At 42.0% G+C, this 144,179-nt stretch overlaps 3 protein-coding genes across 9 annotated transcripts in view; 1 reads left to right on the top strand and 2 right to left on the bottom strand.

The window, feature by feature from the left end:
- The window catches only part of SOAT2 (sterol O-acyltransferase 2), a 32,632-nt gene extending 7,814 nt beyond the window's left edge, over positions 1-24,818 (bottom strand). Inside the window, exons 1-11 of one of the 4 annotated variants that reach the window (XM_072134604.1) lie at positions 24,796-24,818; positions 21,453-21,549; positions 17,385-17,431; positions 12,848-12,975; positions 11,158-11,217; positions 9,897-10,004; positions 8,227-8,509; positions 5,339-5,411; positions 4,390-4,474; positions 1,815-1,860; positions 1-88 (exon numbers count right to left, since the gene is read on the bottom strand). The exon at positions 1-88 is cut by the window's left edge and continues 42 nt beyond it. In XM_072134604.1, the coding sequence (XP_071990705.1) occupies positions 1-88; positions 1,815-1,860; positions 4,390-4,474; positions 5,339-5,411; positions 8,227-8,509; positions 9,897-10,004; positions 11,158-11,217; positions 12,848-12,975; positions 17,385-17,431; positions 21,453-21,540 (1,006 nt within the window). In that variant the 5' untranslated portion in view covers positions 21,541-21,549; positions 24,796-24,818. Of the gene's footprint in view, positions 89-1,814; positions 1,861-4,389; positions 4,475-5,338; positions 5,412-8,226; positions 8,510-9,896; positions 10,005-11,157; positions 11,218-12,847; positions 12,976-17,384; positions 17,432-21,452; positions 21,550-24,666 lie in introns of all 4 variants that reach the window. The other 3 variants (XM_072134603.1, XM_072134605.1, XM_072134607.1) reach the window with 3 other exon arrangements.
- Positions 24,819-32,282: 7,464 nt separating this feature from the next.
- Positions 32,283-49,435, top strand: SPRYD3 (SPRY domain containing 3). 2 transcript variants are annotated; one of them, XM_072134601.1, is made up of 11 exons: positions 32,283-32,420; positions 36,785-36,920; positions 41,248-41,323; positions 41,585-41,709; positions 43,779-43,914; positions 44,245-44,433; positions 44,903-45,052; positions 45,248-45,305; positions 45,893-46,012; positions 46,096-46,265; positions 46,617-49,435. In XM_072134601.1, the coding sequence occupies exons 2-11, from the start codon at positions 36,793-36,795 to the stop codon at positions 46,749-46,751; spliced, it is 1,287 nt and encodes a 428-aa protein (XP_071990702.1). In that variant the 5' UTR covers positions 32,283-32,420; positions 36,785-36,792; the 3' UTR covers positions 46,752-49,435. The 2 variants fall into 2 exon arrangements, with proteins under 2 accessions (XP_071990702.1, XP_071990703.1); XM_072134602.1 differs by having other exon boundaries at positions 32,413-32,504.
- Positions 49,436-52,156: 2,721 nt separating this feature from the next.
- On the bottom strand, positions 52,157-137,047 carry TNS2 (tensin 2). 3 transcript variants are annotated; one of them, XM_072134597.1, is made up of 29 exons: positions 136,888-137,047; positions 90,318-90,423; positions 86,822-86,859; positions 84,528-84,566; positions 83,375-83,413; positions 80,258-80,304; positions 79,617-79,788; positions 79,278-79,328; positions 78,212-78,334; positions 77,654-77,718; positions 75,533-75,616; positions 72,804-72,916; positions 71,019-71,079; positions 70,850-70,934; positions 70,541-70,670; positions 69,541-69,606; positions 69,149-69,265; positions 65,732-67,126; positions 59,138-60,299; positions 57,976-58,541; positions 57,809-57,895; positions 57,493-57,624; positions 57,311-57,400; positions 55,654-55,731; positions 54,741-54,818; positions 53,524-53,689; positions 53,365-53,433; positions 53,245-53,274; positions 52,157-52,663 (listed from the first exon to the last, which is right to left on the bottom strand). In XM_072134597.1, the coding sequence occupies exons 1-29, from the start codon at positions 136,960-136,962 to the stop codon at positions 52,522-52,524; spliced, it is 5,406 nt and encodes a 1,801-aa protein (XP_071990698.1). In that variant the 5' UTR covers positions 136,963-137,047; the 3' UTR covers positions 52,157-52,521. The 3 variants fall into 3 exon arrangements, with proteins under 3 accessions (XP_071990698.1, XP_071990700.1, XP_071990699.1); XM_072134599.1 differs by lacking the exon at positions 136,888-137,047 and adding an exon at positions 123,118-123,321; XM_072134598.1 differs by lacking the exon at positions 136,888-137,047 and adding an exon at positions 107,505-107,632.
- Positions 137,048-144,179: the final 7,132 nt, after the last annotated feature.

Raw genomic sequence — 144,179 nt, 5'->3', positions numbered from 1 at the left:
TACTGAATGGCTCCTTGCTCATGTTTTTAAATACGGGAATGCACAGTGTAACCAAGATAAAATAGACAAAAAAGACACATCCAAGGAACTGAGGACATAAAGACAAAAGATAGAAATCTGGTTATTGTATCCATAATCCATTATCTAATGTATAAAGCTGTATGTATGTATGTCCGCTAAAGGAATCTGCACTTTTGCGTTTACAATCGCCAAATTTTGCACAGCAGCTCTCTGTAACTCAGGTTTTGAGTCAAAATTTTCACCCAACTCTTAGTAACGGCCATATACAGAAAACCATTGTCTGCTGCTGGGGCATTTAGCAACCAATGACAATCCAGCTTCTTTTTTTACTACAGGTCATTAATAAGAGCTCTGAGTTTTGATTGGTTACTATAGGGAATGAGTATAAGACGCTTATTGAGAGATAGATAGATAGATATATAAATAGATACAGATAGATAGAAATACATAGATAGGAGCACAGTGTAAATACCCCTATAAGCCACCCCCATAAATCACAGTGAAAAAAAATCCTTGTGAAAACGTTGCGCATGGAATAAACTCATCACTTTTTTGCCTTTAAGGATTTTTCTGCATAGAGATACATAGAAATTGATAGGGAGATAGATATAGATGTACAGATATATAAATATACATTGTGTATTATAGATAGATAGACAAAGATAAATAGATGTAGATCGATAGAGAGATATATAAAAAACAGCAAAAAAAAATATAGGCAAAAACAGCAGCACAGTCAAAAAAATAGAGAGTTTTAGGGTGCTATCCAGTACTCTCACCAGCCACAGTCCATAGTAGATCCAAACATAAAAGAACGGCAGCACTCCAAGGTAATGAAACAATTCAGTGTTTATTCCACCTCAAGCTTGAGGTGGAATGTTTAGATGGATGTATAGATAGATAAAGATCAATATAAATAGATTTAGATATATGTTTTGTAAACCCATTCTGTTTTGTTATAGCTAAGAACCCTTATCTACTAGCCCGGGCAAACAGGGAAAAAGTTTAAAAATACATCATGACCGTTTTTAAAAAAGAATCAGTCATATCTGTTTTAGTAACTTATCAGATTGTGCCTGCACTCTCCACCAAGGAAGCCAGCGGCCACATGCAGCCAAATTCCAACTGTACTGCCCATGCTTGGCTATATACGGTAACCCCTTTCATCCTGTGGTCAACAGTGCCCACAGCATCAAAGGAGTTTTAACTGGGAGTGTTACAAAGCCCCAGGTCTGCCATCTTAGTACTACTGGGATTTTCCAAACTCTATGCATTATGCCCCTACATTTGAAGGGACATTGCCACCACCTTTTACCCCACCAAATTAGGTATATAAATATCCTTTCAAGAATTGCCTGATAGTTTAAAGGAAATCTACCAATCATCAAAATTAAGCATGATAAACCAGAGACACTTACTGATGTAGACACTAAATGTAGACACTGTGACTGTGGTAATCTTCATTTATTTGTTATCCATGGTCTCCTTCCTTCTAAAATCAACTTTTAAATTATGCAGATTTAGTGGGGGTGCTCCCAGAGCCGCAGAGGGAGAGAGAGGTGCTGAGGATGTAGAGGGGGAGGGTGATGAGTCTAACAATCTGTGAGGTGCTCAGGCTCATTAGCATCATTTTCAACATTGATTTTAGAAGGAAGGAGGCCATGGATAACAAATATTAGAAGAAAGTCAACTGTTAGCCATACAAATAAACATTCATGTGTACATCTCTATATCAACCAGCATCCCCACTGTAAAACATATCCTTCGATCTTCCTGTCTATGCTCTGTGTTACCTGGGCAAAGCTCTTAGCCACATATTTCCATCTGATGTACGGTGTTCTGCAAGAAAGCAAAAACATAATAATGTCACCCGGGACATAACGTATATGAACCAGACAGGAACACTTTGTACACGGATATCTCTGGATGGTTATAGGTTTTTTATGGCAGTTCATGAGATGAGATTACTAGATAGCATGTTCTGTATATAGCTTTCTGTTATCAGTTATTTCCAATGTGTTCTAAACATTTACTGTAATAGGTATCAATATAAAGACGTAAACATTTACCACAGACATACCTAAAGAGGTCACAGTAAGGGTCCTTAAAGGGGATGTCCACTGTCAGCAAATAATTGATATGGTTTGTGTAAGGAAGTTATACAATTTTCCAATATATTTTCTGTATCAATTCCGCACAGTTTTCTAGATCTCTGTTGCTGTCCTGCTATAGTAAACTCCGATGTTTACTTCCAGTGGATAGAAATCTGTCCATGGTCATGTGATGTCACACAGGTGCAGGGCTCGTTAGTATCACAGAGAGTAATCAGAGCTGTGTGATATAATGAGTCGTGCACCTGTGTGACCATGGACAGAATTGTGTCCACTGGAAGTAACCATAGAAGCTTTCTATAGAAGGACAGCAAGCAGAGATCTAGCAAATCATGAGGAATTCATAAAGAAAGTATATTGGGAATTATATAGCTTTTCCTTACACAAACCATATCAATTATTTGCTGAAAGTGGACAAACCCTTTTAGTTTGGGGTGCAACAGGTCAATCTCACATACAATAAGACTGAACCATTTTACTTCATCATAAAGAAAACTGTGCAGCCGTATACTTACCACTGTAATATACTCCTCCGCTCGTCCTTCCACTAATACTATGTTTAGTTCCGAGAATAAACAAGATGTAATAGCAGAGGGGGTAATAACCCCCTGGAAACCATGTAACATTAAAGAGAACCCGTCATGCAAAATAACCCCCCTAATCTAAATATATTTTCATAAACTGCCATTAGAGAGCATTGTCTCTATCCCTTCATTGTCCCTCTACATGCCTGTAAACCTAAGCAATGAGGTCCTAAAGCTGTATGCAAATGACCTGTGAAATGCCCAATGAGTCATTAGCATATTCAAGCTGTCCACTCTATTCATGAGTGGGAGGCACAACCACACCCCCAGTGCTTGACTGACAGCCTGTATAATGGTGTGAAGTATAATGGTGTAATGGCTCCTCCGTGTGCTTGCTGGTGGCCACGCCCCCTGCAACCTGTGTGTGTGTGTATAGGAGAGATATAACAGCTCCAGGCAGCCATGTTATAGCAGAACATGTCAGGTACTTGTGTATCTGATGTCTGTGTCTCACACATGTGTATTAGGAGGATGCAGCATGTCAGCAGATGCAGCACAGACACTAACTATGCTTTACTATACATTACACACAGACATGAGCAGGGGGAGGAGAGGGGAGGGGGAACAGAGATGACATCACTGCCTCTGACCATGTGACCAGCCTCATTTACATAATAAAGAAAAGATGATTTTACAATGATTAATGTATGAAATAACTAGATAAAGGCTGGGATGGGATCCTTGTGATCTGCTCCAACAGGTAGAAGTGACAGGACAAGCGACACAGACCTGATGACAGGTGTCCTTTAACCCTTTTTGCCTACACACGGAATTTCTTTCCCACCAAAGGATTTCTTACATTTCCCTTTACTACCCAAGACCACTAAGTATCACCAAGAATGTAGTTACTGAAGTAGCTCCAGTAGTACATTCCCCAGTCCAGCATGATACAGGATCTGTTTTTTAAATGTATGCATTCTTCCGTATATAAAACAGAGTTTTAATAAAAAATGCAAATTAACTGTAAGTGCTGGGGGCATCACCACAGCCCCTGTGAACACCGGGGGCGCTGGCTTTAAAGGGGTTATCCGAGTTTAGGAAATATCTTAGGGCCGGACTCCTCCTCCTGCGCTGCTGATGTCTGCGAGATCCGTGCCTGTTTGTTTACAGGGGCGCACAGGGAGCTTCCAGCTGTCCGGAAGCTCCGATCCGACACCATCTCCCAGCGCCCTACAATGCTAAGAGATGTGGACGAATGGAAGTGACCGGACACATCGGCCAGCCAGAAGCTCCCTGTCCGCGGCTTCTGTGCCCCTGTAAACAAACAGGGGCGTGGATCAGCTGGACCGTGGTGCGGGACACCAGCAGCTATGGATGCCTGTGGCACGCATGAGATAGGTACGCCATCGCTGGGATATAGTATATGTGTGTATATATGCTGTATATACACACTGTATGTGTGTGTATATGTAATGTGTATATGCTCGATTTGTGTATGTTTGTGTATAGGAGTGTATAAATGTGTGTGTATGAGTGAAGAACTATATGTTTATGCACAATATAAAAGTATATAAATGTGTCTGTATATATGCATGTAATATGTCATTCAGAAGTCTTCTATAGGGCACTGCCTCTCCTGGTTACGCCCCTGGTTTTGACCTACGAGAATACATGCATTTTACTTTAAACTACATATAGGAAAACTACTTATCAGAACATGTTCTTGGAGTTACCTGGGATAGTTTTCTCTGTAGATCAGTGTTGGACAGAAGAGAAAATAAAGGTAACTGGAAAGCTTGGGTATTTGTGGATTTTTCTCTGAAAAGTAAAAGGAAAATCATTAAACCTCCATAAAGCTGCATGGTATATACAGTACTGGCATCCTCTTAGCATTAATGAACCAATACAATCTCTATCCAAATAGCACAAACGTAGGGAAACACAAATTATATATTATATATATTTATATATATATATATATATATATATATATATATATATATATATATATATTATATATATTTGGATATTGTTTTAATTGTACTGATCTAGGAACTAAAGTAATGTTAGATCCCCCCCTCCCGTTCAGCCCCGCAATGGGAGGAGGGGGTCAGGGGACCTCCATTTCCAAAATAAGTGCGGGTCCAAGCATCTATAAACTATTAATAACATATCCTGTGAATTTGTAATAAATAGTCTAGATTAGACTAGTCACAGGGCGGGGAGCAGCTCTATCAAGCCATTAAGTCATTGGACTAAATCACACACAAGTTTTGGCTGCCAGTTCAGAAAATATCCGACTAACGTAAAGCAGCAAGGGACATGTCAAAAATACTTTATTGGGTGTGATCTAGCATGATGACTGGAGGACAAGATGAAGATACTTCCCACCCCTGTATCAAATAAAGGTAAATTAGCATATGCCCATCTAAGGTTTTAAAATCTTTTTAACAACAGAAAGCTTGAGGACGGCCATGATAGGATGCTTCATTACTTGATGCAGCTCATGTTCCAGCCTATTTAAAATTTATAAAAATCTGACTTTACTTAGACAGTGCCCAACTAGCTGGACCCATTGAGATCTTTATATTGAAAGTCGTCCATGTTCATTTATCATGCAGGCGACCACAACACATGCAGAAGACAGACTGTCTGTTATCAATGTTGTAGACACATAATCACCTTTACTCTCATCCTTTAACACAGCCGGAACGGTCTCTCTGAGAAATGAGTAACTCTTCATTATAAATCGGACCTATAAAACGAAAGAATAATCTTACAACAGTTTTATCATAATTCACTTCAGCCCCGTTGTGGGAAGGGGGTCAGCAGACTTTTATTCCCGAGATTGATGCTAATCTGAGACCCGCATCTACCAACTAGATGCTGTGGATATGTTAGAAAGAGTCTGGATGGGAAACCGCTATAAGGCATACAGAAACATTGGAGGTCATTTACTAAGGGCCCGATTCGCGTTTTCCCAACGTGTTACCCGAATATTTCCGATTTGCGCCGATTGTACCTGAATTGCCCCGGGATTTTGGCGCACGCGATCGGATTGTGGCGCATCGGCGCCGGCATGCGTGCGACGGAAATCGGGGGGCGTGGCCGAACGAAAACCCGACGTATTCGGAAAAACCGCCGCATTTAAAAACCGAAAAAGTGTCGCTTGGGAAGCGCTTACCTTCACCTGGTCCAGCTCGGTGCATTCCGGCGCATTCAGATGATTTTCAGCGCAGCAGCGCCACCTGGTGGATGGTGGAGGAACTGCCATCATAAATCCCGGCCGGACCCGAATCCTGTGCAGAGAACGCGCCGCAGGATCGCGAATGGGCTGGGTAATTAAATCTTCCCCATTGAATCAATAAGTCGTCCATTGTGTGTAGTTAAGTAACATTCAGTAATGTTGTTGTGTATAACTGCTCCCTCAGTGAGCCACTGCTAGCAGAGATTTAACCCCTTAACGCTCTGCGCCGTAGCTCTACGGCGCAGAGGTATAAGGGATGTATGAAGAGGGCTCACGGGCTGAGTCCTCTTCATACAGAGGTGGGGGTTTTTGCATTTTGCACAAAACCCCCACCGCTAATAACCGCGGTCGGTGCTTGCACCGATCGCGGCTATTAACCCTCTAAACGCCGCCCGCAAAGTCGCGGGCGGCGTTTAAAAGACGGCGGCGCGCGGGCGCCGCCATCTTTTTTTCGATCGCCACGCCCCCGAACGTCATCGGGGGGCGGCGATCGGTTACCATGGTAGCCTCGGGTCTTCTCTTGACACGAGGCTACATGGTTTATGCAGGTTCGTTACAATGAGCCAGTGGCTCATTGTAATGTAAGACCTGCAAAAACGCCATATATTGCAATACTGTAGTATTGCAGTATATGGTAGGAGCGACCTGATCATCTAGGGTTAATGTACCCTAGATGGTCTAAAAAATAGTGAAAAAAAAAAGAAAAAAAAAAGTTTAAAAAATAAAAAAAATTAATAAAATATTAAAAGTTCAAATCACCCCCCTTTCCCTAGAACGGATATAAAACATAACAAACAGTAAAAATCACAGACATATTAGGTATCGCCGCGTCCCAAAATGCCCGATCTATCAAAATATAAAAACGGTTACGGCCGGCGGTGACCTCCGAGGCGGGAAATGGCGCCCAAATGTCCAAAATGCGACTTTTACACCTTTTTACATAACATAAAAAATGAAATAAAAAATGATCAAAATGTCGCACAGACCTCAAAATGGTAGCAATGAAAACGTCGCCTCATTTCGCAAAAAATGACCCCTCACACATTTCCGTGCGCCAAAGTATGAAAAAGTTATTAGCGTCAGAAGATGGCAAAATTTTTTTTTTCTTTTTTGTACACATTCGTTTAATTTTTGAAAATGTATTAAAACACAATAAAACCTGTATAAATTTGGTATCACCGCGATCGCACCGAACCAAAGAATAAAGTAGGCGTGTTATTTGGAGCGAAGAGTGAAAGTCGTTAAAACTGAGCCCACAAGAACGTGACGCACGTGCGGTTTTTTTTCAATTTTTCCACATTTGGAATTTTTTTTCAGCTTCGCAGTACACGGCATGTTAAAATAAATAACATTACGGGAAAGTAAAATTTGTTACGCACAAAATAAGCCCTCACACAGGTCTGTACACGTAAAAATGAAAAAGTTATGGATTTTTGAAGTTGGAGAGCGAGAAATTAGCCGAAAAACCCTCCGTCCTTAAGGGGTTAAGAGTACACAGCAAATTATGAAGCGAATGAGAAGGATGATGGCAGCCAAATAAGTGGTTAGTGACTGTTCAAAGGACATCTTCCACCAGGTTTAAGGGTTGTAAACCAAGCACACTGACAAACTGGTGTGTGCCCCTCTGGTACGATCCGCTCTTCTTTAGGCTTCTTATGCCCTTGCTTTTAAGAAAAAAAAGGCTTTACAGTTATGCAAATGAGCCTGAGGGGCTCCAGGCTCCAATAAAGGACATCTATCATGAGATCAAGGATTGTAAACCAAGCACACTGACATACTGGTGTGTGACAGTGTCTGCAGGATCAGTGTCTGGCAGGATATGCTGTTCTTTTAGCTTTTTATGCCCTGGTTTTTAAGAAAAAAAGGCTTTAAAATTATGATAATGAGCCTGAGGGGCTCCAGGCTCCTTAGGAGTTATTGGAGCCTGGAGCTCCTCAGGCCCATTTGCATACTTTTTAAAGCCCTTTTTTCTTAAAAACAAGGGCATAATAAGCTAAAAAAAACACCATCCTGTCAGAGGGGGCACATACCTTTGTAGCCCAGAGCCCCTCAGGTTCCGTTGCCTAATTTTAAAAGCCTTTTTTTGTAAAAACAAGGACATAAGAAGATAAAAGAAGAGTAGATCCTGGCAGAGGGGGCAACACCAGTATGTCAGTGTGCTTAGTTTACAATCCTTCATCCTGTTGGTAGATGTCTTTTAATTTATATGGGAACTACAGTTGTTGTGAAAATTGTCAAAATAAAATTTCCCCCTTATTTTGACCAAAAGTGTGGGAAACCAGGCTCAAGACAGATTGGAGAATCACTCGGTTACTTAACTTACCTGTTCCAGTATTACAATGGAGCTCGAAGCTGGAGGCAGCCGGTAGTGATTCACCACATAGACGGGGAAAATATAGAGGGCAAACGTCTGGCAAACAAGCAGGAACGTCCCCACACAGAGAGACAGCAGGATCTTGTGTTTTGACTTTGGATATAAGGAGGCCCAAAAAGTGCTGACTTTATATGGCACCAGGAGTGTGTATAAGAAGAGGAAGAGCCATGACCAAACCACAGTCCCAAACTGGCCAAACGTATAAAACAGAAGATCAAAGTCCAGGACCATACTGAGGACAGAAGAGCAAGATCAATTGGGCTGTTTAACTAGTGTGACCTGTAAGATACATGAGACTACTGTAATAATAAACACCACATCTTCCACAATGCATTACAACACGGTATAGTGGGGCGCATTTACTAAGGGCTGTGCGTTTTGTGGCGCGGTTTTTCATGCAACACAAATTTCAGCACTGAAGGGGCTGAAGTCGGACTGTGCAACAATGTTAAAAGTGCACCAAAAGAAAGTGTTGCACTCTATTGAGCAATGCAGGGGGTGCCAGATTCATGAAGAACGTGCACCAGAAATCCAGAATCTGGCGCCCCCTGTACACTACACAGGCAAACTGCAAATAGTACAGGTTGCACTGTTATACCTCAATGGCGGTCATTTACTAAGGGCCCGATTCGCATTTTCCCGACGTGTTACCCGAATATTTCCGATTTGCGCCGATTTCCCCTGAATTGCCCGGGATTTTGGCGCACGCGATTGGATTGTGGCGCATCGGCGCCGGCATGCGCGCAACGGAAATCGGGGGGCGTGGCCGCACGAAAACCCGACGTATTCTAAAAAACCGCCGCATTTAAAAATGGATAATGTGTCGCTGGACTCGCGCTTACCTTCACTCAGCCGGCCTCGGTGTATTTCAGTGCGTTACGATGCTCTTCAGCGCAGCAGCGCCACCTGGTGGACGGCGGAGGAACTGCCTTAGTGAATCCCGGCCGGACCCGAATCCACCGCAGAGAACGCGCCGCTGGATTGCGAATGAGCCGGGTAAGTAAATGTGCCCCAATGTGTTCAGACGCATGTAGATGCCCATAACATCTTCAAATACCAGGTTAATCCCAATGCTATTGTTTTTAACCAATCCCCCTATATAAACGCATGTTTGTTTCAGCCCAGTGTTCGACCTGGAGAGATTGGAATAACCCTCTGCCAGGTTCCCTTAAACCGCTGCTCATGTACCTTGAGATATTTCACTCTACTCCATTATCAGATGGGAGAAACCACCATATGCATTGCAGGGTGGCTTCAAAGAGAATTGGACAATTTGGGCTCACTCACAAAGTAAGTTTGGTGGCCCAAACTTGGTTATAGTTATGTGTTGGGTTCTCATGAAGAGTTTTTCAATAAGTCTTTAACTATTGCAAACAGATTGAAAAAAAAAATCCCATGATCAATGAATAAAAATAATCCAAATACCGGTACATGAGCTGTTTAAAAAGATGCATACGTTCAGTACAAACACACACAGGTTTTCATTTGTAGTTTTTCTAAATGCATTTCCAACGCGTTTCAAAGTCCAATGCAAACGCATCATGTGAACCCAGTCCAAATTGTGATAAATGGAACATCTGAATGTAGATTCATGCTTACATTTGTAACCCTTTACTTACCTCCCATGATCAATAATATCCACAGCAGCCGTGCTGATCACAAATACACAAAGAACCGCAATGAACATATGGTAGATGGTTTGGAAGTGTCCCACTTCCATCAGTTCACTGTGAACACAAGAGACATCATTTTAGATACATACAATCACAACAAGCCATGTATATTGTATATATGTACTAAGCGTTATGATATGGTGTCTGTTATGTAGGTGGTGTATGTAGCTATCATTTAACAATAAGGTGACGTCACCCGGCTGTCTGCTAATCTCGCGCATGCGCAGTAGCTTCCTTCCTTGCTAAGCTGGGTGACATCACCAGCTGTCTGCAGCGCTTGTGGCCAGCCTACATGGGGGGAGAAAAACAGAAGGGATGTGAATAAATTACATTTTGATGGAGCCAGGAGGCACTCAGCTAGCTGAGCGGTGAGCACCTCCGGCTCATTCGCATAAAATGTATAAGTCGATATTTCATTATAGAAGTCGGCCCGGAGCATGCTAGCAGGAGTCCCCCATCACCACTAAGGTAACAGGCATCCATTTGGGGACAGTCTACCACCCCTAAATGTGGTGGTAGATGTCCTTTAAATACATTTGCAAGAACATGCAAGTCCAACAGAAAACTGGTGCAGGAGCTTTAGTAAATGTGCCCCATTGCCCAAAGATAAAAACACTAAACAGGAAACATATGTCAAGAAGGATTATAATGTTTGTTTTTACATGTGGGGTTATTTGGGCCAACAGACCCTATAGGACAGTGGTGGCAAACCTATGGCACGGGTGCCAGAGGTGGCACTCAGAGCCATTTCTGTGGGCACTCAGACCATCACTCCAGGACAGAGTTCACTAAGTAGGACCAAATCCACCTGTAGTCCCAGGCAACTTAAGAGATGCTGTTTTAAAGCGACATTTCATTTGCTGTTTGGAACTGCGGGAAAAGTGAGAAGGTGTTGACAGAAGTGCAATGTCTTTGTAGGTCATCCTGCTGGACCCACTATTCTTTCTCTACAGAGGTACCCTGGAGAGAAGCTACAACGAGGGTCTGCATCTGTGTTCCTTCTTTCAACTTTATTCGTGGCCTCAGGGGGTCAATACGATTGAAAGACGATCGTAATAAGTTACTGCTTAAAATGTCGTGTTGGCACTTCACGGTAAATAAGTGGATTTTGGTTGTAGTTTGGGCACTTGGTCTCTAGAAGGTTCGCCATCACTGCTATAGGATCACTAAATAAAAGACTAAAGCAGGGTAAAGCAGTCGTACTTACTCCAGCAGTGATGCCCGATGGAGAAAGACCTTCTTTTTTTCATTTACTGGACCATTAGATCTAAAATGCGGAGTATAGTGTATTATAAAGTATGATGTATTATAAAAAACACATGATGATCTTAAAGAATCTATAAAGTAGACATAGTAAAAACAACTTAACCTAAGAGCCACGAGGCACATAGTATAATAGTTGTCCAACACATTTATAAATTTGTATACCCACCTATGCCCTGCTAGAGGGATGGCAGATACTTGCTCAACAAATCACAGGCCGCAACATTGACCTCTGCACAAATAGTGACCTTTGACACAACCACAGGGAGGGTTTTTGTGAGGGTCCTGTTCTCACTAATGAGTGAAACAGTAGGACGGGCATGTGTCCTGCCACTTCATTCAATTGTATGAAAGTTCCAGAAATTTTTCTTGCTAATTTATCTATAGGTGATCAATTTCCCACCAGCACTGCCTGAAAAATGACAATTTCTTGTATTATTTCATGATCTGCACAGTTTTTTCTCTGTTTTATAATATGAAATTTCATTCCTGTGGTAAAACATGACACTGCTCTCTGACCAGCAACGTGAAAGAAAAGTAATCACCAAGGGCTTTTTGAGTCTTTTTTTGTATACAGGCGGTCCCCTACTTAGGAACACCCGACTTACCTACGACCCCTAGTTACAAACGGACCTCTGGATGTTAGTAATTTACTGTACTTTAGCCCTAGGCTGCAATAAACAGCTATAACAGGTATGAAAGGTGTCTACAATGAAGCTTTATTGTTAATCCTGGTTCTTATGACAACCCAACATTTTTAAAATCCAATTGTCACAGAGACCAAAAAAAATTTGGCTGGGGGTTACAATTATAAAATATTCAGTTCCGACTTACATACAAACCTACAGAACCGATCTTGTACGTAACCGGGGACTGCCTGTACAGGGGGAAGGTTAGCCATCATGATTAAAACTTAATGGGGGAGATTTATTAATTTTAGGGTTTTAGACAGTTTTCTGCCTCTCCTACAACCAGATCGACAAAATGGGTGAGGCCTAAGAAAAGGTCCTTAGGCCAAATACAGAATTTTGTCCTAATTATCTATTTAAGTAAGCAGCTCCTAGTGCTTGAACAAACGCCGCAGTGTTAGAGTGATAGCGTTACCGGAAACCTACGGTAACGCTATCAAACACTGTGGCGGGGTACAATGTAATCATCGGACTGCTCGCAAAGCGGTCCGATGTATTCATGAGGGGGCGGTCCGAGGCGCTGCCTTTTCCCCGGACCGCCCCACGCGCTCCATAGGCCGGCAGTGACTGTCACTCCCCAACCCCGCCCCTCATGAATACATCGGACCGCTTTGCGAGTTGTCCGACAATTACACTGTACCCCGCCGCAGTGTTTGATAAGTAAGCAGCTCCTAGTGCTGAAAATTTGGGTGACAGGTCCTCTTTAAAGTAAGCCAACTAATAGGAGGTGCAGAGTATGAGTATACTAGGAGAGATTTATTATCCAGCATTAGACACTTATGTGAATCTGGTGCAGAATAAGACTGTCTAACTCCGCACTGTCTAACCTTAGGACACTTTTTATAAATCTGCTGCATTGTTTTAAATGAACTTTGGCCCTTTATCTCTATATGGCTATGTGCACATCCAGGCTTGTTGAATGCGTTGGCCACCCATCCAGCCTACCTCTTTGCAGTTCCAAGAGTTTTTGTCTTATGTTCTTGTGCATAGGACTCAACAGCGATATTCACAGCCTTATCCAGGAGGATTCTCAGGTGGTTGTTCATTTGATCCAGAAGTTCTCCCTTTATTCCCTGTATTCGACAAGAAAATTGTATTGGCACATGTAGGGGCAGATTTATCAAGCTGTCTAAAAGTAAGAATGTTCTTAGTTGCCCATGGCAACCAATTACAGCTCCCCTTTAATATTCAATATTAAATATAACAACTGAGCCATGAAATCTCGTACTGTAAAACAACAGGGATAACCACCGAGCCATTGAATCTAGTACTGTAAAGCAACAGGGCTAACCACTGAGCCATGGAATCTAGTACTTCAAGGCAACAGGGCTAACCACTGAGCCATGGAATCTAGAACTGCAATGCAACAGTGCTACCCACTGAGCCAAGGGCTTCAGCCCTGCAAGACTACAGTAATAACCACTAGACAAAGGAATCCAGTACTGCAAGGCAAAAGTGCTAACCATTTAGTACTGTGCATTACTGATACTATTACTGCAGGAAGCATGCCATATTACCTTAAAGGGGTAATCCAGGAATCTGCATAATTCATATACAAATGGGCACTCAAAACATAAGCTAATGTGTAATTAGTTGTTATTTAAAATTTTGCTCCCCTTAGCAGAAAATGCTGATGACATAGACTGTAATGAAGAATTAAAATGCTACTGGCCCTTTAATCAGTCTGTTAATTTCCTCCGCGCGGTCCATTGCAGGACAGAAGATGGCTGCTGGTCACATGTCCACATCACATGTCCTGTACCTGCCTGGGCAGGTCATGTGATCACCACTACATTTGGCTGTAGTCAGTTGGTTGAGATGCATCCAGTATGGCCAGTGTTTTGGTGATGGCAGTTACACATCATTACTATGGTAACAGAGCAAGAAAACCTGTTACATCATCACTGGGAGCAGAGCATAAGTGGTAGGAGGAGTTACTGAGAACTAAAGGATCATGGAACTTGTAGTTTCCAGTGGCGGCCATCTTAGTGATAACTCCACCTACTTTAGAGAGGCCATAAATTTTGTAAATCATAAAATCAAATTATTTAAGCTCCGTTTTGTTACTAATGACATTGAGTATTGTTGTATTTATTTATTTATACCATCATGGGTTTTTGTGTCAGACGTTCATATTCCCGGAATACCCCTTTAAAGAACAACATGATAGGTTCCTACATCTATTCTCTATAGCAGTAAATTATACACATTTCAATATATGTTGCAAATACTTCACCTGTGGTTGTTTCATGAGTTATAATTTGCTTGATTCAGGTCTCACCTTTAGGACCAACACCTACCTGGGCTGTAGAGCAACCTGCTTTGGATATTCAGAAAATAACCAAATCCCCATGACAGGTTTTTCTACAGAAGGCTCCATATGTGTGACCTCTTCATTGACTGTGACCACTAGATGAGATCAGGATGAATGTAGCCTCCCTCAGGTCCCCGTTCTAATATAGAGTCATGGTGGGACCGTCATTTAATTTGTGCCAGGGGTGTATCAGGGTCAGTTCCAGATTTCAGTAGGCCCCTGAGCAACAGAGTCTCAGTAGAAACCTGGGCAGTGAACTCACATGGCTGCATTAAAAATTCAGAAACTTAAACAGTCTCCCATTCCCTAAAATATTCCCCTCCTCATGGATATTTTATATAAAGCCCCCTCATCCCCTCTGAATTCATTAGATACAAACCCCTCACCCCTATGTACAGCCTTATGTGCGCCCCCCCAGCATCCCTGTGCCTCGGCACTTGCCCAGGAATGCCCAGTGCTGTTTTTGTTTCCTTGATGGATCTTGCTTTTTGTTTTAATTTACAGCAAAAACTATGAGGTAGACGTGAGGAAAGCCATCACCATCTCATTACTAATATATAAATAATTTTATATATAATATATATATACACTCACCGGCCACTTTATTAGGTACACCTGTCCAACTGCTCGTTAACACTTAATTTCTAATCAGCCAATCACATGGCGGCAACTCAGTGCATTTAGGCATGTAGACATGGTCAAGACAATCTCCTGCACTTCAAACCGAGCATCAGTATGGGGAAGAAAGGTGATTTGAGGCCTTTGAACGTGGCATGGTTGTTGGTGCCAGAAGGGCTGGTCTGAGTATTTCAGAAACTGCTGATCTACTGGGATTTTCCCGCACAACCATCTCTAGGGTTTACAGAGAATGGTCCGAAAAAGAAAAAACATCCAGTGAGAGGCAGTTCTGTGGGCGGAAATGCCTTGTTGATGCCAGAGGTCAGAGGAGAATGGGCAGACTGGTTCGAGCTGATAGAAAGGCAACAGTGACTCAAATCGCCACCCGTTACAACCAAGGTAGGCAGAAGAGCATCTCTGAACGCACAGTACGTCGAACTTTGAGGCAGATGGGCTACAGCAGCAGAAGACCACACTGGGTGCCACTCCTTTCAGCTAAGAACAGGAAACTGAGGCTACAATTTGCACAAGCTCATTGAAATTGGACAGTAGAAGATTGGAAAAACGTTGCCTGGTCTGATGAGTCTCGATTTCTGCTGCGACATTCAGATGGTAGGATCAGAATTTGGCGTCAACAACATGAAAGCATGGATCCATCCTGCCTTGTATCAACGGTTCAGGCTGGTGGTGGTGGTGTCATGGTGTGGGGAATATTTTCTTGGCACTCTTTGGGCCCCTTGGTACCAATTGAGCATCGTTGCAATGCCACAGCCTACCTGAGTATTGTTGCTGACCATGTCCATCCCTTTATGACCACAATGTACCCAACATCTGATGGCTACTTTCAGCAGGATAATGCGCCATGTCATAAAGCTGGAATCATCTCAGACTGGTTTCTTGAACATGACAATGAGTTCACTGTACTCAAATGGCCTCCACAGTCACCAGATCTCAATCCAATAGAGCATCTTTGGGATGTGGTGGAACGGGAGATTCGCATCATGGATGTGCAGCCGACAAATCTGCGGCAACTGTGTGATGCCATCATGTCAATATGGACCAAAATCTCTGAGGAATGCTTCCAGCACCTTGTTGAATCTATGCCACGAAGAATTGATGCAGTTCTGAAGGCAAAAAGGGGTCCAACCCATTACTACCATGGTGTACCTAATAAAGTGGCCGGTGAGTGTATATATGTACAGTGGGTACGAAAAGTATTCAGACCACTTTATATTTTTCTCCCTATGTTTCATAGCAGCCAATTGGTTAGAAAAAAATGTTCTTTTTTTGCTCATAAATGTATACTCTGCCCCCTATTTTGATAGAAAAAATTAATAATTTTGCTAATTTATTAAATAAGAAAACCTGAAATATCACATGCTCTAAGTATTCAGCCCCTTTCCTCAGTATTGAGTAGAAGCAGCTTTAGAGCTAGTACAGCCAGGAGTCTTCTTGGTGATGATGCAATAAGTTTTTCACGCCTGGATTTTGGGATCCTCTGCTTCTTCCTTGCAGATCTTCTCCAGTCCCCTCGGGTTGGATGGTGAATGTTGGTAGAAGCCATTTTCAAGTCTCTCCACAGATACTCAATTGGGTTGAGGTCAGGGCTCTGGCTGAGCCAGTCAGGAGTGGTCACAGAGTTGTTCTGGAGCCTCTGTTTTGTTATGTTAGCGTTGTGCTTAGGGTCATTGTCTTGTTGGAAGGTGAACCTTCGGCCCAGTCTGAGTTCCAGAACACTCTGGAAGAGGCTTTCACCCAGGATATCTCTGTACTTGGCCACTTTCATCCTTCCTTCAATTACAACCAGTCGTCCTGTCCCTGCCCCCATATCATGATGCTGCCACCATGTGTCACTGTTGGGATTGTATTTGGCAGGTGATGAGCAGTTCCTGGTTTTCTCTACACATACCGCTTAGAATTAACACCAAAATGTTCAATCTTCATATCAACAGACCAGAGAATCTTATTTCTCATAGTCTGGGAATCCTTCATGTGTTTTTGCAAACTGTATGTGGCTTTCATATGTCTTGCACTGAGGAGAGGCTTCTGTCGGCACACTCTGCCATAAAGCCCAGACTGCTGGAGGCTGCAGTGATAGGTGACTTTGTGGAACTTTCTCCCATCCCCCTACTACAGCTCTGGAGCTCAGCCACAGTGATCTTGGGTTCTTCTTTACCTCCCTCACCAAGGCTTTTCTACCACCATTGCTTATTGGGACACAGTTGGAATCCAATGAAGGTGTAGAACCATCTCAAGGAGGATGAGAAGGAAATGGACATAATGTAAGTGAAATATGGCTGTCACATCAATAGGTCTAAATATTTATGGGATAATTCAGCTTTTCATGTTTAATAAATTAGCAAAATATAAACACTACCCTGTTATTTCTCTCAAGAGGGGGTGCAGAGTGTACATTAATGAGCAATAACGGAACATTTTTGATCTTACCAATTGTCTGCAATCAAAAAACAGTGAACTCTTTAAAGGGGTCTGAATACTTTCCTTATACCCTGCATGGGCCTTATACTTAATACACAGCAACCCACCTACCTCCATGTGTCTCTTCCATTCTTCTGTCGGATCAGTAGATACTCCACCTGTGGTGATGATACAGTGGTCAGTGCAAGACTTTTGTGGCATTGTATGAGTATATATGTAATAGTTTTAAACTAAACATTTTGGGGCACATTTACTAAGACCATTGCAACAGTTTTCTGTTGGACATTGCACGTTCTTTTTAGTGCAAACTGCTTGCACAGGTACTTAAGAAGTGTCCGCACACAACCCTTTTGTGGCGCAGCTGCGCTAGGCACCATGCCACACAAATTAGAGGGGCGTTCAGGTGCTCAGTCGGACCATGTGCCATATTTAACATGCAAAGTCCAACAGAATTGCGTTGCATGGCCCATGTTAAAGGTGCACCAAAAAAAAGTGGTGCACTCTGTCGGGGCAGTGCAGGGGGCACCAGATTCATGAAGAATGGGAGACAGAAATCCTGAATCTGGCACCCTCTGCACACTACAAACTGCACATAGTATACACTGCACTGTTCTAAGTTTATGTGCCCCATTGTGGGGGGGATTTACTAATTGTGCTGCAAGGACGACTGTCGGCATCGGAGATCAGTCTCCGCAAAGCACAGCCCGATCTATTAAAGTGGTGCACGGCTGTTAGTGATTACTGGGTAGACAGAATTAATCATTCGTGCGCCAGAAAAATGCCGACAGTAATGAAGTGTGCGCCAAAATCTTTCATGGACTGAGCCTTAATTTTCCTCTCAGGCCAATTTTTTCCTGGTCTATCGTGCGCCAAAAATTGCGCCTAAAAATGCCGACAAAATACACATAAATGTGGAGGATAATGTGGAAATGTTAGGCCACTTGCGCCAAAAAAAGACGGAGGTCGGGATAGTCGGAAACATCTGTTCTTTCTGGCGCAAACTCATTATAAATGATCCGCAACAGTTCTGCGCCAAAAAATCATGAAAATACCAGCATTTTTTTGGCGCAGATGCAATAATACATGTGCCCCATTGTGTTTGGATATAGTGGGTCCTAGAGGACAGGTTTCATTTGCACACTCACAATAATAAATCCTTATCATATTCTGCAGTGCTGTGCAGATCATAGGGTAAATATGCAAACAAAATAAAATATTACAGAACAATAATTTAGTCAAATGAAAAAAATTGGAATATTACAATTTATCAGGAGCTTACGATCTATCAGGAGCCTATTCAAATTGTGGACCCAGGAAAAGATATCCACAGATGTTATAGAGAATATACATCAAAACTACAACTCAGCTGAGAAGTCCCAAAACAGCCTGGTCTAATCCCCATGTCATGCAATAAAACAAACATAACAAAGATCTATAGTTGTGATAAGATTGAAGAGGCATAGTAAATAGATAAAGAGTCATGGCCTAGTCATAAGATGTAGAGAAGTATACACAGCACATGTCCCTTTGTTGACTCTAAAGAAAATCTACTATTAGATTTCCTGATGGTAGGCCACTTACCTAGGCATTCATAGCTCTTCAACTCCTCTCTAGAATGGTTCTTCTTATACTCTTGGACCCCCTGTTTTTTTAAAACGGTTTAAAAATATTCTAATGAGCGTAATGAGTCTAATGAGGTTCTCTGGGGGTGTTATCGGAGCCTCTGCGGGTCCACCATGTTTAAAATCTGTACACCCCCACTTTGCTCTGTGACCGCCTATCCCCACCTCTATCCCATACAGAAAGCCGGCGACTAAAGCTGTTTCTGTACAAATCTCACACATGTGCATTACCAGCTTTGCGGCTCTCTGTCTGGGATAATGGTGGGCACAGAGCGGAGTCAGGGGTGTGCATAAATTAAACGCGGCAGAGACCGCAGAGGCTCTTTTGACGCCCACCGAGCCTTCCAGGCAAATTTGAATATTTTTAAAACTTTCTTTTTACAAAAGCAGGGGATTCAAGAGTGTAAGAACCTTTCCGGAGTGGAGACCAAGAGCTACGCATGAAATCAGGAAACCAGGAAATCTGATGGTAGATTTTGTTTTAAAGGGGTTGTACCAACTATTTAAGTTATCCCATATTCACAGGATCAGTAAGGGTCCAACTGCTGGGACTCCCACTGATCACTAGTACGGGACCCCCAGAAATCCAGGGAATATGGTCCTGATCTCACTAATGGGTGGAGTGACAGGTCAAAAATTGTTGAACACAGGCTGTTCCCTGTGCTGTGACCAGAATGTGATGCGTCGTATACAGGATAAGTGGCTGTATATAGCTCGGGCTTTATGCACCATGTCACCGTAAATCACTGGTTGCATCTGATACAAAGGCTCAAATGAAATAAAATACTGTAGAAGTGGATTACAAGTAAAAATGTGAAGTCATGGCAGATCAATAGTCATTACAGTATTATTTCAGTTGTGATAGACTATCAGGACAGTGTATAAGGCCATGTCTCCAGGGTGGAGTCATTAACCCATACAACCAGACAGACAAGTCATTAAATAAGCAATAAAGTGAAATGATAAAACCGTGACCTAAACTATATACTGCAAACTATATTCTGCAAAGACTCGAATGAGAGGTCAGCACAGTGCCATTCTCTGTGCAGTGGGCAAACCATGAAACTGCAACTCAGCTACCATCGGAATGAACATAAGGTCTGCTTCTATCTAGTGCAAGAAACCAGGGGGCTGGGACAAAGCATTTTGGGGCCCTAGGCAGACAAGAGGATGACAACCCCCCACTCCAATTCATTTTACACCATGACAATGTCACCATACCCAGGGGCGTTACTACAGTGGTTGCAGCCATTGCAGCTGCTATGGGGCCCACATTGTCAGGAGGCCACATCATCTGATCAGACACACTAAAAAGTAGAGGATGTGCACCATTATATACATATTATGCTGAACATTGTACTGCATTATATGTATATAACATAAATGTGATCTATATATGCTGTATCTGTGATGTGTATATACTGTAAGTGTAGGTATATGCTGTATATGTCTATAAATGTCTAATTGTCACTTGCTTGAGTTATTATAGAAATAAGTATATTTTTTAAGTGGGAAGAGGGGCCCCATTCAGAAGCCAGCTATGGAGCCCTGCCTCTCCTAGTTACGCCCCTGACCATACCCAAACCTGACAATCATTTTTTAAACCAGAAGTATATGTTATTCATTACACTTTTTATTCTGATACCTTATATTGAATGTCTGGACCATTATACAAGCACTGTCACCTCCTGTGTCACCCCTTCACCCTCAGATTGTAAGCTCTTGTGAGCAGGGCCCTCACTTCTATTGTTGATCTGACCATGTTATTACTCTGACATTTCTTATTTTATTTGTCCATGTACCCTAGGATATGTAAAGATCTGCAGAATATGGCCAGTGTCCCACAATATATTGATCAGTACTTTGCATCAGAAACTTGTAGCAAAAAACAGTAGTAAATCCAAATTGCAGAAGACCAAATATTATATTTGGTGTATATAATATATATATTACGGTATATTTTCTTTTAATTCTATTCTTGCTTTTGACTTCCAAATAGTGATACAAAAATGCAGCTATGTGAAACTGGCACAAATATTTAGAAATATGCCGTATGTGAACATAGTCTTACCAGCATTTGCTGCCATTTTTGCATACTGAAAAGTGATGTGGAACAAACACAAAGTTCATTGTACACCATATTTACACAGGTTTGTGCCAGCTTTTGCAGTACATATGAATGTTGGTAGAGGTTCACATTTTATATATAAATAAATGTGTATATTATTTACAAAAATGATCAACGTAGTAAAACTACAGCAAATCTATTCAATAGGCTACAAACTTGGATATTGGATGCAAAGATACACCAAAGATTTACTGGTGTGTTGTGACTGGGCATTTCATTGTGCAGCACAGGTCTAACCCAAAAGGTAAAAATAACTACAAAATAACAAGTCTAGTTATTTTTGGACATGCAACTTTGTGTATCTAGGACACGTGAGGTCATCCTATGCTATGGGTCCTATAGGACAGTATAGATCAAGCAGTAATTATATGTGACATCCCATTCATTACCCCTCTGTATAATCAATACTGCACAAGACCCATTAGTTACCATTGTGTTCTTTGACGTCTTCATTGTCTGAGTGTTGGGTCTTCCTCTGGCGTATAGTGGGTTCTGCTGGGTCTCCCGTAGGTTCCATGGTGGATCACTGCAAAGATGGTGCCCACAGACACACGTTCATACTTAGAAGCAGGACAAAGTCACCCGTCCTCTTTGTCAGTGAGAGTAAGTCTAACAACCCTTGTCCTGTCTGTATTCAGTGTGATTAATCTCCTTCTTCCCTGCCCCCAAACAGTTAATATTTCTAGAATAAAACCTGCTGTGTCCTATCTGACCTTTGGAATACAGGAGAACTTTGATCCAAACTTTGTGTCCAAATTATCTGCTTTAAAGGAAAGTATGTACTGGTGGATCCATATCTTATCTCATCAAAATGGGGCTTATAGATATTCCACTTTCTAAACTATTAACTGGAAGGGATTCCTTGACCTGGAGCAGAAGTTCACAACCGGTCATTTTCCCGATTATTTACAGAAGATATTCCATCTGGATGAAGTGGGGACAAGCACAGCATGGTTTATGGCCTGGTTAGCACTATGTCGACATATATGTGTGTTTGCCATTGATGCAATAAGGGGAAAGTTCACAGTCTGTGATTGCAAAATTAGAAAGATCCTGAAACCTTTCGGTGACCTTTTGGAATGTGACCTGCTTTTCATCAGTGACATCTCTGCAGTATCTAAGCCAGGCAGGCTGCAGGCTAATGTGTTTGGCCCATGGAAATGGACCCATGTGCTGGTCCATTTCCACAGACCAAACACAGTACAAAGGATCAGAGCCCTTGCATCATACAGAAACATGATGCATGGACTCCCCCCTGCCGGCTGAGCTGCAGTGACGCAACTATTGCAGTTGTTACTTTGTCTCTTCTTTTAAGCCCAAACTTTTAAACGAGAGAACATTTAAAAAGCACATGCTTCTTTACATTTGTTGTTTGTTTTGACATCAAAAACTGCGTCAAAAAACGAAATGTATGTATTTCCCCTTTAAAGGAAATCAACCATTAGAAATAAAAAAAAAAAAAATAGAAATACCCACCTCCGCTCCTCTTGATGTTGATCCCGGAGCTGTCATCCACTAGTCTTGACTCGCCGGGAGTTATAGAAAGTTATAATTAGCAGCACGGAGCTGGGAGAGGGAGGTAAGGACACGCGAGGCGTAGTAATTCCCGACTCTTGTGTGATGTCACCTCCCTCTCCAATGCTCCCAGCATAGGAGAGGAAGGTGGACAGACTGTGCATAATTAGCAGCCCAGACCTCCGGACATCACCGTGCTGCTAATTATAAGTTTCTTTCCTGGGTGATCCTGGGGTTTCAAGACTAGCGGGGGACAGCGCCGGGATCAACATCAAGGAGCGTAGGTGAGTATTTCTAAGTTTTTAGTTTTTTCTAATGGTTGGTTTTCTATAAAGGGACGTCTAAGTTATTTTTGTCACTGCTGTTTGGTTTTAGATAAAAAAAAAATATATACACCTTAGGGTGCATTCACAAACCCGTCTATGGGGATGTGTATGCAGCCGCATATACGTCCCCATAGATGGCAATGGCGCCCCGTGGCGTTCTGCGCCATACACCAGGTAAAGATAGAGTATGCTGTATCTTTTCCCATGTGTGTGGCCATGTGCTGCTGTTTTCTATGGGGTGGTCACCTCCTCCTCCTCTCCAGCGCACGGCGGGCGTAACGCCGTGTGAATGTACCCTTAGGTCTGTAAAAATGTAGCTAGTTTTTGGGATGTTTTTTTAAAGGTTTTGGACTTGCTTGATTTATCTTCCTTGATAAATGAAATGAGGCATGTGAGTCTGTTGGGTGGCGAACTTCAAAAAACAGGAGTAAAAGTTGCACAATCAGGTGTAATTACGCTAAAAACTCACAAAAAAAGAGAAAAACGCAAAAAATTTGATGATTGATCCACATAGTTCTGTCTCCGTTTAGCCACAGGTGTAATGGAGACTATTCATTTAATTTGCACATGTACTTATGAGGAATCTACACCAGAATACGGGCGCAGAATGCTTAGGAAATCTGCCCCATTATGTACTGTTTTGGGCACCAGTGTATATAAAAGGACATAGTACAACTGGAAAGGGTGCAGAGGAGAGCAACCAAGATTATTAGGGCAATGGGGGGACTAGAATACAATAATAGTTTACTAAATTTGGGATTATTCAGCTTAGAAAAAAGACGACTGAGGGGAGACCTCATGTCTTTTTCTAATATTATTTGCTATGATAGAGAAGGACCTATTCTCACTTGCATTTACTTTCTGGACAGTTTGTCTTAATTGGCAGCACGCTCACAGTCAATGATCCACAGGACTATAGCTTGTGTCCAGGAACTATACATTGGGGCAGATTTATCAAGCTGTCTGAAAGTCAGAATATTCCTAGTTGCCCACGGCAACCATTCACAGCTCAGCTTTCATTTTACCAGTGCTCATGAATATTTTAAAGGGGAGCTGTGATTGGCTGCCTTAGGCAACTAGGAACATTCTGACTTTCAGACAGCTTGATAAATCTGCCCCAATGTGTGCGCAGGAAGCATAATGGCTAGCACTTCAAATGCAATAGTGCCCATAAATATACCAGGTATCATTAGATGATTGGAAAACCCCTAAACAGGTAGCCTGTAAAATCTTGGAATGTACCTGTTACCAAGGGTGTTTCTAGGGTCATAAAAGATGTAGGGCCCCTATGTATAAGTATAAAATTTTTTATTGCTGTCCTCTCCTGTACATAAGCCCATCACATGTGCTTGCACCAAAAACCACTGTACTCATATTTTTCAGCTACAGAAAACACACGCGAAATATTGTTCCCCAAATGTAGCCTAACATGTAATAATGCAACCTTCACCTGTAGCCTCGACTAATTCCCCTTCAATGTGACCTGCACTGAATAATGCCACCTCTATGTCCCTACACTTAATGCCCCCTGATAACTGCCCCTTTCTAATCATGCCCACTGAAAGGAGCCCCCACATATTTATACCCACACTAAATAATACCCCCAAATCCCACGGTAAGTTATGTCCCCCACAGCAAGCAATGAGGTCCCCACAGTCCTCAGTAAGTAATGTCCCCACAGCTCCCAGTAATGTTCCCATTGCTCCCAATTATGTCCCCACAGTCATGTCCCCCAGTTATATCACAGACTCGCTAATATGCTTCCCCTTCACAATGTATAATAAAATTAACCGTATATTCACCTTTCTTCCTGTCTCACCTGTCCTTCTTCTGGCAGGACGGGCGTGGTGTAGTGACATCACCGTGTCTCCTGCTCCTGTAGTGTAATACAGAGCTCACAGCCCCATGCCTCACTAAACTACAGGACTCACCTCCGGAGGACACAGATAGAGGTAAGAGGTTTACAGGAGTAGCCCGGACAGCAGAACAAGTGTCCTGTGGATCCGGGAACATCAGGGACACAGGCCAAATGATCCGGAGCATGGCGCCTGGAACTTTTGACTTAGCGACGCCCTTGTCTGTTGCAATAATCCTAAGTGAATGTTTTATATTCCAAATAAAATAATGAAAAAAGAAAGGAGTATTGTTCAAATAAAAATGCATATATTGGTTGCTATTGTTATAAATATTATCTGTACACATCAGAAAAGGACATGTCGGACAATCAGGCTTGTAGATCTGAGGCACGACTTGGTATAGTAGCACATTAATATGTGATCTACTATATAAAATGTGCATACATACATACATCATCTGGTTCATGTATGTACTAACATTTCTTTTTAATTCTTTAGGGAGAGATGACGTCACCTGTCATTACCGTACATGTGTGGGACCTGTCCCAGCGGTCCATGTCTATTACATCCATAGACGTTCCCCAGACACCGATACTCTCGCTACGCTGCACTCTCACACATGCGCAGTGCATGTTGTAATTAACACAATGGGTCACATGTATCATAGTTTTGCTTGCCTTTTTCTTTCATATTTGTGACTTTTCATGGTGTATGTGCTCATTTGTGAGCTTTTTTGCATCCCTTCGAAGTTCGCCACTGTCAAGTTTTCTTCCGCTTTCTCTATTTCATTGCCGTATATGGGGAAGTATATATGGCTGCAAACTTACAGCCATATACACTCACCGGCCACTTTATTAGGTACTCCTGTCCAACTGCTCGTTAACACTTAATTTCTAATCAGCCAATCACATGGCGGCAACTCAGTGCATTTAGGCATGTAGACATGGTCAAGACAATCTCCTGCAGTTCAAACCGAGCATCAGTATGGGGAAGAAAGGTGATTTGAGTGCCTTTGAACGTGGCATGGTTGTTGGTTCCAGAAGGGCTGGTCTGAGTATTTCAGAAACTGCTGATCTACTGGGATTTTCACGCACAACCATCTCTAGGGTTTACAGAGAATGGTCCGAAAAAGAAAAAACATCCAGTGAGCGGCAGTTCTGTGGGCGGAAATTCCTTGTTGATGCCAGAGGTCAGAGGAGAATGGGCAGACTGGTTCGAGCTGATAGAAAGGCAACAGTGACTCAAATTGCCACCTGTGACAACCAAGGTAGGCAGAAGAGCATCTCTGAACGCACAGTACATCGAACTTTGAGGCAGATGGGCTACAGCAGCAGAAGACCACACCGGGTGCCACTCCTTTCAGCTAAGAACAGGAAACTGAGGCTACAATTTGCACAAGCTCATCGAAATTGGACAGTAGAAGATTGGAAAAACGTTGCCTGGTCTGATGAGTCTCGATTTCTGCTGCGACATTCGGATGGTAGGGTCAGAATTTGGCGTCAACAACATGAAAGCATGGATCCATCCTGCCTTGTATCAACGGTTCAGGCTGGTGGTGGTGGTGTCATGGTGTGGGGAATATTTTCTTGGCACTCTTTGGGCCCCTTGGTACCAATTGAGCATCGTTGCAATGCCACAGCCTACCTGAGTATTGTTGCTGACCATGTCCATCCCTTTATGACCACAATGTACCCAACATCTGGTGGCTACTTTCAGCAGGATAATGCGCCATGTCATAAAGCTGGAATCATCTCAGACTGGTTTCTTGAACATGACAATGAGTTCACTGTACTCAAATGGCCTCCACAGTCACCAGATCTCAATCCAATAGAGCATCTTTGGGATGTGGTGGAACGGGAGATTCGCATCATGGATGTGCAGCCGACAAATCTGCGGCAACTATGTGATGCCATCATGTCAATATGGACCAAAATCTCTGAGGAATGCTTCCAGCACCTTGTTGAATCTATGCCATGAAGAATTGAGGCAGTTCTGAAGGCAAAAGGGGGTCCAACCCGTTACTAGCATGGTGTACCTAATAAAGTGGCCGGTGAGTGTATATGTCCACACAACAGCAGTGTGAATGGGGCCTTAGTTTGAAAAGTCGCACAAAAGTCTCAAATGTTTAAGCAACTTCTTGCCTACTCCTCCTCTGGAATGTAGGTTATTTGTGCTGAAAATTTTTCAGACTTTTTTTAAGACGTCCACATCTGGATTTTTATGATAAATCAGGCAGTGCAAGACATTGTTAAGCTAAAAAGTAAAAAAAAGAGAGAAAAAAAAAAGTTTGATAAATGACCCCCATGTGTTTTGCATGTTTTTCTCTGATAGGATCGCATGACGGGCTGAGAAAAACATCTGTGCATAGCACAATAGACTATCAATGGGGCATATGCATCATAAGTCTGGCTTTGTCCGTCTGGTTTTATTTCTAGGCTTTTCTGTTGGTCAGATGTATCTGCAGTTTGGTTTTTAGTAAATAAGTAAATAAGCCATTTCCACAACCATGTCCCAATAATAAGCCATTTCCACAACCATGTCCCAATAATAAGCCATACCCACAACCATGTCCCAATAATAAGCCATACCCACAACCATGTCCCAATAATAAGCCATACCCACAACCATGTCCCAATAATAAGCCATACCCACAACCATGTCCCAATAATAAGCCATACCCACAACCATGTCCCAATAATAAGCCATACCCACAACCATGTCCCAATAATAAGCCATGCCCACAACCATGTCCCAATAATAAGCCATGCCCACAACCATGTCCCAATAATAAGCCATGCCCACAACCATGTCCCAATAATAAACCCTGCCCACAACCATGTGCTTGTAATAAGCCATGCACACAACCATGTCCCAATAATAAACCATGCCCACAACCATGTCCTGATAATAAGCCATGCCCACAACCATGTGCCGATAGTAAGTCATGCCCACAACCATGTGTCCCAATTATAAGCCATGCCCACAACCATGTCCCAATGGCTGTGTCTAGGAGCAGGATCTTCCCCAACAACATCCGGGGCACGAGAGAAACCATCGACCGTCTTAACATTCTTCTCTGCAGGACAAAAATGTATCAGAAAGTTGACAGGGGAGAAGAAGAGAGACCAACGAGCCTGGGCAGTCTGGGGGTACAGGAGGTTTTTGTGATCAGTATATATACTGTCTGGATGACGAGCTCCCTCCAGAAGATAACTCCATTCTTCCAAAGCAAGTTTAATAGCCAGAAGCTCCCAATCACCCATAGAGTAGTTCTTTTCTGCGGCTGAAAAGGTCTTGGAAAAAAATCCACAGCTGAGAGTTCGGCCTTTGGGCCCCTTCTGGGTGAGAACGGCTCTAGCACCAACAGATGAGGCATCAACTTCTAGCAAGAACGGTTAGTCAGTATCAGGAAGGGTGAGAATGGGAGCAGATGAAAAGGCAGACTTCAACTTACTGAAAGCTTCTTCAGCCGCCGGAGGCCAGAGCTTAGGATTGGCATTCTTGGTCAGCGCCACAATGAGAGATACCAGGGAGGAGAAATGTGGAATAAACTGCCGGTAGTAATTGGTGAAGTCCAGGAATCTCTGGATAGCTCGAAGTTCCACTGGACGCGGCAACTGAAGAATCTCCCCAGTCTTCCAGTTAAGCACGGGTGCGTGGAGCACAGATCAGAATAGAAGACGTGGATCGGGGTAGCACATAAAAAGACAGTCTCTCATTGCATATTGATCCGACTTGCAGGAGCAGAGGCTCAGTGTGGTACCGGACCGGATCAGAGAGGATTGGGCCACTGACAGAGGAGATGACTAGGGACTTCTCGAATCGGACCACAGGGAAATGATGCTGGGAGACCAGGGCAGCATCCACAAAGTTTCTGGACCTGGCTACCTGTGCCAGAGCTGAGCAGAATGGGAATATTCAGACGTGGGGAAACGTTACTCTCACCTAGGGACACTGAGGACGGATGGGACAAGTCTCAAAAAAGTGCGGCGGGCTGGCACAATGAAGGCAGAGGTTCTGTCTTCATCTGGTACCATCTTGGTAGGAAAGATGAGCTCTATCCACCTGCATCGTCTCCTCTGCAGCAGACAAGGAAGACAGCTAAGGTGTTCCCAGAGGGGAGTAGCCCATGGCAGGGCTTTCCCGGAAAAAAGAATGATCATGATCGCCACCTTAGCCCGTTCTGTGGCCGTATCAGTTCAATATGTAGGGAACACTGGATTTTGAACCCCCTGCATAACTTGGCCTCACCGTCATATTTGAATGACATGGATAGAAGCAGGATAGGATTTTTACCTATACTTGGCCATGCATACACATGTTTGGGGACGTGTGCTAGGCATTGTATCAGCAGGTAGCATTTTTCTCCGTGTATTTCTATAAGCCAATTGCCTGAGGCGCAAAAGACAGAGCAGGTCCTATTCCTCTCTGTGTTTGTGGCTCATACCATCTCGGGCTCATACCGTCTCGTCTACTGTCTTGGGCGCGTGACTGAACTTCACGCGCTGTTGACATGGAGGCTGCAAACAACAGAGCTCAGGTCTGACCTGCTGCAGATTTTAAAATGCACACATCTGTGAAGTAAGCCCTTGGGGCCATTTATCAACCTTTTTATTTTCTTTTTTTACTTTTTGTTGATTTCTATCAGTGGCACGTCTGATTTTTCATAAGTTCACAGATGAGGACGTTAGGAGAAAAAACCCCACAAATTTTGGCGCAATTGCAGTGAAGAGTCCCAATTTTTGCCGCAAACTGCAAATGCGTTCAGGCCGAGGCACTAGCACTACATCTCACCGCACCCTGAGAGACGGTGTGCTCACCGCACCGTGACCGTGTATAATGGAAGTCTATGGCAGCCGTGAGCAAGACGCTGCACCAAAATGATTAAGAGACAAGGATCAGGATTTCTCTAGGACATTGTTTAGCATCAATGGGCTAACCGGCCTAACAGTAAATAAACATACCTCCCAACTTATGGGCTAGAGAAAGAGCGAGATTTCCTCCTCTTTTTTCATAAACCATGTTCATTGCCCCACCCCAAAGCATAGTATAATATCCACATAAATGGCCCCCACATAGTATAATAGTATTCCTGTGGACAGCCCCCTATGGATGCATATAATACCCCCTAATGTAACTCAGCAATGTATAATAAGTGTATCTGTCCTTTATCTCCCCAAACTCCCCAAGCTTTCTGCACTCCTGCTCTCCCTCCCTTCTCCTTCATCCTCCTCTTAAAATTGTGGCTTCCTGCCCTGCATCGTCCTCTTACTGTGGCCTCCTGTCCTCCATCCTTCTCATATTGTAGTCTCCAGTGCTTGGATCCGCTTATTATTGTGGCCCCCTGCCCTCCACCATCCCTTGTATTGTGGCCTCTGTTCTCCATTGCATTTTGACCTCTGTCTTCCATCCTCCCTTGTATTGTGGCTTCTGTCCTCCACCCTCCCTTGTATTGTGGCCTCTTGTGCGCCATCCTCCCTTGTACTATGGCCTCCTATACTCCATTCTCCCTCATACTGTGGCTTCTGTCCTCTATCCTTCCTTGTATTGTGGCCTCTGTCCTCCACCGTCACTTGTATTGTGTCCTTTGTCTTCCGTCATCCATTGTATTGTGGCCTCTGTCCTCCATCCTCCCTTGTATTGTGGTCTCTGTCCTCCATATTGTGGCCTCCTGTGAGAGATGTTCCCTTGTATTGTGGACTCCTGTTCTCCATTCTCTCTCATATTGTGGCCTTTAATTAATTTTCCCTTGTATTGAGGTCTCTGTCCTCTATATTGTGGCCACCTGTCCTCCATCCTCTCTTGTATTGTGGCCTTTGTCCTCCATTTAGCAGCCTCCTGTCCCCCATCCTACCTTGTATTGTGGCCTCTCCATCCTCCATATTGTCGCCACCACTCTTCTTCTGGCTCTGTGCCCGCATCATAATCCTGTCCTCTTCTCTGTCTTGCAGTCATCATGAGAGCACAGTGTTACACAGGGTGGGTGGGGCTGAACTAGGGCTATGGGAGTTGATATGGGAAGTGCTAGGCTGTGCTTAAAGGGAACCTGTCACCAGGGACCTCCTTTTCATTAAAGACAGGTTACAGAACCCCCCACACCTGCATTGCAAATCTGCCTTTCTGCTTTCTCTAAGCATTTGCATTATTATATAATTGTGTGTTATAACTTACTTTGCACCCTGACAGAATCCCCTGTGTAGTCCAAGGGGCTGGGCTTTGGTTTGGATGCATTTCAAAAACAACATATGATTGTTCTGCTCACTTCTCAGCCCCTTACTTTGAGCTCCAGCTCCTCCCTCTCCCACTGATGTCAGCGCACTCACGCTGTCCAGGAGCAGGAGGGAAATGCTGTACAGGAGCACAAAGATGGGGGCTGAGAGCTAAGGAGTCTGCAGCACAGACAAGTCACATGTTTTTTGAAATGCGTCCAAACTAAAGCCGAATCCCTGGGACTACAATGAGGAGTCTGTCAAGGTGCAAGGTAAGTTATAGCACATAATTATATTGTAATGAAAATGCTTAGAGAAAGCAGAAAGACAGATTTACAATGCAGCTGTAATAGGCTTCTGTAACTATGTAAAAATTAGATCCCTGGTGACAGGTTCCCTTTTACGAAAGCCTAGTCCGGATCGTTGTGGCATTGGATGCAGCTTACTCGCCTTCTGGCTTCACTGTGGCAGCCAGCGTGAGCCATGGAGGCGGGATAACCCTGGTGAGTGCGGGACATCGCAGGAATATCTAGGACATTCTCCCAACCACACGGGAAAACAGGACAGGAGGTGAAAAACCAGGACTGTCCCACTGAACAGTTGGGAGCTGCTGTCCAAAATAAAATAAGCCACCTGTGTAAGGCAGCAACTATTACATACGGGACATCAAAGGGTTAATGCACTACTGTGGGACAGAAGACACAGGAGAGGACTTTTCTCTCCTGTGGGGGTTTGCACCCTGCCCACCCTATAATCCAGCACTGAGTGCTGCTCCCTGAGGCAAGAGGCTCAACTCGCCTCATGCCTGGTGCACCCGATTGCAACATAAGGTCTGTATTTCTCTTTGAGTTTGTTGCGCTGCTATATATTTGCTATGACACCCGAATTCCTAGTACAATACCCTGTTAAACCTATGGGGAAAAAGCGATGACTGGGTAATGCTGAGACTGATGACACATGGTTACTCAGGTCTGACAGCATTTCTTTACTATATATATATGTGTACAGCACGTCACCGCCATTCTACTCCTGCAGTCCTGACTCACTCACTACAACCCTAACACGTAATATCTATGTACGCTGGTAAAGCCCACATCAGCAAGCTAAAAGTACAACCTCTCCCTAACAAGTGGAAAATATTTTTTCCGACTCTGTAATAAATGTCCCCGATGTACAGTAAGTTAACATCCGTACTCCTCCATTTTCCTGTAGTTCAAAAGTAATTATAAACCAAGGGTACAACGCAGACAAAATGTCTCCTGCAGAGAAGACCATAAAATTAGCTAGGATTTCCGCTCTAGAACTCCTTATAGAAAAGTTATCCTTCGGCTCCTATTCCCGCCTTTTTGGACAATACAGTGCTTCGGATAGGCTGAATTGGATGTCTTTCTGAATAGACGCCGATGATTGGTGGGATGTGAGGTGAGTGGCCACTGATTGGCTGCCTTGGAGAGAGTAGGGAGAAGTAACTGATGGTATCCATGGCGGAAGGTAAGAGCCGTGATCTGGGCATATGCTGTGGGGGACGTGTGGGTGGTGAGCTGCTGACGGAGCATCATGGACGACATGGGGCTGGTAAGAGATTTCCGCCGGTGTCAGCGTGTGGAGGCCGCTGTATGATGATAGTAGTCAGAGCCCTGACATGTCTGGAGGTGGCCATGCCGCCTGCCGAGCGCTGCTGTCATGCAGTGTGCCCGGCATATGCATGTGTATCTCCTACTATATCATCCTGGCGTGTGCTCTCACCTATGGAGCCCATATATTATCTATAGTGTCTATCTATAGTGTGTCTATCTATATCATCCCGGCATATGCTCTCACCTATGCCCTCTATCTCCTATCTATCTCCTACTATATAATCCCGGTGTGTGCTCTCACCTATGCCGCCCACAGAATCTATAGTATCTATCTCCTACTATATAATCCGGTGTGTGCTCTCACCTATGCCGCCCACACATCTATCTATCTATCTATCTATCTTATCTATCTCCATCCATGCTCCACTACTAGGGTGATAACAGGAGAGCTTTATTTCTTTATTTTATATTTAAAACCCAGATATTGCTGGTATAAAGTTCCCTACTTCCTTACATTACTGCAGAGCTGCCCCTTCCAAGGATCTATAGTCTAGATGTCTGCAGACTCTTTATTTTACCTTTTATTCTATCCATTTTTCGCTTCATGAATTAAGCAGAAAATTCTTCTAGTGATATTAATGTAGGTTTCCTTTCACACTGTATCCATAACAATGTAAATGTTCTCTTATCTGTTCTAGTTGGTTGGGCAGGTATCGGTATATGTGCTTTTCTTATGGAAAATTAGGTGGCTGCTGTAATTTATGCAGCAAAACGGATGTTATCATTTTTCCAGTGCAGTGGATTGTTATAAGACGTGTCAGTTATTATATAAGGTTAGGCTACATTCAGACATATGTGCTATGGCACGGCGGTGCACAGGAGAGGAGGAGGAGTCAGCGCTGCTTGCACCCACCCCTATCCATAGACAGATATGGCGCCGTATTACGGGAAAAGTTAGGACATGTCCTATCTTTTCCCCGGGTATGGAACGGTGCGGTGCCACACGCGTCCAGCACCGTATCACTCCATACCACGCCGCACGCCCATTGCCGGCCTATGGGGGATCTAAATACGACGGCCGTACCGAAGTCCCCCAACGGTGGTGTGAATGTAGCCTTAGGTCGATACGCATAGACATAGAGGGGAGGTTTATAACGTATGATCGTGGCCTAGCCCACCTCAGAGCGCCGGATACATCAAGAGGTCGCACCTGGAGTAGTTTTGCATAAAAACAAAAGTTCTCTGGTTTTGCAAAAGAACACAGGAAAGGTGTGGCAACACCCCGTGCCCACACCCTCCACTGCCCCTGAGCACCGCTATACCCCCTACACACCTTAATTGCAAATTCTAGCACTGCACAAGAATATGCTATTATTCCACTGCTTTTTTTTACCAGTAGAAGCAGCGATATATCTCCCCCACAGTATCTCTCTAGATAGAAATGTAGATGTTTCTGTGTGGCACACATTTTTGGGGGTGTTAGCGTACACACATGTCAGATATACAGAGATTATAGATAAACATGAGGTAGAAATATAGATGTGGGTTGTGTGAGGCAGAACCATCTGAGGGTGTCCGCATACACTCATATGTCATATAGGATAAATGTATAGATAGGTATATAGTATTAACTGGGTAGATGAGAGAGAATAAATAGATGGATATGAGATTAATGATTTGTCATAAAAATTCATAAACGGCGAGTACTGACAGATGTGTTCAGTTTATATCCATTTTATTTATCAACTTAGGTGACTGAGATAAAAGGAAATCTGACGGTAGTGAGAACTGAGCCTTCTATATTATATATGAGAGATATAGGGGGAGATTTATCAGAAGTGTCAGAGCAGAACTGTTCTAGTTGCCCATTGCAACCAATCAGAGCTCAGCTTTCATTTTCCCACAGCTGTTTATACAATTAAAGCTGAGCTCTGATTGGTTTCCATGGGCAACTTGAACAGTTTTACCTCAGACACTTCTGATAAATCTCCCCCTATGTCTGCAGAAATCTTTCTTGCTGAATGTTATCGCATTTTTTTTTTTTTTTTGTAGAATGAGTTCTAATATTCTTTATGACATAATGAAAAACATGTTAAAAATAAATAAAAATCTAATTTCCAATTCTAGTGTTGTTGCTGATAAGATGCCTAGGGCGCTATTCATACTTGTGGTTTTGTCGCTGGCCTGCATCATGCAGGTCTGAGGCTACTGAAAACACTACACACAGATGTCATGTGGTTTTTGCAGCCCAAAAAAGATGCCGCACGTCAGATGTGGAACAAGGCGCTGATATAAAACTGCACTTTATTATAGTTCACAAAACAAGTTGTGTGAAACCAAGCCCGGTTCTGTTCCAATCCCACCAGAATCATCCCTAATACGGATCTGAAGGGCAGTGGATGGGGTCAAGGCTGCCGGTCACTTACTATCTGCAGATCCTTCTACTAATATATCATGAAATATTCTTATTTTCTAGTATTTCACACATTTTTAGACACATTTTTCAGATTTATATTTTAATGTTTAATTTAGCACCTGGATGCATTTCTTTAGTTTATGAGTCTTGTGTTATTTTAGGTTTAGTGATATGACCTTTGATTATGTCATCCCCATGGTCACACAGCATTGTGCAGATATCCCCAAAACCTGGTACTTTGTGAGGGCCCTCACACAACTGTCTTCAGTCCATGGGAAGAATTTATCACTCTCCTCCTTCTGTCATTCGTTATCTAGCTGTCCCCTACTCTATGCTGGATGTGCCACCACACCGGAGATATCCTATGCTAAAGTTGTGGTGGAAAATAAGATATTTTTATACATCTCTACATTCCCAACTTTAATAGTGAATTCTGTGGCATCTAGAAACACAATTCTAGTGCAATATCAAAAAGGAGATTTCCTCTTTAATATGACACCAGTGTTTCTAGGTGTTCAGAAGTTCTAGCCACGTGAGGTGCCTGACAGCTGAGGGCAGAGTGGAGAAGGAGCTGTAGAGGGGTTGAGATTATAGTTTGCAGAAGTACATGCACCCTCTGCTTTTGTAACTGAATCTGTGCATGGCTCCGCACATCTATTTAACAAGTTTTGATAAAGGTTTATTCAATTTTGCTACTAACCCCTTCATGACTGCCATATGTCTATATATGTCCTATCTGTGCATGCCCCGTGCAGAAAGGACCTTTATAATAATAATTCCTTTATTTATATAGTGCACACCGATTACGCAGCGCTACACATAGCTTGCCAAATCAGTCCCTGTCCCTAATGAGGCTCACAATCTAATCAACCTACCAGTATGTTTAGGAGTGTGGGAGGAAACCGGAGGACCCGAAGGAAACCCACGGAGATAACATGCAAACTCTTTGCAGATGTTGATCTGGATGGGTCTTGAACTTGAGGGCTGCAAGGCTGTAGTGCAAACTACTGAGCCACCATGCTTCCCAAAATGTATAAAGTAGCCCTCTTCAAACGCCTATATCTCCTGAACCCTGGCACCTTGAAACACAACTCCAGTGTCCTATCAGGATAATATATAATATATATGTGTGTGTGTGTGTGTGTGTGTGTATGTATGTAGATATGTCCGTAAGCATTCATACACAATCCTTATATCATATTAAAAGGGAGACTCTCCTGTTTAATATGACACTGGTATTGTGTTTCTAGGTGACGGGGTTGAGGAGATATAGGTGTTTGTAGTCAATTATTGGCAAATTGTATAAAGATAAAAATATGTAATTGATAAAACAAGTCTATCAAGTTAGTCTCACGTGTTATGAGAAAATCAGAGTTAAAAATTGCAAGGTTTTCCAGAGATATTGTCATTTATAGAAGTGCAGAACAGACCTGCAAAAATTGACCTGGACATTCAAGGCACCAATGACCATCAGTCACGGGCACCTTCTTATATTTATTTTCCATGTCATCCCTCCTTCTAAATCAACTTTTAAAATTATGCTATTGAGCCAAAAGGGCCCCTCTGTACTGCAGCTTACACTGTGCAGGAGCAATCTCTCCTCCACCCTACCCCCACCTCTGTGTTACATTACACCAGCCAGAGGGAGGGGTAAAGTGATGCTGCAGCACTGAGGGCCTATGGGTACACCCCCCAGAGCCCTTCAGCCTCTTAATTTAAACAATTGATTTTAGAAGGAAGGAGGCCTTAGTAGGGTGAGCATCCTCTTGGAGACCATAGTAGTATTGTCTGGATCGTACAATGGCTACAACATCCTCCATGATTCTGCACACAATAATTTCCCCCTCGTTTACCATTTTCAGGCTAAGACATGGACGACCTGAACCTTCACTACCGATTCCTCAACTGGAGACGGCGAATTCGGGAAATCCGTGAGGTTCGGGCTGTGCGATACCAGGAGAGAGCCAAGCATATTATGGTAGATGGGGACACCCTAAGGTGGGGAACCATTCCAAGTTCTTCCAATTAATAAGAATATTTCCTAACCAGATAAAGTTTGTGTTTCTCGTGGAGCCCATAAACCAATATCTGTTCCTTCTACTTCCCAAATGAATGTAATCCACAGTTCCCTGTTATCTACCATGTTAAGGCCCAGTAGAGTCTTAAAGGGGTTCTCCAGTCATAGCAAGTTAGCCCCTAACCTATCTAGGATTCCTTATTTTATCTCAAACCTCAAAAAATCTCCCTCCATCCGGAAAATGATGCTTCTCGCATTCTAAACATGACTCGCCTCATGTGAAAAGTGGTTGCAGGGGAAGACCCGATCTTTGGTTCTCTTAATACCTTGAAACATGAATCTCATCTTTCATATTCCATCAGGCTTATGGCATTTTGAGTTAAAGGACTAGACGTAAGGGAAGTTAAAAAAAAAATAGTCAGAATCTTTATCTGCAATTTGCAATTCTATCTATCTCTTTAGCTGTCTGTATCTCCAGTTCTGTAGCTCACAAATCCGTAAACCTGATGTGATCTGAAAGATGAGATTACTATCTTCAATATGACACCGGAAAGGTACTATAGAGCAGAAGATGGTGGCTTCTAAAGTGACACTACCCCGGCAGCCACTAAACTTTTCTCATCCTGTTTTCGCATGAGATAGTCATATTTACCTGATTTGGGGAAGATAATTTATAGGTCAATGGATGAGATTTCACATAAAGAGGGAATACTTGAAAGGCCATATTGTATGCTACCTGAGGGAGGTAGTAGTGTACCTGGGTCCCTTAAGTCTCTATAGAGCAATGCACATGCACTTCTGCAGTGTCAGTCTCTGTATGGGGGAAAGTTAGTTTCAGATGACTTGGTGTGCAAGTCTTTGGGGGGTTGGGGGGTGCAGGGAAGAATGGGTCAGATGACCGAGCATGCTTGTGTATTGGGAAGATAATGGAACCAACATTTGTTTTCTTCTATTGTCTCTATTCATTCTGTTTTAGAGACTCGCATGTTGTATACTGCACCCCACCAATCATAGGACTTCTACTATAAGATTACCCCATAAAACCCCCTGCAGCACTGCCAGCCTTCATCATGCAACAGGCTGAGCCAGTGTTGTAACTTGAAGCTGATGGGGCCCAGTGCAAAGTCCGTGCCAGGCCCCCGACTATAATGTATGGTGTATAGTACTAGTCTTCTCATATTGGAAAGGGAGACCTTATGGGCCCCTAAGCCTCCTGGGCCCGGTTGCAATCACTCCCTCTGCACCCCCTCAAGTTACGCCCCCTGTCCTGTATCGATGCCTGTAAGGAAAACGCCATATAAATCCTTACTGTTACTGTTAAGTAACATTTTACACTTCTCTGCATGCACACGTAGGCCAGATGTATGTAACTCTATACCTGTCTAGTGGTATTAACATCTGCCATTCATTACTATTGGAAGACCAAAAAAAATCTGATGCAAACCTAGACCTAACAAATAAACCTTATACATGCACAGTACAATAGATTAGGGGTCATTGCTATTGTAAAACTTCTAGCTTTTGTGTTAAACCTTACTCTGCTGGCTATCTGTGAATAGAGTCAGTCCTGTTTGCCTTCAATGGGTGATGTTCCCAACCTTGTCCAGATCACATTGTGTTAGTGTAGGGTTGGGCGTCCTTCATGAGGCATTGAGAAGATCCACGTTTTGTTTGGAGTAATTCCCATCCTTGGAATGAAGCAATAATTACTCTAGAACTTTGCATCAAAAAGAGATTTTCACTTGTGCAAGAGGAACCCAACCCCCCAAAATTTCAGACTGCACATAGATACTTTGGTGTAGGGTCAGCCAAAACAATCCTTTACACTTTGAGGGGACACAGAATACCGTGCCCCCTACCAGACAGTACGTCTTTGAAAATTTCGAGCTATGTGCGATAAAAAAATTATTTGTGATCCTTTCAACTTTTGTGCTGCGACTTTACAGATTTTTTTTTTTTTTTTTTAAAGAACCGTAATAGAATAGGATCTGCAAAGTAGCACTGTAGAACAATGCAGATTTCATACAGATTTTTCTCACAAATCCACATGAAAACCAGAATACAGAAACCACAAATCTGCATAAAATACGTGCATAGATAAATGTCTATTTTGTTTAGATTTTGGATGGTCCGATCCCACAGACTGCACACGTTACACAGGATGGGAGTTATTGTATCATTGAGAAATATGATGCAAGGACCCACCTCTCTGCTGGAGAGCACTGGTGATGTAACAGTTATTACATTACTGGAGCTGCAGTTTGACCTTCATGCAGGGAGTCCTTGCATCATATGATGCAGGGCCTCCCTTCAGGTACAAAATTGTGCAGTCTGTGAAATTGGATTAAAGTATGGGCTGATCACGCTTGTGCAGATACATTAAAGGGCACCTACCACCACGATTCCACCTATAAAGGTAGATCGGGTGGTAGGTGGATGAATGGGACGTGAGGATAGCCCTTTTTTGGGCTGATCCTCACGTCCCGGCTATCTTTAAGAAAACTTTAATCGGGCCATATGTAAATTTTTTTTAAGCAGCTACTGGGGTGTGGAGTAGCCGGACATCAGGCTACACGTCGCGGCTACTCCACGCCCCAGTAGCCTCTTTTCTCCGCCTACCATTGCATCTTCGGCACGCAGCTCTTCGTAGCTGCTCGCCCTCGTCCGAGTACCCGGCATCTGCGCATGCACTGTAGAGTCTCCATGAAATCTGGCCAACACATGTTCTGTGAGTCGCTGACCGACAAGTGTCATGTACCAGCCTCCTAAATGTTTCCATTCACTGACTGAAAGCAAATGTCTCTAACGATAACAAACTGGACCACAAAATGAGACGTGCAGAACTTATTTTTTTTTTTTTAGATTATTCACCATCTATTCACAGGCCTGTCTATTCTCTCCTCCTTACCATAGCTTCCTTGTAGGGAATGGTCCCTAAAGATTTTCTACTTGCTCTCTACTACTCTGCTGTTCCCATAAAAATTTCCCAACCTCTCCTGTGTCCCCTCCCCAAGACCCATATCCGGCGCTCCAGAATCCATGGTGCTATGTAATAAGGATAATACGTAGCCGTGTCTCTCTTCTGGACTGTCCGGCCGTGCTTTGCTTTCTTAATATTTTCAGTGATGAATGAAGGGAAGTAGCAGGGAGTCTGCCGCCTGTATCGCAGCGTAATCTTGGCCGATCCCATCTTGTTCCCTAATTAATAGTGTGTGGGACAGGCCTGATTTCCTATAAGACTTCCTGTGTTCTGGGATCTGCAGTCACAAGTCGTTATGTACGGGTCGCCTCGTGTTCCAGCGCTGATGAAACTGACGTGGTCCATAATCTCAGCACAGAGTCAGATGGACAGTACTACAAATAGGGGGAACAAGAGGTAAAAACATATAAAAATGCTCCCGTTATACAACAAATGGCCAAGAATACTTACCCGTCCCTGATCTTGCTGGTCATTGTTTATTTTTCTGGGGATATAATGGGCCATAGCATATTTTGGGGACTGCTCCTTTCTGTAACCTCTAATAGAGCTTCACTTGCGTTCGGCTCCTTATGTGCTATATAGTCCTGACTCGTATGACTGGAGCTACACAAAGACTTTAGACCCAAACCTATCATCTATTGAGACCAAAGATGGAAATCTCCTTTAGGATACAAGTAGAGTGCAGATTCTCTACTTGTAAAACCCAGCAAGAAACCTGCAATGAGCCTCCCCTGTCAGACATGTGCATTCTGGGTATAGGTGGTGGGGGAGGAAATATATTCATTAAATCCATGGCTGAGTGACATTAATCTGTTTGGTTTTACTTGTTCCCTCTGCAAGTTCTAAGAACCACATTTATGTTACATTATTTGCTCCAGGAATTCTCTGGATGAGATGTTCCTAAAATAAAACCCATGGCCCTAGCCTCTTGTGAGAAATATAACCCCATATGCCCGTCACACAAACGTATGTAAAGTGAAGCCTCCTGTCTTTTACCTCATCAGCCAGAGATTCCTGGCCATAAAATGGCCGCAGATGGAAGGTCATGTGATCTCTATCTATCATTGCTCATGGTCAGAGATCACACGACCCTCCATCCGCCATTTTATGGCCAGGAATGTCTGTCTGATGAGGTAAAAGACAGGAGGATTCACTTTACATATCAAGAAAGCAGCACAGAACTGTTATTAGAGTTATATTGGTAAATTGTGTAATATACACACACACACACACATTACAAAAATGTGAGGTAAAGTGGCCAACCCCTTGAAAGAGTTGGTGTTGTGTATGAGCCACCAAACATCTAATTTGCTTCATTCTCTCCTCAGTTATCACGGAAACTCTGGGGAAGTCGGCTGCTACGTTGCACCACGACCACTAAGTAAAGACAATAACTACTTTGAGGTAAGTGAGTGGCTGGTGTGATCGGTCAAACCACAGCATTAAGTGCTGCTTACTATGAGGTTATGTGGTGTGTAGTGGGAGATGGTCTCGGATGTCTCTGAGGATTTATTCTCTAAATAGTTAATGCAGAGTTGTATAAAGTCTCCGGGGGCTGCACATCCTCTCTGATGTCGTCCATCATCATATTTTGTCAGAACTGAATAACCAATATCCATAATCTGATAATTTGATGTTGGGCCTGTGCTTTGTGTGTTATCTTAGGTGTCTATTGTGGATCGTGGTGTTCGAGGAACAATTGCTGTAGGATTAGTACCACAGTATTACAGTCTGGATCATCAACCGGGTTGGCTGCCGGATTCGGTGGCGTATCATGCGGATGATGGAAAGTAAGTGGCGTCTTACTGCAAGGGGTTCAGGTAATGAATGAGGGGAACAATCAGGAGTTCAGATCTACTCAGACAAAGGAAGACTCGTTGGGGGAGACTTGTATTTTTTAAGACGTTTTTCCACCCCGAACACTAAACTTTACCAAAGTGGGTACAAGGAAGGCCAGTGCAGGGACATCAAATTAATTATAACTGCCTAAAACTGGTAGGTAAGCTGTGGGCAGTGTGCAGGGGTAGAGACCTGAGCCTGACAAAAATAATAAGCAGCAATGTGGATGTAAAGGGTTTGCCACAAAAAAAGTATAATGAAAAGTATAATACTAATAAACCCATTTTATATTTAAATGATATTTACATTTTTATATGATAAACTTTCTGCCTCACTTGAGCTGATGGCAGCAGCTGCCTGTGTGTCCTGTAGAGACTGGTGTGTCATTGGCACGTCCCTAAAATCAGTGACTTGCCTTGGCTCCCAGCTGTCGACGCTAGGGAAAACAATCACATAATTATGCTAGAATCACACAAATGTATCCCCTCTAAATATCGATCCACTGTGCACTGTGGGGGAAGTTAGGATGTGCCCCATCTTTTCCCCATGTACGGAGCGGAACGGTGCTGTACATGTGCAGCACTGTATCGCTCCGTGTGCCCATTACCGACATGGGGGGGGCGTATTTACAGCCAAAACCACTACGGTCGTGTGAATGTAGCCTTATTGTGAATTTTGCTCAAAGATGTCTGTCCGCTTTCAGCGTATAGGGGAAGATGACCTATCGGACAACCCCTTTAATAGGCAGGCTGCTTTTCTATGTAGGGATATAGTAGTGGCTGACGAAACAGATGTAAATTTATGACAGTGGCAATGTCTGAGGAAGCCGCAGCCTTGTATTCCAGTGTAAGATACCAGGCAGGAAATCCTCCTGGCCGTCGCCTGAACAATGGAGGGGAAAGGGAACGGTTTATTTTTATTTCACTAATATAAATCATCACAAAAATGTTCTGTAATATCACCTGTACACTGTATACTCCATATGTATATTATATATCATGTGCACATCCAGCAAGGAATATGCTCCATAGAACCTGAAGCCTTTGCAGACGGTCCCCTACTTGCAGACAACCACTAGTTACAAACAGCCTTCTGGATGTTGGTAATACACTGTACTTTAGCCCTAGGCTACAATAAACAGCTATAACAGTTATTAAAGGTTAAAGAGGACCTGTCACCCAATTTGTCGGCACTAAGAGCTGCTTACTAAAGTAAGCAGCTCCTAGTGCTTGAACAAACGCCGCAGTGTTACAGTGATAGCGTTACCGGAAACCTCCGGTAACACTATCAAACACTGCGGCGGGGCACAGTATAATCATCGGACAGCTTGCAAAGCTGTCCGATGTATTCATGAGGGGGCGGTCCGAGGCGCTGCCTCTACCCCGCTCGCTCCATAGGCCAGCAGTGACTGCCGCGCGCTAGGTGGCAGTCACCGCCCCTAGCCACGCCCCACCCCCACTCCCTCATGATTACACTGTACCCCGCCGCAGTGTTTGATAGCGTTACCGGAGGTTTCCAGTAGCGCTATCACTGTAACACTGCGACGTTTGATCAAGCACTCGGAGCTGCTTACTTTAGTAAGCAGCTCCTAGTGCCGATAAATGGGGTGACGGGTCCTCTTTAAGCTTAATGAAGCTTTATTGTTAATCCTGGTTCTTTTGACAATCCAACATTTTTAAAATCCATTTGTCACAGAGACCACATACAAATTCAACTTAAGAACAAACCTACAGAACCTATCTTGTACGTAACCCGGGGGCTGCCTGTATATGAGTTATTTACATTGGGCGAATGGAGACCATGGAGCAATTTTTTTAAATAAATTATTTATGCCAGTCACATCTTTCCATTGATATCACAAGGTAAATTCAGAAAAAAGTCTTGTAAGGCTTATTAATGAATTGCTACAGCCGTCCAGAACTTATAAAATTTGTCTCACAAATGCTACAAGAAATATGATGCAGGTGATGTGTACTACCTTTTACCTGCCCATAGGATAATGCTCTGTATTATTTTTCAGGCTGTATAACGGGAGAGCAAAAGGCCGGCAGTTTGGCACAAAGTGCAGTTCTGGGGATCGGATCGGTTGTGGTATAGAGCCCGGTTCCTTCCACGTACAGACTGCTCAGATTTTCTTTACAAAGAATGGAAAACGGGTAAGAGAAGCCACAATTTGGATTCATGTTTTTCAGTGACCATGATCACGGATGTAATAAGTGCCACGAACTGATGACTGCTGGAGACTGAACACTGTTCATAAGATTGACATATGATGATGCACAGAGTTCTTGTTTCCCTCATATGTAGCAGAGCCAATAGTACATAGTCTGCTCTGCTACATATCGGGAAACAAGAACTCTGATTATATGATGCACAATCTTATGCACAGTGTTCAGTCCTCAGCAGTCGATCACAGAAAAGTGTGAATTCAGCCTAAGAAGTAGTTGATACTTTTCTCATCAAAGACTTTGGTTTATCAATTCCAGGTGGGCAGCACGGTGATGCCCTTATCTCCCGATGGCCTGTTCCCAGCTGTGGGGATGCACTCTCTAGGGGAGGAAGTCCGCCTTCATCTAAATGCAGAACTTGGCTGTGAGGACGACGACAGCATAATGATGGTGGACAGCTATGAGGATGAGTGGGGGAGACTACATGATGTCAGAGTTTCTGGAACGGTAAGAAATTTTAATTTTGTGTTGTAAACCATGTACATTTTTTATTACTGACTCACACTGTGACATAACTAGTTTATATGGCCTTGTATGTTATGGCCCCTGGCAGCGGGGGGATGGTAGTGGCACTTGGTGCTTTAGTTCCACAGAAGAGAAGGGGCTCCTTGCATAACATATCACTATAATGCTCAGAGTCTTATCGGCTGTTAGATCGCCTGCACGTGGTCCGTTTTTCATAGACTGACCACAGTTGTGGCTTTAGCCGTGACTTTCTCATGAATTGTTTTCCTATGATGGGGCTTATCTGTGAGTGGCCTCCCTCTGTCACCCATGCAGCACCCCATAACACAAGTGCCAAAGGGTTTCCATGGTAGCTTAGCAGTTAATTATTTCGCCCAGTGCTTGCTTATACCTGTAGTTTTCACTCTGAATCTATCTATATCTTAATTAGTTAATATTTTTCTTCCCTTAGCTCCTGGAATATGTTGGTAAGGGAAAAAGTATCATTGATGTGGGCCTGGCGCAGGCTCGCCATTCTCTCAGCACTCGCAGTCACTACTTTGAGGTGGAAATCGTTGATCCTGGAGAGAAATGCTATATTGCTCTAGGACTAGCAAGAAAGGTGAGCATGGTTTTGGTCTCTGCCCCTCCCCCAGTATGTTTCAGATTATTTAGCGGGCAACGTGCCATTCCAGTTTTGGGTGAAATTCATGTTTTCTCCTCTGCCCATTTATTTTCCAAGATCTCTCTTACAGCCTAGATAATAAGGTCATAGTTACTGATTAACCTTTGCACCTTTTTTTGTTTTGTTATACAGGATTACCCCAAAAATAGGCACCCCGGCTGGAGTCGTGGTTCAGTTGCATATCATGCAGGTATAATGATTTTCTTGTAGTGATATAGTGACTGTGGATACTGGATTTTAAGAGGACTGGATGATTAAAGGAAATCTACCATCAAAATCGAGCATGATAAACCATGGAGTCCCTCCTTGCTTTAGCTTCACAGGCTGTTACTGTATCCCCTATCCTTGTTATTTCAGCACTCCCCCCTCCCCCTTTGCCTGCTGTAATCTCACACAGTGGGAGCAGGAAAGTGCTTCTGTACAGCCAATGAAGCTACAGCAGGGAGGTGCTCTGATAACACCCCCTTTCAGAGCTTTTGTGGCTCATTAGCATAAAAGTTGATTTTAGAAGGAAGGAGGCCACGGATAACAAGATTACTATGGCCACGGTGCCTGGATCTAGGAGCAAGTATCCCTAGTTTATCATGATTTCCTTTAGTTCACACAGTGATATAAAGCCAAGATTTTCCACCAGAAAATCCAGGTCAAAATCCTTGCTTAGGTGGATTTTGGCTGACGTTTCCTAGATTTCCAGTGCATTCCCCTGGCATGTAGGGCATGTTGCTTCTCTCGTATGTATTTAATGTCTTATAGCTAACATGTACCTAACTTTGACAGATGATGGGAAGATCTTTCATGGCAGTGGAGTGGGGGATCCATTTGGTCCACGCTGCTATAAGGGAGACATTATGGGATGCGGAATAATGTTTCCAAGGGACTATATACTTGATAGTGAAGGTAAAATATTTAGTATTATGCAGGATTTCCATCTGCTCACCCTGGATGTATGTAACCCCCGTGTATAACTGCTTACATTGTAGGAGAGAGTGATGACAGCAGTGACATGAAGGAGATGAGGCTGCAGCCGCGTGGGATCAGGAATGTAATGTACCTCCGGCGAGAGCAGCACCAAGACGAGGATGGGGAGGAGGAAGATGAGGAAGAAGAAGAGGAGGAGATTGAGCGGGATCATGAGGGCAGGAAAGTTGTGGTAAGTGATGGAGCTGCTTGCCTCGTACGGCTGTAGATTACCTGCATCTGCACAGATACTCGCCTTCCAAGCCGTGTAGTCATTTTAGGGATTAGCATATAATGTCTCCCATACACTGTCCTCTACTTCCTGTAACAATCTCTACGTTCGTGATTAAGTACTGATCGGTATTGATGTGCATAAAGCACCGGGGGTGAGACAGAAGCCCATTATTTAGCTCCAGAAATGGAGTGGAATAATGCAAAGTTAATAAATGTTACACTATGAAGGAAAGAGGTCTGGTAGATTCATGTGCAGTCTCTTTATCACAGTAACTGATGCTGGATAATAAATGTTTGTATCCTCCTGCAGGTTTTCTTCACAAGAAATGGAAAGATCATTGGGAAGAAGGAATCCATTTTGCCTCAGGGGGGTTTCTATCCCACCATAGGAATGCTGAGCAGTGGCGAGAAAGTCAAAGTGGACCTGCACCCACTGAGTGGGTGAAAGATTGACATCAGTGGGAAAGCACATTGCATTCATCTGCCATCTTTCCCATAACCCCCCTCCCCCGATCATGCACGATTTGCACGTGGGCTTGTGATAGTGCTTCTTCGTGTCTGGAAACGTGTGTCAGTGGCTTGTCAATGTGGGCTCCGCAGTGCTCATTGCCTGTTTGATTTTGGCATAGCAGAAGACAAGATGTGTTTAAGGAACACAAGGGTGTCGGAGGAGAACCTCTATAACCAGATGCAGAGGGGCTGTATCCCAGCTGATACCCCATGAGCACGGTGTTCTCTCATTAGCTACAATGCGGCATAGATTGGTCTATTATAATAGCTGGAATGTTCGTTCCATGGCGTTGTGGTTCAGAAGAAGGAATGCAGTGTATTCCGGGTACTTACAGGCCTGGCATCTGGTGCTATAGAAACCTTTCATGTATACCAAAGGCTGGAGATCTCCACAGACGTACGGTAACAATGCGTTATTTTTGGAACGACCGACTAAGCGTCTATTGTATAATGGGGCCCCCAGACATCAGGGAGGGAGTATGGATCCGGGCATAGTGAGTGTCAATGCCCGATCCTCTTATTCTCAGGTTAGAGGGATCTGACAGGGATTACTCCCCGTTGACCACACATTAACTCTTACAGCTCATGATGCTACAGGTGACGAACGCCACTATGCAGGTGGTGTGCAACACATCCCATTGTCATATCCTAATGTGATGTATCCTGTACGTATCCATCAAGAAAGTGTCAGGTCCCTGCCCCCGTGTCTGTCAGCTTTAGACAATCTCCTGACCCTTTCTAGGCTTTAATCTTTTTTCTGGATCCGTGCACAGGTTTCCATGTCCCGTTGTGCGCAGTGAGTGACGTCTACATTGCTGTATGGAATACAGAGATCTATATGTCCATGTGGTGACTGGTATATATTACATGGCATAACTACCTCTAATTCTGCTGCTAGTTCTTCTGTGTCACTGTGCTGTCACCATATCTACCCCTAGAGTTGTTTTTATTTTTTTTTTTTTTGCTTGTTACCCTGCTTTCAGGCGCAGAGCCTGATGGGAGTTCATGGGGTCCTGGTTTTGGTAGTTTTCTGTGGCGTCTGCACTTTTTTTTTTTACTAAGTTGATTTTGGCTTATAAGGAAAGGCTGTACTACAGAGGCTTCTGTAGCCGTATTGTACCCGAGCAAAACGGGTAAATGAGTTTTTTTTGTTATTTTTTAAATACGGTTTTATTTTGAAAACTCAGCCCTGAGTTTTTAATTTTTACTTTGTATAAGGTTTTATGTATTTTTGAGGAGATCATTGTGGCATAAAAGGAAAATAAGAGTTTTATTTAAGATTCGAAATAAACAGGGTATTCCCCAAACGAGAAGGAGGGTCATCCCACCACTGTCTCCCATTGCGTTGCTCTTCTCTGGATGGAGAAAGCCGTGCATGCATGTCACTTCTCAAGGCAGATAGGAATGTCTTAGGCGGGATCTGTAGCTAACTTGTAGGCGGTTTAGTCATGAGAGTTGTATTGTTTTTGTTTTACGGTACTGGAGGAGCCAACGCTCAGTACCAGATGTCTAGCTTTCCTTGAGGGCGAAAGGATCAGGCATGATGAAAGCCAGCATGCCCGATCCATCTTTCCTGCGCAAATCGCCAGGATCGCCTGATCTGATGCCGGGTGTATGGGCAACTTTACAGAATAAACCAAATATCTGTTTGTAAATGAACGGAGCAGAACGGGTGTTCTGATATTGAGGTCATGGGGCCCAGATAATACTTACTAGTTGATGCTGCTACATTCCCTATTGACACTAGTCCAGTGACGTCATACAAGGTGTGATGGACCTGCATTCCTGACAATCCCATGGGACAGGGAGACCTCTCTGATCATATTGTTACATGTAAGAAGATTGTCACTCACAGGGTGGAAAGATGAACGTTTGAGGAACTGCAGTAAGGGGAGTGATATTGGGATTCATTCTACTGTAATACATTATAGGAACTGTATATCTATAGTGCCAAATTATCAGGCTAATTCATGTGGAAATCTTTGCCGGTGCACTACAGCAGTCTGCATGTCGCCGTACAGAGGGAAACCTCTGTATATCTGGGGTAGTGGGACAGTCAGTAATGGGATTATAATCACTTACCTGCTGATACAGTATTTCATGGTGATGCAGTCTTGTAATAATTGCTGGAATTTCCTAGCACTCTCTTTTCTTATTCACAAAATCGAAAGATGCAATATAAATGCTGTGTGTGAATGCACTCTTAGGCCAGCGGGACATGACTGTGGTCTCTCTGTAAATCATGGTTCAAGATTTCATAGACTGACCGAAGTCGAGGATGAGACTCGTAGTGCATCATAGTGATATGATGCAAGGAGTCCCTTCTACCATCCTGGGCACTGTGGTTGGTATATGAAATCGGGCCGGTTCTCGGACCGACCACTATCAAGTGTCGCTGGCCTTGGGTGCTGCAGTAGTGACCCGTGTGTCCTTGGGCTCAGTCCCCCTTTTCCAAGCTCTCTTGTCTGCTGCCTATGCCGCCCATCATTCTCCATACACCTCTGACCATTTTGAATTTTTGTTACGGTTCAGCCGAATTGCACTAGAACATATCCCAATGTCTGTACATAATCAATATCCATGTTTATATACATATAATAAAACACAGATCTCTATTTACTCGCTTGGCTTTGTGTACACCTTTTTTTATATCGTGTCGTGATCCAGAGGGCAATAATTGACAGACGTACAAGGAAGAGTAAAACGTTCTGTTTTATTTCGAGTCCATTTTTTTTTTTTTACATACGATATAAACATTTCCATAAAGGATTCTTCAAGCTTGCATAGAAAATAAAAATATCTGTTTCCCCTCTAATATTATATAAAAGCGCAAGTGCTTCTGCCAATGTTTATTACATATATATTACATATGCTATGTATATATTATAAATAGAAAATATACTTCTCTATAGAAAGCCAGCACATTCTTAGCACTTTAACTTGTAGCGTAATAACATTTCTTCACTTGAAACGCGCCCTCTTTGGTAGAAAGGTCCCCTGAAAATACAAAGATCTCAAAATGTCCCATTACCTGTGTAGACACCTGGTTTCAAGTTTTCAAACTTCCTACAGCGCCACCCCAGGCAAGACTAAGCATCACACAGGGTGTGTTAAAATTAAAGGGATTGTCTGTGTTTTGCCTCCACTAGAGCTGCTTTTTATAACAACCCTTCACTTCACTTCAGCCATGATTCTAAACTGAGGACCTCCTCTCTTATTCATGTCATCAGATGAAGGAAAATGGGGTTTTTAAGCTCTTTAAAGGAACCCCCTTACCCATGGACTTTATAAGATATTATGTGTGAATGGCTTATATGGTCCACTACTATTTATACAGTTTCCATGATATCAATGGAATGATCATAAATATGGTCCACCATAGGAGGGAGGATGTAACATGGTACACACCAAGAACATAAAACGATGATTGCTTTTGGTTTTAACGTCTGACTCTCAAAAACGGCTTGGGGGGGAGGGGGGGTTCTTTCTCTAATCAGGAGGATTGCATGAATCGCGTCCTATCTGCTGAGGAGGTTGGTATAACTGCAAAATCTTTATGACTCCCATAAACTACAGGTACAATCAGATGGTAAGACTCTGCCCTACTAATACTTTACCAGGCTTCTGCTAACACATTGCACTACTAGTGCTTTCCCATCCCTGCTCCTGCTTCTTTTAGTCTTTGAGACTACATGTGTGTCACACACTGGGGGAGATTTATCAATCTGCCTAAGAGTAAGAATGTGCTTAGATACCCACAGTAACCAATTACAGCCCCACTTTAAAAGATTCATGAACACTGGTCAAATGAAAGCTGAGCTGTAATTGGTTGCACATTCTTACTCTTAAGCAGCTTGATAAATTTCCCCCACAGTCTCTGTATCCTGATTTATGAGCAGGTTTGCCCATACAAAGCAGCAGGCAGTGTCTGGTATTGTCCATGTGTAAGAGTGCCTTTTATGTATGTTGTTAGTAGTGACCATGCACAGAAAAGTGAAGTTATAATCTAGTTCAGTGGTGGCGAACCTATGGCACAGGTGCCAGAGGCGGCACTCTGAGCCCTTTCTGTGGGCACCCAGGCCTTCACCCCAGAATGAAGATCACCAGACAGGACACAAAGAATCTTCATGCAAATTTGCTCTCCTCCTTTTAACTGCATTGGTGTCCTCAGGAGGCTGATACGAATGAAGTTGTTAAAGAACAGGGAAAAATAAATCGCTGCTTAAATTGCTGTGCTGGCACTTTGCAATAAATAAGTGGCTTTTGGTTGACGTTTGGGCACTCAGACTCTAAAAGGTTCACCATCACTTACTCACTCACTAGGTCTTCAGCTCTTTTAAAGCCTCTGGGTTGGTCTTTCAGCCTGAAGAGCTTTCTGCACTGTGCTGCTATACACGACCCCCCCCCCCATTTGCTGCATGTAATAGATGTATCAGGATTTTGGTTGGTTACTTACAGCAGTCACTCAGCAGAGGGGAGGGGCTGTGACGCGTGCTACGGCATAAAGCAAAAAGCTCTTCAGGCTGAAAGACCAGCACAGAGAGCTTGCAGAACCTGGATTAGAAGATCACTTTTTAACATCCTGCTACTTCTATTACTAACACACACCCAGTATGGTTACACAGATCAACATATACCTCGAACTGTCCTTTTATTATGGTCAAAACAAATAGTTTACCAATTCCCTTTAAGGGGTTCTCCAGGAACATACAATTCGGTGACAGCACTAGGTGGTCACTCTGAATCCAATGTCAATACACATTCTATATTAAGAACACAAATAAGTTACATAAGCGCTGCTTCGATCATTTGTATATGTGCACTTACATCTCCATGAATTAAAGAATCTCTGGAAAGATTTGGGGGCATGTAACAAGACATAACCTGAGACGGTTGTTGAAAGCAGCTAAGGCTTAAGACCTGCGATCCCATAAGCTACAGTCATACAGTCTCACTACGTCACGCAACTCGATGAAGGGACATTCATGGGAAACGTTATGGCAAATCCATCTTGGTCCTCAGAAAGGTCCCTTGCACCACGACCCTGCGGGGTGATGCTGTACTTTGAAAGTAAAAACCCCTTTCCTGTTGATTTCATTCAGTTCTGACTCAAAAATCTAAACATTGTGAGCCGATTCCTCGGTATAATTTTATGGGTTTTGTGAACTTCACTCATCAACGTCACCGCTCGTTCGGTTAGGTAGGATGATATATTACGATATCTTCCCACTAATATGTACCAGTTACGTGATTAGTCAAAAGGTGTGAGTATGATTCCCAATTAACACAAGATGATACAGGGAGGGTACCGATACTAAGCTGTATATTTTTTTTTTGGGGGGGGGGGGCACCAAGTACTACCATATTAGAAATTATAAGAAGATTATATTTGTGGATTTGCTGGACCTTCATCTACTTTATAGAGCAAGATGGGTTTTCTGGTTCTCCATCCTCTTCGAGCAGGAGGGACTTAGCTTTTCAATGGTTCACCACAATCCTCTAGCTTTTATATTACAGTAAGACAAGACATATCCATCCAAATATAACCCTATCCATCATCCATGATGCCCATACACTTGAGTCCTTCACCTTCTTGATGATATATACATTGATAGTCACATACTCTTCTCAGCTTGACTCTATAGCAAGAACCACCAGACAACCTGTTTTAACCATTTTCCCCAATTAGTCTCTGCTTCCCTCCTTCATCTCCTATGTGTGCCAAGCATGACCTTGGTGATGAAGTTGACGATGGCCGATGCTGGTTGTTCAGGGTCCACCTCTGCGAAGAGATGACAGACGTTCTCCGCTGTGGTTCCTGCCTTCCGGGCCACAAAGCCAAACACCCTGTAAAGCAAGTAAAAGCAATGAATCCTCTCTTGTGTCAATGTTAATGAGGTTTGGCAACTTGTTTTTTGTGATTTGCAAGTTATCCAGGAGAAGGTGTGGTTTTTATATGATGTATTGTACTAGGTAATAAATATAGGAATATAAGTTTTAATGGCTGTAAAAAAGAGGACAGGCATTATATGTCCTTTCCTTGATGTCTTCTAATCTTATATTTTACAGTATACAGTGCTGTGTAGCATCATGTAGCGTAACATAACCTGTGACTAAGTGTTGGTACAATACCTCATCTGTTTTTAGATTAAAAAGTAGATATCACTGACTAGAAGCCACTCTCCAAGGCATGTGTATCCATGACAGTGGCCATAATATTTTGTACATGACATCACTAAAAGTGTAAGTTTGGCTGTGGTAATGAAAATCTTGGAAAATCTAATAATGTGCACTCGTCCCTATGGACGCCCTCGGATGAGGGGTGTAGCTGGCTGTGGAGGAACCCTGGATGTTCCTTGGCTCTAATGCTGTAGGATTCTGTAAGGGCTTCTGACTTCTCAACTCCACCTCCCTCAGATTATACGTACTTTGATGTCGTCTTGTCTGGATTGGTCCACCTAGAGTAAAATAATTTTAGAAAATTAACAAAAAAATCTCAAAAGAACGAAGCAGATATATGAGCAGAGAATTAATGAAAAGACTGGTACCTGCGGTCCTGTGGGTCAGCGCTGCAGTATGTTACGCTGGATATAGGATAATGGCGTCTGAAGAAGAGTCTATAAAACAAGAGCAGCCCCAAATTATATCAATGGCCAAAAGGGGGAAATTTGCCTCACAAACAAAAAACAGGACTTGGCCAGACTTACTTGCGCTGGCTGTCGGTCAGCGTGATGCCTTGGTCAGACACCTTGAAATGGACAGTAGTTGCAGTAGACCTAGGAGGAGTTAAGATGGCACTGGAGGCCCTAGAAATAGCCTGGGGGCCTGTCAGAGATTCTGTATCCACCGAGCCAAGGTAGAGGACACTGCAGGCTGGAGGAAGTAGAAACAAGTGAGGATAAGAGGAATTCAACTCCAATATTGATAAGACTCTATAGGTGCCGGTATTATAAGTAATCTAGTATACTATATCATAATCATTAATTCATGCAACAGCTAAAAAAAAATTACCCCTTAAAGGGTTTGGCCACTTTACCTCAGGTCTTTGTAATGTGTGGGGAGCGGAATATTAGATCATTTACCAGTATACATCTGTAAAAAACTTCTTGACTGCTTCCTTAAAATGTAAAGTGTGGCCATATGGTTCCGAAACTTATTTTACCTCATCCACTGCCATTCCTGCCCATAAAATGATGGAGCGTCATGTGATCTCTAAGGCTACATTCACACTAACGTATGGGGGACGTATATACGGCCGATATACGTCCCCCATACACTTCTATGGGCGCACGGCACCCTACGGGAGCGGTACGGTGCAGCACACGTGCGGCACTGTACCGTTCCGTACCCGGGAAAAAGATAGGACCTGTCCTATCTTTTCCCGTAATACGGCGCCGTGCGCCATAGGTTGCTATGGAGAGGGGCGGGGGTGAGCTGCGCTCACCTCCTCCTCCTCTCCCCGTACACTGCCGTTGCCCGCTACGGTACGGTACGGGCGGGCAACGGCAGTGTGAATATAGCCTAACTGTCCATTATCAATCTACCTTCCAGGACCTTAAGTTTGTAATTATGAATACCATCATAAGGTTCTGGAAGGTAGATTGGTTATGGACATTTAGAGATCACATGACCCTCCATCATCTGTGGCCATTTTATGGACAGGAATGGCAGCTGATGAGGTAAAACACATTTTGGAACCAGGGGCTTTACTTTACATTTCAGTGGTACAGAACTCTTAATAAATGTATATAAGTAAATTGCCTAATACCCTTCCCCCCAACACTTTACAGAAAACCTGAAATAAAGTGACCACCTCCTTTAATCCAAATATCATTTACTCCCTTTAAGCAAAGTAAATAATGTGCCAGCTAATCCATAGGTTTCGGGTCATTCTATGACTTCCTGCATTTATCAACATACGCACCCGCTCCTTGACGCAGTAAATCGGCTGCTGTGCTCATATTTGTGGGAACGACAACTTCTGAACTCTGCTCTGTAAGATCTATACACAAGAGAGAAGGCATGTATGATAACAGAACCAACCACTAAACACATTTATTTATAATCTAATATTCTTATATCCCAAGGGGGATTGTCCATCTTATGTAACATCAGGGTCAGCTCCAGGTTTCAGTAGGCCCCTGGGTGACAGAGCCTCAGTGGGCCCCTTTACAGTGAACTCATGTGCCGGCATTAAAAATTCTCCTGTTCCTTAGTTTATCTTACAAAACAGCCACCTCTCACACCCTATGGATTCATTGGATACAGCCCCCCTCCCCCATGGATTCCTTATATACAGCCTTATGTGGGGCCCCCAGCAGCTCTGGGCCATGGCACTTGCTCAGGTATACCCAGTGCTGATGCCGGCCTTGTGTAACATTATTAACCTGCTGCCATACTGTTATACAGGAAAGTAATGGATTTCTAAATGAAAATGTGACTCTCTAAAATAGGCCTCAGAAGTGAATGGAGAATGATGGGAGTTGTAGTTTCACAACAGTTAGTGTGCCTTAGGTTGCTGGGCTCTAGTCTATGACAACTCTGGACCTAACACCAATCAAAACAGAAAATCCTGTCAGCATCTCTCAGTAGTGCTGCCTTAGGATTGCGGCCTGTGACATTTGTTTTGTAAATGATCATATACTACTTTATCTTTGTGAGTGACATGTGTCCATATGTCCTACTACAATTATATGCATAATGTCAGAATGTTCTAGTAAAAGGTATAGATCAGAGGATAATTCTCTTTGAGGTAAGGACAACACCACAATGAACACAGGGCGGGACATATAAAAAAAAGTTTTTTATGGTTATAGGGATTAGATGCCTCTTCTTACCTCTGTCAGGGACGCGGAGCCTACAGGGCAGAGACAGAGGAGTGACGGAGTGCTGAGACACCAGGGCTGAGAGGCTTCCTAAAAGCAAGAGACAGAACTGTCAATTTATGACAGACATAAAACAGTCGGAAAACATCATAGTGTGCATTCATTTCAATAGAACGCAGGGCCCAGGTCAGTGTAATCCTCCCCTTTAGCCAACAATATCCTAGCTGCTGTTAGGTTCAGTGGTGAACTCCTCAGATCCATTGTCCACTGGTGTACAAGTAAGTGATCCACGTTCCTATATGTATATACTGTATCTGATCCTGGGAAAGAGATTGACAATTCTACAGAAATGTGGGAAAGAAAACAATAGACGGGAAAAAACAATCGTTTCCCTCATTTCTGCACTTGGGTTGGAGTTTAGCTACAACCTCGGGTCACTTTCACATGCCAGGACTTTGGTCAGTATTTTGCAACAGTATTTAGAAGCCAAAACCAAGAAAAACCAAACTGTGGAAAAATACTAATCTATTTCTATGTTTATTCCAATCCTAATTATGGCTGACACATACGGGTGCACATTCTTGACTAGAATATGAAAGTGGCCTTAAAGGGAATGCGTCACCAGAAAATAACCCAATTATAATAGTCAGTTTTAACCAAGTTTTTATGTTAGGAATTTATTCTCGAGTTTTTCATGTCACTATCTATAATAAAAAGTACAATATCCTACAATTTATACTCTATAAACCCACTGAGCTTAAAAAAGAATGAGACTTATTAATTCTGAAGTGTTTTCTTTTCAGCAGTTACCTAATTTTTCATCAGACAAGACGTAAGGGATTACAATAGAAGATAATAGTGAAGGATAGTAATAACTGAGGAAAAATAAATCAATTTACTCTACACGTCCACCATAACCATCTGTCATTCTTCCACTTACTCGGGATTTAACAGAAAAAGCAGAATAATATCAAATTTCTCAAAAGTTTCTGAAATTTCTGAAAGTTCTGAAGAAAAGTGTGAAGGAATAAGCCCTTAAACCCTTCACAATGATAAACTGACTACCGAGAATAGCCATCCATAAACTGCTAGAGTCTGAAGAGCCAGATCCAATATTATACTATGTGATATGTGACTAAAGATTATTTTGTCTGGAGCCATAGTTCCCACCATTGAGCCTTCACCAGCATCTGACAAAACCACATCAAATTTTATCAAGCCACAAAACCAGGAATGGAGAAGGAAAAGCAGCGCAGCCCACGCAGATATAACTGAGAAATCCACAGCCAGACAGGAAATCTCCACAGCCCAAAGAATTATGACTGGACAACCACCGACACACAGAATCACTCATTCATGGTCCCCAGCTGCCAAGGAAGATTAACCAGATCAGAGAAACCTCGAAAGAATAAACCAGGGGATGGGATTAGGGAATAAAACACACACAGAGACAGCACAGGACGACTTCCCTGGGATACAATGAGGTTACAAAACAAGACAAATATTGGAAGGGTTTGTGTGTTTTCTACATTTATCACATCACTTTAGTGGAAAAAATTAAAATGATACATTTTCCTAATCACCCATTCATTAGAAAGGAACATAGATTTGTAATTTGCCCAATATGTGCCAAAGAAGAGGTAACCAAATGAATCTTTTTCCAACTTACCAAAGTGGGGTTCAATAGGGGAACCTTTAATTTTCACTCCTTTAGGTCCTGTCTCTATAAGAAAGTGTCGGACCAACTGCTCCGAGGGATCTGTAGATAGAAATAGCATCATTATATTGTAATTTATACATATGTATAGAGAGTGAGTGAAAAGAGGGTCAACATATAAACCCAAAAATCACCTTTACATGGCTGCGGCACTGCATTTGGAGGTGGGCTGGAAACTTTCAAAGCCAAACCATATGCCCCGCGAAAAGAGTTACTATCCCGAATCAGGAAGGAACCTGGTTCTGCGCTTCTGAGAAGAGCAATGGCTGGAAGCGAGAGGCAAAAGAGCTGGTTATATAATGGTAGAATAGCCGATGGACCACCAATAATTGTTACCAATTTGCATGCAAATTGGCCTATGAGAAGTTGGCCAATAGAATGACCCCCTCTTTGAGGGCGCCATATGACTATTAATGAATACATTGTATACTGTATATAGCTGTTAATTACCTTGCTCCCTGGAAATATTCGGCTTGTACCAAAATCTTGAATAATCCTGTACAAAATTGGCAGCTGGAGGGATGTCCAGTTGTACATCTAAATTTTGGAGTGAAAACAAAGGAGTAACTCTGCAATAGAACCAGTACAGGATTGAAGAGTACTGCACAATTACTAACCTTTAATGGAAGTGGGTGATTTATCCGCCTGCTGCTCACTTGATCTCCCAAGGGTTCCCAGCTTGTCCACTGCAACGGGAGTGTGGCACTTTTCTGGCAATGTGGGTGGCTGGGCAATAGGGGGGCATGGGCTTCCTGAATAGTAAGCAGTGCTGATGGGAAATAATGGAGTGGGGGAAGGAGCAAGAAGCTCACTTTGACTTCCCATTGGTGACAAAGGAGGACTACTTGTAACTTCAGCTCCATGGCAGGTGACAGGAGTCTCGGGCAGGGAAATTGTAATACTCCTTTTCTGCGGAGTAACAGGGTTTGACACTGGGGGCATCTGTGGGGGGCAGGACGCTTCAGTGGGTACACTGTATTGGGCAACTGCAGGACTTGTTTCTGGAGGGACTGGAGGAGTGCTCAGTGATGACTGTTCTTTTGTTTCTTCTATTGTCCTTGTAGTAGGATTCACAGACATCTGAGGGGCAACCTTTGATACCCGGGGTGGAGATGCAGAATGTGCAGAACTTCCTTTAGAATATGTTGGAGTAAGATTTACATGGGGATCCATGACTTCGACCCTATAATATACAAACATACATTTTTACGCGCTGCTCTTGAGGACCAAATGAAAGCTCATATGCAACGTTACAAAATAATGATGCCCTGGTTCGATGGTTTCACAGACCCTATTCTTTTGTCATTGTAACATCCTAATTATTAGTCTTCCCTTCAATAAATCCTCTATTTTTCCCAATGAAACACATTTATTGTATAATTAACACCACTTTATGATTTGAAATGTATAAGGAAACCTAATTTATTGCTATTTTTGTGCCATTCGGGAAGGGCCTCTAGCCTCCACTGCCAAACACGATAACTAGCGTTTTACCATAAACAGGTGTTTATAACAGCCCAACTAGCTGGATTAGATATGAATTTTGGTTGAGGGGAGAGTAAGACTGGAATAGGACATACCATTCTCGAAACGTCCTCAACTGTAGAGACTCAACTGTAGCTGGTCATATGACGGAGGACCAGAAGGGAGCAAATAAGCCACAAATAGAGTCTTCACTACAATTTAGATCAGGTACCTTACTTATATGCCAGAGAATAAATAATTTTCCAGAGTTTTTTTTAGGAAAAAACGTTAAATAAATTGAACAAGAAGACTTACCTCTCAGTGCCGCCAGGACTGGGGGGATGTGTTGTCTGACTCTGTGTTTGTACCGGAGCAGGTTGACTCCTGAATGTCTGCAGGGAGGTGTTTTGTATGTGCACAGTATTTTGTATTGGGGGGCTCTGCTTATGGACAGGACTATGTAGTGTCGGAGGAGGCATCTGGGTGTGCACTGTGCTGTGGGTTTGCGCTGTGTTGTCTGAATGCATGCGCTGGCTCTGACTTTGCACGGTACTATTTGTAGGAATATTTGCAGTACTTGTTCCCTGCTGATGACATAAAGTCTGCTTAGGATTATTTGCCTGTACAAATCCACCTTGTGTGTGCACAATGCTGGATACCTGACCTGTAGAGTTGTGTGCATGAAGAGGTGTATGGGATTGTGTGAGCGGTGTGTGTGTGGCAGGTTGGGTATTGATTCCAGAATTTTGCATGGTTATAGGAGAATGTGGACCTGAACCCTGTGCCAGCCCATTACTAGAAGGTGTAACTTCACCGTGTAAGCGGACAGGAGCATTAAAGCTCTGTGTGTGCACAATCTTGTGCGTCTTTACGGTTTGTTCAGCCACTTGCGCTGACTCAACAATGTGGGATTGCACAGGGCTAGTTTTTGGTCCATAGCCATTAGTCTGTATGGCAGGATTTTGGGAGTGCACTGGGCTAACACTGACTTGACTGTGAAAATGCACGTGTGCACGTGGGGGGCTCTGTTTCTGGACGACTGAACCCTGCCTTTGGATGGTATTTTGCTGTACAGATGGACTTTTTGGTTGGACTCCATTGTCAGCTTGTATCACTGGTCTATGTGTAGGTGGAATATGGGTTTGGGTTTGCACAGCTGTATTTTGTGTGTGGATAAGATTATGTTGTGTTTGTAGCGGCTGACAATATGTGTTTATGGGGGTACTGGCATGTAAAGGACTCTGAGGATACACAAAGGCGTCAGTTGGTGCAGAGATGCGTCTTTGTAGTGTATTATGTGTATGGGCGTCTGTGTTGGGTCCTGCACTTGTTGGAGAGCTGGTGTGAAGTGGGTTCTGTATGTGAACAGCTTGGTTAGTATGTGCTATGGTAGAGCCATTGACTGCAGGTGCTGCCCCTCTTGGGTGCTGCGGCTGGACGGATGAAACATCCCTTGGCACACCATGATCAGGGACATCTGTAAGACAAAACATAGCAGGGAGCGCTTTAGTGTCATAATTATTTGCTTACTTTTTCCCTAGAATATATAAATCCCAAACAGAGACAAGATGCACCCAACGTATCATAGCAGCATATATTTGTTCATATCTAGTGGATAAAAACCTATATGCACATGTTGCTTATTGTGTATGTGTTGGCACAGTAATGTATGGAGTTGATGACACGTTGTCGAAAAATGCCACATTGGAAGATATTTATTGCTGAAAGTCTTGGTATCAAAATCAAACTTAAGAAAGCAAAGGTTGAGCAGCAAAATCACAGCATTACAGGTACCTCTAGGGTAAATCCTGTATCCATTACAAGTCATGTGCATTACAGCCTTGCAGCGCTGGGGACCTGAGTTCAGGTTCTTAGGGTCAACATCTGCAAAGAGTCTGTATGTTCTGTCCGTGTTTGTGTGGGTTTCCTCCAGGTCCTCCGATTTCCTCCCACACTCCAAAACATACTGGTAGGTTGATTAGATTGTGAGCCCCATGGGGACAGGGACCGATTTGTCAAGTTGTTTGCAGCGCTGTGTAATCTGTGTGCGCTATATAAATAATTATTATTATAGTATTAATTATTATTATGTACAGACACCCCGATAGACCTAGTCATCTCCACTGATGAAACACAACACAGCTTCTCATCCGTGTGCATTTCTTTGTTTCACGTAACTGTAAATTTAAAAAAAAAAAAACTCTATTCTGGGAAAACAGGAGAATTTGCCAAAAAATACACAGTTTATTATTACACAACTAATACAATTTGGTTTATGTGAATACCTCCAACCTATCTTGGAATCCAGAACCTGTAGTAAAGCATCAGAACATAACCTGTATTTGTCGTTCTTGTATTTAGCTTGTATAGTATTCTATATACTGTACACTGCAGTATACTCTGCACGTCTCTGCTGCGAATATAATGTCCTGACAGGGAAAATTTAATGGGAGGGAGGTAGTTTTTCTGCCCAAAAGTGCTGCACAGTGTCATGGGACTTGTAAATGGTCTTGGCAGCTCTGCACTGAGTCATAAGAGCCTCACAGTTGGGTTGAAGGTTGGCAGAGCAGGGAATGACTGTGGAAACTATAATATTTTTTGATGTCAGTGTTGAAAATATGGATTATGTCAAAAATTTACAGAGAGAAAAAGTAATCCAAGCATCTCTATGAACGTTGAATTTATTATTCTATCAATTTCTCGAGAGAGAGGGACAGTCCGCACCTCTGACCTAATTCCCTGAACCCCTCCTGTCCTGCTCAAAAATCCTTAGTTGATAAAGTAAACAAAAGTCGACTTAACAGCATGTAGTACATGGAAAAGCGGAGCTTTTATACAACAATTAACCTTTACAGGGGTTGTAATTTTTTTAAGTAGACCCTCAAGTGCTGCAGCTCCGGCAGGACCCTGAGGTTCTTTAGTTAAACATGTGTCTAGTGCCCCTTACTCATCCGGTGAGTAGTGGCTTCTCTTACTGAGCTATAACACTATGTATTAAAGAGGCTTTGCTCCTTTCCTGACAAGCAGGGCAAAAAGTTGTTTCTGTTGACTGTTCTGCAGCAAAATAGAGAAGCATTAATGGGAGAGCTGACTAAAGTAAAAGTAATTGAGCATGTGCATCGGCCAACACACTGTTTATTTGGTGGAGCTAGACATTGCTGTATAACGTGAACGTAAAGGGGTTGGCCACTTTATCTCATATATTTGTAATGGCAGGGCAATTGTTCATGGACAGATAGAGATCACATGACCCTCCATCTGCAGCCGTTCTATTTACATGGATGGCTGATGAGGTAAAAGACAGGAGGCTTCACTTTACATATCAATAAAGCCGTGCAGAGCCTTTTTGTATATTGGTAAATTACCTAATATCCTACTCCCCACACATTGCCAAAAATATGAGGTAAAGTGGCCAAACCCTTTAACTGCTTGACAACATAAGACGATACAGATCGTCCTCATTAGTGGGCCATTGCTGCATAGGGACGATCTATATCGTCTTCAGGATCACTCTGATCCCTGCTGCGTCTGCCCGGCATGTAGATCGCTCCATGCCAGGCAGTTTAACTCCTTAACTGCCACACTTGAGTACGAATTCGGCAACTAAGGAGAGAGGGTTTCTTCAGTAACTCCGACGGCCCCCGCAGCGTGATTGCACAGAACAACTTCTGTGAAGCAGCTGCATATCTCCAGGCCACTTATGATAGTCCAACAGATGTATGATGTGGTTAATCTAACCTGTTTTACCTGTCATATGATGCAGCATTTGGGTGCACATTTTCAATATACTTTCTGTATCAATTCCTCATGGTTTTTTAGATGCTTCCTGTCATTCAACAGTAAGCTTCATTTTTTACTTCCTGTGGATAAAAATCTGTCCCTGGTCATGTGATATCACACAGGTGCACGGCTCCTTATATATCACTGGTCATGTGATGTCACACAGGTGCACGACTCCTTATATCCCTGGTCATATGATATCACACAGGTGCACTGCTCGTTGTATCCCTGGTCATATGATATCACACAGGTGCACTGCTCTTTATAACACACAGCCCTGATTACTCTCTATCATATTCCGAGCTGTGCACCTGTGTGACATCACATGACCGGGGACTGGTATTCACAGGAAGTGAACATTGTCATTCAACAGTAAGCTTCATTTTTTACTTCCTGTGGATAAAAATCTGTCCCTGGTCATGTGATATCACACAGGTGCACGGCTCCTTATATATCACTGGTCATGTGATGTCACACAGGTGCACGACTCCTTATATCCCTGGTCATATGATATCACACAGGTGCACTGCTCGTTGTATCCCTGGTCATATGATATCACACAGGTGCACTGCTCTTTATAACACACAGCCCTGATTACTCTCTATCATATACCGAGCTGTGCACCTGTGTGACATCACATGACCGGGGACTGGTATTCACAGGAATTGAACATTGAAGCTTCATATAGAATGACAGCAAGCAGAGATCTAGAACATTGATAAAGTATTTTGGGATATTGTAGCAAATCTAATTACACAAACAGTATCACTTATTTGCTGAAAGTTGACAACCACTTTAAGTCACATGTATTTGCCACTTTACACCTCTTATGTATGCTGTTGATCTAGATTTTAACTTAGTAAGCCAGAATGACATAATCCATGTAGCTTTTTTACATTTAAATGTGACCATAAAGGGGCAAGGAAACTTATTTTCCCAGAACTATTGGAATTTTACAAAATACCACTAAAATAATCAAATTATCAAATTATCATGAGTAAATGTAACGTCCATTATTAGTAATTACACTCATTATAGCTACTGCTATGTATTGGCCTATGATAAAGGTCAGGTCATATCGGCCATTGCCCCCTGAGCTACGATTTATCCCGCTGGGCAAGATCATTACACATCTCAGGACTGGTAGCCCGCAGTCATCTTATGTAACCGTGCCAAAGGGAACAGATCTCCGCACATCATGTACAGGGAAATAAATACTCAATGGTTTGGCAAAGCTTTCTGCTTGGAAAAGAGATCTCACGCTGGATACTGACACAATACACAGAGGAAATTTCCAGGAGTCATGTTGCTGGTATACGGAGTGAGTGAGTGTATTACTGTCAGTAGATGGGAGTAGTACACGTATACTAGCCTAAATTTACTGTCATTACACAGTGTATAAAGATACAAAGCATCAAGTATTTCTAAAGTTTAAAGAAAATGCTATATAACTTTGGATTTTTGAATTTAGAAACAGAAAAGTATGGTGTGCAGATGTTTTCCGACCCTGAGTAAATACTTGGTAGGACCTCTTGACCATATGTTTCTTCCAGCTTTGTACATCTAGAGGCTGTAATTTGTGGCCATGCCCCCTATCACTTGTGCTTTGGATGTGTAGAAAAACGCCACAAAAACAACACATGGGAACACAGCCTTAGGCTGAATTCACATGAACGTATGGGGGATGTGTGTGCGGCTGCAACTGTTTGGAGGAGAATGAATGCTGAGTTGCACCCCAAGCATTGGGGTTGAAACATAATGACGGTTGCTCTGCACGACTGATCCGTGTACATGAAAGAATGAATGGGGCCATGCATTGTGAGATTTTAAGTGCAAACCTCCTTCCATCAGATATGGCATTGAAGATGAAACATGGCTGGGTCTTTCAGGATGAATATGATCCTAAGCACAGCGCTAGGGTAACAAAAGAGTGTAAGAAGCATTTCAAGTCTAGCCAGTGTCCAGATCTCAAACCCATAGAAAACCTTTGGAGGGAGTTGAAAGTCCATGTTGTCCAGTGACAGCTAAAAAACATCACTGCTCTATAGGAGATCTGCAAGGAGGATTGGGCCAACTTACCAAACAGTGTGTGCCAACCTTGTGAAGACTTACAGAAAAAGTTCAACCTCTGTCATTGCCAACAAAGGATATATAACAGAGTATTGTGATAAACTTTTGTTATTGACCAAATGCTTATTTTCCACAACAAATTGCAAATAAATTCTGAAAAAACGTGATTTTCTGGATTTGTTTTCACATTTCGTCTCTCATAGTTGAGGTTCTGCCTATGATGTCAATTACAGGGCTCTCTCATCTTTTTACATGGGAGAACAATTGGTGGATGACTAAATCCTTTTTTTCCCCACTGTATGCTTCCTATGATCCCTATCAATGATTCTTCTAAATCCCTATACACCAATCCTCCTTGTACTGATATCCATCTAGAATATGCTGCATGTTCTTCTCCACTGACTTCCAAATCCCAAAAGCTGAAGAAATCTTGATGTACAGACCTTGGTCCGCCACAAAACAGCTGATGGATCCTGAAACTGCACTCCATACGGTTTTGTCAATGTCTGAATAGTTTAGACTTTGTATCATTTCTGGAAACTCCCTGTTCCCTCTGTGGTCAGGTTGTCCCATTAATCTAAGTATGATATCATACTGACATAAGAAACTAAAAAGTTCTGTTTTACCAAAACAACATACCAACTTGCAGAACCTTGAAGATTACTATGCTCTCAATATAAATCACAACCAACTCTAAACAGATGTATCCCCGGGAATGGTATTTCTCTATCATGGATTACATCATATATACTGCTATCTGTGATAGCAACCAAGGATCTAGTTATAGTGGGAGTTGTACCTGCATCCTTATCCTGATGTATGTAGGGTCCCAAAGGTTCCAATGTAATATAAAAAGGCACCAGCATCATAAATGGTACATGACAGTAAGGCCTCATGCACACAAATGGGCTGTAACCCTCCCCTCTCCATAAAAAGCCTAGCAATACAAAACTCTGTGTGTGTGCACAGGAGTGTAACATGTCACCTAGGTCGTCAATATTATAAAGCTATAAAAAAAACTCATTATATAAAGCTGTTATAAATTTTGGGTCACCTCACCTTTCTGCTGTTGCTGTGGAGGTGTTAATTCACCAGGGCTTCCTGCAGACATGGTATCTCCACTCATTCTCTGAGGGGTGCAACTGGATGGAACAATGGGAGATACAGAGCTTGGAGGAGACTGTCCACCTGTTTGATTACAATGGGACATGCAACCAGGAAAAGGGTGGGCACCATAACCATTTGGTGGGCAGTGAGCTGGGAGATAGGATGGATGCAAGAAATGTGGGTAAGCATGTCCATATCCTGTATCAGCAAAATGGTTGAAGTGCATAGAGTCTTCCCCATGAGGAGCTGTGAATCCATACGGCATCTTAGCAGGGAAAGGTGGTGGAATATCGTGGTTGGGTTGTACACTTTGCCCATAAGGCTGGGATAGGTGTGGAAATTCTCCACGATGAAAAGGTTGCATTGCTGTCATCTTGCCACCATCCATAGGCCACATGTTTGGCACAGGATAGCAAGATGAACTTTGGCAATGAGAACACGGGCACATTGGAGGCAAAAGAGGTTCATGAGAAATAGGCTGGCACATGTACTGTCGATTTTCTCTCAAACTGCCTCTCTTTGGTGGGCTTTGTGTTTGGTTTGTGTAATGTTGGGGTCCTTCAGACAATGAGCGATAGAGTCGTCTTCTCTCCTGATCCGCATACAAGCCTGGATAGTGGCCTCCTTGCAGTACTGAACCTATTCCTTGGGCTCCCCGAGGATCAATGATACCTTCTGGTCTGAAATAAGATCTGCTAGGAGGTCCCTCCATATTAGGTCCAGCAAACCCTACTCTGCATGAACAATGTCGGGACAATAAAGGTCTCCTTGGTGGGTAAATAGCTAGGCTGCCAAACTGTCCTATTTCATCTTCCAAAATCACTGCTTCACAGGGGGATTCTCTCTGCTCCTCCCAGGATGGTGGGGTAAGGGGCAAACTCTGAGATGCTGCTTCATCAGACACACCAGACCACTGAGGTGAGTACTGAAACCTTGCATCTCCATTAACCTTTGCCTGTATATTTTGGTTTACTCCTTCTGGATGCATTTGATGCTGATAATCTCTTGGTCTTTCATCCATATTTTGTCTTTGATGTCCATTTTGGGTTGCCACATCCTCACATTTTACCAGCTGAGAGTACTGTGACTCTGCTTCATGCTTTACATTAACTCCAAATCCACCCAAAAGTTTTTCTAGGTCTTCTCGCTCAGCAGCTGTTGGCAAAGACTTTTGTGGAGTTTCTTCCATCTTCTCAGTGGGGGCTGAAGAGTGCCCAGAGTCACTACTTACAGACAGCAGACGTCCATGCTGCTCCGGGCTCCCATTCATAGAAGGCAGAGGAGTGATCTTTTTCTTAACACGGGCATATAAGCTACCATCCAATGGCCCACGGGTGTGACTAAGATCTGTGGAGGACAAAAAATGGAAAAATAAGTGCAAAAGAATATAATTCCCAAAGCATGTGTCCCGTTCTAAAATAATAATATATTGCCATCATCTTTTCAATGCAGTGTGTTTTCTTCTACATTTTATAGATTCTATGAGACTATCGATACAATATAATTCCATGCCTAATTGTATATAATTCTAGTAACATGTAGCACTCATGTCAATAACTTGCAGTTGTTATATGAGTGAGTGTAATTTGCATACAAGTGTGAATATGTTTGAGATATGTATATGTTTGTGCCATTTGTGCAATATGTATTATGTGTGTGTAGAATGTGTATATGTGTGTGCCATGTGCATATGTGTGTGCCATGTGCATATGTGTGTGCCATGTGCATATGTGTGTGTCCTGTGTATATGTGTGCCATGTGTATATGTGTGCCATGTGTGCCATGTGTATATGTGTGCCATGTGTAAATGTGTGCAATGTGTATATGTGTGCCATGTGTATATGTGTGAAATGTGTATATGTGTGTCATATGTATATGTGTGCCATATGTAAATGTGTGCAATGTGTATATGTGTGCCATGTGTATATGTGTGTAATGTGTATATGTGTGCCATGTGTATGTGTGTAATGTGTATATGTTTGCCATATGTATATGTGTGCCATGTGTATATGTGAACCATGTGTATATATGTGCCATGTGTATATGTGTGCCATGTGTATCTGTGTGTAATGTGTATATGTGTGCCATGTGTATATGTGTGCCATGTGTATATGTGTGCCATGTGTATATGTGTGCCATGTGTATCTGTGTGTAATGTGTATATGTGTGCCATGTGTAAATGTGTGTAATGTGTATATGTGTGTATGTATGCATGGAATGTTCATATAAGTGTGAAATTGTCACAGTGTATTGCAATAATACTTCAACGGAAACCGACGATGAAGCAGCACTAATAATGATAATGTATTTTATTCCATCATAGATGCATTTCGCCTTATCCATATAGGCATTCTCAAGCATGCGAAGCATCACATGCTTAATACCGTTATCATTATTTCTTGGAGTGCTGCTTCATCACCGATTTCCGTTATATCTGTTGGGTTATGTCGGACCCTATGTGAAGACCTGCACCCGATTGTTTCACGGTGCCGTTCCATTGCTCCTTTCCTTTACTGCAATAATGCTTTCAATTATTCTATTTTCTTCTGCAGGTCCCTAGTCTCTTTCTGTACTGCAATATTTTAAAACTGGTAATCGGACAAGTACTGTGTAACAGCCATAACCAAGTTGGCCTTAATGGGAACCTATCACCGCATTTTCACAAATACAGCTAGTGACAGGTTTCCATAGAGCCCTAATAACTAACTGAAACCATTCTTTTAGCTAAAATTGATTCCCTCAGATCCCCATAAATCATCTTTATAAACTTGCCTTGTATAATGCCAAATCTAGAGGGTGCCGAGAGGGGGCGTGGGTTTCTTGGGCTGAATCCTGCAACTTCTCAGAATTCAGCAATAATGTCTTGTGACCATGCTGACATCATCTCAAGTCCTTTAGCCTCCTAACATTAACAAACTGTACCCCATGCATGTATCTGATCACATCTGATCACAACATACCCACATGGAATTCTAATCCTCCATGGAGGCATATAGTGACTTCATGCGACCAGATACATGCATGCTTGTATGTCTTCTTTACTTAATAACAGCAAATTATCTTCCAATTGTCTGTGCGTTCTGTCTGCTGAATCACTGACTTGTCATATGTACATGAAAAGCTTCTACCCATTAAAGTGTAACTGCTGAAACCAAAACCCACATCAATTTTACATCACTAATATCAACCAGAACTAGAATATAAAGCAGTCTATGGGAATGTTCTCAGTGCAAATTATTACAAAGGAAGTGACTAATCCACTTGGTCTCTCCCCCATACCTACGAGTGACATGGAATATGGAGACCTTTGACCTCCACAATAAACACTTATTTTCCCCAGCTGTTATATACGACATTCAGTGCACTCACCCTCCAGACTGTCCTCGTGGTTAACATTGAGGTTCTCATAAGAGTCATAGCGGACAAGTGGATCAGTGATGTCGTAATCCACTGAAACGTTGGGGTCTTTGCGGAAAACCTCTCGCCCTTTAATGTGGGAGATGGAGACATAAAGGAGGAGGTTATATAGCAGTTTCAGAAGGCAGACAAACAGCTGAGTGGTGTGTAGGTGGGAGACAGATGTGTTTAGGAAATACAAATTGGTTGGCTGAAAAATCGGGGGCTTCCACTGTATATTGACATCATCTGTACAGGAAGCACATATGCCTAGATGTGGCTGACACTTTGCGACATGTCTAGAACTAAGACAAGAGAAGGAAAATCAAATGGAGCCAGACAATATGACTAAGGGGTGACCTTACCTTTAACTTTGTCCTGTCCAGAAGAAAATATAAATTCCACTGCCGCATCATCTGGAAATCTTTCATCTGGAAGAAGAAACAAGAATTACCGTAAGTACAGGAGAAGACAGGAACTGGTAATGGTCTGAAGGATGGGCTGGCATGACATTGAGAAGATCAGGCAATGACAGGGACCGCTATACAAATGGCCCCCTATATCTCTGCTTCTCTTGTGAATTAAAGACCATATTATATCAAAAGTATAATTTTTTATGGCTATCATAACTCTCTTTATGTTCCTGTAAAACATTGAAGATTCTGTAAATCCATCACATCCTGGAGCCCCAGCTGTCACTGAACCTCATCCTTTGGCTGTGTCTGCATTCAGTTATAAGGATATCCTTTGGTAAACAAAAGGATTATAGAACTGGCCTTTCCATTATGGTTTTCTCTGCTTAAGTTCCACTTTTAATTTTAATATCAAAACATTAGGTTTGTTCATGGAGTGGCTTTTTATTCCTGTTCTCCACTAACAGCATGTGGACGCTTTTAATCCAACATGTCTGTTCTGAAAGTTTTGTTTTTAAAAAATGAAACTGCGTTCTACCAATTTTTGGACAATACATACTCACGTCTGAGAAACCCACACATATCACATGGTTGGCACTCATGTGGTGAAAGTTTTTATGGACAACCACTGGGGAGATACTCGGTACCGAAGTGGGACCTTCTCTTCTGTGCTTTCACAGAGCTGTGCCATCATTACTGTGTGTATTCATTTTTAAAGGCAATTTGAGCCATTAAGTCATTGGCAGGTCCCAATGGACTGGTGTGTTAGATTACAAAATTTCCAAATATGGGACCAGGTTAAAATAAACCCCCATAAAGGGCAATTTGGAACACTTAACCTACCAGCCTCTAGAGATTTGGCTTTGAGACAAATAAAATCAAAAAAGTCCCTTTTGGCTCAACCTACTCAAAACATTTGGCCGACTTGCAACATCGGGATGGTAGGTCTCACCTGAGCAGGCACAGTCCAGTTGGTCTTTACTGAAGCAGAGATGAGTGTTGTGGATTGTGCACGTATGGAACTGAAGTCTGAACAGGACTTCCCTCTCGTGAGACTTGCAACGCTTATGGTAGCACTTCACCTGTCATGAATAAATCAGGGTTTTAAGAAGACCTCAACATATAAACAGTTAAGATTTGGTAAGATACTTTATATCTAAGTGCTATGTCTAGCAGATACACCATGAAGGCATTGTCAAGCTGGAGAATGCTAGTATACCTTCCTTCATTACGGTGTAGAAATGTACAGACTAATACATACCATGATATCACCTTTAAGAAGCAATGCTGGCTCCAAGCTTATACACAGCTGGCGTTTCTTACTAGTGCCATCCCCTTGACTTATGCTGTAGAAAAAAGCGTGAGATTTAGCTTAAATTATAGGCGGTATTATAAATGGCCTAGTGCTGAGATACAGATATGAAACTCACTAAATTCCTGAGGTGTAGACGAGCTGCATGGACTGGTAGATCTTCAGAAACGGGCAAAATCCTGGAACAAAGAATGATAAAACAATATGAAAGAGGATTTACAATAGGAAGAAAAAACAAGTCTTGGCATTCCTGTTACTTTATGTGGCATAGACAGGAATGTGCCGGGCTGATACAGCAAAATAAAGGAAATGCTATGACACAAGTGAAATAACATGGGTTTATTGGTGCAGATGGCAAACATATGGTGAGATATTGTCAGCATATACATCTGTGGCAAGAATACATTATGGATGAAACTGGGTTCACACAAGGGCAGCTCAGTGGGCAAAGGGACTAGAACGTTCCCAGTAGACATGAAGAGGTGAAGGTCAAGACTTAGGAGATGGTCTCTGAAAATCTCCTGTAGTAAAAAAGTCAAGGCTTCTGGCTTTCATGGTAAGACTTCAGAGCAGATTTATGTAGTTGGTTCCCATAGAAAATCTGATTTCACTTAGTTTCCCCAAAAAAAGAAAGTGTTTTGCTGTGGCTTCCCCTTGTTAAAAGACCATGGCCCATTCAGGAGCTGGGGAGGGTATCTCTACGAAAATCACTAGTCTTGGAACATGGAAAAAATACATAGCCATGAATAGCAAATACTCATATAAATAAAGTAAAAAAATGCTGCTAAATGGCAAATCAGCTCACATCTCTGAAATTAGAAAAGAAGTGAGTGCTACACTGCATGCTAGGCTAACGCTAAGCAGATGTCTGACATATGCGTGAAGATGATTGGTATGCACAGACCACAAGGGAAGCGGAGTGACTCAGGTCTGGAAACCTGCGCCCTCATCCTATATTCTATCTGTATGGAAACAAGCATTGGCCGCATATGTTTTGATTACATTTGGCATGCCCGTATTCATTTAAGGTTTTGTTTTTCCAAACTAATTTTGGAAACAAGAAAATATTTAATTCCAAATGGCAATGAGAAGTGGGAGTCTCTGTCTGGCACGCCAGTCAATGTCCAAGGTGGAGTTTTTAATACGCTTGATGCGAACTCTATGGATCTGGGAAGCAGATGTCAAGGAGAAGGCAGGATTTATGAGAAACATATGTGACTAAGACAAATGTATAATGAGCACCATGTAAGCTGAAATTAATAGTGGAACAATTACAGAGAAATTCAGCCCTGTATGCAGAATACAGCTAGTTTCTCAATTCTGCAGCCATGAAAACATGAAGCCACCTCCCCGAGCTATCTCTTAGATACAGAGTCAATGTCATAGATAGAATCTGCCATCTGATGATATACAGCACGTTACTATTCCCAAATATCTTAGGCTTTTAGGGTATATCCTCAGATTATAAGATACACATGGGTCACAGGCCTGAGATGTGGGTCCCACGTTTGAGAAGTAGTCCACCATAGCACCGATGGCCATCAAAAGTTGGTGACAGTCTTCTACTTATGTTATTTTTGATTTTACCTACATTAGGTGTCCACAGTACTTCATAAAAGAAAAAAAATTAGATCTCTCCGCCAATACCAACTAACATGAAGATTGACCAATTCCCAGTATAACCACCATTTGGATCCCAAATACTGCCATGGTCACTACCATAAAGGTTGTCCTCCCTAAAAAATTATCTACTTTGGAACATGTTATACCAATAATAATATATAGTATGGGGAAGAATGCAAAGTGAATACATGTTTCTTGCTCTATACAGGTGATTCTTAGCCTCTATTATCTCTGAAGTATGTAGTACAGTCATATGTCAACTTCTGCCGTGAACACTTACCTCCATCATTCTGAAGCCCAGGGATCACAGGGAGCAGCACACATTGCAACGATAACATGTCACTGCTGATCTTTATGGTCCCTGACAATAATCCTCCAAAATAATTGATGTACCTGCACAAAGAGGCATCACAGGAATTAGTGACAAAAATTCTTGGAGGCTTAAATAATTAGTACAGGCAGTCCCGGGGTTACGTACAAGATAGGGTCTGTAGGTTTGTTATTAAGTTGAATTTGCATGTAAGTCAGAACTGTATATTTTATAATAGTAACTCCAGACAAATTTTAGTTTAGTCTCTGTGACAAATGGATTTATAAAATGTTGGTGTATCATAAGAACCAGGATTACCATAAATGTTATAGCTGTTTATTGTAGCCTGGGGCTAATGTACAGCAAATTACCAACATCCAGAGGTCTGTTTGTAACTAGGGGTCGTCTGTAAGTCGAGTGTTCTTAAGTAGGGGACCACCTGTATAATAGATACTAATATAGAGCTATAGATAAATCGTCAAAAAGGTAATCATGTCATCACAAGACTTCATGAAAATCTCCTTCAAACATGCAGTGTCAAGTCTAAAAGGTATGAAAAAGATATAGAATAGAATATAGAAAAATCCATGAGTTACTATAACAATTGATTTGACGGTTTCTTAAATGTCTCAATTTTTTTTTAGTAGAATCTTGTATAAATATATCAATTGGGTCACAAAGCATAGTTCATAAAGTTGTATTCACAGAACTTTACATTCAAACGTCATTTAGAAAATCATTGTAGAAGTACAGAATTATGGATAATTCATGTTGGAAAAAAATTCCCCAATTAGGAGAGTTTAAAAGTTATAAAAGGAAAAAAAACTCAACCGTTACAAAAATCCTCTTTTCATAACAGTAATAAGATACCCCAAAGATGGGTCCACAAATTAGCAGTCAAGTGAAAATGTACGTTTGCTGATATTAGTAAATTTACATTGGGAGGCTATTATCTAAATTAGACTATTATCCTAACTGATGAAATTTTTTCCATGTGTCGTGACAGATTGAGGACTCGAGAAAACTCAATTACAGCAAATTATATTTCCATGGATTTAAACAATTTTCCATGGGAAAAAAAACCATTCAAATCCACACAGAAGTATTGCAGTATATGAACATTTCACAACCAGAGACTTGATACATCAAAATTCTGTTTTAATTTCGGTCAATGGACCAATACATTAACTTCAGAAAAATTATGGTGACAAACAGATATCACAGACAATCATCTTTTTTATGCATATGTAAATAACCCTGCAAGGTCACCAGAGCTGATTTACCCAATTTGCCAACAGACATCCATGACAGAGAAGGTAAAAATGTTAATCGCGGCCAAAGAGAGGGGCACTGGGCACTGGGCAAATCTGTCCTACTTTTGGTAACTTGCAGGCTGATTTGCATTTCCATCAGAAGATAATTATTTCAGGATTGCTATTTTAGTTTGTGACCACAATGTTATATTTCTGTTCTTATTAAAGGCTCCTACTAGTCTACTAATTTTTAAGGCATTTAAAGAGATCAGAAATGTTTGCATTGACTTTGCCTGCCTCCATTTCAGGTGTTCAAAGTCATGCTCTGTTGCAGTTTCTGGGTAAGGAACATGCAAATAGGGCATAAAAGGAAAACTATACCTCAGAGATGACTTATATAAGGCTATTCAACAGGGACATGACATGTGATAATAGACAACTCCATAGACAACTGTGGACAGGATTGTTTCAACAGGCTTCTTGAAAATTAGAGCAATATAGAAACATGCATGTGGGGGACATTTATCAGGGCTTCCGACCATTTAAGCCTGAAATGTACACCAGCAAAGCTCAACACTAGAATCATCAGGTGGCCAGAACCTCTTGATTTATCCATCACAGGAGCAGAGCTTCATCATACACTGGAGTACGAAGCACCGGCGCATAACAAATGTTCTCCTATACAACTAAAAAGCTGGTCGGCAAAGGCAATCTCCATAAGTAGTAGGAATTCCTTCCTGACCCATGTCCATGGCTTCTAACCTAACCAAACCAGTTTCCTATGCTACACAGATGAATTGTAATAACATGGAGATGCAGATTTCTATGGTTGGGTGTCTATCCTTTTGGAAAATAATTACGGGTTTCGGATATTATCCTACATGATGTCACTAGGCTTCTTTTACCAAACTATGTCACTAGACTTCTTTTACCAAACCATTTGCATATTCCATGCTCCGAAAGAAGCCATCCTTATGTAGGTGATAACCCAATACTGTAAATCAAAGTTGGCCAATATTTCATCGAAAAACACCTAATCAATGTTTGACGGCTCTGTCATATCAGGCTTGAGCCAGTAGGCTTCAGTTGTATGGTTATATAGAAGATCCTTATTCATCTTTACCTATGAAAGAACTAGGTGCAGATTTACATTAATAAGATTAATATTAATATTACATCATCTGACTTAACTAGAACTTTCCTTGTCATTCCTGTAAGGAAACATGACTTATTTTGCCAATCCGTATCACAGGAAACGAGTTCAATGAAAAGCATTCTGCAGCTTCTGATAACAGGACACAGGGCAAGTGAATATTTCTCCTCTACAACAGGAAAAGCTCCTGATTTCCCAACTACACGTAAGGAAAACATTATTGAAGTGTTTTGGCATGGCATGTGAGTCGTGAATAATGTTATGGCTCCCCGACCCAGTTTTTCTGCACAGACCTGCGTTGGGATGGATGAAGAGATGAAGAGACCTTATCTTCACAGAACTTTCTCATGGCCAAAGTGCTGAGTGCCTGATCCACGCTGCAAACAGGGAACGGAAACAAAGCGTGTGAATGACAGCGAAGGGAAGAGGAGCGAGATAGGACAAAGCACGAAAAGTGGAAACAATTCAAGTAAAGGACAAAATGAGTGCAAACTGCAATATCAGGGAAACAGAATAAGTAACGAGAAGAAGAAAAACAATCCATGAGGTTAAGAAATTATTCAAGTACTGGGCATCTGGTTTCTGCTGACTCCATGTACAACCTATATTCTCCGGCTGCTGGCAAGATGTTCTGGAAATGCTATAGCCTAAAGATCAGAGTTGCCAACCACTGGTTTAGATATGTGAAACATTTTTGACATGACCACCCGAAATTGAAGTAAAAGTAGTTTTTCTAGGGGGTGGTCTTCTCAAGGAAGATATCCAGTATGAAAAATATATGGTGGAACTGAAAATCTGTCATCGGAAATCTCAACTGGATAACGTCATGTTCACACAGGGGGAGATTTATGAAGCGTTGTCTTACAGTTTTCTGGCGAGCAAGGTTTTTACAAAGCCCCATCACCACCAGTTTCCGGATCCCCTAATGGTGATTGGTGCAGATAGGGACATGAGCTCACCGATACGGACTACCATATGTACTATAGTCTCTGCCAGAAAACCGGTGGAGACAATAGCTAAAATTGGTCGCTAGAGATCCCATCTGGATCTACTAAGATACTGGAGGTGGATATAATTAAGACAAAATTTTGGCACTGGATTTTACAGGTAGGGCATTTTGGATTGTATTTTCTACACATAGAATGTATTATAGGGATAACCCCTTAAGAGCCAGGTTTACACACTATTAAAGGGGTTGGCCACTTTACCTCATGTTTTTGTGGTGTGTGGGGGGCAGGATATTAGGTAATTTACCAATATACATCTATTAAAGGTTTTGCTCTACTTACTTGATAAGTGAAGTGAAGCCTCCTGTCTTTTACCTCATCAGCCAGAGATTCCTGTCCATAAAACGGCCACTGATGGAGGGTCATGTGATCTTTGACCATGAACAATCGCGAGTTAGACATCACATGACCCTCCATCTGCAGCCATTTTATGGGCAGGAATCTTTGGCTGATGAGGTAAAAGACAGGAGGCTCCACTTTACATATCAAGAAAGTGGTGCAGAACTATTACTAGATGTATATTGGTAAGTTACCTAATATCCTGCCCCCCACACCCACATTACAAAACACATGAGGTAAAGTAGCCAACCCCTTTAATTTGCAAATCTCTTATTTGCAACAGTGTGTTCATGCACAGCATATGATGTCTATGTAATAGTGATAATAGTCTGACAATGGAAGGCCATTCATTTCTATGCTGATGACCTCAAATAACTCTGTAACACGTCAGATTAATTTAATTAGAGCCTAGGGAAAACAGCCAATACTTGTTTCACAGGGTTATCACTATCTCAGATCAAAATTTGTAAAATCACATGAAGACAACCTTAATAAGACCATAACCACATACAATAGTTACTTTTAGAAAAAAAACCATTTAAAGGGAGCTAAATAAATATTATGTAGAGAATTAACAAGTTTAAAGGGGTTGGCCACTTTACCTCATGTTTTTTGTAATGTGTGGGGGTAGGATATTAAGTATTTACCAATATATATATCTATTAAAAATATTGGTGGGGATTTGACACTACTACAGATTGTGGCAAGGTGGGGTGGGGTACATAGTGTAGATCAGGATCAGTGGTAGATAATACTAGCTACTACAACAACTCAAGTTAACTGGATGAGTATCAATATCTGGATATGACCATCAAATAATTTATGGAGCTAATTAATTCTGCTCTATATACTGTGTACTTCCGATTCCAAGGCGACTATAGAACTAAGTAGCTATATCCATACAATAGGATATCAATGGATATTAGTGCTGGCTAAATGATAAATCCACCTATGACATCACCACTGATCAGCAGAGACTAGGGGACAGTGTCTTAACTACCATATCCAACACTTCACATGGAGGCTACATTTAATTTTAGTCACAATTGAAATTTGGCAAAAAAGTACCTTGCTGACACCTTGCTATAATGCATGTAGGATGCAATAACCACTCCGGTCTTCCCCTGGTTGCCCTGTCAAAAGAAAGAAAGGGGCCAATGAGTAATGGATGGTGACACCATATACAGAAGATATGTAACATATGTCTTCAGGATTAAAGGGGTTGTCCACTTTCAGCAAATAATTGATATTGTCTATGTAATGAAAAGCTAAACAATTTTCCAATATACAGTTTTCATTGGTCACTTCCTGTGGATAGAAATCTGTCCCTAGTCATGTGATGTCACACAGGTGCACAAGCAGTTAGTATCACAGACAGTTATCAGAGCGGTTTGTTATAATGAGCCGTGCACCTGTGTGACATCACATGACCAGGGACCGGTTTTTATCCACAGGAAGTAAACAATGAAGTTTCCTGCAGAATGACACCAAGCTGAGGTCTAGAAAACCAGGAGAAATGGTTACAGAGAGTAAATTGGAAAATTTTAAGACACATTACACAAACAATATCAACTATTTGATAAAAGTGGACAACTCCTTTAACAACTGTAGCATTCCGGTCTTTACCTTGCAGTGCAGGACGACCACATGCTGTGGGTCACTGTTGAGCCAGGCCTCCATGGCTTTACAAATGGAGCATATCACATCAAGAGGCGGTGCATGACAGTCCGGCCAGAAAAACTCCTGAACCTAGGAGACCAAAAGGTTAATTTATATCACATGGTCATACCATTGACAGATAATTAGCTGAGGAGGTGTAACACGATAGTATATAAATGTATATTATAGACTATTGGAGATGTGGAACAAGAGGTGCTACGTCTGGAGAAGGTACAGAGGCCCAGGTCACAGACAAGGCTGGGTCATATACCACAAAGAGCTGGTTTGGCATAAAATCCAAATAAAGCGGCTACCACCAGGTTCACAGGCAGATTGTTCTCCTATAGCTGCTCACATACTTCCCCTATAATAGCCTATTGATGGATGTGAATGTGTTTCTGTGCTGTAGGTGGCATGTGGGGGTGTGAGGATGTGGTGGTGAGGCTGCGGGATTAGGCTGTAGGGTGGGGGGCTGGTGGGAGAGAAGAAAAGCACAAGAAGAAGAATATAATGAGCAAGGGGGTGTTATTTTAGCTATAAATCGCAGCTAACTAATGGGCTAATGTATGGACACATTTATGACCAAATATATCCGCTATGATAAATCTGTCACAACACACAAAACTGTGGTGACAAACCACATCCATAAATGGAGGCTCCTGGAGCAAAATATATTTGACAACTAATACCTACCGGTAATCTATAATGAAATTTTGGGGTGGGTCACCTTGAAGGAAATCTGTCAGTCAGCAGGTCAGAAATTAAAAGGGGTTGGTCACTTATACCAAACTTTAATAGGGTAAGTATAAGACCATAACAGAGTGACCCTTATTATAGGTACTCTGATGAAGTTTGCCGTTCGCTGCCAGGAGCCACAGGTCATGTAACACACTAGCAACAGGAATAAGAAATTCTCCTTCCCAGAGAATGGAGGTCACTACTGTCTGCACTACCCCTCCATCATAACCACTCTCTCATATCAGTGGTTGCTGCACCCTCCCTGTAAGTACTCACTTATACGTGATACATTTACCTTTGGGTTGAGTTTTCTAATGTCATGTCTTTTCCTTGACAGGTTAAAAAACTGTAAACACAAATGCAAAAAAAAATGTTTTTATTAATTTAATTATACAAAATACACTCAAGCTTTAGAAAAATGTATGTCTTTCATACAAAAATCATTATCAATAGGGTTAACATTGACTTGAGTTCCTGTTATAATGTAGATGACAATTTTTATCAATTTTGGAAATACATTTTTATTCCATTTTTATTGGGTCCAGTCATGACGTGATTCAACACAGAGGTGAGGTAAGTTTTTTTTTAAGGTTGTTATCTAAATCTTTTCTACATTTTGTAGAAATGTTCATACCAGGTATTTGTCCTCATGCTTGGACCTCAGCATGCTTGCCACTTCCCGCAGATTACTCCGATATCTCTGTTCCTCCAGGACAGAGGGGAAGTAGACACTGATGATACGTTCTGTGATATATGTCAGGTCCAGGTCATAGCTACGCTGGATAACTTGATCCAGGCTAAAACTCCTGCCATAAGGAAAGTACAATAGATCTAGTTATCACTTAAAAACTAAAAAAAAAGAATCCCCTCATAGAGGCACAGGTATCTAGTTTTTGGCTTCTTTTTTTCTTAATTTTCTCTTTAAGGGCCATGTCTACTTTTTTCCTTTTTTTGTGCCCAAGGCAACCTCCCTCTTCTAAGTTCTTCATGGTCAATTTTGCTGCAACGTCCTTAATTGAAATGTGAAAGTTGTGTCTATTTTAAAAAGGTGCACAAATCCACACCTGCCCCCTAACATGTGTGTATGGAATAGTTTAGAGATGTCTGCTACTTTTTGGAGAAAAGGCACAAGGCCAGACTTATGACACATGTCCCCCATGGAGGTTACAGCAGAAGGATCCTCCCACCCTTACGATATAGCTGACTACAGACAGGCCCGCACACATACCCTGGGGTTTGAATAGAAGTAGAGCAGTAGTAGGTATCTAGCCTCACCTTGGCAGAGAGCTTCTTTGTTTGACACTGAGAGATTTGGTGGAACCCTGCAAAATACAACAAAACAATAATTTAGCACATCAAATTAACAAAATCAATGAAAATGTAGTCAGAGATAGAACATTTAGGAAAGCTGAACTACTTCCCTATGGAGGATTTAATTTCATCTCGCCCGAATACCCCAAACACAAACATGATGGGACTTACTCCACAAGTATATGTTTTGATGCTTAGAAGAAAAGGATTAAGCCGATGAAATCCAACCACCCAATCCTTATCTCATTACATCTGCTGTTGCAGAAGAGTATGGAGACCACCATACACTTGACCATGTGATGCTGAAGGTATTCTTTGGGGACACCCTAATTCATAGCTCTACTATGAATGGCTTAAAGGAAATCTACCATTTATTTTTATGCACTGTGAAACAAATATACCTTGAGAATATCTGTAACGACACTGATGCAGAAACATATATATATATAATCTCTGATCCGCGTGGTTTTGCTCTAAAAACAAAACTGGGTGCAGACTGGCTACTGTACATAAACACATTACAAGGAGCTTCATGAACTGTCCAGACAGGACTAATCAACCAGAGCTGGATGACTCATACATAGCAGCTGGGGGATAGTGCAGCGATTGATTACTTCTGCCTGTTAGGGACAACACAGTCAACACAGAGTTCTTTAAAGCAGTGCATAATTAGGGCGAGGAGAGCGCCTGGGCAGCCACAGGAGTGACAGAGTCTCATTATCAAAATTTTATAATTATTTTTTCAGCAAACCACTCAGTTCAGTGATTAAACAAGATATGTTTCTGCATTATTGTAGCTACAGCATTCTCAAGGTATGTTTGCATCATAATGCATAAAAGAAAATGGTAGATTTAAACTTTATTGATGCCAAGAGGACTTCAGTGTACGCCCCCTCCCTAATCTCCAAACAATTGCAACAATTTTGAATCCTCTCCCAAATCCCCTGTAGACTAAATGAGTAGTTAATGAAACCTATACGACATGATATTGGGTGAAGATAGGGTACAGGGGCTGAGAATTCATTACAGTGACACTCCTTTAAGCCACAAAATATAGCTTTTTATGAAGTAGAGGTCACTATATACACATGACATGGGACTCTATTGCCTTCCATGCCTCACCCTGAGTGTAGAATTGCAGGTTTCATTTATATCATGTAATGTGTTATTTATATATATAGGGTTCTCAGACAGGGCAGTATTAGCACTGGTTCTCATTTCCATAGTATAGTGGTTATACAATTCTCAGCGGAGCCAGCGCTCCTCCTGTTTCCTTCTTGTTCAGCGCAGGATTGCAAAACTCTAATGAGAAAATTGGTTTGTGGTGTTTATCCAGGAGCAACAACAGCACAAATAGCAGAATGCAGCCAGGAGGTCCCGAATAACAACTAGTTATAGTCAGGGACGACATATCTAATAATGCTAATGCTCTATACTCACTGCTTGCAAGAACCTACAGTCTATGAGGATGAGGGGGTGACACAAGAGCTTACAGTCTATGAGGATGAGGGGGTGACACAAGAGCTTACAGTCTATGAGGATGAAGGTGGTGACACAAGAGCTTACAGTCTATGAGGATGAAGGTGGTGACACAAGAGCTTACAGTCTATGAGGATGAGGGGGTGACACAAGACCTTACAGTCTATGAGGATTAGGGGGTGACACAAGAGCTTACAGTCTATGAGGATGAGGGGGTGACACAAGAGCTTACAGTCTATGAGGATGAGGGGGTGACACAAGACCTTACAATCTATGAGGGGGAGACACAAGAGCTTACAGTCTATGAGGATGAGGGGGTGACACAAGAGTTTACAGTCTATGAGGATGAGGGGGAGACACAAGAGCTTACAGTCTATGAGGATGAAGGTGGTGACACACGAGCTTACAGTCTATGAGGATGAGGGGGTGACACAAGGGCTTACAGTCTATGAGGATGAGGGGGTGACACAAGGGCTTACAGTCTATGAGGATGAGGGGGTGACACAAGAGCTTACAGTCTATGAGGATGAGGGGGTGACACAAGAGCTTCCAGTCTATGAGGATGAAGGGGGTGACACAAGAGCTTACAGTCTATGAGGATGAGGGGGTGACACAAGAGCTTCCAGTCTATGATGAGGGGGTGACACAAGAGCTTACAATCTATGAGGATGAGGGAGTGACACAAGAGCTTACAGTCTATGAGGATGAAGGGGTGACACAAGAGCTTACAGTCTATGAGGATGAAGGGGTGACACAAGAGCTTACAGTCTATGAGGTGGAGGGGATGACACAAGAGCTTACAGTCTATGAAGATGTGGGGATGACACAAGAGCTTACAGTCTATGAGAATGAAGGGGGGACACAAGAGCTTACAGTCTATGAGGATGAAGGGGGGACACAAGAGGTTACAGTCTATGAGGATGAAGGGGGGACACAAGCTTACAGTCTATCAGCTTGCATAGTGGGCCAGTCATTCTTTATAAGGAAAATGTAGGAAATCGCCCTGCACAGCATTCATGTATCTCATGGACAGTGAATGTGAGTGATAGAGAAAGCCAAGTGCTGTGCTCAGCAATTTCCAATTTCCGATAACTGAATGGAATGGAAGGAGACATACTCGTGATGCCACTAAATGAATTTATGATTCTCTGGATTGAATTTATTGTAGAGGGTTCTTACTAGTCCCAGTAGTAGGTCCCTCACTGATATAGGGGATAACATGAAAACTTTAAGGTAAACTTTCCTAATAATAAGTTGCACAATCGCGGCCTATACAGTTATAATAAAAGGAGTCCTGAGGAACACTGTTATTAGGATACATCTAGATTTACTTTTACCTTAAATTCAGGCATTGCATCTATATAATAAGTATATCTAGAATGATTACAAAAAGACCCTTATACCAGAGCGTGTCCCTGATTTCTCCTTTCTCTCGCCCCTCCTTCCCATCTTCTTCCCCAGAACTGGCTGTGTCACTCTCTCCTTATTTTGCGCCAAGAAAAACTTCACACAGAAACGCAGCCACGTCCTGCTCATTTCCATCACCCCTTCCTTGCCAGCCCCTACATTTTCCCTGCATCTATTAACCCGTTCCCTCCTTACCATGTGCTGGATGCATGGACCCGGAGCTGTTCTTCTTCTCTGCATGGGAGGACACAAGTTAATATATACACAACCTCATTTATCTAACAGAGACTTCAAATAGGGATAACAGCACAGGCCGTGACCGGTTCCAGATATAATATTTTTCAAATTGACTAAAAAGTTATTTCTGTAATAATAGACTAATTATAGGTTAGAATTCAGTACAGAAGAGTAACTTTAACTTGAAGAATGTGGATACACGTAGAAAATTTATAACATGGACCTTATGTGCCATTTGTGCTATAAAAACCTTATGGCTTCCATAGACAGCAGTGCCCAAAGGCTTTCATTGTTTCATAAAAATTGGTTAAAGTGGTTATTCAGGGCTCCTCCCCTTTAACACCTGAAATCATAGCGTCCCCCTGAAGAGATGGCAGCATTCAGTATTGCTGTGGCCTATTTCATGTCTACCGGGCACAGCGCCATATATTGCATAGTGGCTGTGTTTTATATTGCAGAAAAGCCTCATTCATTTCTATTGGACGTGATATCAAAAATCTTTGAAGCACATTGCAAACACTTCAAATGTGTTCCAGGAATCAGACCCCAGACCGTCTGTTCTGTTATGCTAAACATAAATGATGAAATTTCTAGAATACCTATTAAATTTTTACTCTGTCCAAACTTTTTTTAGTTACAATTTTCCAAAAGATTAGTTTGGTTTAATGGTTTTAGCAAGATCTCTGCTTGCTTTGCTTTCATTGCTCACAATTAATAAGGATCAGTTTATGTGAAGGACACACAGGAGCTAGATGGGTTACACCTCCACCTCTGTGCGCTCATGCCCAGCGGGGATCAGCCTCTGCATGCAGGGTCTTCTCTCTGTATTAGTCACTTTAACGATTCATATTATACTACATATGTGGATAATTTCTTATAATCAATAATATTAATAATCAATTAAATCCAGTAAACAGATTTTTTTAATTAATGTAAAGAATTTCTAAAAAGAAGTATATTAAAAAGTTGTGAGACTTTTACCAAGAGCAACATTTATTTGCTAAAACTATAATACTTCTATAATATTATTGGTTCTGATTTTTTAGAGAGGTCCAGTGTGTAACTCTTTCTCAAGTTTCCTATAGAAAAAATGTAAGGGTTCCCTACTCACCATGTCGGCTGGTGGGGGGGATGAGCAACCAAGTGGTACCTGCAAGAGTGCATAGGGTAAGAGTAGCGTCAAGAGGCAAGAAGGATAATAACTTGACATTTCCAACCTAGCAATGTGACATCAGTATATAGACAAGGAGTCCAAAATGACTTTACACAACCTGTTAAGTATGATGGGGAAAGCCAACAAAATCATGTCATGGGTTCACTATGAGATGGCAGGAGAAGAAAAAGGCGCGTTACAATTGCTGCATCCCATTTTCAGAAGATTGAATTCTCTTTCTCCTATTTGAGGACAAATATGCTACATACTTAAGACTGCTACTTAGACTACTTGACTTAAGTCAAGCTTTATCCGTGTGTTTCGGGAGTTGGGTGTATGGTCAGCTTTAGCATCAAAGTGGTCTACTGTGACTCAAATGACAAGTAGATGACACTGAAAAGTAGATGACACTGAAGGTTGAGAAGACCTCCTGTCCTTTACCTCTTTCCTAGTCCTGAGAACCTCACCCTGAGAACATCACCAAATAAACCACAAAAATAATCATTACTCATCCTACAGAACTGTACACTTACACAAAATCTCTACCTTTCATTAAGTTTCTATTAAAGACTCCCAGAATTTTGACATAAGTTACATAAAACAGCCACATAAGCCCCCTAATGCTCTCATGCCATTCAAAATACACGGGTGCCAAAAAAAACCAAACCGGCTTTTGACACCTAATGCTTTGGCAATAAAATTTTGCTAATGCAGGTGCGGCCAAAGGCAGTCAAATGTTTTAAGTGAAAAAAGAAAAAGTTAACACAGGAACTGGGTTGATATTGCAGCATGTATGACTATACCTAATACAACATGAGAAGCTCTGTACACTATATAGGCGTAAAACACATGACAGACCAGCTAGAATATGAGAAAAAAATCCAATCCTTATAAGACTTTTGGACACATTATTGCTTCCTTGATACAACGTAACATGATCAGATAACTCCAGGACCCTTTAACACTAATCCTGTAAACACATTAAATTACAACCAACGTATGGAAGGATAAACAGTCTGAGCCACAGCCCTGGGAAAACCCGTCAGGTCTCCCGTATAGATCCTACAAAAGATCCTTATTCAGCAGTACACACAAAATTAGGAGTTGAGATTTCACAGGGCTCGAGTTTATATATAGACGGCCCTGGGAAAATCAACATACAAGACGCCTGCAGAGATACCACAAAGGATCTTTATCTAGAAGAACATATAAACTTAATAGTAGGTGAGTTCAAACTTCACAGGGCATAGGTTTATGGGCAGACAGGGAACCCCCCCCCCCATGGTGCGGACAGAGGGCCCATTCAGAGCCCAATCTCCCCTGAAAAAGAAAGTCCGGCTACTCCACCTTATGACACTGAATGGGGGATGAAAGACTCTCCTCTTCTGACATGCTATGTGTCCGCTCTTAAGATTCTTCCCCAGGATAGGAAGTGAGGGATTCTTGCATGGGTTTACAGATTACCTCAATGTTGATTGGGTTTTATGTAGATGCTTTTGATGCAGTTGTTGAATACTTTATAGTGTGCTCGTTTTGGGTTTAGGAAACTTCAAAAAATACTGAATTCACGAACATAGTATATGTTCCTGAGAACGCAGTCGACAGTACACACATACAACTGGACCATGGATATAAGAATGAACAACAATTGTATGAACAGTCGTGTACAGATACAGTTTTACATATGTTCCCAATTTCTCTGGATCAGAATGAATTAAAGGCTTTGGGTATCTCAAGTATTAGGATCAGACAGGTAAAATCTATCCTGTTAGCTCCTTCTTTTCTTTGATTTCCCAAATATATATATATATATATATACCATATTTTTCAGACTATAAGGCGCACAAAAAAAAACTTTGATTTTCTCAGAAATCAAAGGTGCGCCTTATAGTCCAGTGCGCCTTATATATGAACCGTACTTACAGACAACAGCTGCCATGAACTGTGCACAGGTCTGCCACCTGCTGGTCATTCATCCTTATAATCAGGTGCGCCTTATAATCCGGTGCACTTTATATATGAACCTAGACATTTTAGCAGGCATTTATTGATGGTGCGCCTTATAATCTGGTGCACCTTATAGTCCGAAAAATACGGTGTGTGTGTGTGTGTGTATATATATATATATATATATATATATATATATATATATATATATATATATATATATATATTTTTTTTTTTTTTTTTTTTTTTTATGTCAATAATTTAAAATCAATGATCAGTTTAATGAGACAGTCCAGCAGTCTTACCTTTCCTTCACATTTCTTGTGACTTATAATCTTGCAGACTGCAAAAAAACATGAGATATTAAACATTTTTGATGGGACTATTGTTACAAATTGCTTGTCATGTTAGACTTCCATCTACACTGGAATTCTGAGGAATATACATTTCTAAACTAATATCTACAAGGATACTGTCGGGTCAGAACGAGAGTAAGTTCTGATACAACCCCAATCATCAACTTCCCCAGGGTTGTCCCTGCCTACTAGACGACCGCCCTATATGACGGTCCTCAAATGGGAGATGTTTTATACACTTATTATTATGAAGGAAAGGGAGCAGGGACAACAAAGTTGAAGTCTGCATGCCAAGTCAAAAGTGAGAGTATATCAGACAAAAAAATCGCAGCCCAGAGAATAGAGTGCAAACAATGTCATAAAAAAGACGGCAGCACAGTACAAAATCGCATACAAGGTATGGAGAAGGTAGAATCAACACACAGGTAGGTAACCAAATAACTGGCAGGGGAATCCAGTGTCAAGAAGGCTTTATAGCTGACTAAGAGGCAGCTGAGCAAAAACACTCAAAGCTTTAACCCTTTCATTTCACTCTACTGAACACTTGATCACCTTTATTGATTAGCGTTCTCTTCCATTATTCTGCACAGCTAGAACTCATTCTCAGAACCATGACCTGACCCCTAGATTTCTAAATCTCCTTAAACTATAAAAAATAAATGGGACTTCCTAGAATTCATCATACCACCCATGGAAACCCCCTTGGCATTATGGCCACTTCTAATAGAAATGCAGATAACATCTCTGTATCTCACACAATAAAACAATACATCAAGAAGGGGTGTAACTAAAGAGGGTGCGCTCAGGGTTGTGGTCATACCGAAACATTGAAAATTCCCTCTATGACGGGGGCACAGTAGGCGAAAATAAAGCCATCTATTTTGGTTTGACCACATTAATATACAATGTCCCTGGTCACTGCTACCTGTCAAAGGCCTACAATCAGGCAGACAAACTAAAAACTATTATATATCTAATACATCATTCATTTCTAATACAGATTCATTTGTGCTTTGTCCAAAAAGTGGCACAAATGGGTGTGGTTTAACAAAATTTATAAAATCCTAACACCTTTTGTGATCATACAAGTCATACTTGTCTAAAGATTTATCATCCAGTATGAGCCATTGTGATGAATCTGGTCCATTTGTAGACCGTCTTGTCAAAGAATATACTGTCTAAGGGCACATTTTCATGAACATGTGTCCACCTGGCCATAGCCGGGTGGACATACGTCCGGTGCCATGGAGAGGAGGAGTGTTGACCCCTCCCCTCTCCATAGAGATACACGGAACTCGGCACCGTAACATGGGGAAAGATAGGACATGTCCTATCTTTTCCCCATGTACGGAGCAGTACGGTGCCAGGACAGGACCATACCACTCTGCGCCCATTGCTGACCTATGGGGGACGTATATACAGCCCCAAGCTTGTGGCTGTATATACGTCCCCCAATGGTCGTGTGAATGAAGCCTAAGTATTAGACAGGATTAGTAAATCACCCCGTGCAGAGTAGAGTGAGGCTCTAGAAACCCGAAATTCCCACAGCCAGATATATACATGATCTATACAGAAACCTACTACCAATACACAAACGTCATCTGGAGCAAAGCCTGCAGATTCATTTCTACTTACATCACACACTTAAAGACGAACATTCAGCCCTCTCCTAACTAGGAGTCATAGCTAAATGTGGTTTAATGGGAAAACTGGAAACTCCTCATTTATGGTTTACAGGAAAAGTCAACAACTTAACTATGAGTCGCTGTTGTATGTGACACCGTGACATTACATTGCAATGTGAACTCCCTGCTCATGTTACTGACCACCGAGGTTTTGGCTCACAAAAGGCTCAATTGAGACTGACTGACCTAAATTTGGAGTCCTACAAATCGCAGTGCCACTCATTAACTGAGGTTTAGCTGCACTTTCACTCTGGGAGGTTAGGGACAAAAACGTGCAGGTCATTGTGAAATTCAACCAAACGTACCATAAGTCTAAAATAGTTACAGCTTCTTGCACATGACTAACATTTTCACTGGCAGCCAAGTGGGCAACCAGTTTGTGCGTTAAAAGGAATCTGTCAGCTGTTTTGACCTCACAAAGTTGCAGATCTTGGAAACTAGGCGCAGAACTTTGAAAAATTTACTTATATTCCAGGATTGTGGATGGACTTGGAGCACTCTGGTGCAATGGTGTGCAAGATCTCTTCACTGAACACAGCACAGCTCTTCCCCTAAGCTAGTAAGAGCAGCAGTCGGCTTCTGGTTAGGTATTGCAGCAGAAGGGAGATATGCAGAGATCAAAGACTAGAACAGTGTCAGGATATTCCGCCAGTGCACCGAGTCCAGGTACAATGTTGGAATATAAATTAATTTTACCATGAATCTACGTGGTTATAATTTATCACAGGAGGAGAGTAGCACAACATGGAAAACTATTTTGACATAGTCTAACTTGGCCAAACTCCTAATTTGCGGATAGTTGATTGTTTTCTGATGATTTAAGACATGACATGCGGTGTAGGTATATGTTTCATCATAGCAATTTATTACTATATGGCATGTGATGTCTCTATGGATTTTCAAAGTATCTTAATAAAAGTCAGATTTAACTGCTGCTGGAATTCCTGCTGCTCAGATACATTATTCCTTTTCTGCCAGTGGATCCCGTTGAGCACTGGATACATCTGTGCACAGCAACCCCTAGCTATGGAGCAACTTAAAGGGATATTCTAATCTTTAGAATTTAGGTCTACAGCATACATCCAAATGTATCCCGTCTCTGGGCCTGCACATTTCTTGAGAACAGGGGTATGTTTACCCTCTTCTGGAGGTTTCACTGTACATGTGACATATGCAACCACTCCCCAGACTAGTCTGTAGGTGCAACAAAAAAGCTCGGTGTATAGACATGGCTACTTACAATTAGCTTCCAGTATAGTAGCTAGACTTTGAGCACTCAGGTGCTCTATGGTGTGAGATCTCTTCACTGAACACAGCACAGTTGCTCACCTTGCTATGAGCAGTAACAGTATTAAGTTATGATAGCAGAAATAAGGTGAATGGAGAAGTTTAAATGCAAAGAATAAGAGTGCAAGTGCTCCAAGTAGAGCTACAATCCTGGAATATGAACACATTTTCACAGTCCTACAAACTACACAAAACAAAGATATGATTACACCGACCTCCAGGGCTAATACCTAACGCAGTCTGCAGCTTTGTATGGTCAAAACTACTGATAGACTCCCTTGAAGCATACCGGCACAAATTTCTTTCAGTCGTTCAATGTAACTACAGTAGGTAACATAATATAAATTATTATAAATATTAGCAAACCTATAGGATAGCCATGATGTTATATCCACAGAATCTGACCTCACTTTTGGGCTGTTATGCCAAGCATGTGATGTCATACCGGGTTAGTAATAGTTGTCACCACTTACCTTTGCAGACGCTGCCTTGGGATATGACAGGCTCACTACAGGCAGCACACAGCCTCTTCTTTTTCAGGACTTTCTCATGGAAAATGTGACGCTCACCCCCCGTGGGCTGCAGAAGAAACAACATCAAGATTAAACATGACCAGAGACCACAAGTCAGAATCAGTGGGAGACCAAAGGATTGGACTCCTTGTTCCAACACAATGCTGGAATTATGGCTTTACAAAATATGTTACAGCGAGACAAGGAAAAATGAAAACTATTTTCGAAATCAAGGAATACGAGGAGACACAGGAATTGATAGAAGTAATGGTAATGGATCCATATGGATTATAGGAGGCCAGGGACATGCTCCAAAAACAGTAAGATAAGGTAGTGCCATCCACCTCTGGCAGTTGAAAATATCCCATCAGAAGAATAGGGAACTAAAATTTCACAAGCCCAACAGATCATGTTGGAGAGTCATAGGAAGCATTCACACAGATAGGGTGATAACCAATGTCAATGAAATCAGCAGGTTTGGACCAAGGTTTGCTCTTTCAGAGGCCGTCCATACATAGGCCAACATCACATAAGGTAGGATATTAGAAATCCAGTGATAACATTGGCATGAATATCCTAGTCTACCCCTCATCCTAGTCAGCGGTGCCAACCTTCAACATAATGAAACTGTAGTACTCCATTGTAAATGTTATGTTATATTTAGGTTTAGTAGATCTAGATTATATCATTACCTAAACCCACTCATTTTGGAAAACCAGTTCTCTGTACTAGCTTCAACATGGCCAATCGTACGGCTCTTAATTTGCATTTCCCTTTCAGAACACATGCACACGTGGAGGAGTATGCATGTGCGTAAAGGGTTGCAGAAAAAGCTGCAACTGTATGGGAAGCTTATAGGGGTGTCCTTACCTTCTGGTAGAGGTAGGTGCCAAAAGTAGGACCAACATCTAATTATAGAATGGGTTTCTCCCACACATTCATTTCAATGGCCCCTTGCACAAGGACTTTCTTTTTTACGTATCGATATGGAGGATGTAGAAAAGTCAGAGGAAGTCTTGACTGTGTTTACAGCTCGGACCATTTTTTGAGAACGTTAAAAATATAGATGGATGACATCTGTGTTGCATCCATACATGTGGAACAATTGCTAAGAAATGCAATCACGTGACCTTACAAGAGGTTGGGACAAGATAGTGACATCATTAGCCAGCTGGCCATTTTCTTTGTGGATCCGGATGACATATTGGGGCACATTTACTAAGGGTCCGCGGACCGCATTTTCATTGGGTCTCCCGATTTTTTCCATTTAACTAGGGAGGCGTGGCCATCGGACAACCCAACTGATTCGAATTAAGCGCGGGATTTAACATTCAAAATTGTGTCGCAAGACATGCACTCACATACACCGGGAAGAAGATGGTGAACTCGGACGGACCTGATCAGGGTAGCGACACATGCAGGAAACTGGACGCACGATCTTAGTGAATTGCGGCAGCTCCGAATTCTCGTCGGACAATGCACCTCGGGGATCGCGATGGGACGAGTAAGTAAATGTGCCCCAGTGTTGAAATATGATACCGTTTTTAGGGCAAAAACAGATTGTGGATCCAGTCAATAAAATGTACAGTGTTTGTGACTTTTTATAACCCATATAAAAGCGCTTAATCCCTATGTATTCTAAATGAAGAAGCCATGAGAATCCAGGTCCAGTAATCCAGATCCCATGAATCAGGGACACTGGGGAACACATTACAGATGTTGGAGTGTTCTCCATTATTACACACATGTATTCATAATTTACACTACAGTCATGACAGCAAGACTTATAAATTATAGCCAATGATATCACTACCTGGATACAGATCTCATCATCTCAGCAAGTGGCGGCATCTACTGATATCACTAATCTGGCATATCCTATAATGACTTTGTATATTTATAGGATAATATGTGTATGATGAGAGGTATTCCACCCCCTACTGCCAACTTGTACAGATGTATGGAGGCCGTGGACTAGATAAAAGCAGTCTATATTTTTTTAACTGTAGCCTAAAGTTTATTAGTGATCTTTTATTTATAGAAGAAATAGCAGAATTTTATACCGTTCAGAGATAACCCTAAATCCCAGATCATTTACTTACGGTTTACATTACAGAAAGATCCATTTACTATTTAAGGGCTTTTCCAGGGTCCATAGAATATGTCATCAATGTCAGATGTGTGGGGGTCTGACACTTGACACCCACACACACCTTAGTCTCAAGTGCTAGAGCTAACATAAGGAAAAGAGTTGGAAACACAGCACCGTTCTCTGTGTAGTGGACAGACTGGGTTACTACACCTTATCCCCTTTTCAAATGAATTGAAGCTGAGCTGCAGTAACCTGGCACTGACACTACTTGAAACACAGAGCTGTGCCTCCTTCTATGATCTCTGCATTAGTTCTGGTGCCAGTAACTACTTTATACAGCTGATAAGTTGAGTTTTTGGATGTCAGGCCCAAACCGTAAGCTTTTACACTAGCATAAGAAAATGAGGAGAAAAAACTTTTTTTTGCCTGAAATGAGTCAAGTTTAGAGGTTGAAGGGGGAGCGTCATTTCAGATCTTGGGCTCTATAGCACCTAGAAGCATATTATCATATTATTACGTATTATCATATTAAAGGCTGCAGACAGACGGTGACGTCACCTGGCTGTTTGCTAATCTCACGCATGCGCCATAGCTCCCTTCCTTGTGCAGTCGGGTGACGTCACCAGCTGTCTTGCGGCCAGCCTACATGGAGGGGAGGAAAACAGAACGGGCGTGAATAAATTAGATCCGATGGAGCCAGGAGGCGCTTGGCTAGCTGAGCGGTGAGCGCCTCCGGCTCATTTGCATAACGTTTATAAGTTGATATATCATTATAGAAGTCGGCTCAGAGCATGCCAGCAGGAGGCCCCCATCACCACTAAGGTAACCACTAAATGAGGTGGTAGATGTCCTTTAAAGATCAGAATCTCATCTTTCATCATCTATTTGGATCTTTATCTTTCTTTAACTGCCTGAATCTCCAATTTTATAGCACACAGAAGCACATTCCTGACTCAAAAACTATGGTTGTCGTTGCTAAAGATAGGGGTGTGTTAGGTGATGCTGGCAGGACTGTGGAGTTGGTAAGTATTCCATATTAGTAGTTGTCTGCTCTGGGGGTCTTCATTATTATTATTGCCTACTCTGAGATCTCCACTGTTTTTGGTTAGAATGCAGTATTTGGTTTCTGAAGTATTATTTATTGCTGTACTGTGGTATTTATCATTTCTGTGGTGGCATTTATGTGTTGTACTATGGTTGTTGGTGCATTTAGGATGATGGTTAGTATTGCATCCTTTAAAGTCAAGCAGTATGACAATATGTGTTGTTCATCCCTGGCCTAAATCCTCAATCTCACGAAACATGTTAAGCCCTATCTACAAGATAGGGCCTAATTTGCTGATCGGTGGGGTCTCAGTAATTTTCGTCAACTCCATACACATGGTCATGCGCGGCTGTCTGCTGCATTAATTTTGGGGAGTGACAAGGGGTCGGACGGAGGTATCTGTGACCCTATTGGAACCCTCGTTCTCGTGATCTTTGGGGGTCTCAGCATTGAAACCCCCACCGATTAGTAGGTTAGTCCCTATCCTGTGGTTAGGGCCTAAATTGTTTCATGGGAAAATTCTTTTAAGTCAGGAACAGAAATTTAAAGGAACCGAGAGTCGGTTTGTATTTTCATAACTCTGACTGCAACAAAATGATCCCTGACTACTACTACGAGAGAGTCATAGCCCTGCATTCTAGCCTCTAAAATTGACTCTCTACTCATTTGCATATCACTTTGGAGTTGTTTTTTTAAAGTAAACAGGCAGTTTTTACCATGAAATGCTAGATGTTCAGAACATATATTGCCTAGACTGGATTGTATCCAATACTCAAATAAAAGCAGAAATACATATGTAAACCTTGTAAAATTCTTTTTATCTTAAACATTAACTTTATAGATATAGATATAGATAGATGGGGCCCCTTGTTTTGGTTACAGCCAAAGAGTCATGAAGAGGCAGACACAACTCTTCACTGATGTCTATAAAAGTTACTGAGAAAGTATGGCCAGCAGTTTGGTAATTCCTGTAGACTTTAATGTACAGGGCTATGCACATGTGTCACCACTAACCTACACAACTATTTTTTGTAGATTCTTTTCACACTAGTCCATATTTCTTCCTTTCTGGTATCCTGTCCCAGCAGTGAGTACAAGGAAATGGTTTTTTCTTTGCCTCCTCTTCTGGGAGCCATTCCTCTTAGACAGAAGCATGAATGGCCACCTCTGACACCATGTGAGATGACTGCTGAGCAGGTGCTTACAGAACAATCCATGCAGCTATGTCGTCTGTAAATCCCTATGCGGGGCCAGCTGTTTAACATGTTCCGAGCAGAAGATGACAGCTCAATCTATGGAAGAATTTTCTCTTGGCTTCCGTGGAGGAATGCAACGTCAACGCAACATCAGCAAAGACAGACTGACAATAAAAGCTGTGAGGACAAACATACAGTGGCTGACCGATTCCATCAAATTTACAAAAAAATACTAAACTAAACGATGTTAAAAAAATTGTGAAAAAAGAAAAGTATGCAAAACATCTAAGACGACCTGTCAAGAGGATGACAGCTGTTTGGATATTGCCACAGTAGGGAGTTATTTGTTCTATACTTTCTTGCCAAAGGAGCTGGATTAGAAACTCGAATCGAGTATATCTAAGGCTCTGTTCACATTTCCATTTATTTGATTTTGAATAGTAAAAACTGTGTTTTCTGAAACCGAAAACTCCATAAATCTGCTAAAAGTGAAAGGCCCAAAGTTAATGGGATAGTCTCATCTTAGTCCTTTATTGTTGTGATGTGAATATTCATCTGCATTCTGCGCGTCACATTACCTCCATAACCACAATAACACACAACATCCCACCTATTTTTTTCATGTTAATGGTGGAAAGATAAGAAGTTCAATCTTAGAAAGATTACGTTTCAAAAAGAGAGACATGATGTTAGAGACAGCAGAGAGACAGTCACTAGTGTTCTGGAGTAAGGCAGGAGTGATGTTACGTGCAGAAGTATACAGCTGGGTGTCATCAGCATAGAGATGATACTGGAAACCAAATCTGTTAATAGTATAGAGGGAAAAGCGCAGAGGACCTAGGACTGAGCCCTGAGGAACCCCGAGTGGAAGATGAGACAGATCCAGAAAAGGAGACACTGAAAGTGCGGTCACAGAGATGGGAAGAAAACCAAGAGAGTGCAGTGTCCTTTAGGCCAATGGATTGAAGCTTCCCGAGGAGGAGCTGGTGGTCCACAGTATGGTGCCGATAGATCCAGAAGAATAAGGAGAGAATAGTCGCCCTTGGATTTAGCAGTGAGGAGATCATTGGAGACATTAGAAAGAGCAGTTTCAGTGGAATACATAGAGAGGAAACCAGATTGTAGGGGGTCAAGGAGCGAGTTAGCTGAGAGATAGCGGGTTGGTCAAGAATAGACCAAACGTTCCAGGAGTTTGGAGATGAAAGGGAGATTAGAAACTGGTCTGTAGTTAGTAGCATTGGATGGGTCCAGGGAAGGCTTCTTTAGTAATGGGGTAATAACTGAATGCTTGAAAGAGGGGACGACACCAGAAGAGAGGTTGAAGATTTTAGTTAGGTCACTGATATATAGGTAGTGGGGCGAGCAGAGCCTGGACAATTTTTCCTCTGTGACTGGCTCAAAGGAAGAGAGTGAGCAGGGTAAGGTACCGGAGGGAAGTGGATTACTACCCCAAGACAAGACCTTCTGTAAAGGTTGCATTACATGGGTGTTACATTGAGCGTATTTAAGGGTGCGGTCTACATAAAAGGTAGGAGATGTGTCAGAGCGTTGTCAAACAGGAATAAATATTTCAAGTGTGGGTAGAAAATTGCCATCTGTATCTATTAATAACCATATACAATGCTGTAATTTATTCTAGTACTGCATTGTCTTTACAAACGTAAGCTTTTCATTAAACTTTACATTCCTCGAACTTCACTTAAAGGGAAACTATCACCATGTTTGTTGTAGGTCATAAGTTCTTGCGAGCAGGACTCTCACTCCTCTAGTCTGAACTGATGCTTATTTTTCTATTGTAATGTATTTTTTTTTTAAAAGAATTTCTTTGATTATAAAGCACCACAGCCAGAGGCTGACTGTATGTACGGGTATCAGGACCCAGCGCAGTGCAGTGTCCGGAGCAAGAGGGGACCAGAGCCGAGCAGTGACTACTGTTTCCACCGCTCAGGTCCTCTCCAGCTCCAGGTGCTGCACTACCCTGGGTCCTAACACTGGCACATACAGCTGACACCAGGGTCTTGAGAAGTACAGCAGGAAGGGGAAGAGGAGCCTGGACAGGCGAAAGTTTTGGGCTTTACTAGTGTCTGCACAAGGGTCTCCATTACTATAGGTCTACTCGAATGGGTCTGCTGGGTGGGTCTTAAATTTTATATGTCTTCCCTTGGGGGTCCTTTGTATTATAGGTCTGCTCTGAGGGTCTCCAGTATTATAGATCTACTCCAGGGGTCTCCAGTATTATAGGTTTGCTCTGGGGGTCTTCACTTTTATATGTCTTCCCTTGGGGGTCTTTTGTATTATAGGTCTGCTCTGAGGGTCTCCAGTATTATAGGTTCGCTCTGGGGGTCTTTACTTTTATATGTCTGCCTTTGGGGGTCTTTTGTATTTGTGTGCTTTGTATTATAGGTCTGCATTGGGGTCTCTAGTATTATCCTTCTGCTCTAGGGGGGGGGGGGCAGAATTATCATCTGGTTTGTGCACTGTGTTGGTAGTCTGCTCTGGGGTCCATTTTAAATATTGAACACAAGCGGTATTTATAAGAATTCCAAAAGAGAAAAAGCAGAAATGAGATGGTATTCATCAATCTTCCAGCTTTTATTCAAGGTAGCATACTCACCTAGATAAATGTTTCATTATTTCGGGAGGGGGTAGGATAGAAAGTAGGCAAAGTTCATTTCTTACCTACTAGCGCTTCATCTGGCCTCTGTATTTGGTTTCTGGTGGAGGGGGGGGGGTGGCATTTGTGCTACACTATGGTTTTTGGTGGAACCCTTTGATGTTGAATGGTATGACAATGCAGCCCTCAGAGCAAAAAAGTTTGTGCATCCTTTCTGTTTCAGGTGCTGTCGAGTCAACATCACCTCAGTATCAAAGAGCAGAGTTGACGGCACTGTATTACTTTACTATTATTAAACCACTATTTTCTACCCATAGTAGAAATCTCCATAAAACCAGACAACCCCATTAAATGATCATGTAAAATAATGGTGCTCAATAAAGTACATCGTACTCCAAGCACACAGATGCAGGGGAAAATAAATACTGTCCAAAAGAGGGGATATTTCTAGAAATTCTGCCCTACTGTCGGTAATGCTTAGTGCGTTAGGGTGTTTCCAATGTGCACAATCCTTGGTAATTATCCAAATAGCACCTTTTAACCATTAAATGGTTTGGATTAAAGGAAGGGAAAGCGAGTTTGTTGGTCACGTGCTCTTCTTACTTGTTGTTTACACCATGTAGGTCAGGGCGGCACGTTGGCTTAGTGGTTAGCATTACAGCCTTGCAGGCCTGGGGACCGAAGTTCAAGTCCCAGCGTCAACATGTGCAAAGAGTTTGTATGTTCTCTCTGTGTTTGTGTGGGTATCCTCCGAGTCCTCCGGTTTCCTCCCACACTCCAAAAAACATGCTGGTAGGGTGATTAGATTGTGAGACCCATTGAGGACAGGGACCAATTTGGCAAGCTCTGTGCAGCACTGCATAATCTGTGTGCCCTACATAAGTAAAGAATTATTATTATTTTTTATTATTATTATTGAGCGCTTGAACCTCCCTATTCGTTTGAACTCCTCTCTCTTTGTTTAGAACATTGACATAATAAAACCCTGGTGGACAAGCATCATATGAGAAGAGAATAAGCGTCCGCTAGAAACCAATGTCTCTGCTTATTCCCAAATAACTAAGAAACAACCATCTTACATTAAAACATGGTTTATCAGATTTTCAGCAATTCCTATGAGATGGATAGTGAATCCGGTCCCAGCAGGATCTGTGGATAATAATCTGTTAAGTATAGTGGCTTTACCCAGCAATGCCAAGTCAGCCCTGAGGATATATACCCAGCGTACTTCCTCCCTCTGAAGTTGTGGTTATTTAGCAGGAACATCTGTGCCCCCTGGGGCATGATTTTTGTGGCACCTCTTTTTTACATTTCCATAACTCCCAACTAGTGACATTGACGCAGCAAAGGCAGATTAATAATTGTGCCACCACGAAGAACAATGGAGCGTCCTGGCAAGTGATTTATCTCTGAGAGAAGTCCATTGTCAGACCCCTCGGCCACATTTCTAAATATCAAAGTGTTACATGAAATGAACTGTTGTTCCTAAAGTTTTTCCACATAACAAGTGGAAATTTTGAACTTGAAAAATCCTGTAAATGACCCAAAATAAATAGAGGAAATTCACAGTATAATGTGCCTTTCATCATACTCTCTTACATGAGCAAAAATATTGGATACTTTATATACAGAATTTTATCTAAGAAAGAAAAAATAACCCCAAAACCTCTGAAATGTTTCCAGTGCTTTGCTTTTCAGGATCTGGTTACTTAAGCTCTTGTGAACATACTTTATGAAATTTTGGTAGGGAATCACAGGCACATGAATGCTATAAAACTGCCAGGCATATTTTAATTTCTTGGACTGACCTCCTTCATCCTCGCTGGCGCTAAATCTTTCCATATGGCAATACATAACCAAGGAGAAGGAGACGGCTACCTTCTCATGAGGGTAACTTAAACGATTTTCCTATAATATTTTATTCATTTGTTCCTATTGTACAGCTAATGAAAACTAGACTAGACAATATAAAAGCTGTAATCACTTTACAAGGTATTAGAAATTTTCTGGATTTGTAAAAAAAAAAATGTATTTAAAGGAAATCTACCATCAAAATCAAGCATGATAAACTAGGGACACTTTCTCAAAGATCTAGGCTCTGTGACTGTGGTAATCTTCCTAAATTTGTTATCCATGGTCTCCTTCATTCTAAAATCAACTTTTAAAATGATGCTTAAGAGCCATAAGGGATCTGGGGAGCGTTGCCAGAGCCCCTCCGTGCTGCAGTGAGGAGCACTTTCCTCTGCATGAAATGCCTGTGCAGCTGTAGCACGGAGGGGCTCTGATAACACCCCAAGGCCTCAGGTTCCTTAGCATAATTTAAAAATTTGATTTTAGAAGGAATGAGGCCATGGATAACAAATATAAGAAGATTACCACAGTCACAGTGCCTGGATTTATGAGTAAGGCCCCTTCCACACTTGCGTTGCAGATCACATCAGAGGCTGATCAGGGTGCGATCAGGGTTTGGTCACTGAAAAACTGACATTTTGCATCAGAGTTCAATCAGTTTGCAGTTTTCAATGCATTTTCAATGCAAGGGAATTTAGCTCCCAAATCATCTCAGAAATAAATCCAGAATAGTGTAGTGCAATTTGCAGGCTCACCAGAAATAAATATGCTAATATTCCATGAATTTGTCCTTTGGGAGAAAATATAATTTTGAATTTTATGGGGCTGTGGACATGTCCTATCTTTCTACGGGGTACGGAGTTGTACCGTGCCGCACAAGTGCTGCACTGTACTGCTCCGGTAGGGCGCCGTGTGCCCATTGCCATCTATGGGGGACGTAAATTGGCTGTATATACATTGGCAGTATATACGTCCCCCATACGGCAGTGTGAATGCAGCCTTAGAGCTGCAAAAAGCTGGTCTATTTTACCTTCATGAATATGGAGTTACTTCAGACCCATTTCAGTCTTGCGCCAATTCATTAACCCCTTGCGCCAAAATCTACCATCCCAGTCCAAATTACTGCATGATTCATATGCCAAAAACACTGACCCTGCGCCAACATTGATAAGTGCCCCCCAAAGTGCCTTGAGAAGCACAGCAAATAACATATGTCTATTATGAGTATAATCAGGTGTAAGATCAATGATGAATGAGAAATTCTAACAAACAGATGAAAGTGATCATCGATTGAACAAAAACAGCTATAATAGAGACAGAAAACTGTATGAAGAACAGCCAAGCTTAGGGTGATGGCACATGTGGTGTTTGAACGCGTTTTTGGCCCCTTTTTAAGCAGTCCGTCAAAAAAACGCATTCGTTTTTGACTAGTTTCAATTAAGATAATTAGTCAAACCTATCAAAAAGGGATGCGTTTTTTGACGGACTGCTCAAAAACGGGCCATAAACACCACATGTGCCATCACCCTTGGAGGTTGTGTTTTCATGTCATGAATTTTACACCATGACTGAGCACAACAATATGACAAAAGATCAGGCAGGTCTCTCCCATGCAAACAGACCAGAAGGATTTCTGCTGCGGATGTGTTTCGTTTACACAGCATTATATATATTGGAGTAGATAATATTTTTCAGCTTCAGGATGTACCCGCTGTGATTGCAGGATGAGAACCACTGATACACAACATGGTACAGTTCACCCCCTAAGACCCCTAAGACCACCAGCATCTCAATAGTAACATTATGCCCCGGGAGAGATCAGATCCGGCAGGGAAAGGGACAGCTCCAATGTGTCACATCCACTGGGACTGTCCGCTCTCTTCTCTTCCTTCCATCTCATCTCCTCCAGTTTACACAGGAAAGAACATTTCACTCCCCAAAGAGGTTGCCAGAAATATGCTGAACTATACATGGGCCACACATAATAGGAGAGAAACCTTTCGTGATTATCTCTAGAAGTCACCATGGTATAAATAATGCCAATGCACAATGTACGAGGAGTGCTGGTCATTAGGAGTCCAGTGATGGCAGGTGTACAAGTTCCCAACATCCTGCCTTCAAGTACTAATTGTATTACACAAATACTCTAAAAAACTACAGAACAGGGGACCATTTCCTCAGCCAGAAGTTTTAATCCACGTTTTGTAACAAATTAAACCCTGAGTAAAATCACGAAAATTCTCGTATAAATGGCAAGTGGTAGATAGATTGTGCTGCAGATATCGAAATCTATAGCATGTTGATGGCGGCCTGAGATGAAAACAGATATGATCTTAATATGATATTTGTAATTGTAACTGAGATTTGAATTCTTTTTTCTTAATATACCAAATCATACCTAAGCTATACTATATCTGGGAATTTCATGATTTGTATGCAGCATTTCCCCTCTTAGCAGGCTTTATCTCAAATTACACCTGATCTGGTGAGTGGAGACTAGCTGCTAATATGTCTTCCACAGACAGCACCTAAATTAAACTTATAAATTCTGCCTCTAATAATGTCAGAAGCAGCATGAAGGACTTTACAGAAGTATGGTGAATAGCATGGATGTAAATAAAGTATCTGTAAAAAAAAAAAACTTACTATGACCTGCAGCAGAATGTTAGTGTATATATCTGTTTCTCGCTCTTTAACTTGGCTCCTGATCTCATTTCCCCTTTCATTTATGGCGCAGTCACACACACATGGCCGTAGGCGAAACAGATGGCCATAGCCGGACGGAGAGCCAGATACTCCCCTGGACCGGAGCCTGGCCGGGCACAGTGACTGGAGGTAGAAGGGGTAAGTGCTCTTCACCCCTCCTCCCTCCACAGACACACTGTCACTGTGAGCCATAGGTGTCTATGGGGGCCGTGATCTGGTCATAAATCAAGCGATAAGATAACGGCCCCCATAATGGACGTCTGAGTTCTTTGTACACCTTTATATACTTAGAGGACAACTAACACCAGGATAAAAGACTGTATGCAAATGACCCTGAGGGGCACCAAGCTCCATTAACACCTATAAAGCATGGAGCCCCTCAGGCTCATTTGCATACAATCCTTCCTCATGGTGGTAGGTGTCCTTTAAGATTTAATCTTTAAATTGTATTTCATTGAGTTCCCCATGAAAAATCTGCTTCTTAATACATCATATATGGGCTACTGCTAAGGCCACATAAACATCACAGTATTTGGTCTACATATTATCCCCCCCCCCCCCCCTCTATGGATAACAGGAGTAGTGAGGACATGCATACCCTGCATTTACCCTGCCTGATCAAAGTGTGCGTGTCTGTGATGGGGGAGTTAGGAGAGATAGCTGTTGGCTGAATGAGGGTCTAGCCAAGAGCTATATAATGTGTTTGGCCGGCGTTAGGGTCCCGAGAGGTTGCTGTAAAAATCAGGATAACATAAAAAAACAGTTAATTTTAAAGTGACATCTTAAACAACTATGTGCAGTGAGAACTTCCTGCTGTAATCTCAGCGCTGAGGGAGCAGGGGGGAGGGTGAGATAGTGTAAATGTCTGCATAACAAGATACCATTAGCATAAATTTAAAGGTTGATTTTAGAAGTAAGGAGCTCATGGATAACAAATATAAGAAGATTACCACAGCCATGGTGCCTGGACCTATGCATAAGTGTCCCTGGTTTATCATCTTTGATGGCAGCTTTCCTTTAATGAAAATCTACCATTTGCTTTTATACATTATGAACCAAACATACCTTCAGAATGCTGTAGCTACACTAAAGCAGGAACATATCTTGTTTAATCCCTGAAATTAGTGGTTTTGCTGAAAAAACATTTATAAAATTCTGATATTGAGGCTCTGTCTCTTCTGTGCCTGGCTCTGCGCTTCTCCTCTTACATTAGTTATGCACTGTAGTGATGGGTCTTTCGCTCACTAAACCCCGTCCCTAAATGGCTCACCACGCCCCCTTTAACCCGATAGTATTGGGTTAAAAGTGGACTGGTGCGGGGCGCCTGACTGTCCTGCAGCTCCCTATTATATATTTAATAGGGAGCCGTTTAGGAGCCAGAAGAGCCGGCTCTTCTTAGTGAGCGGAGCCTAATGATCCAGCTCACTAAGAAGAGCCGGAATTCCCATTACTAATGCACTGCACCAGAGAAAGTAATCACCGTGTTGCCCCTGATAGGCAGAATTAATCAATCACTGCACCATCCCCCAGCTGCTGTGTTTGAGTGATCCAGCTCAGAAGATGATTAGTCCTGTCTGGACAGTTTCTGAAGCACCGTATTAAATGTGTTTATGTAGGCAGCCTGCATATAACCTAGCTTTCCCAAGGTCCTGAATTTTATAAATGTTTTTTTTTTTTGCAAAACCACTTGGTTCAGGGATTAAACAAAATATGTTTCTGCATCAGTGTAGCTACAGCATTCTCAAGGTTTGTGTGGTTCACAATGCTTAAAAAAACAAATGGTAGATTTCCTTTAAGGCAATGCAACTCGAGACACAAATACGCTGATCCAGGGTCCAAACAGCCTATTATTTAATATATTTACACCAAAAGACAAATCTAACGATGTATTTACGTATAAAAATCCTGGCCCAGGAAGACACTCATGGACATGCTATAACTAGAAATACTCTGGCACTTCTGACCTTCCTCCCTCTGAGTTAGGTCCAACAAATGGAATTGTACCAATAGCATCAGGTCCAATATATGGAATTGTACCAATAGTATCTCTGCCTGATCCACATGGGACCTCATCAGATTTTGTTAAATGTTGCATTAGTTACAATAACAAGCAATCATTCTTCAGCGTGGCCAACAGATGTTCTCCTTTATGTTCTTGTCTGATAAATGGTCCCTTCTTCCCAGTATTCTTACTCATCTGGAGAGAAGAGAGTAGATATGTTCTTTTTCACATTTGTGAGAACTAAACATTAGATATATTATTATGATTAAAGAGGTACAGCAGCATGAGGAGGGTGAGTCAAGGTAAGAATGGCGGAGCAGAGTACTGGAGGACAACTCATATTAACAGGTCCTAACACTACACAGCCATAAAGGTCCAGCAGAGGACAACAACATTTGGAGATTACTTTGGGCCAATCACTGGCCTCTAGGAATATTTCTTATGGGGTCAATTGACAAATAACCTTTTGATGATGTGACAAAGTCAACAATGCAAGGAGTGGACGTCCATGCTATGTAGCAATGGAAGATGTTACTCAAAATCATTTCTTCTGATGGCTCCAAGAAACCTCATATGATGCCGAGATGAATTAACCCAAACTACAAGACCTGATATGTAATCTCAAATTGTGTCTTTGTATCCATATACAACCACTACAACACTCATAGCCCTCAGACTTAAAACTGCCCCTGGGGGGAAATAAGATCCTGGTTCAACCACCATGGTGAGCTTAGCATTGGTTGGGTATGCAGCGATCTACTATCTAGCTATGGGCCCTTTAATGAAGACAGATGCCTTACTGTGATGGCAAATAACTCCTGCAAATGAAAAAGAATGCTTATAATAATGTACCTTTCATGCATGACCCTGTGGTTACTTAGAAGCAGCGTTGCCTGGTGAAACTTGGTTAATGTGTCATTGACAAACACAAGGCTGGAGGCCATAGCACGCATGATGAGCTTACACGTCTAACCTGCCATATACTGGTATCTCTACTATCATCTGAACAGGAATAATGGATCCCTCAGATGTTCTGAGGATGCGCTCCTCACAATATGTGCACTCTACTGCCCACTAGTCTATAGTGCTCTTGATCATGTTTAGAAGAATACTGCATCCACTGCATAGTCCTATAATAACTGTGTCTGTCTGGCATCAAGTAACTGCTAAAGGTTCACACAAGGTATTGGACTTGGACAAGGAAGTCCATGATGCTGGTGGAGGTGGTGAACTATAGTCTCTGACCTCTACTTAAGTCATTTACAATGTCATTCCAACCATTACAACAAACTAAATGGCTACATGTGATCCAGTTTCTGGTTTTAATTGTCACAAAGCCATTTTAGCAGACTTGCTACTGGAAGTTATCCTGAATGGAAAAGTCCCTAAATCTTTATACAAAATAACTTTGGCATTCTGCTATTTGTAACCCCTCAGTTATATTTTAGCAGCAAATGTATTGGTATATTCATCCAGGTAGTCTCAGTTTATATCATATTTAAGTCTTCGGGTTAAAGGGATTGTCTGGATAAACTTTTTTTTATCATTAACCTCAGGTGGTGTATAGAAACAAAAGAGCCTACAGTTACCTCGGTTACTTCCAGTCTAAAGCAGCTTGTCCTGTCGGTGACGGCCTCTGACGGCTCAGCGGGGATGTCATACAGGACGCAGCAGGAGCTCCCTGTCAATGCTATGTCACCAATAGAGGCCAATGGTGATGGAGAGCTGCGCCCGACTGAAGGTAAGGACAGAGGTAGGTAGTTCTTTTGTTTTTTTTTTATGCCACCTGAAGCCAAGAATATAAAATGTATTCATCCCAGACATATGCCAAGGAAAGCTCCAGGTGTATATATATTAAACAGATGGAATAAACTGGATCACTGTTGAAAAAAAGAAACTTCTCTATTCTACTGTTTTTATGGGACATTGATGTATGTAGTAGTAAGGTTACCAAGCTATACTATACCATTGTCTTGTGGTATAGCAATGTATACTGGTGTTTGTCTTTGGTGAGTCCCTCAAACACAAGCATGCTCCTATCAAACAAGAAGTATATAAGTGTGGAAAAGTAGAGGGACAAAATCAATACCATTAACAAACACATAACATGGATGGTTAATCCGACATAGAAATGGACATGGATTCCTTAAAGGGGTTGTCCACTTTCAGCAAATAATTGATATGGTTTGTGTAAGGAAAAGTTATACAATTTTCAAATATACTTCCTGTATCAATTTCTCCCAGTTTTCTAGATCTCTGCTTGCTTTCCTGCCATAGAAACTTCTATGTTTACTTCCAGTGGATAGAAATCTGTCCATGATCACACAGGTGCACGGCTCGTTATATCACAGAGAGTAATCAGACTTGTATGATATAACGAGTTGTGCACCTGTGTGACTATGGACAGATTTCTATCCACCGGAAGTAAACAATGAGGCTTCCTGTAGGATGACAACAAGCAGAGATCTAGAAAACTGTTAGGAATTGATACAGAAAGTATATCGGAAAATTGAATAACTTTTCCCTACACAAAACATATCAATTATTTGCTGAAAGTGGACAACCCCTTTAAATGTATAACACAAACATAATGTGAACATAGTCTTCAAGGAAGTCTAATACCCCAAATAAGACCTCATTTTAGTGTTCATATAATCTCAGAAATACCCGGGCCCCTACAGGTTTACTAAAGTCAAACAATGGTGATGTAGGTTTACAGCGAGTGTGAACACAGGCTTAAACAAGCTGCACAGATACAGACCAGCATTTAGTATAAGCCCCAAGATCTGTGCTCAGTGACTATATGAGATTTTACAAAACTGCAAAACTTCTGAAAACTACTCTCCCAGTCTCACAATGTGGTCAGCAGGTGCTGGTCTCAGGAACTGTAGCTGGAAGGGGGTGTGGTGCTGCCTCGTAATCCACGGATGTGGCATTTGTATGTCCACTGGGAGCTATATATGTATCCCGTATGGGCGAATGTAAGTAAACAACCAGTGCTCCACCCCAGTATTAACTCCCCAATAACATTCAAAGTCTGACTACATCACAGATCACATATATTACAAAAAGACCTATTGTCTGCTACTTAGCATGTCTAGATGAACTACATGTTTAGTGAAGTACGTATACAGTATACACAGATCACATACATATAATGCATAGATTCAGTTCTGAGCATGTTATAGATACATTTTCCACACATGATCAGTCCACATTCACTTTTTGAAATATAGCACCAAAACTATCCAAAAATGTACATGAATATTGCAGCAAACTATGCCTGCATGCATTCTCTTTGCCAAGAATGATGGACATTTGGTACCATGTCACCTTTATCTGTCCATCCTAGGGTATATATATAATGCCTCAGTCTGGACCAGGAGTTGTACAATCACATTGCTATTATACATCCCATTACATGCACATACAACTATATCCTTCAAGGTTTTCCTTCTTTGTCCAGTTTCTTTGTAAGAAGTTTAAAGCCACTAAGGAGCATGGAGAACCACAACGTCCTCAAACACTGCATGCACATCCCATAGACATATGCTCATAGACTCTTCTCCCCTAGAAACGCGTTAGGCACATGTACATGCTCTCTGTGCCCTGAGGATTTAGATACAGACCCCCGTCCCATACCGTGACACAGAGGAAACTCCTGCTCAGCCCTCTCAGCACCTCCTGAAAAGACCTCCTAGGCTTCATGGTTAATACTCTGCACCCCTCAGGCTGCAGTCTGGAGGAGCTGTGTGTGTAGTCAGTGTGGGGGGCTGTGCAGGGAGTGGTGGCCCATCAGGGCGGACAGAGGATGTGATGTTGGGGGGAAGGACATGATGGGGGGAACTAGCCTTTCCTGAAAGACAAAGCTCACATTTCCTCCCCACCTAAACTTAAGCATGGAACTTAACCACTGCACTGCCATCTCCATTTACATATGTGCAGCTATGTGGGAGACCATATTAGAAACATGTGGTGACATTTTCTGGGATCTAACAATAGGATCAAGTATCAATCAACAGCATTTTCTAAAAATAACCCAGCAATGCCTTGTACATTCTTCACTAATACTTAGTTTAAACAACATTATTGAGTATAATGAAAGAGTTAATCCACCATATCTTCACACATTGTGGAGATGGATGGAGAAGTGAAGTAATGCTTAAGATGACAGCTTGCTCCACAAAGAGACCAATTATTTATTCTGATTGTTTTAGAGTACAAGAATACAACGCAAAAATTATAGTAAAGACCGACACACAGGCAAAGTAACAGGAATACGGGCAAAAAATTCACAATCATAATCTAAGAAACTAAATTGGGAAATCCAGGGTTTGCGGTTTTAAGTTACTATACTGCTCATAATGTATTACCCTGCACTAAACTTTTGTCTGTCAATCATAAGTGTACTTTTTGTTCAACTACTAGAATTTTATATTTAGTCAGAACAAAGCAATATTAAAACATATATTCAAAAATGGGGAAAAGGGCAATGCAGCTGTGGGCAGAGAAGATGGGGGGGAATAGGTTATAGAGGATATGCAAGAGATAGGGGAATAGGTGAGAGGATATGCAGAAGATCGGGGAGAGAATTGGGCACATTTACTAAGGGCTTTGCTGCACGTTCTCCATGGCTAAAACGTCTTGCACAAGTAGTTAAGAAGTGTGTGCGCTGTGTTGCACACTACCCTTTTTTTGGCGCAGCTGCGCTGGTCTCCATGTGACACAAGTTAGGTGCCGTTCCGTTGGACAGTCTGAGTGATTTGGACCGAGCGCCGTATTTATCTTTGAAATTGTGTCGCAAGCCCTATGCTAGAGGTGCACCACAAAAAAGATGGACCTGAGCAGGGGAGGGACATATTCATGATTTCAGGCGCACAATCTTAGTGAATCTCCGCACGCAGCATTATAGACGGACAATGCACTTTCAGTGAACTTGTGCGGCAAGGTAAGTAAATGTGCCCCAATATGTGAGGAGATATGGTGGAAGAAGCGGGGAAATTGGGGGATAGGAGTTGCAAGGACATAAATAGAGAGCAACTGTGTAGAGCTGCAGGGAAATAGGGGAGAATGTGTGGGATATAGGGGGAGCAGCATTGGAGTGATAGGGGAAAGGCGTTGCAGGGAAAAAGGTGAGAGCTGCTTCAGGAAAATAGGGGAGATAATAAGTGGGGAGATAGAGAGAAGCTACAGGGAAAGCAGTAAATATAGACATCTCAATGCAAATATGAACATTGTCTTAAAGAGGTCAACTCAGAGAAAATACTCCCATTTATGTACCTCATTAGGCAATATTATATGTACATATTTGTAATAATCCACAGGAAAGTAGGAATCCAGTCATTTTCTGATAACTGTGCACGTAGCTTTCATACAACAGGAAAGACATAGAGATTATTGTCCAGTGGAGACGTCTCATCCTCCCGCTCCTAATTCCTGTTTCCTTTCTTAAAGAATTTGTATATGAAAGGTGATAGGTCACCATTTTTCTAATCAACCAACAAAAATACTTTTTATAGATATTATCTAGACAAGCTTATTTTCTATTGCCTAACAATGGCCAACTGCATACTGTAAGCCTATCCTGCCTGCCCTGTGTACACGTTTTATGATAGGTGGAAGCCATATCAGCTGGAACATTTGCGAAATTGTGTGGATCTGCTTACGGATTTGCATGTGGATTTGATCCTTTATGACAGCATTTCAATATCCAAATTGAGGTTTTCTAAATGTTATAGAATTTGGTCCTGAATTATGAAATGTTGGAAAAACTGCATGTAATCCGGGTCTATCTATATATTACAGGTGGTCCCCTACTTAAGGACACCCGACTTACAGACAACCCATAGTTACAGACGACCCCCTAGCGTGACCTCTGGTGATGCTCTCTGAATGCTTTACTATAGTCCCAGACTGCAATGATCAGCTGTAATGTGCCTGTAATGAAGCTTTATTGATAATCCTTGGTCCCATTACAGCAAAAAATGTTTAAACTCCAATTGTCACTGGGGCCAAATTTTTTTTTTGTCCGGCTCTACAATTATAAAATATACAGTTTCGACTTACATACAAATTCAACTTAAGAACAAACCTCCGGACCCTATCTTGTACGTAACCCGGGGACTGCCTGTATCTATCTATCTATTATCTATCTATCTCATATCTATCTAGTACGTGTGTCTGTTCTTGACTTGAAGTAGTCTCCTCAGCGCCTGTTTACGTTCACTCTTTGTCACCAGATTCTGCTTCCTATGTGACAGCGCTCTATTATATACAGGCTGTCTTTGTATTTATTTATAACCATTAGTGGGATGTCTATTTTTCGGTGTGGGGGACACTTATAGAAAGTATGTGCTAAGTGCTCTCTCCCAGTACTTGATTTAGATTGTCTTCTTAGGCAAATAAACATCTTTACACAAAAGTAGTTGGTAATGGGTTTTAGTTATTAAACACCAAGCAGACAAGATAAGACTACTTTATGGAGTTAACGCTGTTTATATATATATTTTATATATATACATCTTTCTTACGAGTAATCCTTAGGTAAAGAAATGGGTTACTGGACTTGTCTTGGTGACTTTGATACCTTACAGTAGACTAATGTGTGATGCAGCCCTGGACTGCAACAACATTGACTAATGGACTTGTTGGACCAGGACCTTGTGCTCTGGCTTACTGGAGAGAGAAAGGGACCATGTCCTGTGACTGGGATGAGCTACTGCCATTGTGACTGGTTGACTGTAGGACACCAGAGACAGGCTGAAGCTTGACCACATAAAGTTGTTGCTGAATGTGTATACACCATGGTCTGTACTGGATCGATGGCTAAATCTTGCTTCGACACCATCTGTGACCTTAATGCTGAGTAAGAACAAGGGTCCTCCTCACTCAACAATCCATGCCAGAGCGGAAATCTGGGGTACATGAATACATTAGTTATTCATAAGTAAAGTTGAGGACACCTGCACTTTATCAAATAGTTGCTAAAATCCAGAACATTAGATGACCCAGTAGTATAAACTACAATGATTTGTAGACTAACCTCTGGACTTTACTATCAGAGAACAACCTCTTAAAGGGATTTTTCATGCTCCTATACTACTATTTATAGAATAGGTCATTAGAAGAACTTCCCGCAGATCAGCAATAAGGTTGGAGCTGGAAGCAGGCAGCTGTGTATATAGAAAATAATAGCTGTATTCCTCCGACTCTAACCTTGTCATAGGAGATGATCGGCAGGAGAGGGCCAAGTGTCATATCTCCTCTGATCAATTAATAAGGATAGGTCATTAGTAGCCCGGAAACCCCTTTAAGAAAAAGGCAAGAACTAAAGGTGAAGTAGAAATCAGTCCAACAAAAACTTGGCTTCAGCACAGGCAACATGGATACAGCCTTCCTCCAGGGAAGAGTCGCTTATTATAAAACACGCTCTACCAAATGAAAGATGACATACGGAAATTGATACATGGGAGCGCGACTCGAGAGACTACAGATTCTTTACATAGTACATATTTATAGTATAGTGTAGCACAATATCTGCTTTTCTAAATCTGTTTCAACATCTATTATTTGGAATTATAGTGGGGGGTCGGGTCATGTCCGGCGGTGCAAGGCCATTTTTTATTATTTTATTCTAAAATCTACTAGTGTTAGGATAATAAGGTAATAATTAATGAATAATTTGTGAATAACTGTATTCAATTAACTACCCTTGTTGATGATTATGATAGTTCCTTATAATTAAACCATGTAACTAAAATGAAGAAGGTTGTGCTTCTAAAATCATCGTTTTTTTGCAGTACCTCACATGGTGTTACCAGGGTATTGGCTGCCAACAACAGCAAACTGTACAGGAATATATAGTATTTAGTCTTACCCATATATATGAGTGTGATGTGTAATCTCTGAGCATCTAATAATTCAGAATAGATGATAATCCAGCTTTAAAGAGACCCTGTCAGCAGGTTTAATCCCAACAAATGAGTCCCCTCAAGTAGGGTATGAAATATTCTTTCTAGTATTTGTTTTTATGTGAAATCTCACTCATTTACCTATATAAAAATTACCTACAAAACCACATGTAAATGAACAAAGTCTTCTTTTGCCTGAGATGAGTCACCATTAGAAGTTGAAGGGGGAAGCACGACTTCAGACACCCATATGTTGGGTTTTATAGTACTTTTGGTATCATATTAACGTGAAAAACGCGATTTGGGCCCTTAGTAAATGACCCCCATATTGAAATAACACCATCAGGCTCTAAAAGTGACTTATCTCAAAATTGGACTCAATTCTACTCATTTCGATATAACGTTCAAGGTGATTTTAAAAGATAAACTGGCAAGATTTAACACAAAGAATTTTCTATACCTTACCAGCAGCTTCTAGTAGTTACATAGAATAAACAGTGTCCCTTTAAAGACAAATCACAAATTGGCAAAACATGGCATGTAATATGCCGTACAAGATATCCGCCGGGCTGGGTGTCAGACGCGTCTGATCTTGAATTACCTATCCTTCGAATAAGCCATTATTTGTCAACCCTAGACAACCCCTTTAAGCCCTTAACAGGCTCTACCTTCATATTTAATGTATCAGAGGTTTAAGTTTTAAGTGCAGCTTATGAATTTAGATTATCGGTACAAGATATGAGTTACAAGTTTTCTAGGTAGAAATTGAAACCATATTTGGCAGATTATGTCTTTATTATGTTTCATGAAATACACATGGACATATTTTCCTGGGAGTTTTCTGTATGATCTGACATTGTATTTTTCTATGTGGTGAGAGACTACTGTCACCAGGGAAGCTGTAGGAGAGGTCATCAGGGAATCATTACTTCTAGGAATGAGACATTCTTGTGCTGAATCTCCTGAATATAGAATGTACAAAAAATGTTGCTAATCTATATTCCATAAATAAGTGTACACAACTGGATTATCAATGGGATGTCAAAATGTGATTGTTTTGTGGACCTAGAACATGTAAAGTTCACTGAATGTCCATGTCAAAGATCATCCTTCAGTCACAATTTTACTGATCTGAAAGTGTCTTGTGTGGTGTGTGACAACCTAGCGGATCACTGCAGGGCTCCAGCAGGAAGAGATAAAAGGAGGAATACTCTGCAGTTTCCAAACAGGAAATCATTAAACAACACAGGATCAGTTTCTGATAGGAAGTCGTCCATGGGATGCCTCTTAGATACACAGCGTCAGGAAGTACTTCATTAATTGTTCAATATGTAGCAGAACTGATGACTTGGATTGATAGGAGAAATGGTTACTTCTCACACTGGAAAAAATAGACCTAAAGGGACTATGCCGCCAGATTTACACCATTAAACTACTAGCACCCTCAGGTAGGGTATGAAATATTCTCTTTTACTCCCTCTTTTATGTAAAACCCATTTACATATTTAAAAAAAAAAAAATCCCTTTCAAAGTCATATTCATATGAGCTTAGAAGAGTCAAAAGTGAGATGAGTCACTTTTAGAAGTTGAAGGAGTACAATTACATCTGATGCCCCTACTGTGGACTCTATAGGTTCTCAGGTTTCTGTGAGATGTGGGCAGTTAAAGACATAGGGGGAGATTTATCATCAAGTTTCTGAGGTAAAACTGTAATAGTTACCCATGGAAACCAATCAGAGCTCAGCTTTAATTTTATAAACGGCTGTGGGAAAATGAAAGCTGATCTCTAATTGGTTGTCATGGGCTACTAGAACAGTTCTGCTATAAGAGACTTATAATACATCTTCCCCATAGTTGAGAATACCAACTGCAGGCAAAGATCCAGTACCGGCCTGTATTTCTAATTCAATAGATCACAGCCTGGTGTGATCTGAAATACAAGATTCTTATCTTTAATATAACACCAGAAACAAATTTCAATGTGCTGCATAACCGAAGATTGTGGGTTCTGTCTTATAGAGTGACTGAAAGTAGTGATTTATTTACAGGGCTGCTCCCAGTGCACTATGGGTACTAGAAATTCAGCATTTATATTTTTTTTTACATTCTAGAACTTGTCCCGACAAAATTGTTGATTAACCAGGATATTTCTGGTAACCGACTGCAGGCATCAGGAAGAGATTTTCCGCTCACTATTAATACAAAACTTCTCTTCCTGAAGGTCCTGTGAAGGTGGGAATTACAAGAAGGAACATGAGAAGAGGTGGGCCCAAAAAACTGTGTCCCATGGTTTAGGAAAGAAACCTCGTCTTTCCTCTTTCCCGGATGTCACTCTTATGATAAGAAAGACATGTCCCCTGATATTACAGGAATGTTCTGTGAGAGTCCAGCAGCTGGACAGAGCGAGGGGAGGGGGGCTGGGATGAAATGGAGAACAGAAGGAATGTGAAAGCGAAGGGAGAAGGAATAGAGGTCATGGCAGCTAGATCCAGTTTTAGCCCAGATCATACCAGGGATGTTAGTACAAGGGCAAGCTCTGAAGTATCCCTGCAGCTGATATCTGTATTCATCATACTATTGTTTCCAAGGATGCCTCTTGCGTAAATGATAACTAGGAAGTATGCAAAAAAGTTTTCCAGGGTGTTAAACGGAAAATAATGCCTCCTTTTGCTACCTTGAAAGGCAGCTCCCTTAACAGCAAGTATGACCTGCAACAAGTCTAAAGATTAAGCCAAACCAGTATATCTATTCCATAAGGAACAGACTCCCAACTGTAGACAGCACTGTTTCGACCTGGTTGGGTCTCCTCAGTACAGTGTAGGGAACTGGATTGGCTGTGTGAGAGGCTATTGACTAGGGTCAGACAGTAGGTGTTCTCCTTACTTGGTGTTAAGGGAGCTGTCTTTCAAGGTAGCAAAAGGAGTCATTATTTTCCGTTTAAAACACCCTGGAAAACGTTTTTGCATACTTCCCAGATTTCCCTAGTGGAGCATCTATGGCTTTAAGTCTCCAGACGACTTTACGGTGGCCTAAATTGGAAATCTCTCCATAAGGAGAACACTTACTGTCTGACCCTAGATGATAACTAGTAATAATATATAATAACCTCTCTCTCTCTCTTCTTGTGTCGCTCCCTCTTCTTTCAAGCATGCTGTTGTTACTCCTTTACTAAAGAAACCTTCCCTGGACCCATCCAATGCTACTAACTACCGACTAGTCTCTAATCTCCCTTTCATCTCCAAAATCCTGGAACATCTGGTCTATTCTCGAATAACCCGCTATCTCTCAGCTTACTCCCTCCTTGACCCCCTACAATCTGGTTTCTGCTCTATGTATTCCACTGAAACTGCTCTTTCTAATGTCTCCAATGATCTCCTCACTGCTAAATCCAAGGGCGACTATTCTATCCTCATCCTTCTGGATCTCTCGGCGGCTTTTGATACTGTGGCCCACCAGCTCCTCCTCGGGAAGCTTCACTCCATTGACCTAAAGGACACTGCACTCTTGTGGTTTCCTTCCTATCTCTCTGACCGCACTTTCAGTGTCTCCTTTTCTGGGTGTCTCTTCTCCTCTTCCTCTAATTGTCGGGGTTCCTCAGGGCTCAGTCCTGCGTCCTCTTCCCTTTTCCCTTCTCTTTTTATACTGCAGCCATCAGACAAACCATCTGCAGATATGTCTACATGTAATATCACTCCTGCCTTACTGCAGAACACCAGTGACTTAATCCTTCCAAAGTGGAACTTCTTGCCTTTCCACCGTCTACTAACCGACCTAACCCTGATCTCTCCATTTCTCTGTATGATGTCATCATAACTCCAAGGCAGCAGGCCCGCTGTCTTGGGGTTGTGCTGGTCTCTGACCTCTCCTTTGCACCGTGTATTCAATCTGTTGTTTACTCTTGCCGGATGCACCTTAAAAAATTTCTAGAATCTGCCCATTTCTTACAATTGAAACTTCTGAAATGCTAATTCACTCTCGACTACACTACTGTAACTCCCTACTAATTGCTCTTCCACTTACTAAACTCTCTCCTCTACAATTTATTCTTAATGCAGCAGTCAGATTGTCTTTCAGACCAAACGCTACACGGATGCCTCTAGTCTGTACCAGTCACTGCACTGGTTGCCCGTCTCCTTCCAAATACAGTTTAACTGTACAGGCAGTCCCCGGGTTACGTACAAGATAGGGTCTGGAGGTTTGTTCTTAAGTTGAATTTGTATGTAAGTCGAAACTGTATATTTTATAATGGAAGTTCTAGACAATTTTTTTTCTTTTTGCCCCAGTGACAATTGGAGTTTCAAAATTTTTGGTGTAATTGGACCAAGAATTATCAATAAAGCTTCATTACAGACACTTTACAGCTGATCAGTGCAGTCTGGGACTATAGTAAAGCATTCAGAGAGCTTCACCAGAGGTCACAGTGGGCAGAGGGGTCCGTCTGTAACTATGGGTTGTCTGTAAGTCGGGTGTCCTTAAGTAGGGGACCGCCTGTACTGGACTATGAGACTAATACCCAACCTCCAAAGCTTCAAACGTGCTCTTAAAACCCACTTATTTAGGCAGGCCTATCACACTTGCTAACTGCATACAACTTTAACTCTATATTAACCAATCCACAGTGGGAGTGGATACTCCCACTGTCTGTTATCTGGAAAATGCTTTTCTGCAGTTCCGCTGACCTTGGACTCTGTACATAAGATGGCGGCTGATGACTCGAGCAACTGCATTTTTACCTATTAAATTAGTTTTATTCCTTTCCCTTATAAAAATGGCTGGTCCATTATACAAAGTCTTATATCTCTTGTGTCACCCCTTCATCCTCATAGACTGTAAGCTCTTGTGTCACCCCCTCATCCTCATAGACTGTAAGCTCTTGTGTCACCCCCTCATCCTCATAGACTGTAAGCTCTTGTGTCACCCCTTCATCCTCATAGACTGTAAGCTCTTGTGTCAGCCCCTCATCCTCATAGACTGTACGCTCTTGTGTCACCCCATTCATCCTCATAGACTGTAAGCTCTTGTGTCACCCCCTCATCCTCATAGACTGTAAGCTCTTGTGTCACCTCTTCATCCTCATAGACTGTAAGCTCTTGTGTCACTCTTCATCCTCATAGACTGTAAGCTCTTGTGTCACCCCCTCATCCTCATAGACTGTAAGCTCTTGTGTCACCCCTTCATCCTCATAGACTGTAAGCTCTTGTGTCACCCCCTCATCCTCATAGACTGTAAGCTCTCGTGTCACCCCCTCATCCTCATAAACGGTAAGCTCTTGTGTCACCACCTTCATCCTCATAGACTGTAAGCTCTTGTGTCACCCCTCACCCTCATAGACTGTAAGCTCTTGTGTCACCCCCTCATCCTCATAGACTGTAAGCTCTTGTGTCACTCTTCATCCTCATAGACTGTAAGCTCTTGTGTCACCCCCTCATCCTCATAGACTGTAAGCTCTCGTGTCACCCCCTCATCCTCATAGACTCTAAGCTCTTGTGTCACCACCTTCATCCTCATAGACTGTAAGCTCTTGTGTCACCCCTCACCCTCATAGACTGTAAGCTCTTGTGAGCAGGGCCCTCACTCCTATTGTCCCATATGACTGTTACTCAGTAATGTATTATTTTATTTTATTTTATTTTATTATAAAAATGGCTGAAATGGTGTTGTTTGTCCAGATTAAAACCTAAGCTTGTTGTCAATGTTGATTGCTTGTTTCTGGGTCGACTATGGTATCTACAAAGCAAAGTCAAAATCCATTGGCCAGAGGTCCAAGCTACAACTGCTTAGCATGGTTTGGGCATTGGGCCGTATCTATGACTTAGCTCTAGCTTAGAGGCCACTGGAGCTGGCACATCTAAGTACTATAGAAGTTTTGTGCAGCTAACCATTTATGATGTCCCTTTTATGTAGATTATATAACCTGCTGTTTCTAATATGAAATACTGAGAATATAGACCACAAGCAGCAGAAAATAATGGACAGAAAATTTGCAATATCTCTTGTGGTTCAAAAGTTATCTAGAGATTCTTAATAGATTCATAATGATTAGACCCAGGGCCTTCAGTTCTATGTTCAGTATCATAGACAACACGTCAAATAGCTGTGCATCACAGGGAATGTTCCCAGTTGTTCTCGAAGCTTTCTGTGTTGATAACTTTTACACCTCAAGAGATATTGCAAATCATACTACATACTCTATATATAACATCCATAATACTACATACTCTATATATAACATCCACAATACACACTCTATTTATAACATCCATAATACATACTGGAATATACTATACATACGCAGTAAGAAGAGATTATGGAATTTGTTCAGATTTTTTACTTTAAAAGTAAATTGGAAAAATGTGTGAGAAATAATTGAGAGGAAAATTCTACAGACTGGCTATTTTCAGAACATCAGAACTGGCTAGAACTGAGGTGAGCACATGAACTAATAAAGGATAACTGTGCCCTTGGGTTATTTTTAGCAGCTCTGACCATAGGTGTGGTGCAGGCGCTGCCATGCTGAATGGACAGACAACACGAGAGGCTAACACTGGGCTTTTTGTATTCAGAGTTGTGACATTTCTACAGTATGCAAGTTTCAGAAAAGTTTCATAAGTTGTATATGTTCCCCCTGATCTGTAAAGCGCTGCACGGTGTGAAAGCGCGATATAAATAAAGATTTATTATTACATTATTATTATTATAATAAAGATGTACGATTGTGGCCCAGTGTCTTCTGTCTTTCTTCCATTGTCAGTTTTTCAGTATACGGTAATATATTCAGCCATCTTGGAGCCACAAAGTCTATCGGTAACACATAAAGCTCCTGAAAAGCCAATTGACATGAAAGATGATGTAATGAAAGTTACCATTAGAAAAAAGGCTAAAAATAAGCCACATTTATCCAGCGTGGTCATCACGCCTCCAAAGCTCATAGAGGATTAAGAAGACTGGATAACAATCTATTTAGCTTCATTTAAGGCTGTTTTAGACTCTATGGGGCAGATTTATCAAGCTGTCTGAAAGTCAGAATATTTCTAGTTGCCCATGGCAACCAATCACAGCTCCCCTTTAAAATATTCATGAGCACTGGTAAAATGAAAGCTGAGCTGTGATTGGTTGCCATGGGCAACTAGAAATATTCTGACTTTCAGACAGCTTGATAAATCTGCCCATATATGTTTTTTCTACCAATATCACAAAGCAATACAAAAGTCAAAAGTTGGGAATCACCTAAACATCTGCAAGACTCATACACTAGGATTGTCCTTGTCTTTACATATTAGATTAATGGGTACATTGAGGATATAAATACAGGGAGTTGAGACATATGCCCTTTTTCCATCCTATACATCATGCTAAATACTTTAGGAGCTTACTGCTATTTTACAAAATTTATAGCATTTTCTAATCTTTCCATAGTCATATCAGACTAATACAAAACTTCCAAAGCTTCAAACGTGCCCCAAAAACCCTTCAGACAGGCCTGTCACATTCCCTAACCTCATGTAAGTTTCACTCCCTATAAGCTAACCCCAAGTGTTTTCCCCCTCCCTCTATGAAATCTTTCAGCACCTGATTTCATTATACATGTTATATACAGGTTATCCTGCATGCCCTTTCACTAGGAAGTCTGCATATGGAGATATTGAAGTTTACTTTCTACTTATTTTGGCCTTAGGGTGTCAGAAGATGCCCCACTCAGTGATGACTGGGCATAAAAAGATAACTGTCAATCAATCTGTAGGTCCACCCACTGGACTCCTAAGCATAGAAAGACCTTATTCCTGTCCTCTAAGCTCCTCATGTTCTATACCCTGCTGGCCACAGCTAGGTCTACATATACAATGTAACAGGTTCCCCTTATAGGGGTTGTCCAGCTACATCAAGTTTTCCCAAGCCACTGGATAGGGGATATCTTGCTGATCGGTGGAGGTCCCGGTCATGGACCTCTCTGGATCACCAGACTTGGGGTCTGTTGTACCCCAAATGAATGGAGGGTCAGGCTGGCCTAGTAAGTGTATGGCACTGACCAGTACTCTGTTCTGCTGTCTCCATCAGTGCAATAAAGATGAATAGAGAGGAAGGAGCAAGGCGACCATCTGCTCCATTCACTTGGGCTACAATGTATCCCTGCTCACGGAATCTTTGGGGGTCTTACCACTGGCACCCCCACCACTCAGACAGTTATTTCCTTTCCCATGGATAGGGAAAAAAACACGTTATTGCACTTAATATAACTGGACAACCCCTTTAACACTATTTTGGACATTTCATAGTAACCTGTTCTGTAGCATTTGAATATACAGGCAGTCCCCTACTTAAGGACACCCGACTTACAGACGACCCATAGTTAAAGACGGATCCCCCTGCCCCCTGTGACCTCTGCTGAAGGTCTTTAAATGCTATCCTTTAGTCCCAGACTGCAATGATCAGCTGTAAGGTGTCTGTAATGAAGTTTCACTGATAATCCTTTGTCCAATTACAGCAAAAAAATTTGAAACTCCACAATTATAAAATATACAGTTTATACAACTTACATACAAATTCGACTTAAAGGAAACCTACCACTTAAAAGTGGCAGTTTTTCACACAGATACATGGCACCAGCTCAGGGTGAGCTGGTGCCGGAACATATTTTCATTAGCAGAATAAAGCCAGTATGAAAGATTTTAATGTTAATATAACATATCTTATAACTTATATCTCGGCGCACCGCACTAGGGCACGGCGCACCATGCGCGCGGCCCTGCGTGTGCCGGATTCTGAAGTGCTGGAGAGCCGGTGACGTCACCGAGCTCTCCGACACACTCGCGCCTGCGCAACTTCGCACGGGGAAACAGGCCGTGCTATGTATCTGTGTGAAAAACGACTACTTTTAAGTGGTAGGTTTTCTTTAAGAACAAACCTATAGACCCTATCTTGTATGTAACCCGGGGACTGCTTGTATATCTAAAAGACCTACAGTTCATGCCAGTCACTCAGACTAATACCTAACCTCCAAAGTTTCAAACGTGCTCTTAAAACCCATTTCTTTAGGCAAGCCTATAACACTCATTAACTGCATGAAGTTTTAACTCTTCTACTAACCCGTCCTGTGTCGTCCTCCCATCTGTTATCCAGCAACCAACAGGCACCAGACTTCTCTGCAGTCCCATTCACCCTGGACCTGGTATATAAGATGACGGCTGATTGGTTCAAGCGACAGCAATTCCATTTATTATATTTTGTTCTATTCCCTAAGAAGAATGGCTTGACCATTAAATATTCTTTTACCTCGTGTTACCCCCATCATCTTCATAAACCGTAAGCTCTGGCGCGCAGGGACCTCACTCCTGTTGTTCCATACAAATGTTGTGCTCTGTCATGTTATATTATATTTGTATTTGTTTCCTATGATTTGTAAAGCACTACGTAATATGATGGCGCTATATAAATAAAGATTATTATTATTATTATTAAAAGACAAGGGATTATGTTCCATAGAGGCTGCTCATACCAAGCTGGCCAAGCAGGTCCATTTCTGGTAGGTCATAGCACTTTGGCTTGTAAATGGGAAGACACTGGGGCAGATTTACTTACCCGGTCCATTCGCGATCCAGCGGCGCGTTCTCTGCGGTGGATTCGGGTCTTCCGGTGATTCACTAAGGCAGTTCCTCCGACGTCCACCAGGTTTCGCTGGTGAGTTGAAGTTCCCCGAGGCCCGCTGGAGGTCACGATCCTATACTTGGTGAAGGTAAGCGCGTGTCCCACGACACTTTTTTTTAAAACAATCCGTCGGGTTTTCGGTCGGCCACGCCCCCCGATTTCCGTCACGTGCATGCCGGCACCGATGCGCCACAATCCGATCACGTGCACCAAAATCCTGGGGCAATACAGGGAAAATCTGCGCAAAACGGAAAAATTTGCGTAACCTGCCGGTAAAACGCGATTAGGACCCTTAGTATATGACCCCCACTATGTCAAAATCCCCTCCTCTAAGGAACTGCATTGTTTCTCCTTGTATTGTTGTAGTGCAAAAACCAGCAGGGGGACCAGTTTCCACTTTAGGAAGCCCATTGCATCATCTGTGTGCACCACTGCTTGACACAAGGATACTGCTAGTCCCTACCTAGATGTACATTAGTTCATGTGGAACGAATAATAGTGATATTAAATAAAATTTATAAAAATAATATAAAAATGTAGAATCTGGCAAACGAAAAAAGCTGCAAATGTATTCAGTATTCATGTATTCACTTTTTCCCGGTTTGATCAGCTGCAAACCTTAACAAGACCCATATGTGTATCCAAATGCCTTCTCCTTATGTATTCCTCTACCTTCTCCCCATCGACATCATTATTCTGTATGTCTCCATATAATACAGATTCATCTATCTAAACTGTGTTATGTCATACTTTACATGAAGATGGATCATGTGTGAGATATATGACCCCTGACACAATCCAGATGGGCACAACTCCAGAAGGATTATACTGTAAAACGAAGCTACAGCTCTTCATCTATCAGTCTCCCAATTTTTCCTCTAATCCATTGCTTTTTATTACCATCATTATCCCACCATAATAGTACAAGCCAGTCCACATTTCTTATCAGATGCAATTTATAGATGACTAAAAATTCATAAAGAGACAAATTTCAGAAAAGCACTTGCGCCCTAATTGTGTTGCGGTTGCACTTTGTCCGACACTTTAAAAAACTGTGCACCTAAAGGGGCGTGTGGTGCGTGTTCCTAGTTTGCACCACATTTATTACTGCCCCTTGAAACAATTGTGTGCAACAGCATGAAGTAAAGGGCACCAAAAAAAGTGTAATTGTGTCACATCCTAAAAAAAAGACTAGATTAACTAAGAGTGTGCGACACTATTAAATAATGTGGTGCAACGTGCACATTTCATATATTTGGGCCAAAAGGTCCCATGTAGAGGTATGAGCTCCATTGCAAAATATAATAGGTCCCTCCTACCTTGTCCTATTTATGATTCTAGTTGGCAAAAAGTTCTTTGGGCCCTGGGGTCATGTACAACTGATACCTCTGCACCATTTATATATAACCACTGGCTCAGACACTTCAACCTGTGCCATTCAAAAGATATTTAGATGCGACCATCCATCAAACAACAAAACAAAATCAAATCAATAATACCAATTTGATATGCTTGTGCAGCGCTGCGTAATCTGTGTGCGCTATATAAATAAAGAATTATTATTATTATTTATTCTAATATACGTTAACATCACACAAAATATTAAGCTTTCCCCGTGTCATATCAATATAAGGTGCATGTTACAAATATGCTGTGGTTGGAAAAACCAACAAATCTGTGCAGACAACATGCACAATACGCACCTTCACACGATGACTGCTGCAAAACTCCACATTTCATAACGTACAACAACGTCCTTTCATAGGTTCTTGTAATTATTTCCTTCTAAATCTCCCTACTGGATTTTTCCTCTGTCCCTTGACATTTTCCTTCTCACGTTGTACTCTATCCGCCCTTTTCGGCAGGCTCTCTCCTCATCATCACCCTCAGGACTGGCAATGAGCGGACTCCAGTGCTGGATATTAACCTCAGATAATAGCGTGTCTGTGCTGTGTCCCCACGCCTGGATCAGAGGAGGAGGGGGGTAATTAAGGGATCTGCAGAGGGTCAGTGCCCTGCCGGTCTACACCTCCTACTCCATATTTCTAATATTAAACTTCCGTCTCTGGAGATTCTGGTTCTGTTCCAATAACTACAAGATGTTCTCTATAATATTAGACCCACCTGTCATTTATCTGGAATATCCTGCAAACTTGTCCTAAGAAAGTCAGGAAAATCAATTGCGTGGACTGCAGCTCAAGTCGGCAAAGAGGGCACATAAAATTCTTTGTAAGTACATAAAAAGACAACCAGAGGCAGACTTACCCATAAAGCAACCCAAGAAGTAGCTTTGGGGATCCGTAAATTACACAACAACATCCTTAAGAAGCCAATACATTTAAAAGAGGTTGTCTCAAGTTTTTAAGTTTTCCCCTATCCAAAGGACCCACCAATCATGAGAAAAGACCCCCCTTACTAATGGGTGGAGCAGCAGGATGAGCACGCTTCATTGAATTCTATGGGTGCGGTTGGAGATGTCAAAGCAGTGTTCCCCAGATCATGGGAGGTCCTATTCTTGTGATCGTGGGAGCCACTGCAGTCATACCCTTAAAGCTCCCCTTGGTATCCCCTTAAACTTGGGACACCAAGCTTAGGCTATGCATTGGGGTTCCATCAAGACATTACTTCACTTTGGGTCCCAGAAATATTAAATTGAACCCTGGTGAATTTACATGGTCAACTAACTGGATGTATCCATTGAGGTATGACACTACAAGGCTGCTCTAAGGGGGGCATTTATTATATTATTGGCTTCGCGTCAGTTTTTGGCAGCTGCTGCTCCTGACGCTATTTCTCATATATTGGAGCCACAATTTGGACGCTGATTTTGAATCCCGACAGTGTTCCTGTGATTATAGTTTCTCTGTCATTGTTTGGTGCAAAAAAACAGCAGTTCTATTACACCTTCTTGAATGTGGAGAGTATTTCAGTCACACAATGGGGGAGGGGGGATTTACAAACGCACTTGCGCCACAAGTCTGGTGGTTTTGCGCCAGAAACACTATCTAAAATGCCTTGCACCTCAGTTATCAAGGCTTTTAGACCTTTTTTTGGGCACTTTTCCGACTTGTCCAAATAAGGGGCGGAGCCTATGGGGAAATGGGCGTGGCTTGCAGGAAATCATCCGTGCGCCCAAAATTCTGGCGCACAGTTTAGACAAACTAAAAGTAGGTCTAAAGTAGGAACCAACAGTCTTATACTGCACTAGAATTCATCATCACAGTCTTATACTGCACTAGAATTCATCATCACAGTGATAAATCTGTCGTAGCAAAAGACACTTCTAGAAATGAAGATAAACAGATTAAAACCAGCCATCACATGGTAAACATTCAAAAACATGCCTTTTAGAAATGCATGCTCTTTTAAATGGACTGAAAAAGCATTCTTTAAAACAGTCCAAAAACGCAACGTGTGGCATCACCTTTAGGCCTCATTCACACGGCCGTTGGGGGGCGTATATACGTCGGATATACGTCCCCCATAGGCTGGCTATGGGCGCGCGGAGCCATATGGAGCGGTACAGTGCCGCAGCCGTGAAAAGATAGGATGTGTCCTATCTTTTCTCGGCATACCGCACCATGCGCCATGTTCCTCTATGGAGAGGGGCACGGGTGAGCAGCACTCACCCCCGCCTCCTCTACCTGGTGCTGACGTGTGCTCTCTGTGCTACAGCAAGGCGGCCACACAGCAGTGTGAATTCAGCCTTTGGCTTACAATCCAAAGACCTGTTCTCAGATATGGCCAATTTCATAGGAAGCCAAATCACCTTTGGGTATGTTGTCCATGTATAGCCATCATACAATAAAAGACACATTCATCACAAGGGGAATGCATGGATGATGTGAAGTTATACAAGACATCTTCCACTGCCGTGACGCTGGCGCTGTAATAAAATTCCAACGACCGCTTCTAACAAAGTGACACTTTTTCTGCAGATTCTTGCGGTTTGTGAAGTTCATACCATGTCCGGAATGTAAAGTGTGTGATGCCTGTCACCCTGACGGCACACAAAACACCAGAAATACACAGAAATGTCCCCAAACTCCATGACTTGTAGAGCTGGGAATCAGATATGATCCATAAAAAGATAAGATGAAGTCTTATGAAACAGAGAAAAGATGAAATCTTTATTAAAAAAATGTGATTGTAAACACTTGTCTTGGCGGATTATATAAAGTGGGATAAATATGAAGATCTGATTTCCTATCTTCTGCAATTCTATACTAAAGTGGGGCAGGTATTGATGTATCAATTGTGAATCTTATCAGGAGATCTTTGGAGGTGCAAATAGGACTGATAAATATCGAAATACAAGTCTATGAATGGGGCCACCTTTCACTTTTGACTTCTTATAGACAAAAGGGGGGAATTTATCATAACCTGGTGCATGGGGCTCCAGCGTATGATGAAATCCCCTTCCCTCCACTACGCCAGGGCAGCACGGTGGCTTAGTGGTTAGCATCACAGCCTTTCAAATCCCAGGGTCAACATCTGCAAAGAATTTGTATGTTTTTCCGTGTTTGTGTGGGTTTCCTCCGGTTTCCTTCCACACTCTAAAACATACTGGTAGGTTGATTACATTGTGAGCTCCATTGGGGACAGGGACCGATTTGGCAAACTCTGTACAGCGCTGCATAATCTGTGTGCGCAGTATAAATAAAGGAATTATTACGATTACTATTATTATTACATCAGGAGGCGCTGCCATCGATGTATCTCAGCAAATAGCTGAGCCTTAAATAGAGAGGAGGTAAGTATGATACGCGTCACTCAACATCAGGTGGAGGAGGATGCACAAGTAGGTTGCCACTCCATTCCATTATATTAAGGAAACTTGGCACTTAGCTGATAATAAAAGAAAATAATTTAAAAAGTTAAGGCAAAGGTATAGCAATCCAAAAAAATTATTTAGCAATATTTCGGTTTAACAGTTCAGCCCTTCATCAGGCGGCGATTGCAGTAGGTATAAAGGAGGAAGGGCAGTGCTGTGACCACTAGAGCAATGTAGGAGAAAGGAGCAAAGCGGGAAACCCACTGGAGAAGAATTATTATTATTAGTCAGGTCTATGAATGTGCTTGTAAATAGCACAGCCTTGAATAGAGAGTGACCACATATGCACGGACAGATCCACATTTTCCATGGCTATTTGGGAGGGGATCAGCTGACCCTCATTTTACAGATAAATTTATCATGTAGTCATATCGCCATCTATTATGGGGATGGAACATATCTGACACAACTGTTTAGGGGGCCTATTGACACATAGAAAACCATTCTGTTTTCTTTATACGGTAACGTAGGTTCATACGGTTTTCCACTGTGTACAAGGTTTTGCGCTGTAGTGTGGGAGGCCTGGAGGGACAAGGCTCCTATTTGCCAGAGACGACTATACAAGTGTTGAGTTTTCTCTCCAGGAGGATAATAGTTGTGCGATGCAGCTGCAGATAGTGGCGATGTTACACATGACCTGCGAGGTCTAGCAGGAATACAGCTGTGCAGCCTGAGAACACAGGTTCCCAGTGTTCATTCATCTCCGTCTGCTATTCCCCGTACATTTGGCAGCTCTTATGTCACGAGATAATTCTGTATTACAAGCTGATGCTATCAAATATATCAGGGCAATAACACAACATCACTCCCCTGTGAGAAGGGAATGAGCTCAGAGAGGAAAACAGATGACAGTCCTGACACTTCTGACAGCTGTGCCAAATTACTCAGTGTTTTCTAGATCTCTGCTTGCTGTCATTGTATAGGAAGTTTCTATGTTTACTTCCAGTGGATAAAAACTGATCCCAGCTCCCAACGAGGTGCACAGCTCGTTCTATCACACAGCTCTGATTACTCTCCAATACTAACAAGTCGTGCATCTGTGTGACATCACATGACCAGGGATATAACGAGCTGTCCACCTTATCACATCACATGACCCGGGACAGATTTTCATCCACAGGAAGTAAACAGTGCAGCTTCCTGTTGCATGTCAGCAAGCAGATATCTAGAAAAACGTAAGGAATTGATATAGAAAGAATATTGGAAAATTTTATAACTCTTATGTGCTAAAACCTTCAATGGGAAAGATTGGATCTTCAACTGCTACCCCTAAGGGTTGGGCATACTGGCTTCCAACATGTCTGATCATTTTGTTCTCAAGTCTGCCTACACATACATGTGCCACCAATGGAGGCAGAAAGGAATTGCTTCTGCCATAAGTGCATCTTTAAGTCATGTGACCACCTACTAGACATACAGTGCTAACCCATGTATAGGGGGCGATCCTAAAATACATGTGGAGAGGAAGATGGACATATGGGCTAACTACAAAAAAGGGAGCAATCTGCAGACATAAATCCTCCCTCCATGTTATGGAACATCTGGTCATCATATTTACCGATGTTCCTCATTTTCTGTCCTTGAAAAGGATGTAATCTATATTCATAAACATCTGCACACTTAGAGACCTATATTGGCCTCATCTGCCAAGTAACAAGATCTATGGACAGTACACTTTCTACAGTGATGTCATGGGAAACGGTTAATGCACACAGTGATGTCACAGTACAGGCAGAATAAATACAGTGATGTCATAGTTTCTATTTCTGTGAAAGAAGCTTTGTTATGTTCCCAGCCCTGTTAAATGGTTGGACCCTGACTTATAGTGTAACTTCAGGTCATCCGAAAACAAGACAGATTATCTGCATGACACATAGTAAAGACTACATTATCATACAAGGATAATGCTCACAGTAATATCACATACAGTATATACTGTATGTAGCCCAGTACATGCCCCCCAGTAGATAGGTATCCACAGCACATACACCCCAGTAAATAAGTAGTCCCAGTACATGCCCCCCAATAGATAGGTACTCCCAGTACATGCATCACAGTAGATAGGTAGTCCCAGTACATGCCTCACAGTAGATAGGTAGTCCCAGTACATGCCCCCCAGTAGATAGGTAGTCCCAGTACATGCCTCACAGTAGATAGGATAGGTAGTCCCAGTACATGCCTCACAGTAGATAGGATAGGTAGTCCCAGTACATGCCTCACAGTAGATAGGTAGTCCCAGTACATGCCCCCCAGTAGATAGGTAGTCCCAGTACATGCCCCCTAGTAGATAGGTAGTCCCAGTACATGCCTCACAGTAGATAGGTAGTCCCAGTACATGCCTCACAGTAGATAGGTAGTCCCAGTACATGCCCCCCAGTAGATAGGTAGTCCCAGTACATACCCCCCAGTAGATAGGTAGTCCCAGTACATGCCTCACAGTAGATAGGTAGTCCGTGCACATGCCCCACCCCCCAGTTGAATGGTAGTCGCTGCACATGCCCTCAGTAGATATGTAGCTACAGCACATGCCCCTCAGTAGATAGGTAGTCCCGGCAAATGCTCCCAATAGATAAATAGCCACAGCACATGCCCCCCAGTAGATAGGTAGCCACATCACATATCCCCCCACTAGATAGGTAGCCACAACACATGCCCCCCAGTAGATAGGTAGCCACATCACATATCCCCCCCAGTAGATAGGTAGCCACAGCACATACCCCTCCTCCCCAGTAAAAAGGAAGCCACGGCCCAGCAAAATAATAATAATACTCATATACTTGCTCTCCCTGCAGCTGGCTCCTCCATGCTCCCATGTTCTTCGGGGTGCCAGCGAATGCCAGTGTCCTTTCCTCTCTATGACTCAGGTGCCATCGCTTAAGAAACGACGGCACCTGAGTCGCACAATGGACACATGGGGTAGTAACATCTCTGCCTGCGTTCAGGGTACGCATACAGCGCTGATCGCTATTGAGGGCCAGGAATTGGGCTACAGCTCGGGTCCCATCTAGTGACCATGCTCAGGATTGATGTTTGATGTGTCCCCCTATGATGGCGGCCATAATTTAAAAAATGGGTTGTTTCACAAATCAGTCATAATACATAGTACAGGGATAATCAGAATAGTGATTTCACAGTACAGGGCTAATACACACAGTGATGTCACTTTATAGAAATAATAAACACAGTGATGTCACAGTACAGGGATAATACACACAGTGATGTCACAGTACAGGGATAATACACACAATGATGTCACAGGACAGGGGTAATGCACACTGTGATGTCACTTTATAGGACTAATAAACACAGTGATATCACAGTACAGGGATAATACACACAGGGATGTCACTTTATAAGAATAATAAACACAGTGATGTCACAGTACAGAGATAATACACACAGTGATGTCACAGTACATGGATAATATACACAATGATGTCACAGGACAGGGGTAATACACACAATGATGTCACAGGACAGGGGTAATGTACACTGTGAACTCACCGTATCGAGAAAATAGAATCAGAAAGATAGATTGTAGATGGATGGATAATTGATAGATTGTAGATGGATGGATAATTGATAGATTGTAGAGAGCTGATTCATAATTTGTTTTATTTTTAGAACTAGCCTCCAATCCCGCAGAGCTCCTCATTCCATACATAAATATTGGAGTCTGCACTCGCGATGATGTGGTGCTCTCTGACACAACCATAAGGAACATTTCTAACACCTGTCTAAGGAAAATATATCTCACCGTAAAAAATTATATAAATTTCCATTAAAGGCAACAAGAATATGTAGAGGAGCAGGGAATGATACAGGACAGATCACTGGGGGGTGGACAGCGAAGTGAGAACATACAGACCACTAGTGTGGGGTCAATGAGAGTACACTCACCACTGGAAGCCGAGGGTCAATGACAGTGAGCAGAGCACTGGGACTAGTAGGGTTAGGAGCTGTATACACAGAACAAGAGGGAGCACAGGAACAATATACAGAAAACTGCGGGAAGTTCTACGACAACTTGTTACAATCCACAGGGGGACAACTCACTACACAGAACTCCAGGAAAGAGAGCACGAAGGGAAGGGACGTCTTATATATAGAAATACAACGCTATAACATAATCTAAGACTCTGGGACCATGCAGAATATGTGCCAGGTTTCCTGCTTATCTTACATTAGTGAAGGGGTATTTCAGTACTTTAGGTTTACATTATAGGGGATAACTTGGTGACTATGAAGGACCCCACAATGAATAGAGCAGCTAGTCACACATTCATTCTCTATTGCTTTGCCAGAAATATATGAGAATTATACTCAACTATCTCCAGCAGCTCTATAGAAGTGAATAAAGGACCCACAGGGGCTTATTTACTAAGGGTCCGGACGCACACTTTCGTTGGACTTTCTGACGGTTTCGGGGATTGCCTGGCTTTGACAGGTATTCAACAGGGGTTTGCGCTTGAATTGTGTCACACGCAATCTTTTTTGGCGCAGCTGCGCTGGCTTTCATGCAACAGAAATTGGGGGGCATGCCGTCCGGATTCGGACTGAGTGCGAGATTTAACTTTCAATTGCATGTCACAAAACAATGCACTTGCATGCACCAGGAAGAAGAACACATGCAGAATATCGGATGCACGATCTTAGTGAATCACGGCAAAGTGCATTCTCGTCGGACAATGCACTTTTGGGGAACTTCATTGGACATGTAAATAAATGTGCCCCACACTCTCATTATCAGTGGGTGCAGCACACCAATCAGCAGTCTAGAATAAAACCCTAACCCTATCCTGGAAAAATATCCTTAACACCTTAAAATTAAAATATGATAGACAAAAACCTGGCAATGATGAAAATACTGATACAGTTATATTCAGTCTAGACAAAGCCTCACGAGCAAAATACATCCACTTTGGCTTCACAGCTGGTAGTTTGCTACACTGTATTAGTCTGGAGTAAGGGCTGTTTAGCTCAGAGAGCTCAGGAAACATGTGTGACTATTTCTCTGTTTATGGAAATGTAATGCCTTTATCCCACTTTCACACGGTCAGTATTTGTTCAGTATTTTGTATCAGTATTTGTAAGCAAAACAGGAATGGACCGAAACCCGTGTGACACATGATTCCATTATACCTTTACTCTAGTTTTGCATTTCATACGATGAGGAAAAGTACTGAACAAATACTGTGTGAAAGTGGTCTTATTTGGATCAGATTTAGAGGCAGGTCTGAATCTGGTTCATATGGTACCCTTCTACCTACTGATCACGGCACGGCCACCTGTGCTTGGACCGCACCCTCAGGCTATGGCGGATTTACTGCATGAGGTCTTCCATTGAAACTATGGTATGATATAGAAGGACAATTGTTTTATTCCAGTGTCACCAATGAATCTTATTTACAAATAGCAGAGAAATATTTGGAAAATCAGATCTAAAGTGTTTTTGTATATTATTTTAGAATATCTACTTATCTTTATCTAGAAAAACAAAAACTTCAAGGCAGCTCTACCTTATAACACATGAAGTTTGGATTCAAGCCACAAGAGTCTGGCAGGTATCCATGTTAAAAGGAGAACAAATGGCAGCACTTCACATCACAAAATCAAAACAAGTGGATTTATTCCAGAATATTTCATCTATCTATCTATCTCTTTATCTATCTTCCTATACATAAAAGTCAACACAGTGTGAACAAACTCCTAAAAAGGAGGTGTTGGTGCTCAGCTTCAGTTGCATATCCATTGCATTTTGTCTCCATGATGCATCTGTGTCTCTGTGTCGGTAAAAAAACTGAAAGAACTATGACATGACGTAGGTCACGCTGCACAGCTGCCTACGGCCCTCCCGATACCTCCGTGCTGGCCAATGTTGGAGTAGGGATAAATGCGCTACTCAGCGGAATCAGGTGATTCGATCCGTGAAAAAAATAGGACATGTTTCATAATTTTTCCCATGGGCAACGGATCAGTCAAAATACAAGCCAATGTCAAAACACCAATAGAAATCAATGGCTTTGTGAAGCATCTGTGGAAATCACTGAACCACGGACCTGAAAAATAACGCTAATGTGAAAGAGTTTAAAGTTCATTTTAAATAATTCTTACCTTTAATTGGGAATTTAAACCCAAGTGCTGTCTGAATTACTACTTCTATCAGTCTATTATACTCATCTCCAGAAATGGCATTCTACTTTCAGGTGGCTTCTAGTCCAATTGGACCAAAAGTTCATGACTGCTCAGCAAATCACTGGCCTCAACAATATACATGCCATTCATTTACACATGAGGCCAATGATTATCTGAGCCTGTAGGTACACAATGAACGTGATCTCAGCACTTTGTCCAATGAGACTGGAACACCAGGAGTCCTCTGTAGAGGACAGTATAATTTTTTTCCTTTCTTTGCCTCATAAATGGTGATATAAATGTCAGAAAACCCCTCTAAGCTTCATGTAAATCCAGAACACAGCCTTGTGCACAGAGCAGCCTTTACACCTCACATAATGGCCACATTTATTAAAGCCCCAGCAACAGTTTTATGTCTGCACATTCTTTTCTGTGCAAACTGCTTGTACATGTATTTATAAAGTATCTGCTACACATTGGCAGCTGCACTATACCCGATGTATACAGTCGGACCGTGCGCCACATTTATCACGCAGAGTCTTACAGAATTGTGTCGCACACCCTATGTTAAAGGTGCACCAAAAACATTTGGTGCATTCTGTTGGAGCAGCACACATTCATGCATCTGGCCCATTTGCACACTTCACAGGCAAACTGCATATAGTCCAGTTTGCGCTGTTTTTCATAAATGTGTCCACATGTGTGCAGAAGCCAAGGAATTGCAAGAATAAGTCTGTAAATGTAACACAAAAAACTGTCAAGTATATAAAAAGAAAAAGACTTGTAAACAAAACGCAGACAATGAGAACATTGACCAGATGTAGCTGAGCCGTACGCCGTGCGGAGTCTGGTTACAGAGGAGCTTATCTTACAATGTAACTATCATTTGCATATACCAAGAGATCAGGCAGAATTTCAAGTAGGGTCAAGTGGGATATAAGAATTTTCATACCAGTCCCACCTCTTACCCAGAAAGATAATGGCCTGTTGTGTAAAATCTCTTCATACCCTGACTGTTAGAGAATTCAGAAAGTGCCAAGAGCTGAACCCCCCAGGAAAGCCACGGGAAGCCAGCCGGGTATATGACCTGCAGTGCCCACTACAGGAAAGAAATAGTAGTACAATCCAATACAAATACCATAAAGTTGTCATGTAACCAGCATGGTGGTCTTAAGCAGTGACTATAGGTCAGAAGAGAAGATCTTTGCCCTTTTCTTCTATCACTTTTCTAAAGCGCTAAATATGTTAAACAGCTGAACACTGTAGCATCAGCATTCAACCTAACTATAGAAGACCTAGAGCATGTATCAAGATAGAAACAGGTCAGACAAGCAGGTCATAGGTCAGCAACCTGTCATTTACAATACTCCACACCACGCTCCTAAAAATGAGAAGCTACAAGCAAATACTACTAAACTACCTGATATGGCTGTGTTCTCTTGTGATGCATTCGCTACATGTCAGACTGGTAAACCTCATGGTTTTTGTGACAGCATTGCATGGACCAAATGCTAACTACCACAGGGGTGGGACTGAAGGAGTCAAAGTTATGTATGATGCTAGGAGTCGCTGCACCCCCACCATTTCTGGGGACTTCATATGGAAAACATGAATATTAGAACTGTGGGTAAGTTGTGCTCTTGAAGCTCTTCTTGGTGGGACATGAGTTTGTTATTGTATTGTTCAAATAAGGAGTCCTTGCATCCCCACAGGTCTACAAAAAGGAAATGTAGGGTCCTGTAGTCCCACTGGTAGTCACCAAGGTAGTGTCCAGCTCATGAAATGTGGCCATGTGTTCCAAGGCCCCAACATAGATGTGTTCCAAAGCTCCAAAAGGAATAACTTCAAAACATACTGTTAGGTTGTTTAGATTGTGAGCCCCATGGGGACAGGGACCAATTTGACATGCCTGTGCAGCGCTGCGTAATCTGTGTGCGCTATAGAAATAAAGAATTATTATTATTATTAATAACAGAGGGACATCAAAATATCAGTTCCATAAATTACTTTTTCTAAGAGAAGACAAGAATGTCTGATAACATCTACACTGGCTCCATCGGAGACGTAACTGTGGACAACATCCATAGGAGGAAGACTTTCTCTAGGAATATCTCAGAGGGCCACTTCTGGGAACAGCCGACTATCTCATCTCCTCCGAACCTTCTCGCAGGAGTGTTTACAGAGGAGAGACAGGAAGCTTACATGATGTTATGTTTTATGTAGGATGATGGAGATTTGTGTATATACAGGGGCTGCCATTGCACCTCACTCCTTCCTGAAGAACCCCTACAAAAACGTCACTGACCGCAATGGCTTTCTAAGTATACACACAAAATAGCAGTGGCTAAACCAATAACAGACTCCTTCAGTTCTTCCTCGACTATCTGAATACTCGACATTTCTGAACTGGTCCACCCACCAGGACAGATCCACATTCCTGTGATTCATATTTATGAGCTGGAGGGATTATTAAAAAGGACTCCCTGTGTAATATGTTTATGTCAGGCGGGCGGAGGACATTACCGGAGCAAAATTTAAAGGGAGGATTAAAAATCTTTTCCTAATAAGAGTATACAGCATATAAGCCCATTCTATAATTATATAGTAATCCAGCCAATAATTCTATCATATAAATCATTAGCGATCCCCTGGTGGGGGCCATGACTGGCATATTAATTTAGTTAGAGGACATTTTGACTGCTCAACTAGAGTTGAAGAAAAAAACTAGTTTTTTGGTGCACATTTTGGGACTTGAGGATCTCTCTTAGGCCTCCATGTACACAAATCTATGTACATCTGAAATAAGAGGTGGGTGAGATTAACCCATGTCTGGAGATGTTGCATTTATCAGTCTCCGATCATGAGCTGGAGGTCCCATAGTAGTCTATGGAGCGTAGGATGGACCCCACCCCCAGCAACATTAGATAGGGGATAAATATATATGTTGTCTATGGGAAAACCACTTTACCTCTACTTGACTGTACATTCACTAGTATTTTCTATTAAAATATCAATTCCAAAGCATCTTTTCTTATAAATCTACATTGTGCCATTACTCTGTTATTCTTCCAAGAAAATGATAAATGAATTGACCACTGGGCTATCAGCATTGATGTGTCAGACAATGTAAGGACACCACCAAACTCACCCTCACATACACCCCCAATTGGTAACACCTAGGGGACAGTTTATGAATAAATTCCCAGGAGGAACAACAGAGGACTGATTATACATAGTTAAAAGAAAGAATGATGCAAAAACATCTTGGTTGACATCTTGGTAATTCACTATATATTGTTACTAACAGGCAGTACATAATCAGAGCCAAGGAGGATACAGCAGTACAGAGGAATCCCTCTCACTCAAATTTTATACAGATGTTGCCCTAGTTGGACGTCAATGCTGAAAAACACAAGCACTGCCCTTACACTGCCACCACCATTTGTACATATTCTCTTCATTAGCAGATTTTCACTTCCAAAACCCCAAGACCAAACATTTGCACTGTGTGCACTGCGTTCGATCAGAAAGTGTCAAAATAACAAGTGTCGGTTATCAAGTGCTGCCCAAATGTCTGACCGATCAGGACAAGAAGCTACTCCATAGACATCATACCCACTCAGTCCCAGCTCAACTCAAAATTCTGTAACCACCTGAAAGTTCTGTAACTACCTAATAGATCTGTTACCAACTCAAAGTTCTGCAACCACCTGCATTTTCTGTGACTACCTAGCAGATCTGTTACCAACCCAAAGTTCTGTTGCCACCTAAAAGTTCTATGACTACCTAGCAGATCTGTTAACAACCCAAAGTTCTGTGGACACATAAAAGTTCTATGACTACCTAGCAGATCTGTTACCAACCCAAAGTTCTGTGGCCACATAAAAGTTCTGTGACTACCTAGCAGATCTGTTACCAACCCAAAGTTCTGTGACCACCTGGAAGTTCTGTGACAACCTAAAAGATCTGTTACCGACTCAAAGTTCTGCAACCACTTAAAAGTTCTGTGACTAGTTTTGTGACTGTGACTGCCTAAAAGTTCAGTGACTACCTAAAAATATGTGACTATATAAGAGAACTGTGACTACCTAAATATGCATTTAAGGAAACAGCCTTATCTGAACATCCAATTAACGCAAGTGACATTTAAAGTGACAGCCCCTGGAGCAGGTTTAGCTCCTCCAGTACATCCCAGGGGTGTCCAGCATCCCCCCTCCACCAGAACCTGGGCTCAGTATAAAGAAGCATTTACTAAAACACATAAATCACAAAATAATCCTAATATGATCAATAACACATGCAATCTTTTACACTTTTATGTTTCCTAATCATCACCTTTCTTTCTCAGGAATCTGCTGGATTACAGATGATGAAACTATGGATAACATGTATGATGCCACATAGTGAGCAGACTGGACAGCCTGTATGTATGAGCCCAGGTGGCTCAGTAGCCACTATCCCCACAGCTGGCCAGCAGTGCAGGGGATAACACTACATGTGGTACCTCAGTCAGATGCATTGTCCTCCTGGCACGTTCAGTCCCCTGTCCCTCCAGCGCACAGCTCCCCGCACAGCCCATGCAGGACGCATCACCCGACACAACACAGCAGTGCGACACAGCAGAGCCGAGTGTGCAGGAGGTGCGGGGCAGGGGCAGAGCTCCGCCTGGGGGCGGGCAGGGAGAGGCACAGCCGCTTCACCACTCATATCTATCACTATACGTGTCCACAACATGCTAATACACTTCCCAGGAATGCCTCAAAGCTCCCCTGGAGGCAGCTCCCTAAACACCAGGCATGAGGTAGAGAATCCTAGTGACATTAACTCTGAATAGTTATTTTCTCTGACCAGGACCGAGGACCACACACTATAAACCTTCCTCTGTGCTTGGCAGCAGGTGTAGCAGAGCAGAGATGGTCATTTGTGGACCCCTGCTTTTATCATTTATTTTTGGCATCACATAAATGTGTTCAATATTTTGGATCTGGCATCAGGGATAGCTTCATGTTAGATATTTGTGGAGGCAATATTATATGCAGACATTTCTTTATAACTAACTTTTAGGGGATTGCATTATACAGGTGGTCCGGGCAGTAGCCAAGGGCCCAAACCTTCCAGGGGGCACATGGCCACCCAAGCCACAACCACATGAAATCCTTGTACATCTGTTTCTGCTCTCATTACACATGTACACAAGATCCATTTTAGGACCTTTGAAGGTCCTCCTAGGGTCCTAAAACCGCAGATTGATAGCAGGCAGAAGGGACACATCCTCCACTGAACTTGTCAAATCGAAATCGATTCTAGTACCATATATAGGAAGTGAGAGATCAAATTTGGATGTGGGTACACTCAATATTTAAGATTTGTATTTTTATTTATTAACTTTTTGAAGGGGGCGTCTTTCATTCCCAATATGCACTGGTACTGTCAGATTTCCCTAAACCATTTAAGTTGGTATAAGTCAGCAAACCCCTGCCCTGTACTGGACATGCTGAAAGGAGTCCTCCGGTGATAGAAAGTCCACAGGATAGGGCCTAACGAAATGACCAAAGCAGCCAGTCGTGTATGCGCCCAGTGTTCCTTTAATCTCTATGGCACTGAGGGAGATAGCTGAGCACCTCACACGTCTATCTCCATCAGCTGCTTAGACAGTGAGCCGGCACATGCGCGACAGTCTCCTCTAGTCATCCCATCCTGCAATGGGGATACAACCGACCCCCTTCTCGTAAAAGATAAAGTAGATTATATATAGATAGCTAGATAGATGATAGAAAATAGATACAGTAGATTGATTGATTGATTAATTGATAGATGGTTAGATAGGAGAAAGACAGGTAAATAGACAGACAAAAAGCTAGATAGATAAATGGTTAGATAGACAGATATATAGATTTGAAATAGACAAAGTCCGCCTGCAGGGGGCCCCGTTTAGGACAGGGGGCCCTGGGCAAAACACTGTTCCTGGCGATGGGACCAAGCCCCTCCTAATTCTGTTTGCATTGCGTTTCTATATGGAATCTGCTGATTTCCCTGTAGTAGTCCTTTTTTTTGATACATTAAAAATGGCATAAAATTCCTGGGTTTTTATGAACATTTTCGTTATGTGTTTTTGACATGCATTATTTTCAGGCATTTTTTGCAATATAAAGATAATGGGGAAAACAACATAAACAGCAACTAAAGTTTACTGGGACCTAAAGATAAAGACCTTGGACCAAGAGAAAAAAAAGCTACAAAATGAATGCACTATTTGTAGTGTGTTCCAGAAGCAAAAAAAAAAACTGCCTACACGCTCTGTAGGGTCGCTTCATTTCAGAAGTCTGGCGCCAGAAGCAACACAGTCAACCAAACTGAAAGGACAGCTCCATTTTCAGTGTCATGGCCAACCTATGTTACTGCAGCTCGGCTTCCATGTTCCCAGGCCAGGACATACACAAAGAACAGCTTTGTGCTACTACCACTGTGTACTACTAAAAGTGCAATGCATTTAATATACATGTCAGTGTCCAATACTGACACATGAAAAACCCTTATGTAAGAGGTCTCAGGCCAGTCACTCATAGATCATACAACTTTGATCAGTTTGCTTAGATGTCAGCCCTGATGCTATCCAATCAACTGTTTTTGTAGTGGTAGTGTCCTCCTAGTTGTGTCAGGTTTTCATATATATCCATCTTTCACCACATTGAGCTACTTCCTTGAAACACTTGAATGAAAAAGTGACCATCTGATTTTTTTGTTTTTATGCATCCATTGACTTCATTGGGTGGGTTTCACATAGGGCCACTTTAATCATCAAACAAACGTGGCAGCTGTAGCGGGCCACGTAGTGACAGGTAGGGTTGTCATCAGGGGGGGAGTACCAGCCAGACCAGAAAAGGGGGCTGTAGAGTCCCAGAAATCCCTTCCCTTACTTTCAGCTCCCTCCTCCACTGCTCTACATCCATCTCACAGCCTGTAATATGGAATATGTGTTGCAGGCAACTTGTGATGCTGTGTCCACCTTCAACAAGACCCTGAGACTATATTGGCTACTAAGGGGGAACCATTACTATATTGGCTCCAGCGTTATTACATTGACTGTGAATGTGTTGGACTATATTGGCTACTATGGGTGTGCTGGACTATATTGGCTTCAGAAGGTGGGTACTATTACGATATTGGATACTATGGGGCCATAATAGTGATCTCTGCGTGAGCAGCAGCACAGTATTAAATTTGTGAATAAGAAAAAGATATTAACATTGTTATGTTACTAAATCTGTAGAAATGAATGAATAACTGGAAGAAGCTGACATGGTAGTCATGTAAAAAAAGAAAATGAAAGATTTTGCGTCATCTGTGAGTCACCAGATTTAAAGTAAGTGCTTGAGTTCATAATTCTGCAGTCTCTCCGTGTGCTGTGACTCACTGTTATGGTCTCCTGTACGGGAAAGCTACCGCTATTTTCAGATTTATCAACCAGTATCTCACACTGTGATAAATTTGATGCAGCATAACTCTTGTTTCTGGTCCTAGTGCTGTTTGTATGCATTCACTGTTACTATATTTGCTAATATGAGGGCACTATTAATATACTGGCTACTGTGAGGGCAACATTACTATATTGGTTACTCTGGGGCCCCATTACTATATTGACTCCTTTGGGGCATAGTTACTAAATTGGCTATTGTGATGACGCTGATAATATACTGGCTATTAATAGGGTCCTGTTACTATTTGGGCCATTATAGAGGCACCATTACTATACTGACTACAGTGGGGGCACCATCACTATATTGTGTATTGTGCAGGTACACTATTATTATATTACCTACTGTGAGGGGTCTGTTACTATATTACCTCTTATGGGGCATAGTTACAACATTGGCTACTGTGGGGCCCCGTTACTATATTTGCTATTTTAGGGGCAAAATGACTATATTGGCTACAGTAGGGGAACCATCACTGCGGGTACACTGTTACTATATTACCTACTGTGGGGGTCCTGTTACTATTTTGGCTACTTTGGTGGTATAATTATCACCTTATGAATGAGAGGATGTGATAAGAAGTTGGAGGAGCCTGATGGGAAGTGAGGAACCTAAAATTTTTGTGTTGCTAAATCTGCAGAGACGAGTTATGGCTGGAAGAAGCTGACATGGCAGTGTAGGTCAAAGAAGAAGATAATAATACTAATAATACTCATCTTTATTTATATAGCATCATCATATTCCGTAGCACTTTACAAATCATAGGAGACAGATAAAAATATAAGAAGATAAAAGAAAACTCATCCAATCATCTGTAAGTTACTATGTTTACAATAAGAGCTTGTATTACCCATCAGCTCACAATTCTGTGACATCGCTTTCTACAATTCATTTGCCTTATAGAGGCAGCGCACAGCCATACATGGAGCTCTATGGAGTCCTGTGAACTGCTGGTGTCACTCAACAGCTAGGATGAATCAATTGCGTCGAAAAGCCTCAGTGTAGCCCACAAGTTTTGTCAATCAGGAGTTTTCTTGTACGTAGTTTTCTTGTACATAATGTCAGTTGTCAATTTATTCGTACATATAGAAAATCATGTGCAGAAAAGATGATTTAAAATTTTTTCTTCATGTAGAATACAAGTAATTACTGAAACAGACACATCAGACTACACTGCAGAGGCCCCATGTAGACCTATCATCTGTCTACTATTAACCACAATTGGCATTTTTTTCAAGCCCCTTATAGATTTTGTTCTTAGGTCCAGGGACTACACCAACCGCATGGTCCCTATCTGGGGCTTACAGTATTGTCTCTACTGTTTGCTCCAAAATCTGTCATATTTTCTGCCACAAACTAAACCAACTATTAAGAGGTATAATGTTAGACTAGTCAGTCTTATACTATGATATGTGTTAGCCATGACTAATAGAGTACAATGTGCTCGAAATGTGTAGGCTGGAGCCTGTAGTCTACACCCTGGACGCAGTGCTATAGTGCATTTTTTGATGTATTGCCTATTTTGGAGTCAACAATAAAATTTGGAGGTGCTTTTAACTTCATGCAATGGATCGCTGTTTCTTTGGATTATTGAACTTGTCGCACACATTGGTCACGTGGGGATCCGAGCTGTCTAGATGGAAGTCCTCCCTGAAAAGCATCTGATCGGGTGAGCTTCATTAACTTTCCATATACACTTTTTTCAAGGAAGTCTTATACTATGTCAGCTTTATTACCCATGCCATGAGCAACTAGAACAGAGCAAATTTAATTTTAAAAGCTGCTGTGGGAAAAAAGCTGAGCTCTGATTGGTTGCCACAGTTCTGTTCTCAGATACTAGTTTAACTGTGCACTGTTAGATTCTTCTGATGTTTAATATTGTACGACGTTTTAGGCTTCCATTAGTCTGGTATTCTTTCTAGTAAAAAAGTTAGGCTCCAAAAATGATTTCCTCTTGTGGGCCCAAGCAGGGGTGTAACTTTAGGGATGCAGAGGTTGTGATCCCACCTGGGCCCAAGAGGTTTAGGGGGCCCTTATGGTCTCACTTTCCCATATGAGAAGACTATTACTATAAACCAGGGGTCCCCAAACTTTTTACATAGGGGGCCGTTCACGGTCCCTCTCAGAGCGTTGAAGGGCCGGACTAAAGTTAAAAAATAAAAAATAAATAAGAAATTCCTCTGTACACTGCACATATCCTATACTGCTCCTTCATCATTGATAATTTCCTATACTGCTTCTTCATCATTAATTATTTCATATGCTGCCCCTCTATCATTAATTATTCCCTATACTGCCCCGCCATCATTAATTATTCCCTATACTGCTCCGCCATCATTAATTATTCCCTATACTGCTCCTCCATCATTAATTATTCCCTATACTGCTCCTCCATCATTAATTATTCCCTATACTGCACCTCCATCATTAATTATTCCCTATACTGCACCTCCATCATTAATTATCCCCTATACTGCACCTCCATCATTAATTATCCCCTATACTGCACCTCCATCATTAATTATTCCCTATACTGCACCTCCATCATTAATTATCCCCTATACTGCACCTCCATCATTAATTATTCCCTATACTGCACCTCCATCATTAATTATCCCCTATACTGCACCTCCATCATTAATTATCCCCTATACTGCACCTCCATCATTAATTATTCCCTATACTGCCCCTCCATCATTAATTATTCCCTATACTGCCCTCCATCATTAATTATTCCCTATACTGCCCCTCCATCATTAATTATTCCCTATACTGCTCCTCCATCATTAATTATCCCCTATACTGCTCCTCCATCATTAATTATTCCCTATACTGCCCTCCATCATTAATTATTCCCTATACTGCCCCCCCACCATTAATTATTCCCTATACTGCCCCTCCACCATTAATTATTCCCTATACTGCCCCCCATCATTAATTATTCCCTATACTGCCCTCCATCATTAATTATTCCCTATACTGCCCCATCATTAATTATTCCCTATACTGCCCCATCATTAATTATTCCCTATACTGCCCCATCATTAATTATTCCCTATACTGCCCCTCCACCATTAATTATTCCCTATACTGCCCCTCCACCATTAATTATTCCCTATACTGCCCCTCCATCATTAATTATTCCCTATACTGCCCCTCCACCATTAATCATTTTATTTAATGCCCCCATAATTAATTATTTTTTTCATACCAGGGCTCCCCCGGTCGCCAAAATATATTTGCTGCTGGTCAAAAAAAAAAATCCTATACTCACCTCTGGCAGCGGCTCCCGAGTCTTCTATCTTCGGGCTGCTGTCGGCCGGGAAGGGGTGCGCGGCCGCGTGATGACGTCATCACGCGGCCGCGCACCCAGGTTCAAGGAGCGATGTGCGCCGGGGTCGTCTTCCGGCCACATCGCTCCACCTGTAATAATAGTGCTCGAGCGGCCGCATCGGCCGCGTCGAGTACTATTCAGTGACGGGCAGGAGCTTCCTGTCCGGACGGACGGAGGCTCCTGCCCGACTGCCGCGGGCCTCAGCAGGAGCCGCTGGCACTGCAAGCGCTGGATGCGGCGGGGGCCGGATAAAAACGGTCCGCGGGCCGCATGTGGCCCGCGGGCCGTAGTTTGGGGACCACTGCTATAAACCATACATACATTATAGTTGGGGGCCTGGCAAGATTTTGCACTGGGGCCCATCAGCTTCTAGTTACGCCACTGCCGCCCAAGGTACTCCAGTCCGACCAGACTGCAGGTGATAAAAACCTTCAATGAATCATGAAAGTTGTCAATTGTAACAAAACCGCCTGTTCATTTTCACACCTGGTTTTACAGAGCAGCTGAATTTCATACAAATATCAAAAGGAATTGCTGAAAACGCGTTTTTGACTAAAATTGCTTTTTTAGAAAAATTTAACAAAGTGGCGCTTGCAATGTGTAGTGTAACCCAGGGTGTAAGTGCCAGAAACCTGCACAGTGTACACATAGAGAGATTAATTTGCTCGGGTTATACTGCCCTAAAAGCCATAAATACAGAAAAAAAAGGTGTGCAATAATAACTTTACTGAACAGTAAGGAATTTAGCAGCTAGAAACATGGACTGATCGTATTCCAGACTCAGCTCCTGGAGCGCCAGAGAAAAGGTTCCCAAATCTATACCCCACTGTCTTAATCTTCTCAGTGCCCTCCCTCACAGCATGGGAGCTTACGCCATCTCTGCTGCTTCAGTCCTTGGATATTTTCTACATTGGATTTAACCCAAAGTAACTATTTAGTTTCTTAGGATAAAACAACATTGATATTTTCTGGCTTCTGGGCTCCAAA

This window comes from Engystomops pustulosus, chromosome 2, assembly GCF_040894005.1.
Source record: "Engystomops pustulosus chromosome 2, aEngPut4.maternal, whole genome shotgun sequence".
NCBI classification, from domain to species: domain Eukaryota; kingdom Metazoa; phylum Chordata; class Amphibia; order Anura; family Leptodactylidae; genus Engystomops; species Engystomops pustulosus.
Note: the sequence above shows the minus strand (reverse complement) of the source record. Positions and strands in the feature narration are given on the sequence as shown.

What these genes read in the sequence shown, in the direction of transcription:
- TNS2 (XM_072134597.1), bottom strand. Translation starts at nt 136,962, where the DNA reads ATGGGCTGTGCGGGGAGCTGTGCGCTGGAGGGACAGGGGACTGAACGT. An exon ending in TGGGCTTCAGAATGATGGAG is followed by an intron (nt 71,080 to 72,803) that starts GTAAGTGTTCAC and finishes TCTTTGTTCCAG; the next exon opens with GATTTTGCCCGTTTCTGAAG. An exon ending in ATCACCCACTTCCATTAAAG is followed by an intron (nt 57,896 to 57,975) that starts GTTAGTAATTGT and finishes TCCAAAATTTAG; the next exon opens with ATGTACAACTGGACATCCCT.
- SPRYD3 (XM_072134601.1), top strand. Translation starts at nt 36,793, where the DNA reads ATGGACGACCTGAACCTTCACTACCGATTCCTCAACTGGAGACGGCGA. An exon ending in AAGACAATAACTACTTTGAG is followed by an intron (nt 41,324 to 41,584) that starts GTAAGTGAGTGG and finishes GTGTTATCTTAG; the next exon opens with GTGTCTATTGTGGATCGTGG. An exon ending in TTCAGTTGCATATCATGCAG is followed by an intron (nt 45,306 to 45,892) that starts GTATAATGATTT and finishes TAACTTTGACAG; the next exon opens with ATGATGGGAAGATCTTTCAT.